This window comes from Liolophura sinensis, chromosome 6, assembly GCF_032854445.1.
Source record: "Liolophura sinensis isolate JHLJ2023 chromosome 6, CUHK_Ljap_v2, whole genome shotgun sequence".
Taxonomy (NCBI): domain Eukaryota; kingdom Metazoa; phylum Mollusca; class Polyplacophora; order Chitonida; family Chitonidae; genus Liolophura; species Liolophura sinensis.
Window position 1 is genome coordinate 42,910,352 of NC_088300.1, and position 144,179 is coordinate 43,054,530.

The 144,179-nt window shown below is 38.8% G+C and overlaps 5 protein-coding genes and 1 long non-coding RNA gene across 6 annotated transcripts; 1 reads left to right on the forward strand and 5 right to left on the reverse strand.

Annotated features, from left to right (window-relative positions):
• Positions 1-15,951: 15,951 nt before the first annotated feature.
• Positions 15,952-44,872, reverse strand: LOC135466691 (uncharacterized). The gene is made up of 3 exons (XR_010444145.1): positions 44,801-44,872; positions 33,842-33,916; positions 15,952-16,297 (listed from the first exon to the last, which is right to left on the reverse strand). It is a non-coding gene; the product is annotated as an uncharacterized LOC135466691 (long non-coding RNA).
• On the reverse strand, positions 25,362-28,128 carry LOC135469005 (uncharacterized). The gene is made up of 4 exons (XM_064747520.1): positions 28,029-28,128; positions 27,402-27,635; positions 26,908-27,049; positions 25,362-25,606 (listed from the first exon to the last, which is right to left on the reverse strand). Exons 1-4 carry the CDS (start codon positions 28,118-28,120, stop codon positions 25,556-25,558), a joined length of 519 nt encoding a protein of 172 aa, XP_064603590.1. The 5' UTR covers positions 28,121-28,128; the 3' UTR covers positions 25,362-25,555.
• A 15,023-nt stretch (positions 44,873-59,895) lies between the features above and the next one.
• Positions 59,896-69,897, reverse strand: LOC135466781 (SH3 domain-containing YSC84-like protein 1). The gene is given in 8 exon segments (XM_064744461.1): positions 59,896-62,898; positions 63,674-63,787; positions 64,467-64,692; positions 65,206-65,404; positions 65,943-66,184; positions 69,012-69,078; positions 69,346-69,478; positions 69,757-69,897. Coding segments are annotated over 8 exon segments (1,224 nt in total). The 5' UTR covers positions 69,872-69,897; the 3' UTR covers positions 59,896-62,770.
• A 1,209-nt stretch (positions 69,898-71,106) lies between these two features.
• Positions 71,107-102,198, forward strand: LOC135467238 (uncharacterized). The gene is made up of 25 exons (XM_064745001.1): positions 71,107-71,187; positions 82,398-82,616; positions 83,221-83,349; positions 84,056-84,250; positions 84,842-85,002; positions 85,391-85,506; positions 86,042-86,181; positions 86,406-86,696; positions 87,029-87,077; positions 87,355-87,460; positions 87,819-88,075; positions 88,301-88,403; positions 88,665-88,834; positions 89,377-89,577; positions 90,619-90,761; positions 91,165-91,510; positions 91,705-94,514; positions 94,746-94,850; positions 95,238-95,375; positions 95,746-95,897; positions 96,609-96,788; positions 97,519-97,713; positions 97,883-97,930; positions 98,617-98,733; positions 99,138-102,198. Exons 2-25 carry the CDS (start codon positions 82,458-82,460, stop codon positions 99,217-99,219), a joined length of 6,393 nt encoding a protein of 2,130 aa, XP_064601071.1. The 5' UTR covers positions 71,107-71,187; positions 82,398-82,457; the 3' UTR covers positions 99,220-102,198.
• Positions 102,199-103,679: 1,481 nt separating this feature from the next.
• LOC135467796 (serine/threonine-protein kinase greatwall-like) lies at positions 103,680-118,340 on the reverse strand. Its single transcript, XM_064745650.1, has 14 exons — positions 118,194-118,340; positions 117,633-117,688; positions 116,100-116,200; positions 115,363-115,454; positions 114,728-114,867; positions 114,020-114,108; positions 113,284-113,396; positions 110,752-112,002; positions 109,104-109,274; positions 108,451-108,610; positions 107,859-107,972; positions 106,956-107,057; positions 106,365-106,475; positions 103,680-105,813 (listed from the first exon to the last, which is right to left on the reverse strand). The coding sequence occupies exons 1-14, from the start codon at positions 118,296-118,298 to the stop codon at positions 105,767-105,769; spliced, it is 2,652 nt and encodes an 883-aa protein (XP_064601720.1). The 5' UTR covers positions 118,299-118,340; the 3' UTR covers positions 103,680-105,766.
• Positions 118,341-125,810: 7,470 nt separating this feature from the next.
• LOC135468757 (uncharacterized) lies at positions 125,811-140,498 on the reverse strand. Its single transcript, XM_064747168.1, has 5 exons — positions 140,219-140,498; positions 132,473-132,561; positions 131,084-131,182; positions 128,720-128,799; positions 125,811-126,274 (listed from the first exon to the last, which is right to left on the reverse strand). Exons 2-5 carry the CDS (start codon positions 132,559-132,561, stop codon positions 126,228-126,230), a joined length of 315 nt encoding a protein of 104 aa, XP_064603238.1. The 5' UTR covers positions 140,219-140,498; the 3' UTR covers positions 125,811-126,227.
• Between the last annotated feature and the right edge of the window lie 3,681 nt (positions 140,499-144,179).

The window sequence follows — 144,179 nt, forward strand, 5'->3', positions numbered from 1 at the left end:
TACCTCACAGTACTTTTTATTTATTACGCTGACCTCAAAGAGAGTCTTTGCACCAAGATTGAATCCTTAACAGATAGAGACTATTTACGAAAAATCGTATATTGTACATTGCAGCTTTCTATATACGCAGTGACAGAATACATGAAAAAAACCACGACTGTTTTCTTATGATCACCAAAATGCATGCCATCAATGCAAAAGAAAATGCAATCAAACACACTGCCAGATTTACATGTTACATGTATACAAGTCAAAGGTGCAGCCATTCAGTTACTGTACTGAGTCACTACAATGCTAAGGATGGAAAGCTCTGAAGGACCTAGTTCCCAGCAGTGTACACTCTCATGTGCCTGTATATAAAATGTTCTTCCTGACACACCTTTACCATCCATTTACTAATTAAATCATTGCCCACATACATGCTTAATAGTGGAAAAGACAACCCACCCATTTGATTTGCTTAAATCCCTAACCTATAATATACCACTGCCAATGAAACCTGAAGGGCATGCAATTCTAAAAAAATTACTAAAAACAATCCAAGGTCTATCACTAATTTTATGAGGGTCCTTCATTTGTTCTGAAAGTAAGTAGCTAACTGATTTCCCTCAAAAAATAAATAATTATTACTAATAATACACACAGTATTACTTTGTGCCATGCAGAAAAAGCACTATATGAACTGTACTGTACCATTCAGTAGTTCTTTAGATACATGTACATTTAAAATCATAAACTGTGCCATGTGAAGTACAAAAATACACTCTGCTATATACACATAGGCAAAATCAATTTAAAACTTCAATCAAGAAAAAGTTCCACATTAAAAATGACCATTAAGTATCTTTTTGAGCCTAATTCTTTCAAATTTCAATTATTTTTTGTGAAGTCAAAAATCCTGACATCCCTATTTAGTAACAATTACACTTCAGTAAGATGCCAAAATAAGTTAACGGTGTACATCTCTATACATGCAGTGTTGGTGTAAATATTGGCCCTAGATGCATGAAAACAAATACTAGTTTTCAGAGAAACACAACAGGGGAAATAACTCTGATTCCGAATATGTGCAAAACAATCTACACTCTACAGTGGTCTCCCCTTTCCCCACCTTGACCATTCCAGTTTTGTGTATGGGAGAATCACCACGATGCCTTATGCTAAAGAAAGCTAGATTCAAGCTGAAGACCTGAACACCAAGAGGAGGCAGCTATCTGTAAACCAGACATGTTAACGTATCTGTACACAAATGTAAAATATATTTGTACTGAAGGTATTAAACAGCTAGTATACATGTACGAAATACAATCAACTTTTCTGATCACAAGGCTTCTGACAATGGACAACAACATGTACATGTGGATTCATTTGATTGGTGTCTTACGCTGTGCTCAAGAATATTTCACTTACATGACGGCGACCAGCATTATGGTGGGAGGAAACCAGGCAGAGCCCGGGGGAAACCCATGACCATCCGCAGGTTGCTGCAGACCTTCCCATGTACGACCGCAGAGGAAGCCAGCATGAGCTGGACCTGAACTCGCAGCAACCGCATTGGTGAGAGGCTTCTGGGTCATTACGCTGCACTAGCGCGCTAACCGACTGAGCCACAGAGGCCCCCATCATCTACATGTATACTTATATATATCTATGCATAGACCAGGCCATCTGAAGGGCGATAACCAGGAGTGTGGCGTACATGCAGTATTTTGGTCAAGCACAAGTATGTGAGTGTCATCACACTATGAAACTCGCAGTTGTTACTGAACCGTTACGTTTTGATGAGAATTTCATGGAAATGAATGACAGACATGTTGATACATGTAAGTGATGAAAAATGTGATTAGGCATTTGGCTTTGCATTTCCAAGCATTTCAGTACCTCGATTTGAAATGTGGGAGTATCCATTGGTACATATATGCGAACGATCATTCGATTAAATGATTGGTTGGTGTTCGACAGCAAAATTAAAACATATGTTTTACCTGGGACTAATATATATTATTCCCAGGTTTTACTCATTCAATGATGGTCAGCTGGCAAACAACCTAAAATTCGCTCAAAATATGAATTTTTAGAAACGAAACAGGTCATAACATATTACTTTAGAGGACGCAACTTGCATATTTCCAGTATGATATTGTCCTACCTTCCAAACAAATGCCAAACCACCATTCTAAGATGAACAGAATTCCATTTCAGGAGAAATGTGTGACTTAGTCATAACTGAAAATTCAGGTCATTTCCTCTGACAAACTTTCCCATGTGTGAGAATTAAATGTTGTTCGAAGCCATGTAGATGTATTCTCCAACAAAACTTCCCAGCAGGACCGTCTAAATGGCTGTAAGAGCGTGACTCCCCACTAATTACCACCACAGTCTAGTGCGGTATATCCAAGCAACTGAACAACAAGTATCTTAACCATGTAGCCACCACCCTCCAATCTGCTTTCATCATAATGCACATGTAATGTATACAACTAATGTATGTATGGATTACCTGATATTGGTACCCATTAACAATGCATTTCCCTTTTCCTTGGCAGATTGTGACACTGGGGCCATCTGCTGTTGAAACAGTACCTTATTAAGACAGCCGTGTGTAGACAACCTGGATGAAAAATCACAGCGGTGTTAGCCAATATAGCTGACAGAAACTCATCAATAGTGCATGTACTGCATTCATCATCACGCATATCAAACTTATCATAAGAACAGCCATATCTACTAATATTCAATATAGAGATTCTCATATTAACCTAGCTGAGTTCTTATCCCAGCCGAACTCCTTAGCCTCTCACTACCACCCACCACCCTGCCTTGCGGAAAATGCCAACGCTGACTGTCTTTTCTGTCGATGAATACTGGTAACAAAAGTCTATTTGAATATATTAATAAATCCATGTTTCACACATGAACATTTTCAGAAAATGTCTTCATTTGCAAACAAAAACGGTGTAGAACACCAAAGGCCTGCTGTTAGTACAGGTAACTTATCAAGGGCAAAACTGTACTATGCATTTCCAAACCACTTCCAGCAGAGCGTAAAAATATTTATTCATTTTATCTGATTAATGTTTTACGCTGTAATCAATGAATACGTCACTTAAACAACGGCAGCCAACATTATGATTGGTGTTTTATGCTGTACTCAAGAATATTTCACTTATATGACGTCCACAAGCATTAATGTGGGAGAAATTTGCTGACAGACCTTGCCACGTACGGATTTAGAGGAAGCCAGCATGAGTCAGGCTTGAACTCATAGCGACTGTACTGTTGAGAGGCTAGATACACCATATTTAATAGGTCCAGGCAACAAATTTAAAACCATACAAATACAATATACTGGTATTACAGAAGAGTACATGTTACAGATATGTTATTTTACCAGATCAGATACTGACAGTTTTAATTACTTCACCATTTTGTCTGAGGTAGGGGCACGGTAAATATGGGCTAATTTAACAAGACGAAAATACGCACATTTGTTTGGTGGTTACCTTGGGGCCTTAACATCCCTTTCAACACCACTGTGTTAACACCACAGTGATGCCTTCTTGTACAGCAAATTACAAAGCCAGTTCCATGGCTGCCTTGTATTTTAATGATTCATGGAATGTACTAATTAGCTGTCTTGTACATAATTTTAAAATCTGAGCCATGCCACAGTCATTGGTGATGGGCTAGGGTGGAACATTGGAGGGGGCTGTATGTGTATATAGGTCTCGCATCAAATCAGGCATTGTATGGGTGGTCAGTCCGATTCACACCTAACATTTCCAACTAACAGTACTCCGTATTAACCATGTATGCTGTATTTCACCGATAGTTTAGCCAGTTTTTTTTTGCCAAAGTGTATCCCATGATTCCTTGTGTCTGCTTGTGATTCTTAGTAAATGGACACAGCGTGGTGGCAGTGGTATAGGGGAAGTGTTTTCACAGGATTGTACATACCTGTAACAAAACCAATAAACACGCATACGCTTCAGTGAGCAAAAAAAAATGCTAGCACTAGTACCATCTCTGCATATCTTTTATCAGAATGCACCAAATTGGTCTGCGAAAGTTTTGTCCCAAAACAGGGGGATTGATGTTAGACCGTGGGGCGATAACAAATAGGCCTACACAAGTGTGCAGGTCTTTCAAAATATCATCGGACAACGAATATGTTTCTAGCCTAAAGTAAATACATACCCATATACGTTTACTATATATAAACACTTCACGGCTCCGACTTAGCGTGCTTCGGTTCAGTTTTACAGGTTTGCCCTCGCTGGAGTAAGAAAATACATTTTCAAGCAATTAGCTTTTATCAGAACTCATAATCGTACCTTACTTGTATAGGCCTTGATGATCCAACAAAAGCATTCATTATGTGGAAATTTTGGGGGAGGAAGTGCCAAACTATAACCTATTGAATATTCAGATACCAATGACTGAGTTGTATTGATACCATAGCTAAACCCAATCTTTCGCACATTTCTGGGTATAGTCTTTAAAGTTTCAACATAGTTTTGGAGACCTGTCAATCACAGCAGAGACCTGATCTGACCACCTCACGTTTTGGCAACTGTTTTTAATTCTACTGACAGTAAATGGGTTAGGTGTGCTGATTAAACCACTGAAATACATGACTATATGGCTTTACTGAAATAGTTTAGAAGCAAAGTCCAAAGCGGTCTCACGAAAATTACTGTGCATGCATTTCACTGGGCACATGGCTGTATGTTAGTCTAGATTCGGTGGGAAAATTCGCAAATGTGACTACTCCAAGGGGCGTGTCAAAGAAAATAAATGCATGTAATTGATCAGTGCTGAAATTGGTAAGCTGTCAGTTACCTGTAGACATTACGGGCACGTGAGTCTGAGTTCTCAGTCCAGTACATGTCATAACAATGTGAGAATGAGGTTAAAGCACATGGTGTATCTAGTTTGGGAAATTTGCCGGATAAAACCTGAAATGTGTTTTCTGTGTTGAACTGAAGGTACCCAATTTGATACTTAGGCAGAATTTAGTTCAGAGATCTTCTGAAATGGATTGTAACGAGATAACAAATGTGTGAGATGTGGCAAACTGCACTGCTATTTTACGACAGCTTGACGACTGACATTTACCAATCAAAACCTATCTGGCTGAAACACCTTTGTATGCCAATTTGATAAATTTATTTACGAGACTGTGAACGGACAACACCGTCCCCCAGATAATGTTTTCATCGGGCGACCTACAGGTAACCTGAACAATTAAGCATTCACCCGTTTAATTGAGGCTAGCAAGTGTAGCCCACAAATTCAGTGGGTCAACCTCATCCTGCATCACAATCTCAGGAAAATACATACATCGCCAAATTTGCTAATAATCACAAATATTACACACATTGACAGTCATAACAGTCCTCCACAGATTCTGGCCAGTCATCATATTGTTGAAATTAAACATTCTTCATTCATTTATTTATCTGATTGGTGTATACGATGTACGACAGCGGCCAGCAATACGGCGGAAGGAAATCAGGCAGAGCCCGGGGAAAACCCACTACCATCCGCTGGTTGCCTGCAGGCCCTCCCACATTTGTCCAGAGAGGAAGCCAGCATTGCACCATGTAGGCATGCTAATCAACTCGGCCACTAAGGCCCCAAACCATTCTTCACATCAATATTATGTCAGTATGCTTTTTCTATGGAAGAAGGGAAGTAGAAAAGCTGGGATTTAATTGCCTTGAAACCTTGGATAGCACGCGTATCTACTAATACATATATGACCTTGCTAATATTAAGTCATTATGCGGAAATCCTTCTGACATAGGCTAACGTAAATCACATGTCTATAATACTGTACCTCTTAATATATAAATGCGTATGTGCACACAAATTTTCTAGGTTTCCACCGAGTTCACTGGTGGTCACATTAATTCTGACAGGGTCATAAAATCGAACAGTGTGACTGACTTTGCCCAGGTACTTGTAATAATTCAATCTTTTTTGTGTAGAAAGCAGAATTTTTTTTTATAACACTGCCATATGGATATTTCCTAAATACATGCCACACAGCATATGACATCTAATAGGGATATTTATCATAATTTACATATTATATTTTGTACTTTATGAAACAGTAAGTGCTTGCCTATATTCAAAAAAAGCAAAATTTATGTACTGTTGGCTTTTCTCCGTCAGACGGACAACAAGACTAGGAAAATCTCTTTTCTGTTTCAGAGGTAGAGTTCTGTTTATCATACAAAGATGCTTTGAGGTTTGTTGGGAACGTAGGATGATCTCAAGTTATTTTCATCTGAAGATGGAATTTGGACTTAATTGAAACGAGACCTTGTCGATGCAACACCTACTAATGGACAGATTTTCCTGAAACTTTTCACATCAGGAAAAATGTTACATTTGAAAAAAAGCTTCAAATACTTATCAACATTTATTGACCTCTAAAACTGTATATTTTGAGCGAAATCTTTAAGTATTTTACTGTACAATGAATGAGCTTGGGGTTTAATCGTGCTCAACAATTTTTCAGTCATATGACAACGAAGGAATACTTAGGGTGAATGTGATATGCCTCCTTGTTGCAGGACAGATTTCCACCGCTCTTTTATCTAGTGCTGCTACACTGAGACGACTTACCAAAGGTAAGTAAGCAGCCCCACCCGAGCCATTATACTGATACGGGTTAACCAATCATTGTACTATCCCCTTCATGCTGAACGCCAAGCGAGGAAATTACAACTTCCTCTTTTAAAGTCTTAGGTGTGACTCGACCCAGGACTGATCCTGGATCTACTGCTCCCGAAGCGGGTGCTCTACCAACTGCGCTATCCGGGACGGTTTACTGTACAATGAGGCTTCATATACAGGACCCAGTAGATGTTTGAAAGTGTATTAGCTAATACTAGTATTAAGTCTATTAATTATATTATATGCTTATAATTTTAGTGAAATTTAGTAGCCATTGTTGTTATTCACAGCTAAATGCTTGGTTCATATTCAATATTTAATGTTATGCAATCATTTTGGGGAAAAGTACAAAATTTAACTTGGTTCCACACTATATCTAGTATTAAGTCCTAAGACATTTTGAACAACCGGGCCCAGGCCCTTATAAGCCATGATTAATGATGTTAAACGTACCTGAAAATGGTATACATAGACACAGCTTAGGATATCACACAGCCAATTCAAATTCTTACAGTGTGCAATTGAAGTATGATCAGGTAGTCATATGTGACACACTAGTTTATTGTAGATTTGTCATTTACCAAGGTTATAGTTTTAAATAATGTATGGTCAAGCAGAACAGTACGGAAAAGTTAATCTGAACACACAAACTGTATTGAAATGTTATAGGCTCATTTTATGACATGCCGTGCAATAGAGTTGCTACCCTGCAGTGTGGGTATTCAAGTACTTACAGCTTCTAAGATGTTGTCTGGTGAAGGACTTAAGGTCATGATAGTTCCTGTCACCATAATAGAGCTACTGTATCATAGCTATAGTCACTCGACAATTAAAGGTTTTGACATGTTTGACCACTGTGAATGACTGACAACAAATGGTATATAAAACGTAGAGTTTACAGAACAATGATAGCACACTATGTTGACATTACCCGTGGACATCAAGAGAGAATGGATGTTACAACTAAGTGTATCAGAGATGACAGGAATGGTCACAAAAGTATTTCAGCCATATTGTGGGGATAAAAGCGTGAAATGACAGCAACGAATGAGTGATAAATGACCCCATCTTGGTTATACATGTATGTACAGACACCAAAAAGGCTAAGTGAAAAAAGGCTAGAAAAAAGGCTAGAAAGACGTACAGACACCAAAAAGGCTAAGTGATGGTAGAAAGATGTTATAAATGAGAAATAAATACATACAGTACATATCAAAAAAGCTAAGACATGTCTGAAAGGCATTATATACAATGAGAATGACATACATATATGACAAAGCTAACCATGCAGCCTACTTACCATGGTTTATACTTACATGTAATATTTGTGTGTATATAGGTATACTTGCACTGCATGTGTAGGTAGGTATACTAATTGTACATTAAGTATTTAGTACATAATCAAGTAGGACAGCCTTAGGATGAGTACAAGTTCGTGCAACAAAAGTACAGATGCATAGATAGTATAGTGACTGAAATGCTGTTCAAATGTCACGCCACATGATAGTGCCCTTGCACTGACCAGCCTAGTAGCTAAATAGGTCAGACACGTGGCCTGAAGTTGTTTACATTCTTCCTTAGGCTTGAATGGACCAAAGTAGAAATGAGGCCTCATGTAAAGTCCATTATCCCATACTTAAAGCGTATTAAAGGTTTATGACATGTTTTATGGTGCTACTGTATCAAAATACAATGGCTTCCAAACTATGCAAGGTTTCATAAATTATCCATACCCTAACAATCATACATGGGAACTAACTCAGCAAATGTATGTGCCTATGTTATTATCAGGTGAGAAAGTCATGTGTGGTATTAAACTGGCTGTAAGGGATCTCATATCTGAGCAGGTACAGGTAAGTGAGAGCAGTTCAGTGGAGAGTGCCTGTTTGTTACCTTGTAAGGTGGATAGATTTAGAACCTGACTTAGTGGCAGTTCACAACAAAGTTCAGAGATTAAACCCAAAGTAACCCATGCAAAGAAGCTACTTGTACTTCAGTTCTGAGAGAAACAAAAATGAATTTGTTTAAATTTTATGAAACATATGAGTAGAACACCACTGATACCACTATAAAACAAACAAAAAAATTTCAGATTGTGTACGCCATAGTCAAACAATGGGCACAACTGATGTATCCTCTAAAACAAAATCTTTAGTACTTTCTATACACTGCCTGGTGGGATCTGAACACTGAAATAAACAGAAGCCTTTCCTTCAAGAGGGTAACTGTCAATCTGAACAATTTGTTCATGCCTGATACGCTGTATAATAATACTGGAATACTGAGGCAGTAGTATTTTATACATCTGTATTTTGATCAACAGCTGTCAGAAGATGGCTTAATTTTCCCCTTCCTCCTGCTCCTTACTATGTCAAGTGTTAACATGTGGAGGATTTCATCCCTCAGTATGACCATTAGATACGCCTAATAACACCATAAAAACACCTCAAGCAAATCTAAATATTTTCCCTGATGTACCAACTTCAAAGTCTGTTCATTAGGAGGAGCTGCACTGACAAAGTCTCATTTCATTCATTTCAAATTCCATCTTCAAATGAAAATTAGTTGAAAAATAATTCATGGAATGAAATAAAAAAAAAAAACTCATGCCCATCTTTATGCTGTTGCTATTACACACTTGCTAAATTTCGTGACAATCTGTTGAACACAGTAGAAGTTGCATAGACAAGATAAAACAGACAGAAAGACAGATGGAGCATCGGATGAACTGATAGACAGACAGACCTGATCACTGTATCTCCCCACACGATATGGTTACCAACAATACACAAGCTATCATACATTTGGTTGCAATCCTCGAAATCTGAAGCTGGACTAGTTTCCTGTACATGCATGTTAGTGGTTAAATACGGTTTCAAATATTATGACCAAAAAGCAGAAAATGAAGATTTTTGATTTTCCAGGCCAATGAGAGCCAACTCATGAAAAACTAACTCATGAAAGACTAATCCTGACGTGACACAGAATGAGGCAAACATCAGGTTTGGGAAGGCAATTTTGCTGAAATAAAAGCATTTGTGGCAACACATCAGTTTTGGGTGACATGACCTTTTCTTACATGTATGTGACACGACATCACATCACCACAAATCGGGAAATGACAGAAAATTTGTTTCCGTATTATCATCCAAGACATAAAACAGCCTTTGATACCTTGTAAATTTGCTATAATTTTAAGACAGCCATCAATATCAGCTCGATCCTTTTCATTTAATCTTTCTTTTAAATCACAAGGGTTTGGAACCTGAGTAGTTCTCCACAGTCTTTATTACACAAATGGTTGGCGTTTTCTGAGAGTACAAAACCGTACATGTTTTTATGGACAACATACATGTACAATTGCTTAGTTCTTGCTATGGGCAATCTTTAACATGTTCAACACCTAAATTAATAGGAGCTTATATAAAGCTATGTAGTCTATTGCTAATTCCTGTCTTTGTCGAATGCAGATCTGTGGGCATCGAGACCAATAATGTATTGGTTGGGACTTGAGTCACTATTGCATGAGACAAGGTACCCTATTGTATCAGTCGGGTCATGTCAGTATAGTCAGTGCCATATATAGAGGGACTTCAGTTCTGGAAAATGTCTGGGCTTCCAATTTATTGGCTGCCCAAATTAAACAAGCTGTATTAAAACTAACAACTAAAAAACATTATGGTTTACCAATGAAAAGTCAAGTTTTCCAACAAATTTCTTTCATTAACAGACTTAAATGCTCATAGAAAGCATCATTTTGAGCTGCATTTTTGAAATTTCTGCACAGTCACAACGTCACCATTAAAGTACAGGATCAGAACTTTTAATGTTTTCATACACATGGCCCTCATGGTTTTAAATGTTAGTCTTTAACATCGTATGACTTTATCATGTACTGTACTACAATGGCTGAGATAACAGAAGATTCTGTGTTCATTTTCAAATTGTAAATTTGATGGGCTTATTTTATTTATTTGATTGGTGTGTTATGCCGTCCTCGAGAATATTTCACTTATACGATGACAGCCAGCATTATGTTGGGAGGAAACCGGGCAGAACCCGGGGGAAACCCTCAACCATCCGCACTTTGCTGGCAGACTTTCCCACCTACGGCCACTTGTTGTGCACCTCACAATGCCCCTGTACATACCCAAACACTGAGGTTGTGGATGTCTCAGCTAGAAGCAGCTGGATTTCTCTGCCAACGTGAGCTGAATTTGAATCTGGATCTTCATTTGTCAAGGGCTAGAGGACCTTCAGAGAGGAACCAATAGTCTGCATTGCCAACAGTGTGGCTGCCAGTAAAGAATGTAAACCATCATATACAAATATTTATTTGGTATATTTATTTGACTGGGGCTTTACGCCGTACTCAAGATATTTCGATTACAACGGCGGCCAGCATTATGGTGGGAGGAAACCCGGCAGAGCCCAGAAGAAACCCACGACCATCCGCAGGTTGATGTCAAACCTTCCCAAGTACGGCCAGAGATGAAGTCAGCATGAGCTGGACTTGAACTCACAGTGACCACATTTATGAGATGTTGTTGGGTTATTGCTCCGTGCTGGCGTGCTACCCCCATACACATAAATAAGGTGGCACTACAACAGCCCTTAGTAGGAATCGCTACAACTTATGATACTCCAAAAATCTCAGTTAAAATCACACTACATGTACATGTAATTCCTCCACAAATTATTCACTGAAGTAGATTAACCTGGCTTTATCCTCCCAACCCATTTGCACCTGCACACAGGTATGCAGTATTAATTTGGCATAATTTAGTGTAAATAATTATCCCCAATTATTAATCACCTATCAATGATAGCTGATCTCAGTACAACTTTGTATCAATTCTACTTAACTTTTTGGTCCTAATGCATGACAAATGTACTAGATGAGACATAACAAGTCTTTAGATCAGAACAGGTAATAGATTTCCTTGTGAAGAGATGAAATGTATAGTATGCATGATGAAAATCAATCCCTAATCTTATCTAGTGGTCAATTTCACAGTTAGCCAAAAATAGAATTGCTAGGACATCCAGTATCATGTCGTAACAAATCTGTCATGGTTTTAACTCAGAGGATTACCAACTACAAAGCATTATAATGGATAATCCACAATGATTTCAGGGAATCTGCCCTAATCTCGCGTAACATGTTACTTTTTCTATGCTTTACACATATACAGCTTCCAAAACACACGTTTTACTACTTACATTATCAGGAAGCTATAAGCTTAAAGTCACTCCGCAACACTTGCTAGGCAAAACTCTCTTCTCAAATAATGCCACTTTACACAGGCTGCTTCAGCAGTTTATAACGTGTACATTGAACTTGCAAAGAAACTACTCAGTGTAAAGTTTGAAGAATGTGACATTTGGTCCTTTAATACAAATTACTGATGATATACATTTTTTACGATAATATTTTCAATAGCTGACAAGGCAGACACACCGACAGCCAGACGGACTACAAACGCAGCATAAAAACAAAACACCACTCTCCGCAATAACAGACCTAGGATTAAGTGCATATTTGTTTGATACAAGCGTCTGTGTTTCTGCTGATAAAAAACAGCCATGCTGCATCTCACAGCATGATAAATACATGTATGTTTACTGAATAAAAATTACAACCTACATTGTGCACATAACTGCACACCTTAACATAAATGCATGAATTTCATATATCTATCATGTAACACCTTTTTTTTTTTTTTTTTTTTTCTGACACAGTTACTGGGGCAACAGCACCATGTCCCCCTCACTTCACCTGTCACAATGTTAGGCCACAGTGACAATATGCAATATGCTTCCCCTTCATCACCTCACATGTCACAATTAACGTTAGGCCACAGTGACACACAGTGTGGGCAGCTGACACACTGTTAGGCCACAATGACATACTGTGTGACGACCCATCACAATGTTAAACCACAGTGATACATTGTGGGCACGCGTCACAACGTTGAACCACAGTGACACAGTGTGGGCAAAGCACCGCTCCTTCAATTCACCTCACTTGTCACATTGTTAGACCACGGTGACACACAGTGTATTCACCAATCACAATGTTAGACCCCAGTGACACACTGTGTGGTCACCATGCCTCACCACCATCACCTCACCTTTCACAATGTTCGGCCACAGTGACACACAGTTAGGGGACCCATCACAATGTTAGACCACAGTTACACAGTGTGGGCACTCATCACAATGTTAGACCACAGTGACACAGTGTGATCATCATGCCTCTCCTCCAATTCACTTCACCTGTCACAGTGTTAGACAACAGTGACACACAGTGTGATCACCCAACCTAATGTTAGGCCACCGTGACACACAATGCAGGCACCCATCACAATGTTAGACCACATGACACAGTGTGTGAGCAGCCGTCACAATGTTAAACCACAGTGACACACAGTGTGGGCACTCATTACAATGTTAGACCACAGTGACACATAGTAATGTATAAGGTCATTAGTAATGTGTAATGACGTAATCGTCCGTTACTTTTGAATCACAATCTGTTTGGTTAAGGTCTGTAACGCTCATCATTTTCGAACTGTATCTAGTACCGCTTTACCTGGGGCTAGGGGCCGTAAAGGCAGCCATGCTCATTACATCTGCATAATGCCTTTATGAACAGTTGCAATCAAAGCACGAATGAGATACCTTATTTAATTGTTATTTCACCTGAAACTCATTCATGGACTACGAATTTGAGCTTTGATATGGAATTCATGCCTGAAATATCCACTGTCTATCTGGCATCATTAAAAACTGATGACCCCTTCCCTCTTGTGTGTTACCGGCTTTATTTCCTATTTGTATAATTTCTTACATACCTTTGTCTTTGGGGGCTAGTGTTAAACGTTGTTTTGGAAATGGATCTTGCGATTATCGGCTTGGAACGCCCTTTATGGACTATGAATGGTATACGAATGTCAAACATGACACTTATACCTATCACAATGTTAGACCACAGTGACACACAGAGTAGGGACCCATGACAAAGTTAGTCCACAGTGACATGTGGTGTGGGCACCTGTCACAAGGTTAGACCACAGTGACCTGTAGTGTGGGCACCCGTCACAGTGTTAGACCACAGTGACACATAGTGTAGGCAGCCGTCATAATGTTAGACCACAGTGACATGTAGTGCGGGCACCCGTCACAGTGTTAGACCACAGTGACACATAGTGTGGGCACTTGTCACGATGTTAGACCACAGTGACACACAGTGTAGGCACCTTTCACAATGTTTGGCCACCGCAACACACAGTGTGGGCATCTGTCACAATGTTAGGCCACAGTGACACACAGTGTAGGCACCAGTCACAATGTTAGATTTATTTATTCATTTTTTTATTTGTGTTTTACGCCATATAAAAATATTTCACTTATATGACGGTGACCAACATTATGGTGGTAGGGACACCCAGCAGAGCCCAAGGGAAACCCCAAGACCAAGGTTACTGACACACCTTCCCAAGACCTGGGCTTAAACTCACAGCGACAGCATTGGTAATAGGCTCCTGGGTCACTGTGTCACCTTGCCTTGATAACCCCCTCTGCCATGGAGGCTTTCAACAATGTTAGACCACATTGACATACAGTGTGCTCACCAGTCACAATGCTAGACCATGGTGTCACACAGTGTGAGCACCATGCCTCTCACTCCAGAATCTACATATGGCGCAATAAATATACCTGGACTTAGCTAAGAAGAAATGTTACACTGTTTCTACGTGAACAGCGTGCCATGATCAACACAACATCAGACGTCCACATTCAAGACGTTTACGATATTACTACATTGCATCTAGTATAACAGCAGCACCATAATAAATGCCATAAACACCTACATGTACAGAGAATCAAATGGATAAAATGCTTGTAATGTACAATACGAAATATTTCTTATTGCTAAAATAATATCTGCACATCACTGTAACTGGTCAGTATACAGGCTCTAGATTAGATCAATCAACAATAATGTTCAAGGTTTGGCTGATTTACACGTTTAAATTTATATGCTGTATGTGCAATACAGTGCATATTTATTTTTTACATTTCATGATTCCTGTTGCTTTTAATTATCACGTTAAGCTATTTTTTCTCCACCAAGGATATTGTGAGAAATCTAGCCTTGTGTCTGGACAAGACACATACAAATATACTATCTGTTAATACTTTAAGCAGAAAATACAATGCAAAAACAAACTAAAACAACTATTAAAACAGAATCACATGCGCAAAGTTTCACTCAAAAACAAGGACCTACATGTACATGTAGACGCACATGTAACTCCCTTATATTGGTCATACACATCAGCTTGTTTACTTGTCTGGGAATTATGGCACAGTCTCAATAACAATATGCACTACATAAGTGCTGCCTCAATGGAATGCCATGCTAAAGACAGAAACCCTAAAGAATTTTTTTTTTTTGCATCAATGTATCTAAAAAATCAAGTTTCAGAGAGTGAAATATGAGCGAAAAGATGAAAACTTCAATTCACACCAAAACTGTTCCTACATGACTTCAACTTTTACATGTAGTGGTATTTCTACTTTTGCATTTGTCACCTGACAGCTAGTATAAATGCACAGCAAATCTCACCTTACTGCAGCTTCCTACTGGCAAGAAGAGCACTATTAGTTACCTGCAACCTTTATGTGTGTGTGATATTCAAAAATAAAAGCTTGAAAAACGAAAAAAAAAATATAGTGTAACAAAACAATTTACAACAGTGCCTTTGGGAAGTCCATGTAAGTCGATGTAAATCCATGTAAGTCTATGCGAGTCCACTGACATCTTGAAAATACACAGAAAAGCATCTTTACAATGTATAAGGGTGTGCAAGTGATTAAGGTGTGTATGAAATGCAGATCTTACATCCAACATGACATCATCAAAAATTTAAGAACACAAACTTCTATGATTACAATGAAATTTTTTCAACTATGGATAGGTAAATTTAGAGTCAATTCCTACGAAACAATCAATGTTTGAATATTAGAACAGTACCTGGAAAATTAGACTCACAATGTATAAAACTGATCTAGCTATAAGCTATAATTGACATATGAGCCTAAGGCCAGAGTTACCTTCTCTCCTGATCCAGTTATATATCACACTTTCTCAGTATTGCATATAATTACTTCTCTGCAATTATTTAAGATGCAATCACAGCTCTGCATGTGTACAATTCAGGTCTATCAATGTGAAGAAGTATGTGTATAGAACGATGAAATGAATATCGACATCTGGTTTTAATTGCATGTAAGTTGTTTATTTGCCTTCAGCCAGACAACCCATGGACAATACAAATGTATATGTTGATAGGGTTAGTGTACTCATCAGCATATGGCCAATGAAGCCACACATGTAGAATCAGATTACAGTTATCACACAGGCTGTTCTTTGTATACGGTAAGAACAGCCAGAAATGGGTTGAAACCCTAGCAAATACTAGTTAAGGACACACTTACCTGAGGGCCATTATGTCCGCTGTGGGGTTACCAGTCAGTTGTAAATGACCACTGGTCAAGCGTCTGTGGTCTCTCCATCTCCTGCTAGGCAGTGTCAGTACTTCTGGTCAACAGAGAAGACAAAACAGCCATGTAAAGACTGGCACCACATGTGTGTTCACAACAGAGGTCAGCCTTGTACCAGAGAGATGGTGGGGGAAGGGGGAGGGGTGGGGAGAGATCCACAGACCTGCACTTCTTAGAAATACACCACTTCCAATAAGAAAACCTGTCACTACAATACTTTCAGCCTCACATCAAACCTGCATTACTCTCGTTATCTACTCATCAACGAGTGAGAGTGAATATTAATTAAGGATAGGTGACATCAATACTTTTGCCTCCAGGGTTAAGCATGATGGAGAAGAGCTTACAGCTTACGTGATCGCATTACCTGAACTCTACCTGGAGCCACGTGTCACAAAATACAGCTCTGGGGACGGTTCACCACACAGCATGGGACACATCACAAAGCATTATATAGACTGAAGATCTCGGAGCTAATTACAGCTTTCTCTTTGGATTGGTGATAAGTGTAAGCCGCCACTGACAGGACATACACTGTACCATTAGGATTTCCTTTATCCCCATCACATGCTTACTGTTCTCCTTTGAACCAATGTTAAACAATACATGTAATCCTAAAATATGGAATCATTACAAACTGTGCAAACATTCCGAAATAATTTTAACTAAATTGTTTAAAAGTAAATGACCTACACTTTTGCGCATAAAAAGTGCCTTTTAGAGGGAAAGAAAGGTCAGAAAATATTACCTTAGGATTATTTTTTTTTTCTTTTTTTCAGTAGGATATCATCCTGCCTTCTTTAGAGCAAACCTGGAACCACTTTATTAAGCTCAATACAGCGCTCCGATTCAGAAAAAATGAGCAACATAGTCTTGGAGGAAATGTTAGGTAAATTACAGATGTAAAAAAAGTCAAAGCAATTACATTACAGAAAAACATACACTTTTGAAAATGATAGCTTGTGCACATGCATATGGTATTCTGAATGTTTAATTTATGAACAGTACATGTAGTTCAACAGGAGTCCACTACATGTACATCGTTAACTTATCTGCAAGAGCTAGCTTTAGAGGCTGATAAATAAAATGAACATAATTACATGATAAAATAGTGCACACCTTACATTCCGTATGCTTTTCTGTCAAAATTACATCTTGACCTTGCAAATGGCAATAAATGCACAAAAGACTTCACAGAAGAAACCGTAAATGTCAAGACAAGGTAATATAATGTTGAACTAAGTCATACAAATGTAGCTGTGATGCCAAAAGATCAAAAGTAAAATATATACTTGTACAGCAAGTATGAATGAATGAATGCTTGGGGTTTTATGTACAACAGGGATACGATATATAGTCTTTACTGTACATCGTTACAAGTATGTGGTCTGATTTCTAACATATATAGGTACAAGACACTCTGCAGTCCCTTACAAAACATAAGAAAGAAGCTGAGTGAATCTTATTAATTTCTGGGCTTATTACACATTGTTAACCCACATACAATCCCACAAAATGTCAACATGATTCATGCATGTAATTACGCCACACACTTCCGGACAATAAATGTGCCCAGCAATCTGGTGCATAGCCATCTTTTCCACTCAATACACGACCAGATAATGACGGAGGTCTCTGTGATCTAGACTTACAGAAATTTAAATTTTCCCACAGAAAAACCTCAACTTTGCTTTAAGTGGTAAAAATCTTTTAACACCAAGATTGGCATGTCTATACATTTAAGTGCAATCTAATGTAAAATGACTATTTATGGTATAAAATGCAAGAAGACTCTGAACGGAAACTTGAAGGAAGTCTACAGACAACCAAGATCTGGCCATCTATTTTTGGTATGCTCATGAAACTGTGAAAAAAGTAAACACGTCATTATTCTGACACTGAATTCTATCGAAGTAAAATGATATTCATCAGAGGGGTAACCATGGGAACAAATAACAGGGCACTTCAACGTTTAAAAAATGTACCAGAACACAATCTGGATGAATATTCTTCTTGCGAAATCTTGCCATATAAGACGTCCTTAATTGAGGACACTTCATTTTTAAGCATGATTTCAATTTGATCTCCTTACAAATTGTGAGATAACTAAGCCAATGAAATCATACGGGACTCTTTTCTTTTAAACATGTAAGTACATCTAGGGGCAGCAAAACTTGCAATCTGTAAATGTACATGTAATTTACAAATGTAAACATCAGACATACTGCATTTCCGCTAAACTTTACCCTATTTTCAACAAACACATTTTGCTAGATTCTGATTCGTCCAACTTACTGGACCACTTTTCTGTGAAGAATGATTAATTTCCCATCAGAAAAACTTTACGTGATGGCATCAAAAGTATCACTTTACAGCCTTTCAATGTCACAAAATATTATCTTTGGTGCTGAAACTTACAATTTTCCACTAGAATATCATCTCATGTTCTAAGCAAACCTCAAAACACCTTTCTAAAATCAATGGAACTCTCAGAATTGGGCAAAATGGGCACGTCAGTAATGGACATAATTTATGGTCACCTTAGGTACACTTAATGAGCATGTACAAGCTACAGACAACCAGTAAATATTTCATAATCAACAGCTATATCTACAAGTATATACATATATAATATGTATGTGTGCAGAGTTTGAATATTTTACACATGTACAAAGTGGCAGACTGTACTCTTGAATTAATTACTGTACAATTTAATTATTTACCTGATTGGTATAGATGTCATTTAGAAAGTGGATTAAGTAACAGTATTATTGTTAATAGGGATTACACTTTCTGAATATAGCACAGATTCTAGTGCTGAAATTTGGCTGAGACCACTGCGAGTTTCGAGCCAGCGACCTCAGAGTCAGGCACCTAACCGCCAGCAATACATGTCAACCGTCTTGACCACTCGACCAACAGGCCTTCCACAAAAATGGAAGGTAGTTGACAATATATAGCACAGAAAGTGTTATCCCTATTAACGATAATACTGTTACTTAATCCACTTTCTAAATGACATCTATACCTATCTGATATATTCACCTAAGGGAGTGACATTGTTTGTGATCATCAGAGGGGTAATGCATGTTCGCTGTAAAGTCTACCGGTCAACTACCTTCCATTTTTGTGGAAGGCCTGTTGGTCGAGTGGTCTAGACGGTTGACATGTATTGCTGGCGGTTAGGTGCCTGACTCTGAGGTCGCTGGCTCGAAACCAGCAGTGGTCTCAGCCAAATTTCAGCACTAGAATCTGTGCTATATTCAGAAAGTGTAATCCCTATTAACGATAATACCGTTATTTACCTGATTGTTATTCAACACCGCACTCAAGAATTTTCCATTTATGCTATGACCATCAGTTTTACTGGTACAGGAAGCATGAACTCCTGAGGTACAGACAATCTACCTTTCAATGGCAAGTTATTGACAAACTTGTCCAAATCCACCATATCTGTTGAAGACATAAGGTCTTTAAAGCATGTAATACTGCGCTAACAGTCGAAGGCTGGAATTGAACCCACACATTATGTGCATCATGGTTGAGAATCACATTCAGCCTACCACCGAGTCCCCATAACGTGTACCCGTACTAGAATGTGTAAATAAATTGTGCTGATTAGTTTTTGCAACCCAATCCATATGGAGTTTTTTTTTGTTAAAGAAAAAATATGTAAATCTTCATAACTGAGGCTTATATTTTATTTAATGGTCCTCTAAACCTAGGTTTGCCTTCACATAACTTACACTGGTTTATATCTATTCCTTATTTTCTGACCAGTAAACCAGCATTCAAATCATTCAAAACGCATCATTACAATAACATGTGTAACAGTGAATTACATGTAAATATACATATCAACCCAACAGTCTCTCTATACAATCCAGGGCAATGTCCTGTAAAAAGATGATTTTGTCAGGCATTACTGACTTGATCTTGTCGTCACTGAAGTCATAGGCCAAGTGACAGCTGGACCAAGTGACAGTTGGATCAAGTGACAGTTGGACCAAACAATTTATCAAGGTATTTGTCATAGGTGTGGGATGGTCATTACAGTATGCCAGATAATAGCTGTACGTCTCCTGACGATTCTTGTAGACAACAGGTTAAAAATAAAACATGGCTATTGTACTTCCCTATCCGTGTACATGTACTCACTGAAGCCTACAATACAAGTTCTAAACTGACCACTATAACAGTTAATACAAACCACGAGACTTACCTAAAATAACCAGCTAAAACCTTGAAGAATGACCACACTAATCCATGGACTGAGAGCAATTCAGCAACCTGCTGTGTTACAGCTGTGATTCTAGGCATAAGCCTGATATCCGATCAGATCAACAGTTTATACAGTGTGAACTCGTATATAAATGTACACCGTCAGAATTCACACAAGGCCTAGTCTTCAACTAGGCACAACCACTAATTAACCGTAATTATATTTTGTGCACTATACAGTATAGTTTTCAGTCATCATTTCTGCCATACAGGTATACTTAAGTTCTCACCTCAAGGTTAACCACTGCCATAAGGGAAAGTGGGCTTTATAAAACATTGTCCTAACTTCTCCACGACCTTATCTACACCAGAAAACTCGTTAAAATCTGAATGTATTTTAAGACATTAAATGACGGCCCCTGAGACAGTTAAATTCAGATAAAACAAAAACTGCAGGAATATGTCTCTACTTGTAAGACTCCCATAAGGCATTTGCTACTTCGTAGTCCATAGTAACACCAATTCAACTTTACTTGTCTCCGTCAATTCAAGTCCAGATCTTGTCTTTAACATGAAACACTCTTAACATTTCACACAATACAGCGACATAATGTTTAGCAGATTACTTCATATTTACATGTATCAAAAGCTCCAAATTCATGAAGATGGGAAAACTTGCACAAACACAGTATCACATACTGTCACTTGACCAGGGACACAACATCTCAACTGTGGACAACATAGATGCCATAATTAAACTAACCCAAATATATGAACTTCGGTCGATATCTAGCTCTCACATCAAAACATTTACCTGCACTTCTGGAAATTTGGTTGTGCTCTACCAGAAATCTGGTTGTGTGCCCACAGAAACTTGGTTGTGCTCTCACAGAAATTTGGTTGTGCTCTCACAGAAATTTGGTTGTGCTCTCACAGAAATTTGGTTGTGCTCTCACAGAAATTTGATTGTGTGCCCACAGAAACTTGGTTGTGCTCTACCAGAAATCTGGTTAGGTGCCCACAGAAACTTGGTTGTGCTCTCACAGAAATGGGTTGTGCTCTCACAGAAATTTGCTTGTGCTCCCACAGAAATTTGGTTGTGTGCCCACATGGTAATTTGATGGCATTATTTTCACATTTTGTTAACCTCCTATGTATATATGTAAATAAATGATCTGTGTGACTTAAATTTCTTAATAAAACTCTACAAAAAAAATGAATTGTTATAGTCTAAACAAGTTTCCAAAAATACCTGTACATGCACAAGGAATATTAGATTCATATCAAAACTCATTATTTTGGAGTAATGGATGAAGAAATTAGAGCTGTCTTGTTTGGAAATATTAATGATTCACTTTTTCTATGTTATGCATACAGTGTACTTGTGCCTATTCAAGCTACATGTACATGCATTACTAACATCTGTGCCAAAATGCACACTGAACAGGCACGTATACATGTGAACCTGATAATTCAGTTTGTAACTAGCACATATCTCGCTGACACAACCAGCATTTGTCATATCTATGATACTATGAAAATAACAGTGATACTGCACTAAACAACAACAGTTTTAAAAAAATACAACAAAAAAAAACTTTCTTTCTTGAGACTTAATTTTGGACAAAACAAAAGATAAAGATCATCGTCACACGAGTTCATTTTACATGTATACTATGAGCTGTCTGGTAAAAGTTCCAAGGGGATTTTGAGGATGGGAAAAAGAGGGTGGGAAATGCTTAAGGCTATTACAAGGTTTAGTAGTGAACAAATCTACATCCAAATGAATGAATGAATGAATGAATGCTTGGGGTTTTACATCGTACTTAACAATCTTTCAGTAATGAAAATGAGGAGTCATTAGATGCATGCATATGTATACTATGTCTTCTTGTAGCAAGAAGAGTCCATGCTCTAACCTTTCAGTGCTGAGCACCAAGTGAAGTCTTTGGTATGACCCGACCCTAGTTTCATTCCAGATCTCCCAAATCCAAGGCGGACGCTCTAACCATCAGGCCACTGAAGAAGTAATCTACATCCAGATCAAAACCAGTCAATCCATCTAGAGCCAACCAGTGGATCCATCTGGAGCCAACCAATCAATCCATCTAGATCAAACCAGTCAACCCCTCTAGATTCAACCAGTCAACACCCCTTTAGATCCAACCAGTCAGCCCCTTTAAATTCAACCAGACCAGTCAACACCCCTTTAGATCCAACCAGTCAGTCCTTTTAGATCAAACCAGTCAACCCCTTTAGATTCAACCAGTCAACACCCCTTTAGATCCAACCTGTCCGCCCCTTTAGATCCAACAAGTCAGCCCATCTAGATCACACCAGTCAGCCCACAGTGTATCTACATCCAACCAACCGTCTACATTCACCCAGCAAACCCATCCACAGCCAGCAAAGCCATCCACAGCCAGCAAACCCATCCACAGCCAGCATGCCCATCCACACTCAGCCAGCAAATCATACATATATTTCATTATTCTCTAAACACAAAAGCAGATTTTGAGACATAATCAGGCCACTAATCTCAGTACCCAGTACAATGGAACTAATCAGTCTACTCTCACTGTGACACCACGTATGTTACTACAATACCCATGTAGGGCTAAGCAACGCAGAATCACCTGTCAGCATGGGAAAGGATTTAACCTGATGGGAGATGTGCGACAGGAGAATCCTTCTCACCATGAACTTATCTCTATTGACAGAAAGATTAAGAACCTGTTGAATGGTGATCAATCCCTACCCGTACTGGTCACAGTAACAATCGCATTTATGATTATTCAGTCCTGACCCCTGCGCCCCCAATGTACATGCAACATGAATTCATGGTGTAAACTACAGTAAATTGCCAAATAGATCAAAATACAAGACCTGCCAATCAGGAAACCTACTGACATTTGGTAAAAATTGTCAAACAAGTACAAATTCATGTGTTAATGTGCACATTTCTATCTTAAGTCATTAGTGCACTGGAAGGATGCCTTAAGAGGTTTATTACAAATGTGAATAAACCTCAAATGCAATAAAAAAACAACTTTTTCAATTATTGAAATACCTAAATGTTTGTTTTTCTTTGAAGTAGAGATGGTAATAGATATGATCATTGTTTTCCCACATTATACTGACTGTTCCCACACATCCCTCAAAACATCAGTACTTTCTTACTAACTGGATAGTAATAAGGGCTTTTTAAACCACAATACAAAACTACTGTCAAAGTCAATCATGACCAAAAAGCATTTTATTCCTAATTTCTTTTACAACTTAATTTTCTTACTTTTTATTTCAAAATCACTGATTCGATTGATCTATATACAAATAAAACCACCCAGGATAAAACGTCATCTTAAATCATGACAACATCAATGTCATTCCTTCAGCTCAATACACCGATCCATTCGCGATATGATTGACGGACGATAAGCCAATCAAATTGCACAACGCGTTCACCCCTTTAGCTCCGCCCACAGGTTGGACAAAACTCCGACAACATGGCTGTTACAGTACTGCGTGACGCGTGAAACTGGTTGCAGAAGTCTAAGTAAACTCAGCCTCAAGACATCCTATATACTGTCTGAATGTTTGCCTCTTGTGAAAATGGTGAAGCATTGTTCATATGGGACTTGCAAATCTGATAGCAGGTACCCGGAAAAGTTAGGAGGAGCTAAATTTATTCCTTTCCCGAAGCCAAAGTCTGACCTGCAAAAATGCCTGCGCTGGATAGCCTTGTGTCGTCCGTCCACATTCCCATCTCAACGTGGAAAAAATAACTAAGCATACATATATTTGTTCAAAGGTAAGTGAATCTATTTTGATGTATGTAATGGTTGTCGAAGCTTGGTAACTTTCTGTGAGGCTCTATCGCCGCTTATCTGTCAGATATTCATAAGGCGGTGGTGTTGTTGTACATGTAAAAGGCCTGTGCATGTGCGTTTGCGAATATTCCTTGTAACAAAGTTGTGTCCGAAATTTAGACTCTTTTGTTAATGTTCCACTGCCCCCATGTCCCTAAGTGCAGTATTTTTTTGTTTTTATTTTATTTTATGGGGTATAGGAGAGGGGAGGGATTGCGTTAACATGTTAAGTCTGTCATTATTGATTAGCATGTCCGCTTCTGGGCTGGGAGATCCAGGGTCAAACCTGGGTCTAGTCAGAACAGAAACTCTAACAGTGGGAGCTGTTGTGGGGTTAGAGCAGCGACTGGTCGGCCCGGTGTCAGCATAATGTGACTGGGTGAGGGGGCTTGCTGGGTGTCTTTTTAGACATGTCTTGCTGAGGTACAACTGTAGCACCTTAAAAGAGCGGAGGAAATCCATCCTGCAACAAGGAGACACCGTCTGTATATGGCTGAAATACTGTTCATTAGGTTGTTAAACCAAGCACTCGCTCACTTTTAATGAAATCTCACGAATACCAACCCATATGTGTCTTTATTTACTTGCAGCATTTCATATCTCTCAGTGGACCTAATGAAGAATATCCTGATCCAAATGATGCTTTAAGTGGGGAATTTAGAAAATCACGCCGCCACGTATCATATGCCCAGAACAACACATTATCTGTTTCCAGCAATAGGTAACATTAATATTTTATTATAAGCAATCACAGTAGGTTGATATGAACAATATTTATCATTATGTAAACAATAACCAAGAGTATTTCATTAGTGTGTTATTAACTCTGAATATTCACACAGTTAAGTGTCCAGCTAAAATTTATTGAGGCTTATAGGAACTTTGGCACAGTTTACTTAATCTAGATACACAACACTACTTGCCATTAGTAGCAAGTTACTTTACTTCCCTTGTAGTGGGTGAATACTCCCTATTTCATATTGTAAAGCCAGACAGTTGAAAGATGGTATGCTTAGTATGTGGTCACTGTGGGACACGACAGAAGGCAGATACCGGGTCTAAAGGAAAGATAACTCCATACTCTGGAAACGGGGAATATCCATCTCATTCCAAACTGAGTTTCGTTGTTGTGAGAAATTTTCCAGTAGCTATTTAATGGCATTACTGCCCAGTCAGTTAATCAATCCTGTTCACTATTTACTATTTCAGTCTATTCTGAGTTGGATGTGTTCTCCATGGTTGCAAGAATCAGGCAGCTGGAAGAGGAAAACAATAAATTGATCAGAGACTTTGCCAAGAGGGAACTTCTAAATATTAATAAGTGCGATAAACAGTGTCAGACTGAGGAATTTAAACAGAGAGGTGGATTTGAAATTGAAGAAGTTGTTGAGTCAAATATTAAAAATTTGTTTAAGTTTTATACAGGCTTAACATATGCCAGATTTCTGATGTTACTATCATTCCTCTTTCCCAGTGATTGTGCAAATCCAATTTCATATCCACAGAAAAGAAAGGAAACTAATGTAAAAAAAATTCCCCTTATCACAACAAGTTTTTATGTACCTTTGTCGACTCAGAACGGGGTTACATGTTAAAGACCTGGCCTTCAGATTTAATGTGAAAGTGCCAACAGTGTCAACAGTTCTCACCGGTGTTGCAAAATATATGTATGTCAGGTTAGGCTCCCTTAGCTATTGGCCACATAGAAATGTAATTATAGAAAACATGCCTGAGAATTACAAAGCTGATTTTCCGACTTGTTTAGCAATCCTTGATTGTACAGAGCTTAAATGTGAAAAACCGTCTTCCTTACAAGTACAGAGTCAGTGCTTTTCAGACTATAAATCATCCAATACCTTGAAGTCATTAGTTGTTTGTGACCCTAGAGGATCAGTTATGTTTGTTTCAGATTTGTTTTCTGGGTCAATTTCAGACAATGAAATTTGTGAACAAAGTGGGTTTATGATTTTGTACGTGATTTGAAAGAACGGGGCTTCATTGGTGCTGGAGATGCACTAATGGCAGATAAGGGGTTTAGGATTGAAGGCATTCTGTCAGAATTTGATATTAATCTGAATATACCTCCACTTGCTTCAAGTGCAAAACCATTAAGTGAATCAGAAGTAAATGTGACTAAAAAAATTGCAGCACATAGGATTCATGTTGAACGGGCAATTAATAAAATAAAATGTTTTAAGTTACTGAGAAGAAAAATTCCAGTTAGCTTGTTTCACTGCATTAATGAAAATTGGTTTGTTGCTGCAATCTTAACTAATTTTCAAGATACTTTGGTAAAATTATAACTTTTGTACCATATATTACAATTTGGACAAACAATTTCATCATCAGGGGAAATATGGAGTCGTGACATATATAAAAGATTTAGAAACTGATGTGGAAATTGTGTAAAAAAAAACCCATTATAAATGATCGAGATATATGGATGACTATGATTGATTGTTCATCTGGTGTGGACTGATGGATTTGTAATATACTTGAAGTGTATTAAAGGATCCTAACCCCAAAATAATTCATTTCTTGTTATTGTTATACAGACCTGTAAAGGTAACATTGAACCCTTCTGCACAATTCCATACTCTGTTTTTTCTGTGTGCAGTTCATCTTGCAGTAAATATGATAATGGTGTGGACTTGTCTACTTTCAACTTCTTTATGTCATCTTCCTTCAATTCTGGGATCCTGTTGGTAAAAATATAACACTTTCTGTCACAAAAAACTATCAGTTTCTGTCACAAAAAGTGCACTGATGACTTGATTTGTTGCTTGATGGAAAACATTTTTCAAAAAATATGAGGCCTTTGTGGTCTGGCGATTGACGGCGCTTGTAAATCTGCTTATTAGGTCACATCATGCGGACACCTGGCCAACCAGGCTACCCTAACAGCAGCTCCTACTGAATTGACAAAGGGTTTAACCTGGTTCTCTCAGGCAATTAGTGATGCTCTACAGGCCAATAAACTGAGCTGCACAGGCTGGTCACTGATGAGAGGAAGGATTTTGCACTGCTGTTCACACTGCAGTTAATAATTACCTAAGTGTTGGTGTAGAACAACACACTGGCCTTTTTCGGCGAGGTGTTGGCCTTGGTTTAGCGAAAACTATTGCAGCTACGGGCTCGGCATTGATCTTTGGGCCCCGCGGTTTGTGCCACTGTTGAGGCAAACTGGTACAAGCCAGCTGTGAAGGGATATCTTTCAGTCCCAAACGTTTATAGTGGCCAACTGTGTAGACGACGCTAACAGCATGAGAACATAGCCCAGTTATTCTATAAAAATAAAAAAGAAGATACCGGTACCATAACACTAGTGTGAGTTAACTTATGGGCTCAACAGCTCCGAATATTTTTTCGTAGTATGCAAATATACAACGTAAGTGAACCATTGCTAGACAGTCTTAACCTCAGAATTAGAAGTACAAGCTAAGTCTCTATTAGTTTCTATGGTACAGATTTTATTTTATAACGTATACAACAAAATTGAAGGCGCCAACGCGCTTTGGATAAACTATAAGTCTAAATCCAAGGCTAACGTCGAAACAACAACGACAACAGTTAAAATACCTGCCGCAGCATGTTAAACTTAAATCTACATTTATGAACATTACAAGATATTTATAATTATACACCAATTCACTACATAAACAGGAAAAGCACACATACCCAGCTTTACATGAACAATGACTGTCCGTGATTCTTCTCTCCTGGGTATGAATCGTCATGTCAATTCGATGAGGTTGCTCGCTTTTCCTCATAGAACGATAGCATTTAGCACTGATATCGACAATATTTTTTACTGGAACTGTTCACTTTGAGCGCATGAACGTAACCATTAACGAAAAAATTATACCCCCTCTCTTTTGCACGCTTGGTTAAAACGTTGGCATCGCCAAAATAATCGGTAGAAATTTCCTGAGGCAGCAAGTTGAAATTTGAACCGGCCGCCATGTTTACATTTTATGTCCGACCTTGGGCGTTGCTATGGCGTCGGCAAGGGAGGCGTGGCCTACGCGGCGAAAATGGATCGGTGTATTCCAGGAGTTAATGCGCATCAATTTTGCCAAACAACTGCACAACCTACAAAGATGTCTCAGTAGGTGGAAAGTAGAGTAGCAGTGATATCATTGTGTGAGAAATCACCCCTATGGAAGCCACACTGGTTCAGGGTTAAGAAACCCAATCTGAATGTCTTTGGTATTTCCAGCTCAAATATGACATCTAAACAAAAGATGACATCCATACCAACTAAACAGGGCCAGAATTATTAAGAAACCATTGCTGAATGTTTACAAACCCTATTTCTTTAAATTTTTGGGACGCCTGGTCTGCTCATTTTAGCCAATATATATGTAATTCTAGCAAAAATATTGAGTTTCTTTTTCTAACATGGCTAGACCTTCTAATAAACAACATACTAAACAACATACTCATATAGTTACTTTTCCAAAAAGCTGGTGAAGAAATGTAATATTCTACTTTCAACACTACTACTATCTGTCCCAAAAATGAGAGGAAGTAGGGTATATACAGTTCACTGGACAATGTTATCAGTTCTGGCAGGGAGTATCACCTGTAAACATAAAAATATTGAAACAGGAACTAGATACCCAAATACATGTACTGAGATTCAAACAAACAGTTACCATCACTTGGTTAACCATTTCATGTAACTGTACAACATGTGTATGGGATGTGTCCTAACTTATGGAAGTATGAAAGAGCATCTCCCCTCATTTTCCAAGGTTGTAAATAGTTTAAAACTACAGTTTTCCTAAAAAGGACCCAGTGGTCAGTCTGGTTAGAAATTAAGTAGTCTGTACTAGGAGGGGAATTAAGAGCCTGAAGGAGAGAGGGTTGAAATGGTCTCACTTGCCAATAGGTTCCCTGAGGATGCTAATTGCAAAATTTCTGACCAGTGACAGACAACAAAAGTCGTTACCATTTATATTTATTTGGTACCACTGCTGTATGTGGCAACAGTTCAAGGCAACATATCGTGATACAATACACGTTTTGGTCCTTACATTGTATAGTTGTATCTCAACAGTACAAATATGGCCAGGACACTTACAATGCATGCATATGTTCATCACATATATCAAATGTAACAGCTCACTCCACAATTTAACAAATAACTTCTTCAACAGACCATGAAAAACTTTGGTTAATAAGTTTGTTGGCATTCACCCAATCAGAAAAATCAACTACTGGGATCAAGCAGTGCTATATATAATTTTCAGAGGTAGTGCCGTACTCTCTACTTTTCCAAGAGAGGGAGTACTGGGTAAGCCTTCCACAGTACACGTGCTAAACACTTCACTATTTTGGATCCCCAGCAATACACCTGGAAAGTGTGAAGTTGATTGAGTGAAAGGGGAACATACATGTAGATGTGAATACATGTCTAGGCCTACACAGACCTGCGGGTAGAGAGATTCTGGTGGTTCCATGTAGGACTACAAGTATATGTATATACATGTCCTGTACCCAGAATTACAACTTGTCATAGCATTCTAGAATAAATTATTTCAGCTCTTCCTCACGAGGAATGAATCGGAATCACGTTCATGGGACTACACTTATTTATTACACCTCAACCTGTAGGCCTACTGCGTTTATTCCAATAACTTACTCACTGGCAACTTTACCATTTCATTTTGTTTTGATAGCAGGGATTGCAGTATTATTACATTCTATGGTAACTTGCATAATGCGACTGGTAATTTTTCTATTTTACCTGTCGAAACATTTCTGTATATATAAACAACTGCTGTTTTGGGATCAAAACATGATACGCTTGTTATGCTTAATCCAAACACAACGTTACATTAGAAGACAAAATTTTATTATTTGTGCTGTATTTATTGGCAGCATGCAGTATAAATCTAAAGTGTTTCTGAACACTACCTGTTCTCGTAATCGTTGTATTTCATTGCATTAGCTTCTCTCCTCAGAAATCACTGATACATGTGCACGTTGGAAACTGGACCTTCAATAACACTTTAAGACATCATAAATAACTAACGATCGGTGTAGAATTAAAATCATACATCGGAAGTGATTTTAGGATGATTTAATGCAGTACAGTAGCAGAAATTGCTTTATAGTAACCCAAATGACCATTTTTTCAGCCCTTGCTACATCTTCTTTTGGGCAAACACTAGAGAATGTCACAAATAGAAATATCACAGTTCACGATCATGGGTAGTGGTACATGGGCCTTTGCTGTACCCTTCAGTTTCTGCAAACTACCACGTCGTCGAGAACTTGGTGCACGCAAACTTCTTTGGATATCTACTTTTGATTTTGACAGGAATGTTTGCTTTAAATCTCGCATGTATGCCAAAGCTTTCAGGAATTTAGGTCTGCACACAAATTATCAGGTGTATTCAGTAGTTTATGATTTAATTTTAGAAGTGTCAATAGTCAATAAAATGTTTATTCAATGCATGATCATGACATATCAATCCCAACAAAACAATGAAGAAAACATCACGAAAGGAAACCAACATCTGACCATAACACATGGTCTATTTTGTTAAGCGCACTCACACGTTGTACTTGGGTGAAACTACTTCCAGCAATTTCTTCACATTTTTCATGCCTCTGCAATATGCCTATGGCGATTGTCACCAGCAGACCCACAAAATTTTTTTTCCATTTTTTAGTATAACTTTCCTTACTCTCTGTTGAGTCCTTTGTCATGTATGACTGTACCACGTAATAAAGTTTTTGCCACATTTTGTACTCGTCTTCATCAACATTCCTGTTTTCCTACCTTCTCTCCCAAGGTGCCCTGCCTGGATATTGATTAGAGCTTACCCACCAGGTTTTCCAGTTACCCACATCGATAATTCCGCTGAGATCAATGAAGATAACGAAAACTAAAAAGGTTATTCACCATTGATTAGTCTCTCCTACGAATAAACCGATTGAAATAATCTATGATCTGTATGCACTTAGCTTGCAGATATTGAATTCCTGATGGAACGAAGAAATACAACAAACTTTCTGATGATCCATTGTTAATACTAGAGCTTAGACTAAATGTATGATTTCAAGCCACTCATCTCATACTTCAAGTGTGTGGAAGCCGAAATCATCAATATGCTGTTATCTTTACTACATACCAAGCCTTGATTATCACATTTTTGATAAAGTACAGTGTATGTACATACATCTATGCATTCATTCTAAAAATGACACCAGCACATATTCATGTATATACATGTACAGTGTGTTCAAGTAAGTTTAATATTAGCATCTTAGAAGATTCTTCTTTATGCATCACACATGTATACACATACATGTTTTTAGACATTTTCCGTGCATTAATTGCATTTCAATTTGCTCAAATATTCAGATACAATGTTCAAGTTTTCCATTATTAAATCTAAATGTATTTCTAGATCGGTGACTTTTAATTAATTGCATTTATCATTCCATTTTATCTTTTTTACCTACATGTATTTCTTCTTAAGCAATTGTGTTTGGGAGTTCCTCCAGTGTTTGTTTTATCTGTATGCGTACTTAAGCAACTGTGCTTGGGAGTTCCTCCAGTGTTTGTTTTATCTGCATGCCTACTTAAGCAACTGTGCTTGGGAGTTCCTCCAGTGTTTGTTTTATCTGTATGCGTACTTAAGTAACTGTGCTTGGGAGTTCCTCCAGTGTTTGTTTTATCTGTATGCGTACTTAAGCAACTGTGTTTGGGAGTTCCTCCATTGTTTGTTTTATCTGTATGCCTACTTAAGTAACTGTGCTTGGGAGTTCCTCCAGTGTTTGTTTTATCTGTATGCGTACTTAAGCAATTGTGCTTGGGAGTTCCTCCAGTGTTTGTTTTATCTGTATGCGTACTTAAGCAACTGTGCTTGGAGTTCCTCCAGTGTTTGTTTCATCTGTAAGCCTACTTAAGTAACTGTGCTTGGCAGTTCAGCCAGTGTTTGTTTTATCTGTATGCGTACTTAAGCAACTGTGTTTGGGAGTTCCTCGAGTGTTTGTTTTATCTGTATGCGTACTTAAGCAACTGTGCTTGGGAGTTCCTCCAGTGTTTGTTTTATCTGTATGCGTACTTAAGTAACTGTGCTTGGGAGTTCCTCCAGTGTTTGTTTTATCTGTATGCGTACTTAAGCAACTGTGCTTGGAGTTCCTCCAGTGTTTGTTTCATCTGTATGCGTACCTAAGCAATTGTGCTTGGGAGTTCCTCCAGTGTTTGTTTTATCTGTATGCGTACTTAAGTAACTGTGCTTGGGAGTTCCTCCAGTATTTGTTTTATCTGTATGCATACTTAAGCAATTGTGCTTGGGAGTTCATCCAGTGTTTGTTTTATCTGTATGCGTACTTAAGCAACTGTGCTTGGGAGTTCCTCCAGTGTTTGTTTCATCTGTATGCATACTTAAGCAATTGTGCTTGGGAGTTCATCCAGTGTTTGTTTTATGTGTACGCCTATACTTAAGTAACTGTGCTTGGGAGTTCCTTCAGTGTTTGTTTTATCTGTATGCATACTTAAGCAACTGTGCTTGGGAGTTCCTCCAGTGTTTGTTTCATCTGTATGCCTACTTAAGTAACTGTGCTTGGGAGTTCCTCCAGTATTTGTTTTATCTGTATGCGTACCTAAGCAATTGTGCTTGGGAGTTCATCCAGTGTTTGTTTTATCTGTATGCGTACTTAAGCAACTGTGCTTGGGAGTTCCTCCAGTGTTTGTTTCATCTGTATGCCTACTTAAGTAACTGTGCTTGGGAGTTCAGCCAATGTTTGTTTTATCTGTATGCCTACTTAAGTAACTGTGCTTGGGAGTTCCTCCAGTGTTTGTTTTATCTGTATGCGTACTTAAGCAACTGTGCTTGGGAGTTCCTCCAGTGTTTGTTTTATCTGTATGCGTACTTAAGCAACTGTGTTTGGGAGTTCCTCCAGTGTTTGTTTTATCTGTATGCGTACTTAAGTAACTGTGCTTGGGAGTTCCTCCAGTGTTTGTTTTATCTGTATGCATACTTAAGTAACTGTGCTTGGGAGTTCCTCCAGTGTTTGTTTCATCTGTATGCGTACTTAAGCAATTGTGCTTGGGAGTTCCTCCAGTGTTTGTTTTATCTGTATGCGTACTTAAGTAACTGTGCTTGGGAGTTCCTCGAGTGTTTGTTTTATCTGTATGCGTACTTAAGCAACTGTGCTTGGAGTTCCTCCAGTGTTTGTTTCATCTGTATGCGTAATTAAGTAACTGTGCTTGAGAGTTCCTCCAGTGTTTGTTTTATCTGTATGCATACTTAAGTAACTGTGCTTGGGAGTTCCTCCAGTGTTTGTTTCATCTGTATGCGTACTAAAGCATTTACATGCACATGTATATGACCAATGAAAGCCTCACAGATGTACAATGACAAGAGGCAGGTTTTCAACGGCTACTCTTGACTGTCAGCCCAAACGGTCATCACTGTTCCAGTTTTACTCTTTATGATGCAGTCTATTCTATTACATGTGTCTCTCACCACAATCCTATCCCATGAATTCAGCTTTTTGTGATGTCACGCTCAGCTGAGTACCAAGTCTTCAGTCATGCACACCTGACGAAAAGAGAAGAAGAAATGTGTTGTATAACTTAGAATGAATGAATGAATGACCATATGTTAATGCCAAATCAGCAATATTTCACCTGCATCTTGACGAGAACATGTTTAAAACAGGAGGCAGTGAATGGTTTTCAATATGTTAATGAGATCATTCAAAATAAAACAAAAACAACTTTGAGGCTTTGATGTCCAAATATTGCCATTTTACATTTTGTATGACGGAGCAGATATTGTTGGAGGTGAAGTGCAGCAGCTGCTGAAGAGCAGATCATAGCTGGTTCATAGAGGCACATATACATTAATAATCACTGAGTTCAGTAGTATGGTCATATTATGGTTTTTTTTTTTGGTTTTTTTTTTGATTGGTGTTTTACGCCCTACTCAAGAATATTTCACTTATACGATGGCGGCCAGCATTATGGTGGGTGGAAACCTGGTAGAGCCTGGGGGAAGCCCACGGCCATCCGCAGGTTGCTGGCAGACCTTCCCACGTACGGCCGGAGAGGAAGGCAGCATGAACTGGTCTTGAACTCACAGCGACCGCATTGGTGAGAGACTCCTGGGTCATTACGCTGCGCTAGCGCGCTAACCGACTGAGCCACGGAGGCCCCTCATATTATGGTATTATTTAGTATTGTGGTTACGGTCATTATACTGGTCATCCTAATCACTCATGTACACTACTCACAAACGAGTTACAGACAAGCTGTGTACACGCGTATGGTATGCTGTGGTCAAGTAATGTACATGTAAAATTGCTATTATAATAGAGATGTGACATACGAATAGTTAAATCAAGCTATAGACTGGGCAACCAACTGGTGTCTAGCTTGTTAACATGCAGAGTTAAATAGATTAAGTTTGGGGATTAACCTTCCACATGTGCATTTGACTAATCAGTCAGTGTTTGTAATTAAAGAAAAAGTTTATACCTGAAACCAGCAACTGTTAACTAGTAGTTAAGTAAACAAACAATTGTAAGTATAAATATGGTTGTTTTACAAGTAGAGAGAAGAAGAAGGGTTTGGTGGTGGACCTGTACGGACCTCAGAGTCTGGTCACTCCCATGCTGTTGTGTATAATAAATGCCTGTTGTTACTGAGAACGCCTTGGAGAGTTTCCTATCTAAGTTAGACAAGAATGATAGGAATGAAGATAAATGACGGTAACCATCCTGGTCACAATTTTACTTAAGACCTTAACCCAGCTCTTAGTATGTACACTTCAATTAGTATGTATCATCTTGTAATACCAACATCAACAGTTTAGACAGCACCAACACATGTATGTACTGTATAAATACAGAGGTATTTTGAATCACTCGTCAGGATGGAAGCCTTTACCAATACAAAGGAACTCAAGATCCCTGCTAACAATGATCACCATGACCTACCAGTAAGCAACACAGTTCCCAATGGAATACCATGTAGGCATCTATCCGCTCCTTCCTGATAATTAATGTTACTTTTCAGCACGTTCAAGGCATAATTTGGGCAGTCCCATTACTTTTCATTACTAAAATTTTCTTAGTTTGCACTTGCATGATGTCCTTCAAATAAAATGAATTTCATCAATAATTTAGTAATTAAATAATTCTTCTGTTTATTAAATGAAGGTTGCTGTTCACAACATCATAAATTCAAATTTGTTCTATGACACAAACATCTTAAAAATGTTCTCTTTCATTTGAGGAGGGTTGTTTATTTTTTATGTTTATATTTTCATCCTACTTGCATGTATTATTTCATTTGTATTTTGGTTCAAAGTGGGATGAAATAATTAAAGTACACACAATAAAGCAGCACAATTGGGATGGGCTTACATGATTACCAGAGCTGAGTCTACTTTCAAAATTTTACAAAACTTTTTTATACATAAATTTTGACAATCATCAATGCAATGACAATATTGTTCTCAATAATGAGACCGCCTGTAATGAAGTGAAACTGCTACGGTAGTCCCCTACCCTGTAAACCCTAACTCTATATACAGCATACCATTAGTACACGCATCTGCTTCTTGCTGTCAGAAGAAACATTATTTCTCCAGTGGTTCATCTCTACAACCTGTACATTCATGTTTTCAGCTTGAGGATTAATTACACACACAAAAAAAATGTTTTCATGTTGTTGATTTTTAACAGCATGCATGAACTTATATGTCAGTATATTACCAAAATTTACTCAATTACCATTCGCTATGGAAAACAAGTTGTTGCAAATTACTTAACAAGGGTTATGCGAAATCCAACTGCTCAATGGTAATCACTTCAGTTCAAATGGCAGCCTTGGTTGACAGGTTGTGTCTTCATGTTGTGCACACCATGTTTACAGTGAGCGAGTGAGTGAGCAAGTGAGTGAGTGAGCGAGTGAGTGAGCGAGCAAGTTCTCAGGATTTAACATCATAATTAAAGGAGAAGAAAATTTAAATATCAATCAAATACCATTGAAAAGAGTATGCATTTCCTCACAGGTGCATGCCACAAAACAAATTTTAATATGTAGCTCAAGTTGATAAATTATAAATAGAGTCAGCGCCAAAGTCCGCTGTGGGCATCTCCATTTTGCCTAAGAACTAGTCCTGAAGTCTTCTGTGTTAGAAGAATTGCCGTTGGAAACCGCCGAAGTGCAGTTCATACATTTCCGGTAGAACTCTTCTTCCCAGAAGGCAGCGAACACTACAGTTCGTTTTCCGCTTGACGATTGGGAAACCAGAATGGTGGACGTAGGTTAAGTGTTTACACGAACAAGCCAGCAGTTTTAACGCCTCTCACTGGCTGAGAGACAACTCACCCCCAGCATAAATTACAGGGTGTTAAAGATGGAGGATGTCATGGACGATTTGTGCCAGCTTTGCCGTTTTCATGCTTTACGTGTATGGCGAGGAAAAATCGCAAAATTATGCAGCAGGCACCACCAGATAGAAAAAAATGTGCTCTTTTCAGCCCATAGTGTCATGTTTTTAAGTTTTCTTCTCGAGGAGTCCTTTTAGCGTGTGAGATGCGGGGACGGATTTTCACCTCTCTTGATCTCCACCTGTACGGTCAAGTTCTGCTTACTGAGACAACTTGCCAAAGACAAGCGAGCCCTTCCACCCCACCTAATATACGTGAATGGGTAGACCAGTCGTTACACTATCCTCTTAATGTTGAGCATCAAGAGAGGAAACTGCAACTACCTATCTTAATGCTGAGCATCAAGAGAGGAAACTGCAACTACATGTACCTCTTTAAGCGTTAGGCACACCGTGTTTAATATCACCAGTCTGATTAAAGATTGAATATTAAACAATGCTCAACAATGTAAATTTAAACAATGTAGCTGACCCAAAAATAAAATCTTATTCTGGGGCTACAAGTATACTGAAGTCGAATACAAAATTAACTATAAAGTAATGCTGGAAAAAAAGAAAATCAAAAAACAGTGACATTAACTGACCCAAACATAAAACATTACCTTGACATTAAAACTGAATAGTACTACATGTAGCTAATATAAAATGGCAATTTGAATGAAAATATAAATATACCTAATTATTTAAAATTATTTATTTTGAAGTCTTCAAAGCATGCCCATTGTCCCCACCAAGTTTCAGCAAGATGTTGCAAAAACTGTGGCAACAGCTGATCCAAACAAAAAATCCTACCCTGGCCCAAGATAATACTGGGTAAAATGGCAAAGCCCAAAATCTTATAATCTGAATAAAAATGCAACTATCCCTATTTTATAATCAATTTGAGTAAATATCCAAATCATGATCATCATTCCTACCAAGTTTCATAAAGGTGATGTGAAAACTGTGAGGCTAGCAGACCCAAACATAAAACCTTACTCAACTGACCCAAACAAAAAACACACCGACACCAAAACCGACACCACTTTCCCCCCACACTGACAATACCTTGCCTTACTTCATAACAGCGAGCTAAAAAACATGTCAATACCAGCAGATAGAAAACCTGTAAATGCACTTGCTAAACATGCCAATTTATGCAGAAATAACGAACTTAGAAACTGAGCGTACCTGAACGAACAATAGGTCCATTACAGGAAGTCAGATCCATGCTCATTTGCAAACTATACATAGCTTGAAAACTGGCTGCACTTGCTGAGGCTATAATTGAAAGCATGGCCATCCGTGAACTCTCTCGCTCACATATAAACTAGTGCTGCCAACATGCCACGTACAGTGGGTATAAAACAGGATAAGCAAGCATTGGTAAATTCACACGTTTGACTCATACTTAATCACAGGTTGACCATGTCTTAAGAAAAGACAATGTCACTGCAGCAAGTAGACAGTCCTTCACAAGCTTGTCCTTTAAAGCTAGCAATACATGGAGCCACTGGAAAATATGGAGTTTACAGGAAAACATATCCTGTACACCGGTAAAACTGAGTGACTGCTGGTAAAGCCTGCTAAATTAGCATCAGCCTTAATCACTCAGCCATGCAGATGAGTGGTTCACAGTGAATAGGATACCATGAGCACTTCCTATCAAAGGTACAGACGTTGTATGCATTCATTTGCATGTCAAAGTAATGGGTCTTATATAATAAGCTGAGGTAAAAGGAATATAGAGAAGAAAATGGTGTACAAAACCCATGTACATATACAAGTGTGGTGTGACAGCTAATTAATACATGTAGTGTGGGCATGCATCAAAGTGCAAAGTGTTTCCTGTTCTTGAATAGCTACTGAACGACCCACATACATAATCAAAATGAATCTGCCTAAGACACATCCCAATTTAATCTGTCCACAATACTAAGGAGGTAGCTGTACAAAAAGGACAGTCTGTAACCTATTTATGTGAGTGAGTGAGTGCTTGGGGTTCAATGTCCTACTTAACAATTATCTATTTATGCACACTGTATGTAAATTGCAAGTGTCAGCACATCACGTCCACAAAAATCACTGAAGCAGACAGTCACAGAGGTATTATAACGTACAAATTTGTGTACATGTGGATAGGGATATGAAGCACACATCACAGATCACACACTACGGACAAAACACAGGTCACACACTAAGGACACTAAACAGGTCACACATCAAGGACTCTACACAGGTCACATTTCAAGGTCACATTTCAAGGTCACGCAACAAGAACCCAACACACAGCACTCCTCAAGGACCCAACACAGATCACTCATCAAGGACACAACAAATGTCACATATCAAGCACACTACATAAAATTCAGATCACATATCAAGGACCTAACCCAAGTCACACATCACAGACACAATTGAGATCACACATCAAGGACACAACTGAAATCACACATCAAGGACACAGCTGAGATCACATATCAAGGACACAGCTGAGATCACACATCACGGACACAGCTGAGATCACACATCAAGGACACAGATGAGATCACACATCAAGGACACAGCTGAGATCACACATCAAGGACACAGCTGAGATCACACATCAAGGACACAGCTGAGATCACATATCAAGGACACATTACAGGTCACACATGAAGGACACAACTCTGGTCACACATCACGGACACAGCTGACATGACACATCAAGGACACAACTTAGCCCACCCATCTATCGCCTGTATTTCCAGTGTACCTGAAAATCAGCATAGGGACAAGTACCTAACAAAATATAACACAAAGCCTGCACTTAAACAGAGTGATGCCATAATGGTACATTTGAGGACTATGTTATAGTCCGAGCTTTAAATCGTAAACACAGCACACAGATTGCCAAGGTCATTAAACGGTCACGTCAACAGTCTCTGTACAGACATATCCACTCCTTATACACAGAAACAACATTATTTTGGAAACGTGAGTGGCTATGACTTTGACGCATTCAAAAATATCACCTTATACCTGTATCACACATATATGATCAATGCAGGTATTAATAACTGACAATGAAGAGCAACATTTAATTACGTCTATGAATGATTACGGTATAATGCGACATTGGTACGTCGATCATCAAAAACAGCTTTTACAAGAATTCATCATAGCATTGCCTTGAACAGAACTCCATGTAGCCCTAAGGACAGTCTTATGGCTTGACAGCAACTCACACATCCTCACGTATTAATTGATTTATTGACTCAAGATTTACATAACATCAGAGGCAATACTTCTACAGCTCAGCAACCATGATATTACTCGGATCGCATGCATGTACCTGAAACTTCCAGGTAAATCGAAGCAGTGGTATTTTGGAAAGTTTGCTTTGACCCTTGAACTGATTATCTGGGATTGAAACATCCCTTGTCCTCACATCTAATTAGACCATTTTCTTTCCCTCCATTAGGATGTAGCTATATGTATGATGTGTTTTTGTTGATCAGTTCTAGACAGACCAATCTATTCTTGCCTTTTTAGCAGAATAAAAGTAACCAGCTTTGGGCTCTGGTAGGTCGTGCTACATAGCTGCTATAAATACATGTGAATATCAAACAATAAAACTTGATATCTAAATCACTAATGATCTCCAGTTACAATTCCTGTCCTTTTCATGCAGAACACTGAATTCCTGTCTTTATTCCTTCCCTTACCCTTAACACTGACCATCATTGATGTAAAGAAAAATTCTTGAGTGAGGGGCTAAACAACAAAGAAATAAATAAATAATACACTTTAATACATACTATGTGGTAGGTAAGACTTCAACATGATGACATGACCAATCTTAACTTATAAAGTTAAAGGATACAAGATAAGGTACATTAAAATAAAGAGAATAGTTTCAAGAAACACAAAGCAAGCATTTTTGGGGATATTTTACATCTCTGTATGAGCCCTCATTTTATGCATATTTTCCATCCATGGATAGAGATATCTGGAAATGATGTCATCGATGAACATACTGGAAATGTTGGACCAGCTTAGCACCCCTAATTCAAGGCTTGCCCCCAGCAAGGTTGTTTTGACAGCTTTAAGCACTGACACCATAGCAAGCTACTTCTATAATTTCCTGGGGCCTCATTTTTACACCCCAAGAAGAAAGCTAATAAGCATTTTTGTAGTTTTATATGTTAGGCAATTACAGATTCAGAAATAAAATGCAAGTGCTTCTTGTATCTTTTAAATGTACAACTGACATAATCCATTCTATGTCAACCAGCTTCATGTCATTTATAAAGCTTGTTACCTGAGCAAGAACCTGTACCTGTCAAGATGTGAAAACTGGTCTAAATAGGTCTTTGGCCTCGTTCCTCTTCAACCCATAGCTCTCTATCTAATGATTAGTCATCCTGACAGAAACAATATTAACAGCATCTGCCAGAACATGTTCTATAAATGCACTTGAATTATAACAGAATTACCTGGACAAGCAATTCCACCAATAATGAAATTCCATTAGTCTTGATATTGATTCCACCATTAACATCACTTGAGGAAAACACTATTCACTAATCTATACATCATGAATACAGATTATTATTGGACAAGGCTAATTACACCCTGTGTACACAACAACAGCCAGGCTGTCTTTCTCCTCACGTTGTAATTTGCTTTTCTACAGTCCAGATGCTTTGGCCTTTATAGTAATAAAGCAAAACACAGGCAAATACGTGTCTGGAAAATTGATGAGGATCAGTATGTATACTGCATGATATACAGCTGTACCTGTGCATCTTAAAAGGTCAAATATTTACAGATTTACTGTTACAATACAAACTGAAGACAGTCTGCCGCAGAGCTGAGCTCAGGTGCACGGAAAACAGCGCGCAAGCTTCTTATTGTCAGCAAGCTCAGAACATCCGCTCAACACCAAGCCATAATTGGCTTAACACACATGTACAGGTATCTGATACAGCTACAACATCTGCACCTTGGCTCCGAAGGATTTTCTTAGCGAGAAGCACAATGGAGTATATAACTGCTTATTTAGATTAACAGGACCTCTCATACCTAATTTCACAGGGACGCACATCAGTTTGTCATTTTCTCTTCAGTAAATATGGAACTCCATGAAATATGGACAATTATTTAATCATAGCTAACGCAGCAATAAAGCTAATATATTTTCAAGCAAAAATCACCTTTACATGCAGGAGCAGAACATCTACTTTATCTCTGTACATTTAAGAGTTTTCTTTACTAAAATCTGGGTGTAAATAACCTTAGTGCATGTAAATTATTTTCTGACTTTGTATGAACTCAATATACCCTCAAACAAATATACAATTTATGCAATAATAACATATGTAATTTAAATACATGTATGTAGATACAAGGAATATACATGGAAATAGACAATTTTGTTACCATGGCAAGTGTGGAAAAGGATGGCACACAGGCACCTCTGTATCTACATGTGTACATGTATGTGTGTATCAAAAAATTAAAACAACTGGAATTGTACCAATCCATACAGTGCGCAAATGGGAACAACGTACATCTTGAAACTTTTCGACCTCTAAAGCACTTTTCCCAGCGGAACTTATGCACACATTTATTATGAGGTTTCAAAATACTGATTGTAGAGAAGGTTGACAAGGTTGAAGAAATAATGTAGTCAATCAGCATGGTTACCATGGCAACCCCTAGAGCCAGACAACAGTATATATAAATCATATTTGCGTTTCAGACGAACACCATTTTTTTTTCAAATAGAAATGTCACGAGATCTCGCAGTACACAGGAGCTGCAGGCTAATATTCACTCGACGGCCTTTGCTTTAAACTAGCGCCAGACATATGTGCGAAATTAAATATGTTTCATTGAAATTCTGCATTGGAAGCCGTGCTCCCATTTACAGTAACTTAGAGTAAAAACAATACAGAAACTGAAAATACCTAATAGAAAGTTTAATTTTAAAATCTTGCTATTGGCCATGAAAAGCAGCTTCAACTTGAAACTTCAAAGGCCACTGTCCATGACTGTGTGCTAATTTGACCATGGCTGATGTGTAGCTGCAAGTGAGTATAAACTGGGAACATGGCTAAAAAGATTAAAACTAAATACGAGTTAAATCTAAATCAGCTTCATGAAAGCAGTTGAAATGGATAAATGTGTGGTGCAACATGTGATTAACTTTGTCTGTATCCACAGGCAATTCAAACAGAACTTGCCAAACAACACCTTTTGTAGCCCGGACATGGATGCCGACAAGCAAACAGACAGACAGACAAAATCGCAATATCATAAATTATGACATTAGTTGTCCCAACTATGTCTGGCATATACGGTATAAAGATCTGCACCCTCAAAACAGCCGAAGCCATGGAAATTTGCCATACATGTACACATGCACAGAAAATCAAAGCATTACATTATAATATAGGCTAGCCTACCATAGCTCTATACGGCAGTACTGTTTATAAACATAACGACATACATACTCTGTACAATCAAAAATTCTCTTCTTTCAGAGGCATTTAGGAATTGGGATGGTATAGATTGACAGAGGCAATACTTATGGATAACAATACCTCGACCACCCCAATATATATATAACCATTCCGTACATAGGCACCCCAAGCTACCAGATAAGAAGACTCCTGCACGACAAACTGAACATACAAACAATGTTTACCTCCGCATCTAACCTTAAAACCCTACTCAAAGCCAATGGAAAGAAACAGCCAACCCATAGGGAAGAACCCAAAGGATCTGTGTACTGCATTAATTGTGATTGTCAACAGCAATACATTGGAGAAACTGGTAGACCACTCAATATCAGAATTGCAGAGCACAAGGCCTCAGTAGAAAAATTAGATGGAAAATCAGCCCTCAGTGACCACATCAGAGCCTATCCAGAACACCAACTCCAATGGAACACAGTTCATACCCTACAAAACAACCAGTCAGACTATAAAAGAAGGAAACTGCTGGAAGCCATCATGATCCGACGACACAATCCACAGCTTAACTGAGACAGCAGGTACCACCTACCAAGCGCCTACAATGACCTCATCAGATTAGACAGTGACCGCCTTAAACCCTGAAGCCATTAACCCTGAAGTTATTATCTATGTTACATTGTTGCCTGTTTTTGACACCACTCACTCTCTTGCTGTATATATGTTGTCTTGTATCGCTGTATGTTCATATGGTTTGATAACGATGTAAGAACCTACATCGAAACGTCACCAACACAATAAATCCAGGAATTGTTATCCATAAGTAATGCCTCTGTCAAAAATTCTATTATTTAACAGAAATGAAAACTGAAGAAAACTCCAAATCGGTAAATATCTTCAAAACTAAGCCACTCTGCAAAGCAAAAGTCCAGAGTGTACTCGGACTCACCGAGGCCAAAAATCCCAGTGACAAGCTCTTTCTTTCAGTGGTTAAGAATTTTTTTTCACCATGGTTCAGACCGAAGACAACAACAACAACATGTTTGGAAATACAGTATGAATGTCAAAAAAAAAAAAAAAAAAAAAATGAAAATAAGAGCCTGTCAGTGAGATCATTTGTCATCACTAAGTCCGTATATACTTTATGGTCTCTCAGTACAACTTTTCCTCAGCAGCGTGGCTTATTTTTAAACATGTTTACCGATAACTGTATTCAATCAGAAAGTTAACATTTTACTTTTAGGAAGGCGTTCGCATTATAACTCTCGTGGCTGCGACACTCGATAGATAGATAGATGAGTTACATATATTGCAACTAATCGATATGCCATGTGGTCATTTGACCGGTACACCTGTACTAAATGTACCAGTGTACATAGGCCTACACTGATACAGCGCATCATGGGCGAAACTCAATCTGCGAGCGCCGAAACGGTTGATCAACAACAGTCAGGCCTGAAGGACAACAACAACCACAATTCGCGTGTAAAGCCATGTTGTTTGTGACAAGACAACACCCCCACTTTAGGTCAAACCTCAGTTTTAGACATTAACGAGATGACAATTTCAAGTTATGTACACTTACCACCAGCAAGCAATGTCCAAGAAGGTTGTCGGGTTGTGCGAATGTCACAGCCAACAGGTCATAGTGCTGTGATCCGGAACGGTGAACGTTAGATAACCACACAGAGTGACCTCCCTTGGCATTATATCAGCCACATCCTGACTATGCACCAGTACACGTACATTCGCAGGCCAACACAATGTGTAGACAAAACAGACGACAATATATAGGCCACAGGTACGAGCGGCGACAGCACTTCTTTGAGAAATGAAGTTGCGCGATGTATGGGGCTAACTGTAGTAACCCACCCCCATCCCTTTTAGTGCTGAGTACACACGATTAACCTTCCATGGGATTAGACAAGGTGACTGACGGATTAGTTGTTCAATAAAGTGTAAACAAATGACTGCGTGATGTTTAATAAGGTCACACTGGCAATATTTTATCATTAGTTGGCAGAATTGTCCGACAGCTAATTATACGCAGCGTTCGGGCGATTCTGCCACCTATGAATTTATATCCCGGGCTAACTAGCTACATCTAAACATTAAAAAAGCGACCAGTCTCAAGCAACGCTAAGCCAAATCCTGGCGACAAGTGTATTTTGACTTTCGCTCTTGATCCGGTATAATCTTTAATCCACTGGCAGACGTAAATAATTGGCAATTACTTCATACTAAGTAGGCTACTAGGTTTTACGCACAAAATATCCTGCTTGTATCTTTTGATATTCATTTTGGAACAAATTGCTTAAGAAATCGTTAGAATTTACTTTTTTAAGCCTCGATATCAGCATTTCCATATAGGCTTTCGAACAATGACTATGCTTTTTTCACTTCTCAGTCTGGTCAGTTCTAAGTGCAAGGTTCGCACAATTCGTTGAAGTACACTGTAGCGACGTATCCCTTTGTGGATTATATGTAAGCCCTGAAGGTTTTTTAAAAAACAGTTAGGCATGGGACTGATGCATTGATATATATATATATATATATATATATATATATATATATATATATGCTTATGTCAATTTAATACCTCAAAGTGATGTGCTCCACATTATAAACATTGACAAATCTTATATAACATAATGCCATAATGCCACATTACGTTATACAAGTTTACAACAATCATTTCGCTCCATAACATTTACAGGAGCGTAGGTGGCGCAATATCTCAACCGATGAAGAGAGTGAGTGAGTGTGTGCTTGGGGTTTGACGTCGTGCTTAACAATTTTTCAGTCATATGACGACGAAGAAATCCTTAGAGTGCATGTAATGTGCCTCCTTGTTGCAGGACGGATTTCCACCGCTCTTTCATCTAGTGTTGCTTGACTGAGACGCCTTACCGAAGGCAACTAAGCCGTCCCGCCCGAGCCATTATACTGATACGGCCCAACCAGTCGTTGGACTGTCCCTTTCATGCTGAACGCCAAACGAGGAAGTTACAACTTCCTCTTTTAAGGTCTTAGATGTGACTTCACCCAGGATTGACCCTGGATCTACCTCTCCAGCGGACGCTCTACCAACTGTGCTGTCAGGGCCGTTCGATGAAGAGAGGGTCCAGATGTTGCCAAGGCTCTCGAACCACACAAAGCCGTACATGCACGCGGTGAGCGTGTTTCAAGAGCAAAAAATATCCATCCTCAAGGTTGTGATTAAGTAGGCCTATATATGCCACATACCAGATATTTTGTCACAAATTTTGGTATCGGATCACTTTCATACTTTACAAGTACGTACCGGCCCCTTTAATTTCCTTCGAAATACCTCTATATCAGTTGTAAAATATTTACTCAAATAGCGCATGCGAATAAAACTGAACATTGTTAATTACACATTGAGTAATGAGGCCGATAGCCAGCGGGGTGGAGATAGTTGGTGGATGGTACAAAGGTAAGAGGAACGACTGTCTCACCTAATTATAGGCGCGGGTGTATGGGCCACTTTCACAAAACTTCGCGAGTAACATTTCTCGTAACATATTTCGTAAACGACGTTGTCTTGTGCCCTAAGGCGACATCATTTGTGAGAAAAATTACGAAAAGCTGATTAAGATTTGTGAAAGTGGACCCAGAGGGCACCAAGGCCTCGAAACCTGAGATTCCAGACATCATGAGACAGGTTCTAAAAGCCTTTTCGAAAATTTAAGTGTGATTATACAACAAATGTACGAAGGCTTAAACTTGAACAATACTGAAAATTGTGTGCTAAGATGGAGCCCATTATGCAGAACGGAGAGGGGACATCCGCAAAGTCGCAAAATTCCTATATCCAGACTTATGATAAAAGGCTATACAGGTAAGCTCTGTATTTTAGAGTTCTTTGTTATAGAAAACATGCTGGCTTGCCTTTATAAAATGTTAGATTAGTACATATTATCGCCTTGCTGAAAATATGCAATAAAATAGGGCAAATACTGCACTGGGTTGTAATGGCGGCTGGCGTATATTAGGCGGAGGAACATGTAATTTTTTACTCCGTTTGAATGCTGAGTTACATTGTTCGATTTGGCAAATTACAACATTTCCGACACCAATTTTCTGTAAGGACAGGATCGCTTTTCCCCATACAGATTTTTTTTATGTGGAATATGACACATTATCGTGTTGTAATAGTAGAATACATTAGCATCACTCAGACTTTCTGTTGAAATTATGATTATGTTTTTTAGTGAAACATGGCCTTAAATAGTGACTGACGTTAATATTTTGGATTATTTGCATTTTTTGGTAGGTCCTGCATGCTTGGATCCAAATGAAATAAACTACTCCTTAACGCAATGACCTCGCAGTATAGTGATCTTAAATGCGGTAATAAACCTAAGATTATATTGTATTATAGATAAGTCTGTGGCCTGCACTCTCGCCACTTCGCAAGGGTCTTGATGACAATAAAAGTGGTAGACGACGTTCGTATAATTATGTAGTGGAGACGAGCAACTGTTGAAAAAGAAGAAGAATCAACTGTTGCGAGTTGTTTCTCCTACTTAACGTGTTTGCTGTAACGTAACAACTATCGATTCTGTTTTCAAGAATCGTGCGGTGCATTTAAAAAAAATAATTAAAAAAGCCTTACATCACAATTAGCGTCAATGAATGCTCTTTCGAGCCGGGTGAGCCGCATTACTTACATAGTGGAATATAAATGGTTGATTTTTCGTGATAATGTTACATGAAGTTTTAGGACAAAAAACGATAGCCACTGGGAGTCCACTCGATTGTACTTTACAGAGATTACTACTGGGTGTGTAAAATTACCGACATTGACTGGTCTATGATTAGTTATGTGGGAAAGTAAATCTGAATTGATTGAAGCTTATATATAATCTAGGGAAGTCTGATAACAGGTTCTACAATCTCTCTTACATTGACACAACCAGGCCATGTTCGTAATCAGAATGCCACAAATTAGACCCACCAATTCACTTAGCAGTTCATATTTGTGCCTAGGAGAATTAATGACAATACTCTACCTTTTCTCACACTGGCAACATTTGGTGTATTTGAAATGAAGGCGAAGAAGGAAACTCTTAAAAAAATGAATTTCACATTGATCGGAAACGAATGGACCCTCATATATAACATTCTTGTGATCGGTTAGACATAGGAATGACGTATCAACAAACGTCTTAAAGGAGAAGGTTGCATGGTCTTCCTAGAAAGCTCAGTGGGATATTGGAATGGTTTAAAGCCTTGTGTTCGTGAGTTTGAATGTATCTCTACCGCATACCAGTCGAAGGCGCACTCAGGTGGTACAAGTCGTAACCCATCACCACTCAAACCACAAACTCACAAGCATGGATTTTTGAAAAATAATTAAACAATTAATCGAGGCTTACCTGTAAGTTTGAATTTCAAGGTACAGGTAAGTCTCGTTTATTTGTTTAATTCTACCTCGTCAAAGGTCAGCGTCACATCGGAAAGAACGTGAGACTTTAGAGCCTGTGGCCACGAGAAATGTCGGCATAAGGGACAAGATACACCAATCAAGATTTATTTCTCACATATGACATTGCCGAAAGAGCATATACTGCTCTCAGGACGTTATTGAGAAAAGACAAACGTAACACGGTCAGCACCTGGAAGATCACATATTTCCAGCCAAGGTAGCATACACAGTCTATTTACGAACCTATTGCAAAATCCAGAATTTGCAACCAAACTTTTTTTGCTTTTCAAGAGATTTTTCATAAATTTTGCAAAAGTTTTCTCCGACTGCCAGCCAGCACCGGAGAGAATTAATTTCAAGGAGACAGAAATGTTATATGCTTTCCATACCGAGGCTGCTCTAGAGCTGTGAGCTCGAAATATCTCCACATCAATTCCAGCATTTGTCAACACAGATTTGATCCAACGTGAAATCCTTTCTCTGGAGACAGGTATATGAGGTTTTTGATAACTTAAAAATGGTTGTGAATTACAACCTCGAAAGACCTTTGTCTTTTCAATGTATTCTCTCAAATAGGTAACAACACAAAGAGTAACATCTGGCTCATATGACAATCTCTATTGGTTTCAGGGTTTTACCTGGTTTTCTTGTCTTGAGCAAAGCTTTAACATAAAAACACATCTTGTTTCTCACAACCACGTTCTCAGTTTTCAATAACTGAAGAGCCTGGTAGCGCTGTACTATTATTAAAAACCAGAGTGCTGTCACGTTTAAAGTCAATTCCTTAAGCCTGGGCTTGTCGGGAGGAGACAATAGACGCTAGTACTTAAACTCTATACCCACATCCCATGTACTGGAATGGCGAGGTAGAGAAGGATTTCTTTCAAATATACCTTTCATCAGTGTCTTCACTAGAGGATGGGTGACAAATACCTAATCATTTTGGTAGAAGCAGAACTGATGACAAAGCGAACTTAACTGTGTTTACAGCGCTATAGCCAAGTCCATCTGCCGCCAGCTTATCAAGAAAATTAACGGCCTCATTCAGGTGACGAAATCGGATCAATGTTTCCATTGGCACCAAATTGTGCCATTACGCCAATACAAGATACGTCTCGGGAGAAGTGACCTACCATAAGAGTTATTTTCTGGTTGAGAGGGTGGACAGATGTTGGTCCCGCCGGCAACGACAGTCATTTCCCCTAACTAACATCTTCGGATACCATACTTGAGTGCACCATCTTGGCAGCAACAGCATACCTGTGGACATCTCCTGATCCACCTTCACTAGAACCCTACTAATCAAACAGAAGGGTGGAAAAGCATATGTCAAAAGCACTCCAGCACAAAGAAAATGCATCAACAGCGAATGCGTTTGGGTCAGGTCTATAGGACATATTTTGGCATTTGGTAGTTTATTCTAGATGCGAAAAGATAAACATCTTGGTTAACATCTGATTTTTTACCTTCCATGCAACATTTGAATTATGGTTTCTAGATTCCCTGTCAGCTAGCAAATTTTCTACCCCACGTACATGACTACTACTGAGCCAAACAGTTCCAAATCTTGGCACATATGTCATTAGACTTAAGGGAAAGGCTTGTGGCCACGTGGTGTATTGCGGCTACTGCAGTTGTATTATCCATGAGCAATCGGAAATGCTTGTTCTCTATCAGACGTTCAGGTTAGTTAATATGGTTCTTTACTTCCTGCGGGGTCCAGTGGACCACCCGTAGACAAGTCACCTACTGCGCCCCCCCCCCCTTTATCGACGAATCGGTATGGATTTTGATTTCAGGGGGAGAGATTCCGTGGTGGTTCTTGCACCACCACGGAAGCTCCAACTTGGCGTCATTGGATATAAACAGTTTCTTGTCAAAATTCTAATTGTTTACCATTAGATTGGGCCGTTTTGTCGTATTCAAGTCAGCAATAACGCAGAGGCCAGTACTTGACACCTGGAATACTAGATACCAGTATCCCAGTAGCTTTGGCCACATCTCTGATGGATGGAGAAGTAGAGAGCAAAGGCTTTTCATTTTCACATTTTAAATAATTACATTTCTCTGGGGTAAGTTTCATTGTCATATCTTTAGAATTGAGTATGAAGCCAATATATACCAGAGGCTGAGATGGCGTAAAAACTTTTCTGGACGTACAACATATCCTAAGGCATCAAACAGTTTAACAGTTTCCTCAAAATTTTCACAACAGTCCTGGAAAGAACCACTTTGTAAAAACGTATCATCTATGTATCCTGTGGAAAAGCAAGCCTTTTGGTGCAGCGTGGCTAAAACTGGCTTCACCAGTTTGGTAAACATGCGACGACATCACGTCAGGCCATTAGGCAAGCAGGTATATTGATATATAGCCAATTTTTCCAACTAAACTTTAAGTATTTTCTGTATACCTTTGATACACTGACCGAATAGTAGGCATGTTTGAGATCAAGGGATGCCATATAGCAATTTGGTGTCATTAGACTAATGGCTGACTGAAGTGAATGCATCTTAAAGTGGCGGAAAGTGACAAAAGCAATCAGACGTTTTAAATTTAAAATTAGTCTAAATGATCCATCTGTTTTGGGTGTAACAAAAATAGGTGATACAAACTCATTCCTGTCATCCAGTAAACTTGTCATCAAGTTTATCCAGTAATTTGGATAATATTACTCGCATAATATTTCGCAGTCTGTGATGAGACACTCTCTCCAACTAGCTTCATGAGAAGCTTCATGAGAAGAGTTAATACTGATTGAGTACTAGTATCCTCTAAAACTCAGTGTCAACACCTGTAACAATTGTCAGGATTTCCGGAACGAATGTGATTTCCATCCACTTTTGAATATACTCGCTTATTCTGCCAGCCTGAAAAAAACATAGCTTTGTTCACCAAGTATGTAATTTACTTACCTGCAAAACAGGTAAGCTGTTATCGGAGTTTACTTTCTGTCCGGTGGTACCGGTACCGTTTGTTGCTGTACCGCTTGCCTAAAAAAGACTTTCTTGCCTGGTACTGTGCGCATTGTTTATTGGCGTTGTTGTAGCCCTTGGCCTTCCCAGGCACGTCTTTTCGGGTTTTCTCATTGTCCACAGCAGTTTAGCCTATCTTATCAGATTCCTTCACAGTTTGAGGAAGATTGTCCTCAAAGAGCAAATCAGTCAGTGGTAGACCCTGAGTTCATATTCCAGCCTATTCACGACCTAGTGATGGTTTAATTGCGTCCCTTCTTTTCAGAGAAATGTTAAAAGTCGCGTGCCCTAAGAAAGCTAAAGCGTCAGTTGCCATGGGAATAGTTGTTGAGTACTTGGCCTCTAAACCAGTTAGTTTGGTTAGTTGGGCAACAGTAATAGAGGCCCTCAGGACAGATTTTTGCACATTAACATGGCGCAAATCCTTGCGCTTTGCCAAGGCCGGTAATTTTCGCCATGGTGATGGGTTTACAATTTGCGCTGCAAATTTCTCAGTTTTCTGATCTGGCATATTTTTAAAGTTTAGCTTGTAGCTTCTCGTCAGTGTATTAGTCCACGATTATCAATTATTACTGCCAATTTGGCGTCAGTTTTTGGTCCTTTCTTCTCATTATTGTCGAGGTCATTTTCTATTTGCCAATAGGTCAGTATCAGCTATGGTATCGTTATTTATCGAAACAGTTGATTAATTCAGGCCCAGATCAATGGTGGCGTCACTGTCATCAGCTGCTGGAACGACATCAGACTAAACACCCCAGAAACCGAGGTAAGTATATGTATGTCCGGTTCATTTCTGTGAGTTTTTTTACTCACAGGCTCGTCCGACTTAATTGAGACCAAGCCTCACTCATTTTTGCAACAGGTGTGGCCAGTAAAGACAAGCTCTCTTTTTGCTGTTTATTATCGACAGCAGAGGCCGACATCACATTGTTCATTTCGTGCAATATTGCTATCAACAGCAGTGCACCTCTCAGGCTGTGTGACAAACGTTACATCAGGATCTTTCTCACTGCTTAAGACTTGATTTTCGTCCATACCCGGTGGGATAGAACTTGTGGACGGGGGAATGCTCATTGTATTTAGAAAAGACACGCCCTTCAGCAGAACAATACAGAGGTTTGACCAGATGGTTATGCAATAGCAGACATAACATATCAATCTCTAATGAGATCAGTCACGGACACGCGGCGACGGAGTTCCTTGTTCAAGCTTAACAAGGACTGCTTGTTCAATAATATTTGCTTTTCTCTTCGAGAAAATTAGGGCAAAACAAGGGTCTACCACAGAAAGTCGGGTTAGTCAGCGACACGGTCTACTCAACCAACCGACTTAATGTAGGCAACAGCTACCGCTGGTCAGCTGTGAACATGCGACTGCACTGTAAAGTTGTTCAGCGCACTGATGTGTAAGTTCCAGAGCGCAATCTCATGTGATTTTCGCTGTTACGTGGACCTATGACGAGGTAGAATCAACTACGCAGACAATAGCGTGACGTCTCAGCAAACATTATATTATAGTGTATGCATGGAAACAGACATTTAGTCCATGGGCCACCCAAAATTTCACATATTGGTATCATCCAGGATGGAGAAATCCCCTTGCTATTTTTAAGTTGATACATGCCTTTAGTTGATATGATAACCCTCACAGATGGGTAGCTTAGTATGGGTTATGCCCCCTTCAATAAACCTTGAAAATCTATACATGTAAATCTTGTACATGTAAATATACAAGTCAACTGAACGTTCACCTAATAGATCTGGTATGGAAGGCGGGGTGTCGGCCCCAGTGCAAGAGTGAGTGCTTGGGGTTTAACGTCGTACTTAACATTTTTCAGTCATATGACGACGAAGAAATCCTTAGAGTTCATGTAATGTGCCTCCTTGTTGCAGGACAGATTTCCACCGCTCTTTTGTCTAGTGCTGCTTCTAGTGCAAGTAAGGCGTCTCAGTCGTTGCACTATCCCTTTCATGCTGAACGCTAGGAAGTTACAACTGCCTCTCTTAAGGTCTTAGGTGTGACTCGATCCAGGAGTGACCCTGGGTCTACCGCTCCCGAAGCGGGCGCTCTACCAACTGTGCTATCGGGGCCGGTTACGCAGTGCAAGAAACTGTCCACGATGTATTGACGTTTCTCTTGCTTTTTGTAATTTGCACATCCACCTATAAAGTGATTTTTCATTTTATCAAGATGTGTGATAAAGCTGCCATTGCAGAGAGGCTATCATTTCTTAATTTACTTCTGCTGACCCTATGAACATGTTAATACCAACTGGGTTGGGCCACCTCAGGTCGTACCAATATCACGTCTGGCCCATAGACCAATTCATATACCAGCCGTCAACCAATAAGGATGTCCCAGGTCAACAATCGCAAGATCAATTCTAAAAGCGACGTTTAACATATGCTACCAGCTAAGAAAGTATTTGAAGTAAGGAATTAGGGCGGAATTATGCAAAGAGAAACAGTTTTCAATGATGTTGAAAAGGCGCTAGGTTTGTTCTTTGGGAATGAGTGAAATCAGTATTCAAATCGTGCACCATGCTAGTATATAAGTTGTCGATAATAAAACATATATCACAGTGGCGTTTTGATTGCAACCGCTCCAACTTGACGACGTATATAATTCAACACGATAAATATATATATATATAGCCCCGGGTTAAGCAAAATTATAGACATAATGATGAAGCAGAGTACCCGTGATTCTGGACGCTCGGTCCATATTCACTAACAAGAGAACTATACTCATTGTTAACCTTAAGAAACTTTGAGTGAAGGCGTTTGATAGGATAATCTTAAGGAAGTTCGCCAGTGCGTGATACGCCGGCCACTCCATTTACCCCAATCACCCATAAAAATGACCGACATCATATAGGTGATAAAATATGCAACAACCTTTCAATTAATTGATCAACACCTGGGTCCCTGGCGACACCCGCGGTCCCGACGTCACCGGACTATCAATACCTGTATTAATCCTATATATATATAAATATATATATATATATATATATATATATATATATATATATATATATATATATATATATATATATGAATATCTTATTGCAAAAACATTCTTTCTCTAGTTTGATTTGCATGATTGCTTGTTGCTTGCATACATGTACCTTTTCACGTCTCTTCCAACGTTATCTCGGTCACACTGCGTTTTCTTAATGATGGGGCAACTATATCTCAACACATTGAGGGAGTGTCCAGGGGCCGCCTATAGACTCCCGAAGCTCCGCGATTGTACCTGTAGATTGCCGTCGATGAGATCTCCGTCGTTTGTGTCATCGAGAGATGAAGGCTATACATAGCCTTAAAAGTGGCGAACTGAAAATTACAGGTTAAATCGCAATAGCAACCTTAGATTGTCATATAAACGTATTATTGAGGAGCTACTCAAAGATGGAGTTGAACGAGTACAGAACCATAGAAGCGACATGGCTACAAAAATTTTAAGATTAAAAGTGATGGGTCGGTGGGGAGAGGCTGTTTAAAAGTCTGATCACGTTAGGCGATGGTCCAGGGACCTCTAGATTGATGTATAGACGAGATTTCAGCCACTGAAAGTTAATTGGTGCCCCGAGGTGTGGGGTCTAACAGAGGACGGAGCCGAAAACTGTCAAAAATTTAAAAGGTTGAAAGTCTGGGGGCCGAGTTTAGGAGTCTTGGTTCCATGCGTAATATTTCTTAAGATGAGCGTCTTTGGCCTCCTACACAGGAGCCGTATGCGATTGACAGAAAACGAAGAAATTTCATTTCACTCCAAAAATTTTAAGTACGTTCTAACTTCAAGATGTTTGTGAAAACCAAAGAGTATTTGGCTGTGAATTGCATAGTATAGCCAAAGTTGTGTATTTCGCCCGACGAAGTTATACATAAATAAGAATCAATCATGTAGAGACTTAATCTGTTTGATGTGGAGTGAGGGCAATCACATCTGGCCTCCTTGAAAAGTAGGGGTACCCGACGCCACCGGACTATCATTACCTGTATTAATCATATATATATATATATATATATATATATATATATATATATATATATATATATATATATATGATTGAGGAGCTAATCAAAGATGGAGTTGAGCGAGTACAGAGCCATATATATATAGAGAGATCCAATTACATGCCTATATATATATATATATATATATATATATATATATATATATATAGGCATGTAATTGGATTCGCACTTAAAATCCCAAGTCATCCGCTTATGGTTCATTTAGTTGAATGATTAAGCTTAAGTCGCTTAATTGTTGAAAATCGCTTAATTGTTGAAAGTTAGAATGCCATGTACACCAAATATGTTAGAATATTAATTCAGCAGGGTATGCACAACAACATGAGTCTACATACTTCATTGTATTTTCTAGATAACAAAAAGTAGTATAACAAGACACTGGACACAAACATGAAGACCTAACATTGAAACAATGTTACCAGACTTTAATGATCTCATCTTTGGGTCATCTCTGGCATTTATTTATTTGAATGTTAATTACTTAAGGCTATGCCTTCTCAATTAAGAATTTTTAACTTATACCGGATTGCTAGCTCGGGATATCACCGACATTTGGCAACATTCGACATTCTGGTATAATACTTTACCCACATACATACACAATTGACGTTTACATAATTAAATCTCAAGGACGTACGCATTTGGCCTGATAAGCGAACTATAAATGGACTCCAGTTTCGCTTGTAAGCTGGCAGATGTACGTCATTCGATGTTGTAAACTTGTAGTGTCGGGAATTGATATCGGGGTGTTGCAGTTGACAACAAACCCAGTGTTATTACACTATCGGAAAACGTGGCTTTGTCATATAAAAGTCATTGTGTACCTATGTCATGTGCGAGTGGCTGCCCATTATGGCGTCATCCATGCATTTGTCTGTTTTATATTTTGTATTAATTGTAGGAAACGGTTGTGTGCCCTTGTAACATGTTCAAACTTGGCAGTTGGTATCGGCTTACCAACAGACTTATTTTTATTGGCCTATATATAGACGTGCACCTATCCAAGACACATACATCCTAGTGGACAACAACCCTATATCCGAATCATTCGTTATCACTCGTTATTTCTATATATACATTTTATTTATTTACTTGGTTCGTGTTTTACGCCGTACTCAAGGGTCCCTCACAAATATAACCTTTATATACAGAACAATAACCTTGCATATAGGGCTTCTGATCGCAACACACACATTAATGTCCAGCAAACGGACACGCACCTCATGTGTCCTATAGCGATTAAAATCCAACTGTCTTATCCATTCGGCCATGACGCGATCCTAATTCTTGCAGTGATGATACAGTCTTTCAACGCTGATGTCATACATCTGGAGGGCCCTCCAATGCGATTGTATATGCTTCTTTGTATTTCGAGACTTTGTGGATAAAATTTATTCCAAAGAGCTACTACTTGGCCTTCATGCAATTTAAACAAATCTTGTATTTATTTATTTCATTCATTAATCACTTTATGATAGTTTATGGATGGCGGAAACCAGAATGCCCGGGATAACCCGCTGGCCCTTCACCTGGTGCCTGGTAAGCCTCCTGATTCCAGGCCTCGGCCGCAACAGGGAGAGCTGGACTAGAATACACGATGTCATTGGCCAAGGGCCTGATAGTCGCAACAAGCCAGTGCTGCAATCGCCTGAGCCAAATCTTGAGTTTCGGGCCATTAAAATTTAGTTTTTTCCAGGCCCCCAAATTGTGTGCCTTGACACCTAAGTCTTGTCTTTCGGACCCCATAAGTCTTGGGTTTCTGACTGACAATAACAGAAACTGTATGTGATTTTATTTCTGGTTATATGGCTCGTTTTAGTGTTTTTTTTTCTAAGAAGAATGTGAAGATCCAATGTTCAGTTCAATGATAGATTGACAAGAAGGAGCTGCAGAGCTGATTGGTGTATGATATAACATAAAGAAGCAAACATGCGAAGAGAGCCTGGGAGATTGTTGTGGGAGTATGCCTGTAGACATATATACAGGCCACTTGACGGTTTTGCAGGAGTTAAGGTAAATATGTCTTCTCGGTATATATGTTTACACGTCGCCCACCTGCTTCTTGACCAAAGGTTCTCATAAAGTATGCTCTCCATTGCCAGTTTTTGTCATCTGCGTACATATGTACATCCAGTTTAGCAATACGAGTTTTTCAATACACCCTATATTATTTAGACCCCGTCGACCGCAGAATAATGTTTCTCATCTACGATTACTGACAACGTCGGTTAGTTATCCAAAGCTTGACATTCGTTATTCGCTTAGATTTGGAACACCATCAAACGGCCTTGAATTTCCGTAGCAGGCATTGCCAAAAGCCCATATAATACAAACTTGCTTCAGATCAACTTCTTAATGACATTCCTTTTTCAATTCCAAATACCAAAGATTCTTCCAGTCACACAAATGGAAGCGATCTGCATTAGCGGTGAGTTGGCCTATATGTGGTCACATATATGAAAAGATCTACCTCTACTGACCTATTTGTATACCGACAGATGAGCTACACACAGGTTTAAGTATATATCCTTCTCCAACTCACAAACCTGTACCACCGAGGGCAGTCCAATGCACCTGTGCATTTTGGATTTTATGTATGCTTGGGGTTTTATGTCGTTAAAACAATGTCATATGACGACGAGGAGTCATTATAGGATTGCGTCTTCTTGTGGCAGGGCGGGTCCATTCCGTCAATGTGCTGCCAACACTGAAGTCACATTAGGCTGAGACCGACCAATCCAGTCGTGTTTCCTTGGTGTAACATCTCAATGCTGAAGGCCAAGCGAGGCAGGAGCAAGTACCATTTTTAAAGTCTTTGGTATGAACCGACCCGGGTTTGATCCCGGGGTCTCTCGACTTCGAACCGCACGCTCTAACCATCGCTTAAGCGGGCGCCTGATTGAATATGTTACTAGTACAGAACTCGTACGTGACATCATCAATGCCATATTTTGGATACGTGATACGCATTTTTTTCAAATAGTCGATAGATAGTGCACTTCGTTTGGCCCTCTTGAATGTATATTTAAACCGGGCAAGAGTGAATTCCATGTGATTAATAGTTCGGGATCGTTGCCTGGGTATGTCTGTCCGTTGTTTTATGCCTGTTGCCCTGACAGACCGATAGGTGAAGAAGCAACGACCTGGTGCTCCAGCTAGAAGATTTGCAGCGTTTTCACACCAGACTGTAGGGTCAACTTTTGGATCATACCTTTGAACTGTTCTAAGGAAAAAAGTCATAATTTTTTCATTTTCTTTAATTTTATTGGGCTGATTCTACAAAACCTATTCTATGAATGAGGCAAAAATGTTAACCAGAATTTTGAGCTATGGAATATTTTTGGGCCAAGCTTATAATTTTATTTTAAAGGCAAAGAATGCCCTGGTCACTCATCCCAATATGGTCAGAAAGGACCACCAGGCTCCAAAGTTCCTAATGCGTTTTACTGGGATGATAAAATTCCCCCCCCCCCACTCCTCCAAAACATTAATAAATCAAACTATTTTTGTGGACAGTGTTTAATGGTCTTTAAGCTGACATATACTTCACAAATGTGTCAAACTTCAATTTCTAGTACTGTACACTACACATTGTGACGAGGGTTTGAATTTGATTTCAGTAAGAAATGGATTTGTGGAATAACTCTCGAGCTTCTGCTTAGTACAACAATGACTGGAGGAATCTCATCACAGATGACCTACATAAAAGTCACCAAACTAATAAATATTTCATTTATGTCAATGATATTATCCAGAGTAGTTGTGACAATATAAACATATTTTGCTGTTTCCCACTATCAACATGTTTAGACAATGAGGACAAGGCAACATAACAGGCAAACATTAGCTTTTGGTCCAAATTCTGTTTAATATTCAATTTGTGACAAATTATGATAATAAAAAAAATTAAATGGCACATCTAGTTTATGTACAGTTTCCAATGTTATGATTTCAGTGTATCGCAGAAATGAATTCAGAGGTACTTTTGATGAAAAGCCATACGTGTACATGAATGATTGCGGCCTCATTCCTCATTCAGTTTTCTTTTGTCGCTCATTAGTCAAAATATAAATGCTCAACAGTAAAACAATACAGTACTGCAGTGCCAATCCATGTAATATGAGATTTCACTCAAGACATTCATCAGTATCAGAAGGCAAAACACATTGTTGACAATAGGTTTACATATGATAGAATACAAACATGAAACAGAGATTGAAATACATGTAGACAGATTTATCAAGCACATCAATGCACATAGCAATATATCCATGTTGAATTTAAGTCAGAATATTCACCTCATGTGGTTAATTAATTATATGTAGTTTAAGAGTTGATAGCTTCCACACAGCTTGTCAGGCATATTAACAATGATAATCACAGAAGTTTTGTACGCGGAATGCTATGCTAGCTTTCCACTGGTATTTTCCACCTATCACTAGTTTTGTATCCTCCTTACCTGTCAGATTTACAGTGTAATTTAACCTACTCATAGGATCAATTTTTTTTACTACTGCCAGGTAAATCAACACGAGGGACACATTTCAGGGATTCATCTATGACCTCTTCACTTGCGTTTAACCTGCCACTGGTCAGAATACAAATTGCGTAGAAATATTAAAATGATATGAAAGAAATCCTACAGAGTAAGCCCAACACTATGTTTCAATAGGATTTTGATGAATAACACTAATTAACCCATATAACTGAATATTCCATGAAAAACAAAATCTTCGGCCGTGTCCGAATATATCATGTATGACGACGAATCAGGCAGATGTGATGTTGAGTAAGGCTTTTATGCTGGGATGACGTCAAGAGCATTTGAAAGGGCAGTGTCATTTGTGAATATACATCAGCAACTGATGACGTCATGTGTTCGTGGGTGACGTCACACCAGGCAACGTGGAAGGGTCAGAAACACTTTGTTTCCTTATACTCTGACGAAACGTACAATATCGGTTTTAATTCACTGCAATAGTTTCACAATTTAGGAGAACAATTCAGACTATCCCAGTCTTTATCAATTCACCTTGCTCTTAAGACACAGGTGTTTTGATACCAAAGTAGCTCTTTAAAGAAACGAAGAATGACATGGGTGAATTAAGTATTCAATACAACTTCTCTCTATTATATAGATGAGTCATATCTGTATGCAATCTCATGATATTATGTACACTTAACAAATTCAGTAAAGAGTATCAAAGCAAATGTAATATGTTAAAAAAGTGTAAAAGTGGCAAATGTCAATCAAATATTCCAAAAAATTTTCATTGTACCACATGCATTTCAGTACAACGTGGTACAGGGCGCAACACACTTGGCAAGATAATCAGACTTCATTTTGATTTTAGTTGTGGCATTAACATACATTCTAAGGTTGTTCTTTTTAGCACTATCTTGATGTACATGGCATTTGTTTACTGTCTGCATTGAAAGTTTTCAGGACATAGGCTCGTGGACGACGAAATGATCTTAAACTTAAGTCAAAATTTAAAATGATCTTAAAACTGTTGTTTCTTGTGTTACATATCACAATATTGCTTCAACGGGTAAATTCTGGGTAAGTTATTGAACGACAAGTTTCAGCTAACAAAAAAAAGGGAAAGGAACAAACAAAATTTTGACGACTGAAGTTTTGACTTAAGTCTAAGACAGGTTCCTGATCCTGGGGCCAGGCCTACAATTGACCTAATTCACCAGGCATATGTAGTGTTACATGCACTTTTATAGCTGCCACAGATACCAATGATGTATCCAATAGATCACCCACCACATTGGTTAGTTGTTAGCCAACAAAATGGTACTTGTTTATCTTAGAACATGAATAGTCCAAGGGAAGTGCCATTTGTTTGTGACGCATTTGTACCATTGAGTCCCACATCTGAACCAATAAATCAAATATTTGTTGGTCAGATTTTGTGATTTGCAAACTTGGAGAATATGAATGGTCCAATGGAAATACAAGTTGTTTGTGACGCATTTGTACCACTGCATTCCACATCTGAACCAATAAGTCAAATATTTGTTGGTCAGATTTTGTGATTTGCAAACTTGGAGAATATGAATGGTCCAATGGAAGTACCACTTGTTTGTGACGCATTTGTACCACTGCATTCCACTTCTGAACCAATAAGTCAAATATTTGTTGGTCAGATTTTGTGATTTGCAAACTTGGAGAATATGAATGGTCCAATGGAAGTACCACTTGTTTGTGACGCATTTGTACCACTGCATTCCACTTCTGAACCAATAAGTCAAATATTTGTTGGTCAGATTTTGTGATTTGCAAACTTGGAGAATATGAATGGTCCAATGGAAGTACCACTTGTTTGTGACGCATTTGTACCACTGCATTCCACATCTGAACCAATAAATCAAATATTTGTTGGTCAGATTTTGTGATTTGCAAACTTGGAGAGTATGAATGGTCCAATGGAAGTACCAGTTGTTTGTGACACATTTGTACCACTGCATTCCACATCTGAACCAATAAGTCAAATATTTGTTGGTCAGATTTTGTGATTTCCGAACTGGAAGAATATGAATGGTCCAACGGCATACCACTACATTCCACATCTGAAACAATAACTATGTCCCACACTTGTCAACCGGATTTTGAGAGTTCCAAACTTGACGAACTTCAACGAAAGTATCATTTGTTGGCGACACGTTATACCAATGCCTTCCACAGCTACACCAACAACTAAGTCCCACTTTTTTCAACCAGATTTTGTGATTTCCGAAAGTAGAAGAACATGAATATCAAATGGAAGTATAATTTGTTTGTGACACATTTGTGATATTGTGTCCTCACGTCTTAAGCAATACGTGTAAGTCCCACATTTGTTGACCAAATTTTCTGATTTCCAAAAATGCAGTCATATTGAAAGTGACACATTTGTACCACTGAACCCTACATCTGTACCACTGCGTCTCAACAGTCCCAAAACATTTTAGTACAACTTACAGATTCCGTAGGTTACATAACCTTTATAGTTGCAGGAATGATAGGCTACATGTATACAATAAGCAGCACCAGAAAGCTCAACTGTTGACCACATCCAACTGTCTCTTCTGTAGTCTGCTATCAGCCCACCTTGTGCCTGGTGAGCACCTCCACGTAGTTAGCCGGAAATATGCCTGTATTCTTTCCTAAGGTTCCCTCCCACCAATCAAACTGGCTGTCTGTGTAGGTGCGGACAGTTACCACATCACCTGGGGAGGGCAAGATCAACCACGTGAGATAAAAGCTTATTTAATGACACACTTGATGGACATAAAGGAATACCTTCAATGACCATAAATTTCGTCCATGACTAATTTGCTCATTTTTCCCGATTCTGAGACTATTGATTTTAGAAAGGTGTTTTCAAGTTTGCTAGGAACATTCTAACATGAAACTCTACTGGAAAATTGTAACTTTTAGCACCAAAATCAATATTTTATGACATATATTTGCCTCTAAAAATGGACTTTTGTGGCCAGATGTTCGGCCATTTTAGGTAGTTATTATACATAACGACATACATGAGGCTGATATATCTTATTTATTCAATCATCTGATCCCTCAATCCTATGCCCAACTGCCACTGTGTAAGTTAAAACTTCTTGAACATGGCATTAAGCAACAATTGAGAAAATTTATTCATTCATTTCTTTATTTTAAATGCTACTACATGGCACAGGCAAGAATCTTTTGTGCAGTACCATATGTAGAGTATTTCAGTTACGGACAACGCTTTGTCACAACCTCCATCCGACTTCAGCAACATGACCCAAAAACTCTTTTTTCTGATGATCTGGAAACATAAAGTCGCCATAGGCCTGCAGCCATAGTTTAAGCTGATGAACAACACAAATATGTTGAAATCTTAAATGCATTGGTCAACAGCAATAGTTAGTGGAAAATAGTTTAGCCTGACATGACTATCATGGTATTTCTTGGTCATTATACTATAAACTGCATGGTGTGAGAGGGAGGAATTGATACCTGGATGTAATGTGAGGTCACATGGTTTAGTTCCCGTATACTCGTATAACGCTCTCACAAGCATTGCCTGCTTACTCAGATCTTGATCTAGATCAGGGACATCTCCAAAATTTTCTGAAAAAGAAAGAGTTTTGCATACACGTACATGAAATTACCATATATTCCAAGTCAAACTCTGTGCAGGCATGGTACTAGTGAGCACTAGCTTGCCAGAAGTTTGCCTATAGTGCACCTGTGGAATTTTTAAACAAAGACATTTCCAGTTTGCTCATCGGCTGTGTCCATATGCCATAACAATAGCCCTACATATATGGCTAATAAATATCATGTGAATGGGAGTAAAATACACAATAATAGTTTGATGCAACTGATCACATGGTAAGCTATTTATCTATCACCAAGGACCTTATGCCTGATTGGCTCTGCAGTGAAAATTTAAATCACATTTTTTCGATTAACTACTTTCCATAATTTATCTTTTACAACAAACTTGTTTGGACAAGTGTGTGTAAACATGAAAGATTAATAAAACAAATCACATCCTCAAAAACTGTCACACTTAGAAGTATATTGAGTCTTGTCTAAACTATTTTCCATAATATTTTTTCACAACAAATCATCTGAATAAGTTTGTGTGAACAGCACAGAAAATAAAATAGAATGGATCACAAAATATACAGCACAGCATATATTAACTATTGTCTACTAATATTTCAAGAAGTGCTACAACATCAATCAATACTGACGAATCAGATGGGTATTAACTACTTCCTTGCTACTGCCATGTACTCACTAGTGATGGTGTAAGATTTTTCTCCCTTGTTCGCTGGAGGGCTGGGCCCAGGGCCAGTGGACTTCACTGTTGTGGTGGTGGTAGTGGTAGTCACTAGGGTGTTATCCTTCCCAGAACTCTGTTTTGACTGTTCCACTCGAGATCGAATTGTTCGAGTTGTCACTATTCGTGCCTCTGATGATTCTCTCTCCTTTTTAGGTGAATCCTTTGAATTAAAACTGAGTCCCTGCAGAAAGAATAAACTAGCGAATACTTATTTATTTATTTATTTGATTGGTGTTTTATGGCGTACTCAAGAATATTTCACTTATACGACGACAGCCAGCATTATGGTGGGTGGAAACCGGGCAGAGCTCGGAGGAAGCGAATACTTAAACTGGAATCAAATTAAAAACTAATGAGCCACCGAGTTAAAGACAAGAAACTGGCAAAAGTAACTAGGTCAGACACCTTGAAGATCACATAAAATTCACAGCTCATGGAATATATAATTTGACCTAGAATCTGTATATCAGATCTTAAAAATGACATGCAAAGACATGTACATTTGGCGTACTGTTTGGCATGGAATAGTATGTTTTAGATGGGATAAAAAAAAATACATGTAAAATATTTATCTCTTTTTTTGCATGTTTCACCTTTCACAATTTACTTCACTGACGTTGCATTGTGCAATCTTAATACTTATAGAGTTAACATGTTTCAATGAGATTTACATTTTGTTTGTCAGATGTTTTACCTGGAATCTGGATGAGGAATTTGTGGAAGCAGAGGAGTTTGATCGTTTCAGAGCCTTTTGTTTGGCTATCTCCAGTAATGCCTTCTCTGCCATTTCCTCATGTTTATTCAACACCTCATACAGAACACTGCACTCTGGCGGACAAGGAACTCGACCTGACAGGATTTCATATGCTCGAATGCCCTCACATCCATAAAACCTGTAACAAGTAGAGCTCAAATCAGGGCAATGAAAGCATAAAAATATCCTGTAAAATATATCATCAACCTCAACATAAGAAGAGTACCTTTCACAAATTTACCACTGGATGGTCATCTGTGTTTCCCACTGAATATCATACTATTATAGGCAAGCTTCATACAAGGTGGTAAGAAGGGCAATACAAATCACGATCATGTGGGAATACTTCTCTGAGGAACAGCCTTCAAACACTTCTAACCAATTAACAAATTTAAAATAAAGTTTATCTAGGGAGGCGTATACAATCTCTTCTCTTTCGACATCTTTTTTACTTTTCTCCCGAGTCCTGAAGAATGTGTTTGGCAACAACCATCACTTCAACATAAATTAAATTTCGAATCAGAAAGAAGGCAATCGCATCTGTCAGGAGCACAACAGGCAGCTTACCAAAGGTCTAAAAGAGTGATCTAAAGCTTCTCCATGTGTACAATCCTCCCATTTACAATTGTACAAGCACATCTCTAGAGCAAATATGTGTCAGACATATTTTGACTTACTTTTTATTTGCATCTTTGCGTTCAATCAACCCACTGCCTTCTATGGAAATCCCAGCAAATATTCCTTTAGTTTTTGAATAAGTGTAAATAGCTGCAGGACTTCTAACTGCCACATCTCCTTCCAAGTTACGTCCCAGCGGGCCAGCTGCTATCGTGAAGTTACCCCCCAGAGTCAAGTTACCTCCCTTAGAAAAGGCATCCACCGCTGCTTTGGAAGTCAAAATAATTACGAAGTCTGTGACCTAAAATAAAACAGCACACATTCTATAAGAACATTATACAAAAGGGATAATGAATCCACGTACAATACATTCTTGATTATATTATAATGGATGTGTCTTAGGTCGCTAAAGAATCTTTCTTGATACTGCCAATTAGCCTTTAACCAATGCGATTGCAAGCTAGAATCCAGCTTCCATGGGTTTGGCTGCTGCTGTCAGTTAGAAAGCTTGTAAGGTACCTGGCAAAAGACAGTGGTTTTTCTTCGCACTAACCCCATTCTTCTCCACAAACAAAACTGTGGGATGACCAAATTTTTTCAACTGGAAACTCAAACCTGAGTTTTTTCCTGGACCAAAATGAGTTTATATTTTAAACACCGACTATAGCGTATTATTGAGCTTAATTCCACTTTAGCTGCCAGTAATTTTGTGAATGTGAAAGTATATATGATATACACGTGTATGTATATATATATATATATATATATATATATATATAAGAGAAAGAACATTTAATTTCATTTCAGGTTTATTTCTAATCACCATTTTATTGTTAGTGCATACATATACTTTTACAAGTATATTATCGTGATAAGAGATATACATTGCATAATATCACAGTTATAAAGCATGGTGACGCATATTCAGTTGATGGTTGTTACATTAAAGGAAAGAAAAGCTCTAACAAATACCATATCAAAGTTAAACATGCCCAAAATACTGAGATAATGCTTATCCTGCTCAGAGGTATATAATGAAACAGTTATAAATCATGCATGTTCAGTTGGTGGTTGTTATAGCGAGTGAGTGAGTGAGTGCTTGGGGTTTAACGTCGTACTCAACAATTTTTCAGTCATATGACGACGAAGGAATCATTAGGGTGCACGTATGTGTAATGTGCCTCCTTGTTGCAGGACGGATTTCCACCGCTCTTTTATTTAGTGCTGCTTCACTGAGACGACTTACCGAAGGCAAGTAAGCCGCCCCGCCCGAGCCATTATACTGATACGGGTCAACCAGTCGTTGCACTATCCCCTTCATGCTGAACGCCAAGCGAGGAAGTTACAACTTCCTCTTTTAAAGTCTTAGGTGTGACTCGATCAAGGATTGATCCTGGATCTACCGGTCCCGAAGCGGACGCTCTACCAACTGTGCTATCCGGGCCGGTGTGGTTGTTATAAATATTAGACGAAAAAAATGAACTAACAACTATTACATAAACCATAAACATATATAGGCCTACAGACACAAAAGACAAGGCTTATTCTGATCAGATGTTGAGCTATATACTGTAAAGTATTTATTATTCGCTGAAATTTATTTTTTGCGGCTTTACTTTAAAGATGGATTCATGGGATCAATGAAATATTTAAAAAAAAAAAATCTTGAAACTGTTTAATTTTTGAGTTATAATGTATAAATGACTCAAGCATGTCAAACAAGTATTATCAAGAGAAGCTGTAATCCTCTTTTGTTTCCTGTGGTGTCGCAAATCTTCGTAATCTGGATCAGAGATTAAAACAAAGGGGGGTGGATTATCACTATGTAAGAAGATGACAGTGGCACCTACTGTGAACAGTACTGAAAGAGCCTAAGAGATGTCACTTGTTTTCGCACTGACCTTTGACTGGCGAGCAAGTATATGTAGGTCGACTTTTAATCAAATGGCAAAGTGACCTGTCACCATTTGAGCTGTTCAGTTCAGAAGTAAAACATAAAAATTCACCATTATCGGAGCTAATCATTCAAGCAGTCAAGTAACATGATTTACTTTATACTGTTTTCGGTTTTATTTGTTCTTTGTTGCTGGTCAGAAACCGCTAACATTGCGTAGTTGTCAAACGGCCAGTGCGTTGTTGTATACAGTTCATAATTTGTTACAAGCTCATTCATTGGTCCACAGGAGACACACAGCCAATGGGATAACGTGTATCAAAACGACCTTCACTGTAAGCCAACACATGTTGTATCTACTTTTCTTTCACTTTCCGGGCAAATGCCTACTGAAAACTGATCAAACTAAATGCAGATGGACTCCCACTTCGTTTTATATCCATTAAACCTTATCAAAAAAAGTTTGAATATATTTAAAGACTACTTTTAATTTCAGCGAATACAAGCATGCTCATTTTGCCTTGTCATGGATGCAGCCGTTGGCGATGGAAGTCGACTGATCGTTGCTGTAGCACTTGTATGACAGTCTTTGTGCAATTGCAGAGATGTAACAAGACGAGTCTTGTTATTCAAGATTTTACTGGGAACCTTAACAACTCGTACATAGCCTTGTACATTGTCAGTGTGTACACAATAGCGAGTGAGCAGCTAAATCACATGTTACAGTTGCTATGCATACATTTTCTAATGCAATTCAGTCTTTATCCAAAAATTTGAATATTTGTACCAAAAAAACACAGAATTAACTTTTTTATATCCCAATTTTCAGTTTTCTAGGGAATTTTACTACCGAATGTGAAGGCATTAATAATATAAACTGCATGGGTCTCTGGCTGACTAAGTCATCATATGGGTTTATGTCAGGTTTGTCAGCTACAGGTTATCAGGTGGTTCCATTTAGGTCAGGTACACATGTACCTGGGCAGGTGAGGTGGTTTACCCTCACGATCTGCTCAATTTATGTCAGGGGTTTGTCAGGCACTTGGTCAGGTGAGGCGATTCACCCTAGGATCTTCTCAGTCATTGTCAGAAGGTTTGTCAGGTACCTGTTCAGGTAAGGTGGTTTCCCCTCAAAATCTGGTTTGTCAGGTACCTGGTCATGACACACAAAACAAACACAAACCGCCACACACACCAACATTTAATGTGTGTACGTATGTATGAAAACACTTACCTCTGCACCTATCTCGAAACCTCCTCCCAAACCAGCAATACCAAGGGCTGAGGGGGCTGACCACGCTGTAGAAATAACATATACATGTAGATCTATATGTTAACAAAGAGACGGCTGTAATGGTTACTACTTAAAGTTATCTGTGTAGGTCAAGAGCAGTGAGAATACACATGCATGTAACATACAAAGAAAATCAACTTTCATCTGGTACATTATTTCTTTTTCTATGCATTTATGTCTTTAACAGTCATTTAATATGTGTACATGATATTCAGTTACAGAGCTTCATTAAAGCCAAGGCCCTGATGTAAGTTTTGTGCACAGCAATCAAAATGTTATTATATTTCACTCACTATCATCATCAAGCTTGGCTATGACAATACCACTGCCTCCCCTGGCCGTCACCAAGAATCCTGCCTTAACTACAGTCAGAATTGCAAGACCCCTGGCTTTTGCTATCAACCCAGCTGCCAAAAACATATAAAAAGTAATAGAGCATTTCATATTATATAACATACATACAGGTAGAAATGAGAAAATATTTATGAGAAAATTTATGAGAAAACGAAAAAACTGAGAAAATATTTCTCAATTATTTGAGAAATATTGCAAAAACCATTATTGTGAGATAAGAGATTAACAATTATGAAAAGGTTGGTTATGAACAATTTTCATGTCACAATTAATATATCTGGATTAACACATGCTCTTTTTAACAATTAATGGATCAATTTTCTGTTCTTACCGGGTATAAGTTTGTCAGGGCCCGCCTTAGCAGATGGCACCGTGAACTCCCTCAGAATTTTAGCTGCTTTCTTAGCCTCTGATTTGAGACTATGAGGAATTGGGGTGTTCACCATTCTGCCTTGGTTAGCTCATGGGATATCTGGATAACATTGGGGGATGGAAGCAAAAATAAATAGATGTATACCTGACAAATCACAAGATGGCCAAAGGTTGCATTATCCATACACACTAAAACCCTGATGAAGTGAGCATAAGCAAACATGAACATAGCTCTGAACTAGACAAAATCAATGCAGTTGTCCTACAGTGTATGGGTTAGACTTAGTGTCAAATTTACGAAATATTAATTTCTTACAGAACACCCTGGTGTAATATGGCTGAATTTATTTACTTGAAACCCACGACCATCTGCAGTGATTTTGGCTGATGTTATCTTAAAAGTTACTGTATGTTAAACCTAGTTTAAGGAATTCCTGGATTGGAATCCCAATCACTACCAAAAATTATTGGATTGGATTTTATTTAATTATTTATTTGATTGGTGTTTTACGCCGTACTCAAGAATATTTCCCTTATACGATGGCGGTCAGCATTATGGTGGGAGAAAACTGGGCAGAGCCTGGGGGGAAACCCACGTCCATCCACAGGTTTGATTGGATCTTAGCTGAAGGCCAACCTGGGCACCTAGCACAATTTCATTAGCCCAGTTTAACCTAAATCCCTGCATAACATTCTCTGCAATTTTGCTGAAAGGAAATATGGCGTACCTAGACTGACAAATAAATGCCCTCCAAAACAATACCCCACAATGGCGGTAATGTGACCACAAAACCAGTTTAGTATTAATGCTGGCTGCTGAGTGATCACTACCCACTGCACATTCTGACAATTTGCATGGAATGATGTGTTCAGACGTTACTAGAATATGGCACCAAGTCTATCAACGAAACCAAAGTAGTTTCCTTATTCATGTACACGCATATCTTTGTCACATATAAATTACATTACGTACATGTACCGCTGAGATATCTTCTCGAGTTTATGTTTTACAGGCTGTCATCTTCCGCTTCCTGTAACGCAGAAAGTCCGGAAGTCCCGACTGTTCTGCGCCCTATCTCTGCCGTCACTTAGGCGTACAATAAATTTACACACGCTGGTCTGGTGTGAATTAATGTAACACAATTAAACCAAACAAATACAAACAGAAACGAAACGACGTCAGTGAACGTATTTGAACGAGGACATTGTGTCGAAATGATCTTCATTACGGTTGTTTTTGCAAAGGTTGCTCTTGCTCAAGAAAAGGGACATGACCGTGCGGGGAGGTTACGGGTAGATGAGATCGAGGCTGGCTGCCAAGGTGCTTGTAAACAATAAATGGCGGAATGAACGGGAAACAGCATGTCAAGCTCAGATGAATCTTGCGCATGTGAGTAATTGTCAGTGCACTTAGGAAATTAAAAAATCTTGTGACAGAAATCTGTGGAGTAAGTAGTCTGAAAAGCTGTACTAATGTTTACGACTAATTTTACCGGCCGTGCTGTCGCTGTGGACTAAAGCATGGTGTTGTTGTTGTATTGAGCAATTGCACCTGTGACCGACCCGAGCCTAACTTGCGCGTATAGCCTATCTCTTGGTAGTGTGTGGCCCAGCAGGAAAATTTCACAAACCTTTACAATTTGAGTCCATTCTAATTCTAGGTATATACATGTAAGTACTGTACCATAAGTTATCCGAGTTCAAAAGATGTCAAAACTTGCAAGAGCAAGGCCTCTTCTACACTGCAACCAAAAATTAATCCAGCCGTTGGAAATTTTGAGTCGAGACGTCGCACTTACCGCCGTCATGTTTCCTTTCGAGCCTCAGGCAAGGGACATGCAGGCTGTTTGATAGGAAAAGATTTTTAAGACAAAAAAAAGAAGCAAAATAAATTCCTGACGAACAGTCTAGTCGAAAGAAACTTTCTGACATTCACCACTTAATACCCTTGCCATGCTTTGGTAGAAGTTTGAATTCAAAACACTGTAGATGTTGGTGTGACTTGTTTGATTCAAAAGTTTAAACGGCTGTTAAAAAATGGTATATTAATGCAGGCTTTGACATGCCTACACTTCAGATGAATTGGGGAATCAGTGTACTGGTATAGCAAATGAAATACAGGTTAACTGACCCAACAGCTAACTGACCCAAGACATCTGGTCCCACAGTACTGAGTCATCTGGTCCAGTAGTTCAAATTATTTGGTTTAACACCACCAATGCACGATTTTACACACTAAGATCTCTTTTGGGGAATAGCTATGATTTATACAATTTTCTGTAGTTTACGGATGGTTGTGGGTTTCCCCCAGGCTCTACCCGGTTTGCTCCCACCATAATGCTGGCTGTCGTCATAAAAGTGGAATAATCTTGAGAACGGCGTAAAACACTAATCAAATAAATAAATCAATCAAAATTGTTGATGTTAAACCCCAAGCACTCACTCACTCACTCAAAATTGTTGCTGTACTTGTGGTGATGTAAAATTTCCTGCATGAAATAGGTAGGCAGCCACCCGGGGCTCTGTGTAAGTAAGAGCCCTGTCTGACTCGACCACACTCCACTGCCTGCTTAGCATGGTGTGCTCCATTGGTCAACCTGATATGGTTATAAACTGGTAGGTGGCGGTTTTATTGCCACTGACAAGACTTACATTTCCAGACTTTTGTTCAGAGTCAAATCGCCTGGCCCTAGGATCATAAAGCTAACTACAGTCTTAATTTACTTTGTAAATGTTTGCTTTCCTGAAATAGTGTGGAATTTAATTTTAATACTAAAAGTTGTCATTGACTTTCAAGACAGAATAATATAAGTTTAGGAGTAATACCCAAAGATTAATTCTAACTTTAATAGCTAATTTCTCCAAGGATTTTAAGTCGAGAAAATCTGTACTTAAAGCATAGTGGAGAAGATTTAGTTATATAATTTGTGGCATGTAATCAAAATTTATTTAACCTTTGTATGTGTGAAAGTAAAGAGAAAATTAAAGAGAAAAGATAAGCTTTTTGGGGGGCCAATTTCCAAAGTTTTATTGTCCAAATGCATACATCGTTTCACTATTTGAAGTTTTTAATGTTCATCATAGATTTTTCTGAGTAATCATTTATTGTCAAAACTTTCAAAAGATCCAAAAGTTTTGAAAACTTTGGTATTCTTTTATTAATATAATTAAACCAGTAGAAGGTATATACAATAAATATTATGGGAATGTTTTTTTACCTTAGGCATTCAGGTATATGTGTGCCAACTTTCAAAGCATTTAAATCAAGGGAGAAATAAAGGCTGGTATTTCACCAAATTACTATGTTGAAAACAGAAACTGAGAAAATGTGCAAAAATGTCTTACCAGAGACAGGTCTGTTCTCAGCAGGTAAACCTCTATGTGGGGTAAATCCTTTAATGAGGGATAACTAAGGAAACACAACTGCCTTTATTTACAAGAAGGTACACTTTTGTCAGATTTAATATAATTAAAAACATGACTTTGGTTTTCATCTTTAATTGAGAGGAAAGATAAGAAACTGGAGAAACCAAAAATGTGAAGAAAAAAAATTTCACACCTGAGGAGTTCTGTTAACCTTAGGTGTGTGTGTGTCTTTTTAAAACAGGGGTAATGTCCACAAAGCCTATATGGGCAGGGGTGTGATCGTACAGTGGTGCAGGCTTTATAGACAAATGTTAACAGGAGGCAAACATGTACCAGAGGCATGTCTATTCACAGATGATAATCCCTCTTAGGAAGTTAATCGCCCTAATCAGTCGGCACAAAGAAAACACACAACTGCTTTGGCTCACAAAAAGTTATATGTTTAGCACAAGTTATTTGAATGTGGTTTTCATCTTTAAGCAAGAGAAAAACAATGGAATGAAAACTCTTGTGAAATAATGACTTGAATAATAAAAAAGAATTGACTATATTTCACCTCTGTCAGATGTATTTCAGTCATGCAGTACAGGTAAGCCAATAAGCCTCCCTCTACCCACTCACAAACAAATAAATAAAATACGAAAATAATTACATGTGCAAAAAGACATATATGCCATTAATTACGGTGTTGCTAAAGTGTACACTTATTTTTTTATGCATTATTTCAGAATCCATAGCCAGTGTTATTTCAAAATAGGAAAACAGTCATTATTATCGTCTTTTGTGATGATATACTTAGCACTTGAATGCTTTATATTTGAAGGTTAGGTGGTTTTTCATGACCTAGATTTTTAGTTTTATAATTTTATTTATTTATTTATTTGATTGGTGTTTTACGGCGTTCTCAAGAATATTTCACTTATACGATGGGGGCCAGCATTATGGTGGGAGAAAACTCGGAGAACCTGGGGGAAACCCACGACCATCCGCAGGTTGCAGGCAGACTTACCCACGTGCAACCGGAGAGGAAGCCAGCATGAGCTGAACTTGAACTCACAGCGACCGCATTGGTGAGAAGCTCCTGGGTCTTTATGCTGCGCTAGCGCGCTAACCAACTGAGCAGTTTTATAATTAATGATGGTAAATGACATAAAATTTCACATTTGATTAAGCTGCAAAATTTGTCTGGTTCTGCAAGTCTCGAAATTCGAGGTCATTTACCATCTCCTGACTAGGACGGCAAGCTTAGTGTAATCTCTTTGTGAAAAAACATTTTTCTTGTAAATGACCTAATGTGCGGTAAAGACAAACAATTACAGTAGAACCTCAGTGGACATTTCATTCCATATTGTGTAATCAAAATAAATCCAAAATTAAAATTGTTTATTGATATTTAATGTAGGAAAACATGTGTGAAAAATTTTGAATGTACAGATAAATAATTAAGTGAATAAAAGTAAATATAAATTCAAAAATGTCTATGTATTTGTACATATATTCTGAACTAATTTATAAATGCACTACATGTATCATTGGTACATTCATTATTGCCAGGTATGTTATATAAATAAGGATTTTGCCTTTCTATAAATACATATGTGATGAACTAATGTATAAATATAATAATTTCTGATGTAAACCACTGCACATATATCATGCTATGAAATACCTAGTCTACTGCTAAGCCTGAAAGCTTGATCTAATTTACCATTTGTATAGCACTTAACTACTGCAGTGTCCATTGTTCAGTCATTTGATGACCACATCACAGTTTGTGTGTACACATATGTTTCATGACCTAGTTAATTGTAAGGGTTGGATCTCTTTGTGTCAAGTATATTGGGGGTGTCCTAAACAAATCTCTGCCCAGAGGAGGCTGACTGCTCCTGTTAACCCTTAAGCTAAGTGGTCGCAGTTAACATGGCCTTATTATAGCCTCCACTGCTGTGTATTCTGGCAAAATGGTCACCAAAATTGGTTTTTATATCTAGCACATACACAATAATGGCTTTCTCTGCTTTCACACTTCCCTCAGTCCCCAGTCACATTGTATCCTGTCCACTGCTGTGCCCAGTCAAAGGGAACAGAAGCAGTTTTCTCCGCCCTAACAAAAGCCACCCTTGGACTGTTTCCAGGAGGCATTAAGTGGTTGATGACTGGATCTATACTGGCTATCTCATGCCCAGGGGTCCACATTGCAAGTCCACTGACCATGCAGTGACCATAGATTTGCAGTTCAGTATACCAAGTGACCTACTTAAGTATCATTTTCACAGGTAGGAAATTAAAACTGCTTGCATGTTTGTAACAGACTGACAGTTCAATAGGAGAAACACTGAATGTATTACTGCACATCCATGTAATGAACAAGAGCATTGTATATAAGTAAAAAAAAAAAACATATTAATTACGGGATGATGCACTGCATTATTTTATTTTCACATACCATGTTATGCCATGGATGGCTTTTGTGCAGTATTAGGTTGTATGCAGATTGAGGTCTCTGGTTAAAGCTATTGGTGTTTAGTTATGAAATGATTTCTAGTCATATAAGGACCAAAGGTGTCTCAGGTAATATAACATGATCATTACAGGGCTTTAGTTCACACCCATTTATTTTCCTCTGGCTGCTGATTAAGAGGCCTGTTAACTTGGACTGATAGGGCTCAGTCTAGGGGGTGAGGTTATAGTCTGGATAACCCTGTCCCAGGACAGGCAGGCTTAGACAGGTACTTTACAGGTGTGCTGATTGGCTCTGTTAGGGTCATGGGAGTTGCCATCTGTACCTTAGCTCTCAAAGGCCTCCCTTGCCTCACACAAAGACCACATGGTCCAAGAATATCTCACATGGTGTATTTAAAGTACACAGTGAACAGAACAGAGGGAAAAAAGCCTTGCTCAACATATATGTAGTGCAGAACCATCCTGCCATGTGTCCTCATTTAAAGGTATGCCACTTTCTTCCTATCATGTTTGATTTTTAGGTACCATACATGCACATATGCCTTTGTAGCAATTTTGTTGGCTTACTGGGTATAGGGTAAAAGTTAAAAATAAATAATTAATTTTAACCTAAAATGTTGAATAGTGGTTATACATGAAGGTGCGTGTATTTTATTGCTCTTCAGTATGCATTTACATGTAGAAGAATTAATCTGCAGTTTACACATACCTGTATGTGAACAAAGGCTTGCCAATAGAACATGTTGTACGTGTGGTGCACATTATGGAATACGCATACACCATCACTAATGGCACCCTGCAAACATTGCCAACATCCTCTGAATGATCCCTCTCACCGCAGCTTCCTTGGAGATTCAACATATTCCAAACATGCATCACAAAACTGTATTATATTGTCCCTAGGACAAGCTCAGCACATCTGTGACATCATCACCAATGCCACCCAGTTCATGTATGCATGTACCCTCTGGACCCTACAGTATGACCATATATCATCCTATTGGATGGACGCCATCATTATATCTTTTACATCATAACGATACGATATGATTTTACCCTCCATGATCTGCATTCATTGGAACCATCATCAATCATCACATCTACAGCCCCACATTGTCTTGTCCTGTGGACATAATCAAATCTCCCACATGTACATCACCATGTAACATACCATGTCATCTTATCCTGTGGACATCATTATAATCATATCTCCTACTTCACCAGCATAAAGCATCATCTTACTCTGCAGGCATCATCATCATCCTCGTCTCCTGATTACCAGCATACCACATGGTCTTGTCCTGCTGTCATCATCATCATCATATCTCCTACATCACCAGCATACCACATGATCTTGTCCTGCTGTCATCATCATCTTATCTCCTACATTACAAACGTACCACATGGTCAGAGTTGTCCTGTTGAGATCATCTTCATCATGTCTCCTACATCACCAGCATACCACATGATCTTGTCCTGCTGTCATCATCATCATCATATCTCCTACATCACCAGCATACCATATGGTCTTGTCCTGCTGTCATCATCATCATCATATCTCCTACATCACCAGCATACCATATGGTCTTGTCCTGCTGTCATCGTCATCATATCTCCTACATCACCAGCATACCACATGGTCAGAGTTGTCCTGTTGAGATCATCTTCATCATGTCTCCTACATCACCAGCATACCACATGATCTTGTCCTACTGACATCGTCATCATATCTCCTACATCATCAGCTTACTACATGGTCTTATCCTGTTGACATCATCATCATGTCTCCTACATACCACATGGTCTTGTCCTCCTGTCATCATCATCTTATCTCCTACATCACCAGCATGCCATATGGTCTTGTCCTGTTGATATCATCATCATATCTCCTACATCACCAGCATACCATATGGTCTTGTCCTGCTGTCATCATCATCATATCTCCTACATCACCAGAATACCACATGGTCAGTGTTGTGCTGTTGAGATCATCTTCATCATGTCTCCTACATCACCAGCATACCACATGGTCTTGTCCTGCTGTCATCATCATCTTATCTCCTTCATTACAAACGTACCACATGGTCAGAGTTGTCCTGTTGAGATCATCTTCATCATGTCTCCTACATCACCAGCCTGCTGCATCATCTTGCTCTACAGACATCATCATCCTATCTCCTACATGGTCAGCGTACTGTACCACATCATCTAAATATCCAGTGAATATCATCATCATCATATCTGCTTCCTCGCCTGCATATGACATTTACTTTCCCTTAAAGAGACGTAAAATCCAACTTTATTTTCTCAACCTAGTACATGTAGATGGCTTTATTTTTGTCCTGAATCCCTGTATAACAGGGTGATTTTTCCAGTTGTCAGGTATGCCTATGGACATGCGCATGTTTATATATTACATGAATATGACTACATGCTTCTGTCTTCCTGGTTTTGACTCTGGTTTATCTTTGACCATGGATTTTCTGTCACCATTCTTTATCTTTTGGCATAGTGTTTTCCTGGTACGTGCCAGAGCCGTCAAGTATTCAGGATACACACAATATAAACAAATCTAGGAAACAAATACACTGTAGGTAAATCATTTTACAATTCTCTGGAAGTGCTATTTTGTAATTAAACAGTTATGTATAAATTTATACATGTACATGTAATATTGAACTTTGCTACAAATATATACACACTGTATGTTGTCTGTGTTGTTATCAGTATGAGGAAGTCCAGTACAATGACTGAGCTAGTATGTGTCATCAGTGTGTTTACATTTGTAGCTTAGGTCATACAGTTGTGTTTTAGTAAAAAGAGGGATTAGTAAAAAGACCCAGGGATACTGGGTGTCTACAATGTATAACCCCCCCCCCCACCCCCCACCCCCTTGTCAGCTGATCAAATGCCCTGGGCAGAGTGCCAACTTTACACACACACACACTGGTTTTGGAGATTTGCCACCTTTGTGGTCCTGTTTATACTTGTGACCTGATTTTGGGGATTAACCTTTCCAATGTCTATTAGAAAAAATAATCCATCGCTATGCATATTTGTTTGGTCCAGTGCGTATCTCCTGTATTCTAATACGTAATAACTATATGATGGTGACCAAGGTACATGCAGTAAGTATATTGTCTGTATGTGTGAGATTTGTGGTCACTTGAACTGTTCTAACATTTATATTTGGGTTAGTAATTAAGTTATGACAGGATTAGAAACAACGCAGTTGGCAAACCCACATCATGCATTGTGTATGGTGTTCTGGGTGTGTAGCATGAAGATCTTATGAACACCAGAGGTATATTTATTTTTTTATTTGAGTGGTGTTTTACGCTGTACTCAAGAATATTTCACTTATACGATGGCAGCCAGCATTATGGTGGGAGGAAACAAGGCACAGTCCGGGGGAAACCCACAACCATCCGCAGGTTGCTGCCTGACCTTCCCACGTACAGCTGGAGAGAAAGCCAGGATGAGCTGGACTTGAACTCACAGCAACCGCATTGGTGAGAGGCTCCCGGGTCATTACGCTGCCCTACCACAGGTATATATGCATACATTTATCTACTCTATATTGTGTACCTTAAGTTTGTTTACATACATGAGATGTTCATGAATTAATGCTTCTCAACTATGGTGCAATACATCCTCATTAATCATCAAGATCTTTGTTAATCAGTCAAATATGCAACAAAGCTAGTAAAATGCAAATATACATACTAGTCTGACAGATACGCAATCATATCGTGTGTGACAGTTTGTCAGAAAACACCAGTAATGAACATAATTATAGTTCTCATGTTAAGTTACATCTAAGATATTTTTTGTAATCAACTAGTAAGGGTGCCAGCTGTTCACAATGCATTAAAAATTATAATACAAATTATGTAGGTAAGACTGTTAATCATTGATACCAGTCTTGTTATAAACTTAACAAAAGTAGGTCGACTTTTATCAGTTCATATTAAAGTTAATGTCCAGCATAACAGTTGGCACAGATGTACTGTGAAGGTTCTATTCAGTTACTGTTGATGTCACTTATCATAGTGCCATTAGGTTAGTTGTAAATGTTTTTAAGCACTTTATTTATCCATGTGCGTGGTGTCCAAAATATCCACATGGTGTCTAGAATATCCTCATATGATGTCCAAAACATCCACACAGAATGTCCAAAATGTCCACACATTATGTCCAAAATTTATATGTTGTGTAAAACATGACAAACCATTATACTCCATTTCTTTGAATAACAAATTCCATGTATGAAATTAAGAAAGGCTTCCTGGTTTTTTGTCTTTAGTCCACGTCCTGTTTTTACACTGATATGTATTACATGTACATTTATGTATCTGCAGTACCATGAAAGGTATCAGTATGTGTTTAAAGCAATCATACACAACGGAGAGCTGGTGCATTGAATTTGTCTATAAGTAATAAGGATATAACGTAATCTGAACGAAAAGATAAAAATTGACTTAGCTGTGTGAAAACAGCTAAGGTAACATGTAGTAGGCCATTCTTTTAAAATAATTCATTAAGGTGTGGATGCTCCAGTACCAATGCTACATGTCTTTTCCCAAAATATTCTGCAGTGTCATTTAAAGGCATGTACATTGTGCTTGTGGCTAGTAGGCACATATAAAGATATACGGAATAAATATGATAATGGAACGGTTCAGGCATGCCTGCCTGACTTGACGACATCGGCTGGGCAGTCTGCCATCTGGCTTTTCACAGTTTGATGTGACAGTCTATGGCTGGGCCACATATGGACATTGTTACAATCATTTATATGCTTTATTAAAAGGAAAAAAGTGTTTTATTTTGGGTTAAAAGGTTGACCTGTATTACAGTTCTATTTTCTACCTCCATTATGTGCTGATTATATCCCTGTGAAAGTATATACAGGTATACATGTATGGCCCAGTTTGGTAACAGTTTCTTTAAGAGTTAGTCAAACTTCATACTGGCATAGTAGGCAGTTTAACATAGAACAATCACTGCTGTCTAGTTTGGTTACTCTCTGATACTCTGTTAAGATGAAATTTACATTCAGTGTGGAATTACTTACATCAACATGGTAAGCATTATTTATTTATTTATTTATTTTGATTGGTGTTTTACGCCGTACTCAAGAATATTTCACTTATACGACGGCGGCCAGCATTATGGTGGGAGGAAACCGGGCAAAGCCCGGGGGGAAACCCATGACCATCCGCAAGTTGCTGGAAGACCTTCCCAAATACAACCGGCGAGGAAGCCAGCATGTGGTAAGCATAAGGGTTTGTACATATATTTTTACATGTAAGAGGAACATGTATAGAACTTTACATGTATAGAACTGTCTGTGGTTTGTCTAAAATATTAATTTTTTAAATATGGTTATTCGTTAAACTATATGTCTGATGCCAAATGGTTTAATTTAAAGTTGTGGGCTCGATCGTCTTTTATACATGTACACTAAAATGCATTTTCTGATTTCCACGTGTACTTGTATTTCTTTCTATTATAAAGTATAAAAATTTCTGCTGAGAGGGTTAGTCCACCAGCATGGCATAGGAGCCTCTCACCGATGTAGTTGCTGTGAGTTCTAGTCCAGCTCATGCTGGCTTCTTCTCTGGCCGTCTGTGGGTAGGTCTACCAGCAATCTGCGGGTGGTCATGGGTTTCCTCGGGCTCTACTCGGTTTCTTCAGACCACAATGCTGGCCACCATTGTATAAATGAAATATTATTCTAAAAATATCAATGAAATAAATAAATAAAACTTTTCCTTTGGTGACACATAAATGTACCACACACATTTTGAAGGGGCCATTAAATGAGGGTTAGCATATCATAAATATTTATGTAAATTAATTGTCACTAATGTTTTTGACATAAAAGTCTAGAATGATAACGTTTTTGTAAAGAATAAACTCTCTCTCTTCGTAGCACTACGGTATTGTCTCTCCTGTAAGAAACATTTTAGGAAGTAAACAATATTTTACATCTATATTTGGTATATTTGCTAGATACGGCTTCAATATCACTAAGAAAAAATGGAATATTTTTGGTGAAATTTTACGGTAAGCTTGATCAGAATGGCAGCTGCAAAGAACTTTACACGGTGCAAAAAGGTATGCCAAAGGCGAATTAAGCATCAGCATACGTTCATAATTACATTGTGCAGGTATGTGAAGTGAATATTAATCCCAGTACCATTGGTTATAAATATATTTACTGGAAAGTGATATTGAGCCTAGACAAATTAGACACAGGAGCTGTGTCACAAAATGGGACAAAAACATAAAACTAATGTCACAAACTCCAGTTTTGTCCGATGGTTCCTTGAACAATTTGTGTACATACATGTGTAATCCACACTTAGGCAGTTGCGTGACGGTGAGCAGTTGTTCCCCTTGTCTGGGTAATTAGCCTGTCAGGAAGAAAAGCGATATGTGATTCATGTGACATAGTCAGGGATCCATTGGCTGAGGAGGGATGTCTTACCTGAAGACGTCATGTCCTATACCTGGACAACTAAGGCCATCTCAGGTGTGTAGAATTACAGGTACCTCTTTTCACACTGGATTCTGTGTGATCACCTGCTCAGATTAAGGACGGATAAACATATAATGTTACCTCTATGTTCATTGGCGCTATCAAGAGCTCTGTAAGCTTTATGATTTCCATCTGAAAGTCTTTCTTTATGGAAAGGCCTAATGTGCTTTTTTTTTCTGTTTTTTTCCTTTCTGTTGTTACATCACTGTCATTATCTATTTCAGCAAATGAGACCTGGAAACCATGGTGATGAAAATAATTAAGACACCTGAGTTTTACCCAGAATGCCAGAGGAACGACAAACAACGGGTTATCTATCAGGACAGGGCACAGACCCTCCGAAACCCAAACTGGCGTCGGGGAAATACTACGATATTGCGGCGACGCTATTTAGCACTGGTCGTTCAGGGGAATTGGTGGATCTGTTTATAGCAGCTGCCAGGGTAAGCATGAGAAATACAACATTAGGAAAACACTGGTCAGATACATGTAGACCTGATTTTCTGCTGACAGAATCTACATTCACAATATACAATACATGCACATGCATTCATTTGTAGAATGGCTAAAATTCTGTCAATTGGGCTCCCTTAAACTCCCGTGGTTTATTTATTTGTTCACTTGCACAAAGCTTGATTCGCCTCCGCAAGCAAGGCTTGCTGGAGGACAGTAATCAGTTTCACTTGTGATTTAAACCCTTCAAAAATTTGTTCCGGTAGTTGTAGATGGTCTTAACACAATTCTCTTATCTGCAAGTCCTGTATTTATACTTTGCTTTGGATTCATATTGTGGGTTGTTGTTTTTTTTCCCTCCACACAGACAGACTGAATGTCAAACTTACATTTTCTTTCACCTAGATAGGACCTTTCTATTGTGTAATGTTTTATATCCTGGAGAGGACTTTTCAAATTATTATAAAGCAACTAGACTGATTTTAATAATTAAAAAAGTAAAATCGATGTAATTTAAATCTGTCTGTTGAAACAGTATCACATCCATATATTCATAACACCCTAATTTCTATACGATGAATTTATGTTGGTTAGGATGGGGATTACAGTCGAATAGAGAGCTTGGTGCAGAGGCGTGGAGATGCGGTGGTCAGTGTGGATGTGAAGGACAAACGGACAGGCAACACTGCTCTTATCTGGGCAGCCAAACGAGGACACAACAAGGTCAGGCTTAATTACTGTCTACAAGTTAAAAATTTACCCAAAAAGTTCATTTTGAGAGGCAGATGATTTGGTCAGAAAATATTAGTTTTGGTGCTGGAACTTAAATTTTGTCCAGTAAGATAAATTCATGTAGTACTGTTAGAATTATAATCTATTCAGTCACAAGGCGTTACCTCAGGTAAAAAATAATTAAAATGATATGTTTTCTTATCCCATGTATTCCATAAAATTGGTGAATTGCATTATGATTAGAGTTAAATTACATTAAAAAAAAAAGTGCAGGAAGTAAAAAATTGATGGCATTAAATCATGATTTTAAGAATAAGTTGATAATATTACCCCTGATATCATACACTATAACTTTGCTGGTGCATGTCTTTGATCAGATGTCCTTTTGCATCCTGTACAGTCTACATGTAGTAAATTTAACAGAACTAGATTACTTTTCATACACGTTCTGACAAATTTTGTTGTTGCAAATTGTTCAGTGATGGAATATTGTGGAGAAAACATTACTGCTAGTAGCTGTTGCTTGTCAACTATAATATTTAGTAGTGGATTAAAAAGGAGCTCCAAGTAGAAAATTACAATCTTATGTGTCATAAAAACGTTTTTCTTTCTGAAGTAATGGTATCATCTAGCACATGCCTATACAAGAGACGAATTCAGATTCAGTCATTTAACAAAAGATCTTTTGGTAATGCAGATAGTACAGTTGCTTCTCAAACATGGCGCAGATGTTACTTTGAAAAACTATGACGGGAAGACAGCGGTAGAGGTTGCCTCCCCAGGTATCAAGACGCTGTTACTGGACGCGGTGGCTCAGACCAGTCTGTCTGTGCATCAGCGTCTCCTACAGGCAGCGTGGCAGGGCAACGCTGTCATGGTTAAGCAACTCTTGGTGAGATAATATGTCTTCTTTATTAACCATCCTAGGGCCATCATTAAAATTATGTTATTGAGAGTACCTAACTGACCCTCCATAAAGGGACCTAAACCAAAATGTTTAAAGCATTGATAGAAAAGTTGTTCTCTCTTGATGTAACTTTCATCAAAATCAATGTCTTTTTCATTCTTCATAATAAAAAACCAAACCATATTTTTCCCTACCATATTTTTCTTAATAGGGTTTCTTACACCCAGAGAAGAATAGAAAAAAATGGCCTTCATGGCCTTATGGCTATGCTACTATGTATTACTTTATTTTGTGTATATATTTATTTTATATTTTACCATGGTAATGACAACATTAGAAGAGTGTTTGATATAATGTTTCAGATTTGTACAAATTATGATTTTTTTTGTTTTCTTCATAAATACTTACTTTGTTATCATTTAAATTTCGTGTCCATCTTTATTCTTTTGTGGGGAACAATATCAGAATGAAATGCATATTCACAGTTCTGTATTGTTAACAAAATTTGATGCCCTCGTTCATGAAGAATCAATTTTTTGGTCAAAACTAATGTTTTAAACGGATATTTATTTGCAGTCTGAGAATAAGGTGCTTGACATAGACTGTCAGAACAGTGATGGGTTAACTCCCCTGATGCTGCTGTGCCGTGACCTCCGGCTGTTTGAGAGGTTATCTGTACAGTTACACCGGGACTACAACCCTGCCCATGTACTGGCCATTCTTCTCGACCACCGAGCGTAAGGCTCTTATCTCTTATTTATACCTTTTATTTAAAATTAAGGATGATTTGTTCAGGGATAATTTCAGTATTATTCTGTAGGATACAATTGCCACCTTCATACAAGGTGACAGCTAGTCATTATTATTTCAGCATCCATCTCATTTTGTCAATGTTATCATAAATTTTCAAATAGGAATATAGAAAAGCAAAACTACATGTACTTTCTCAAGATCTTCTCCAGGCCAGTAAAATTCTAAATTCTGTGGTTATAGCAGAAAATGTTAATACTTCTATGTTGAACTTTTATGACTGATGAGTCAGCATATGTATTGTATTTCATATGTGTACTTTTGTGTGTACTTCTTATGTGTACTTCATATGTTTAACTATTTGCTTTCTGACAGGAATGTTCATGCCGTGGATGCGGATGGAAAAAGTGGCCTTCACTATGTGTCTCTTAGCAGTGCGAGTTGTGCCAAACAGTTGGCTGAAGATCTCTTACATCACGGCTCACAAACTGGTTAGTATTTTATTTTTTTGTTTTGGCCTTTCACAACTGTTTAAGTGATGTTAGCTTTAAGTATCATAAAAGATGTCAATCATATAATTAGTGAGAAGTATATATTGGAAATACATGTATGCTTCCTATGGTTAACGATTGCCATCTGTTCGTCAGTGTACTGGTGATGATACTGATGTTGGCAAAAGACCTAGCATCCAGTAAATGGCATGTGCCCTGGCTTACTGATACACTGGTGATGATACTGATGTTGGCAAAAGACCTAGCATCCAGTAAATGGCATGTGTCCTGGCTTACTGATACACTGGTGATGATACTGATGTTGGCAAAAGGCGTAGCATCCAGTAAATGGCTTGTGCCCTGCCTTACTGATACACTGGTGGTGATACTGATGTTGGCAAAAGGTGTAGCATCCAGTAAATGGCATGTGTCCTGGCTTACTGATACACTGGTGATGATACTGATGTTGGCAAAAGGCATAGCATCCAGTAAATGGCATATGTTTTGGCTTACTGATACACTGCAATCATTTCAGATCAAAGGGACAGGCAGTGTTTCACCCCCATTCACTTCGCCTCACAGACAGGAAATGTGGGCGTCATCACAACCTTGATTGATGGAGGGTCAGAGGTTAACATTCGAGGATTTGCTGGTGCCACACCCCTTCATTACACAGTAAGTGCATATTTCAATACAATGATGATGTTCATATTTCAGATTCACATGTGCATGTATGTATACCAGACAAGAGTTGTCATAATAATGACATGTTTATTTGTCAAATAGATTGATATCATTGTGAAATAAAATTACTTTAAAGAAGGACTGTGGACTGTTTTGAGCTGTTTCAAGGTGTAATATTCTTCCTGCTCACACTGAAGTCTGCCCCTGTTTTGTAGGCCTACAATGACCACGACCGTGCTGCAGCCACCTTACTGGAGCATGGTGCAGACATCTCTCTGACAGATGACCAGGGGATGACGGCGCTGGATGTGGCACGCAGCAAGAGGATGAAGAGTTGTCTGCGGGAGGCTTGGGCGGAGATGGTGCAGAGTCGACAAGAAGTAAGCCTGGCCCCGGTCAGACAGCCAACTCGGGACGGCTCACGCCTTTCCATGAGAGGTGACACCCCAGACCTAAGGGCAGAGACGCCCCAAACTCGCAGACACCAGGGGGAGGTCCTATTTGATGTAAGTCTATGTACATAAGGCCCCATGCAGGATTAGGTGTAAATAAAGCTTCAGATTTTTGTGAATACCCTGACCAACTCAGAAAGTCACAAACTTCCAGACAACACCAAATGGAATCCGAGAAATACCATCTGAGTAGTTGTACTTGATTTTCTTTCAAACTTCAACCAGGATCTAGATCCCCTCAAAACTCATATATGAAAGACGACATATTGGCTTGAAAAGCTGGGCTTTTTGTTGAGATGGTGATCATCAACACTAAGGTGGTGGGTGAATTTTGTCACTTAATTATGATTGATTCTTGGTTTCTCTTTTTTCTTCTTCATTTTCAGGGTTTACCTTTGAATCCATTTGGGAGCCCAATCATCCACTCTTCCAGGAGTAAGTCTTGTTTCTTTAAAATAGATTCTCTCTTTGAGTACAGCTAATTGTACCTGCTGAATTTTAAGCAAAGAACGAAAATATGCAAATGAGGATGAAATTTAATTCATAATAGAAATAGACAAGGTGCATCGTTTTTAAAAACCATTACGCGGTTTCTCACAATAATTGGTCTTATCGTGAACAACTGGTTTTTATTACATTTAGTGCTATAGTCTATAGCTAATTATATGCCAATATTTACTTACCTGTTTTTAACCATGGTGTTGAATTTCAGAGAGTAAACCAGCAAAGCCGATGACTCCTGGGGAGAAAGCTGCGTTTGCTGAGGAACAGATGCTGATAGAGAGAGGAAAGTCGTCCTCATCACTATTGACAACCAAGTGAGTAATACTGGTCACACTAAATAAGGGTCTCTGTGTGACTGGACCTGAACCAATCAGATCACAGATCTGGCTGGTTTGTCTGCAGCTTTAAGCCATGTCGTAGCCACCCGACAGAGGACAGTGCATCTACTGTGGAGACTCCGGTTCATCTCCAGCCATAAGCCTGTTATAATATAATGTGAAAAAATCTTGGGACTGGAGTTAAGCACCAATTGAACAAATTTAAAAATAAGTATTGATTAAGAAAAGAAGCTAAACATTTTGGGAAATTTGCCATGCAGCCTAGTTAAGCTGTTTTAAGAGGATTTTTTGTTGAATTAGTTTTGAATTTGATGTTCGTGCATGCAATGAACAGGTCTAACATGAACGTTTGTCCATTCTACATCATTAGAGAGGGTGTGAGAAGACTGGGTGTTTGTCGCCAGGGCTCCAGCCGGAAGCCCAACCCTCTTCCCCAGTGGTCTAGATCAGTGGACAAGCTGCCCCCTGTACATGGGGACGGAATAGAGTCAGCCTCCTCTAAACAAAAACCCAAACCTGGAGCTGTACGCTATCAGAGGAGTCTGACAGAGATTAGCAAAGCAACCCAAAACAACAAGCTCTCTAAACTATGTGAGTACTACATATAAATACAGCAGGTGGAACATGTTAACTTCTGGATGAATTATCTGGGTGTAATGCCACACTGGCAGTATTTCAATCATATTTTAGCATTAGCAAGAATACAGAACAAGAAAACAGTTGTGGCTTTTGATCATCCTAGGAAAAGTTTGGAGACAATCTGGCAATACATGGAATCGTAACTGTGAAACCTGTTTTACCTGTTTTGTGATGCAGATACTTACCCACGTGCGCAGTCAAGGAGGATGGGCGTACACTTGAGTCGTGACTCCCCAATAGCAGTTACACGGCTGACACCTGATGTGGATGAAGAAAACAGGTTGGTATTTACCTGTATCATGAAGCACTCTCCGGGTGCCTCCACTGACCAATTTGCGTAAAAGTGTTAAAACGGGCTGGATATATTAGGAACCTGAAGTGCGGCCATTTTATCCTGAAGTGTGATCGTTTTCTCCAAGCCTTACAAGTGAAATATTCTTGGGTAGGGCATTAAACCCCAATGAAACAAATAAATAAACTAATTTTCACTTTGGTATATACTGTAGGGGATTTATGCAAATTATTTTAAAAACTGTTTCAGGTTAAAAAGACTTACACAGACACCCAGCCGGCCAACCCCCACTAGACTGACCCCCAACACACAGACCCCTGGAAGACAGACCCCAAGTAATCGAAGGAGCCACACAATGAGCTCACCTTGTCTGGCAGATCTGGCTTTTACCTGTAATGATTACCTTTTCACCAGCAAAAGTAAGTCTTGCTGCTGCTTTGGGAATGTTATTTGGTGTACTGGGACGTAAAAATATACACCTGTATGACGTTATTAGTGGTATATTCAGATATTGGTTAAGGGGTTAACATGTATATAGTACAGTACTAACATTATTGGATGTATGTCTTTGTATAAATACTGGTTGAGGTGCTGTAAAATGTATGTATAATGTCAGTGTTCATGTGGCATATCTGTTGTCTGCTCAAATCCGTTTGGTTAAGGCATTGCCTGTTGTGTGTAATACTCATCATGCTCATGGTTGAATAGTGGGAACGTAGCTCTGAGGCAGGACACGGTCTTCGTTTTTTTTGTACTAAATATTTCAGCATTAGTGTTATGTTATTTTCAGCAAAGAATGTAAAGCGAATGCTGAATTATTGAACGCTCAAAATGAAGACTCTTTCCTCACAGCTGATTTCGTACTATTCTGTGGATAGTCTGGACTACTGGTTGAAGTGTTGTATGTTACCTCTGTGATTGGGTAAGGTTATCATATATCCTCTATACTAACACCCCTCAGGGCGCAGCATGTCAACGCCCTCCTGTGGGATGAGTGATGACTATGACACAGAGGAGGAGGAGGAATTACTCTTCAGCCCCAAGGGTTCACCCCACCAGACGGGCTCGCCCCCTGGCACAGACCGGGCAAGGGTGAAGATACCATCCACTATTGAGGAGATTCGTTGCATGTCAGTACAGGGCTGTCCCTTGCCCACCCTCGGTGTGTATTATATATTTATGTAATGTGTGTGTAAAATGTAACAATAGAACTAACAGGTCTCTGGACCAATGCTAAACACAAATGCTTATGAATGTAAAATTCATGGTTTTGGTATTATACTATGCATTGTGGTATGGTGTACTGTGGGGAATTCGTAAGTTGACTATGATATCCTGTACAGGATAACGATTTTTAGGTGCAGGTGCATTGTCATCCCCATAAAAACTAAATTGATACAAACTTTTAATTGCTTCTGGCCTAACAGAGGCAAAGGAAAGCCTAATTTGTAAACCTGTGTGACAATAAAATAATTTTGAGAGCCATTGCTGTGATAATTGAGATCAAAAAATCGAATGTAGTTGTCAAAGCATATAAATTTGAATGATCAAGCTGGAATATATGATGTGTTTCTTTGAATTTCAGTCTGACTTGTTCTTAAGGTGCAGCTATATGATGCTACTTATGTTTTTCAAATTAAATTCAGTTCTTGTTTGAGAAAATTGCGCTGAAACATTGAATTTAAGAAATTGCATTTCCTGTTGATGGCAAGAAGTGAAGTTTTAGCACATGTTGTAGTATCTATCTGTTTTCCCTGATGTCATCTGGACAAACAGTATAGGATATCTATAGTATAGTATAGGATGTCACCAATGCGGTCACTGTGAGTTCAAGTCCAGTTTATGCTGGCTTCCTCTCTGACCGTAAGTGGGAAGATTGGCCAGCAATTGCAGATGGGTGTGGGTTTTCAGCAGGCTCTGCTCAGTTTCCTGCCACCATAGTGCGGGCCACTGTTGTATAAGTGAAATATTATTGAGGAGGGCATAAAACACCAAAATAAATAAGTAAATAAATATTTCCATGGTGTCATCTGCATACTGCAAGCATAGGTTTTAATGTGAACGTGCATGGTTGCACACAGAAAAACAAGCAACAGGCCAAACCTCCATGTATTGTTAGATATGCAAGCCAGTATCTCACACTAATGTACAGTAGATTAAGAGTATTAAATTTACTCATCATTTTAACTGTTGTCCCTTCCAGAACAAATGAGGTTAACCAAGTCTGTTACCCCTGTACAGGGAGAACGGGTGTTCCCCAACTCCAAGAGGGTCTTACCTCCCACCCCAGTACAGAAAAGTCTCTCCAGCATTGACCAGCTCCTGGATGTGTCCAATGGCTGTAAGGTAAGAGAAACTGAATAAAATTCTTACTTTAGCGGTTATTAGAATATTATTATGATCATTTCCACTAAGTTCACAATCTGTATAAGCAATAAGTTCACAATCTGTGAATGTAATGAAAATCATAAAATCCCAGTAATTCAATAACTGAAGTGCAGGTCTGTAATTCTTCATTGCCCTTAAAAGCTGCCCAAAACACACAGACCTTGATAAACTGTATGAATATTACCTTATCAGATGAGAAGAATTTTAATAATTTTAATAATAATTTAGTAAATGACTTTTATTGCAAATTCATGTTCCAAATAACAATAACAAAGTGCTGGGATTAACTTACAATTTTTCTCCTGATATAAGGAGGCCTACAGTTGTTCTGGTTAAACATTTTTCATTACTTTGTTTACAGGATAGATCCCCAAACTCTAGTGAGGAGTTTGATGAAGGCATTCACCTGACATCTGGGGGAGAGGTCATCCAGCTGGAGCGGAGAAAACCCTTCTTGAAGACAGAGTTTATTATAGAGGAGAGTCGCCCCAAGGATCTTATACTCCATTCCTCAGGCAGTGACAGCTGTGACTCCCTGGAGTCCAATCCAGTAAAACCTGTGCCAGGGTCTTCTCCAGTCAAGTCTGAACAGGCAACTGTTGCCAAAGTTATGTCTTCTGAAGAGATCTCTACAGCATCCAGATCCTCAACTAAGTATGCGCATGGAGTTTCAGCACCATCACAGTACCCTGCAAAGTCAACCCAAGGTGCTGTTGCACCATCCAAATCCATTACCAAATCGGTACAAAGGAATCCGGCAGACTTGAAATTTACTACCAAATCAGCACAAGGGGTGGCTACAAACTCCAAATCCACACAAGGGAATGCGGCAATTTCCAAATCTACAAAACCTGCTCAAGATATTATTGCCTCACCACCATTAGAAACCAAATCTGCACAGGAAGCCGCGGTGTTACCAGCTCCTCCTTCCAAATCCACACAGGGAGCATTGTTGACCAACCCATTTCTCAAGCAAGTCATGGGGTTATGGTTAACACTTGGAACACACCTTCAGAAAGTGCTGAAGTGAGATTACACCAGAACCCTGTGAAGGGGACCTCCAATACAGACAAACTAAGGACTGTGGCCAAAGACAATGCTACCTTAGCTGAAGCATCAAGAGCAGCAAACTCTGTGGCTAATGTCAGTTTGTCATTTGCAGGTAATGATCAGCTAATTGTTGCAGGAGAACAAAAACATGATGCTGCAAGTGACAGAGATGATGCCATCAGGCAAGAGATTAGTAAGAGCTACACCCCAGCTCCTACCCCAAGTCAGAAATCCCCTGTCAAAGTCCCTGTTAAAAGTGCTGCACAAAAGCCAAATAGTGCTTCTCAAAAGTCCATGGCTGTGAATCCAACAAGGCTGATTTCTTCCATGAAGAAGAGGGCAATTTTGCGCTCAAAACAAACTGCTTCGTCGGATACATTGACAGAGATTAAAGAGAATGCATCCTCTTCCAGACAATCGCAAGTCTCTGGACAAAACACTGTCACCTCCAGAACCACTCGGAAAAGTGTTAGCACACTGTCAGGTAATTCACAATCCCGGCCACAGGATGGTACGTTGTCAAAATCTGTCCCAGCATCTGTGCCATCCAGCATCAGTGCTCCAGCAAAACAAAGTATTGTAGACAATGGCAGTGTAAAACAAGCACAGGTGGAAAGTGGTTCTTCAGAAAGTGATTGTCAGACACTAGCGGGGTCACCTGTGAAAGAAAGCACCCAAATCAAGCCTCATCACAGTGCTGACAGCAGTATTTCACATTTAACTGAACATCTTGGCAAGACTCCATTAGTGAAAATATTTTCAACTCAATCAGAGCCCAGATTTGTGTCTCGCCCAATGGAGGCCCCAATCATTGAGCAAACCCCACTGATTGTTAACCCTTTTGAAGATTTCTTCTCCAACATTGCAGGAGCTAATGTCAGTGAGAATGCAGACTCCAACACAAACTCCCCTGTTAAACAGCAGCGTGTTAACTCTGCCTCATCAAGGAAACAGATGGGCAAAACTAAAGTTATGAAGGTTGCACAACTCAAGGGTAAACCAGCTCATGGAAGTGTAGGTCATACCAGTACTAAGAGAGTTTCCTCTGGCCGTAGGAGAGCCAGTCGTGCAGAACAGAAAGAGGAGAAAAGACCAGGGAGCAATACACGATCCAAAAGTCGACCTAAATCTGGAAAGAGAGTCCGGTCTGGGAAAAACAGAGGTAAGAAGGCAGATAAGGAGAACCTAGGTCGGGAAGCTGCTAAACCTGATGTAGCTTTGATCTCAGGGATTGGCTGGCACATAGCCACGTCCTGCGAGGACAAGTCTGACATCCAGGCAGTGAGGTTGAACTTGAACTCAGACAGTTCAGATGAGGAAGACATCTTAATCCCTAAGCTTAGCCCATTCCGACCCTTCTCTTCTCCTTCCCCAAGGTTTGTGGAGGTCAAGACTCAACCACAGCAGTGTGATATGAATTCAATACTGAACCATGAGGAACTCCCTCCTATGAACCTGGACATGTCCAGAAACACCATCCACGGCTGTCCACATGGCAGTCAGCTGGAGGTGAACCATGCTGGTGTACAGCTTCTGCTGGACGACAAGGAGGTCAGTGAGCAGGACATGGTGGACCAAACATGCAGGTTGGCTCCTGCCCTGCATGGGGATCTGTTGAAGTGTGCTCTTAGCCCTATCCCTGAGTCACCATCACTGGTGAGTAGGACATCCTCCTCTCTACAGCAGTTTTCCCAGACTATCACTGACAAACAGCTGTCCGATCTACTGGGTGTATGCCAGGCGAATGTACCTATTAGTCATCGATCCATCAGTGGTCATCAAGGTCTCTCAGGGACCACTGTGGGCCCCCAGCAGGCTCCCCGGACCACAGGTGGTCAGGAAGCTGCAATGTGTGATGACAATGACTCAGATGATACGCTGGTCAGTCATCAGTCAGAGAGTGGTAATGAAGATGGTTCTTCTCACAGCAAGGCTCACAACTCTAAGTTTGTGGAGGTGAAACAGGACAATGTTGAGGAAAGTGTAGATGAGATTGTTGAGGAGATTCTCAGCTCAACTGGTCCTGCTAGTCTCAACTCCACCCTTAGGTCCAACTGGTCAGCTAGCTCCAGAAACAATACCTTGACAGAGGCAGATAGCAAGATATTAAAGTCTCTTCATAATACAGAGTCTCCATTCCATGCCAAAGTGAAGAACACTGAGAATGATGCATTGCGAGAAAGTACAGACCAGGAAAGTTATTTAGGGGCTAATCCCGACTTGCTCAAAGTGTTCCATGACGATGACTTTAAACTGGGTCAAAGGATGAAAGCTATGATTGATGCAGGAGCAGATCATAACCGTGTGAAGGCCATGATTGATGCAGGAGCAGACCACAGCCGTGTGAAGGTCATGATTGATGCAGGAGCAGACGACAGCCGTGTGAAGGCCATGCTGGAGGTGGATGTTGAGGCCAAACAACTGGAGCGAATCATCCACAGCTTTAAGAAGATGGAGCTTCATGCTAGCGCAAACCCATGGCAGAGGAGTGAGAGCCCACCTCTCAGTCATTCCCCACAGAGAGGCAGGTCCTACACGCTAGAGAACCCTAAATGCAGACAGGACAAACCTCCCCAAGGAAGGCCGCACTCCTCCGCAGGATTTACTAGTGCTTCCAAATCTAGGAGAGGGCGCTTTACAGAGATTAAAGATGGCCAGCAGGTAAGTGATCTGTTAATCAGCTCTTTCTTCTCAAGTTTTTAAACGAAATATGATAAATATGTACTCCGAAAAGCTAGTCTAAATTGAAAGGTAAAATTGTTTATAATTGTTTGTTTTTTTTTGCCTGATTTTCAAACGCATGCTTCTGGATAAGACATTTGCTATGATCTGACTTTCTCCAATTGACAAGATCTATGAATGCTCCTCTAACTGCTATTTCATCATTTTTAGAGCATGAAGCAGTCAACAGAAAGCATAGCTAGTGTTGGGAAGGACCCATCTTTAGTTCAAGAGAAAAATTCATCCCTAATGGAAAGCCAGCAGAAGGTACCTGAGGTATGCAAAGTGAAATATGTAAACTTTCGTTACTTAGGATGCAGTGGAGTGATTTATGTGTGTCTTTTCAGGGGGAATAACTCCTGGTGGTAGTATGGCTTGGCTTTGACTATAAATCATATACTAGCGGTGGGAAGAAGTTAAATCATGCTGTTTTTTTTATTTGTAGATTAATGGCCAGTATATGATTTCAAACACTGGTTATTTACACTAATGGGTCTTCCAGCAACCTGCAGATGGTCGTGGGTTTCCCCCGGGCTCTGCCTGGTTTCCTCCCACTATAATGCTGGCCGCCGTTGTATAAGTGAAATATTCTTGAGTACGGCGTAAAACACCAATCAAATAAATAAATAAATATTTACACTAATGTATACATTTTTTTTTTAGCGTAATGAGCTGAATGACTCCATTCAGAGAAGCACCAGTGCCTGTAGTTCAAGCAGCGCTCATTCCATCCCAAAGTCTGAAGAAGACACAATATGCTGGAAGAAAGGCAACATTTTAGGTCGAGGAGCCTTTGGCACTGTAAGTATCCTACCTGAACAAAGGCTTGATAACAGTTATTTGTGTATTATATTGTAGTGCTCTTGTTTTTCATAAGTTCACCATGTGTTGTGAAGGGTATATTAGGATTTAAACTATTTATACCACCGATGTGATTTATATACTCCTTATGGACTTGGCCTGTAGCTCTGACATGTGTATGTCAACATTTTGCCTGATCAGCCAGTGGCAATTAAGATTTACTGATGATGTAGGGACAGTAGGTTATAAGGTAATTAAGCACATAATGTGGCTGGATCCTTAGACAGCTTTCTAAAACACCTGAGTCAACAAGAGAAATTAAATGCTTCGTTAGAAATTCTCATTATTGTGTTCGTTGACTCTTGCACAGGTTTGGTGTGGTCTGACAGGGGAAGGGGAGTTAATCGCCGTCAAGCAGATTGAGCTGAACACCTCTGACATGGAGAAGGCTAAGCGAGAGTATGAGAAGATTCAGGAGGAAGTAGAGTTGCTCAAGACTCTCACACACAAGAACATTGTTGGGTAAGCACACAGTATATAGAAAACAAACTGTATATGTATATTTCTCAAACTGTATATGTATGTTTCTCTAGCTTTTTTTTTTAAAAAATCTACATTTTTAAAGGCGAGGAACAACTCAGGCCTGGGATCATGGTACAATCATTGACTTAAGTCAAAACTTTAATCGTTGAAAGTTGTATGTTCCTAACCTGTTATTTTAGCTGAAATTTCCTGTTCAACAACTTAACCAGAATTGATGTTTCAAGCAATATGCTTGTTACATATGCCTAAGATCATTTCTTGATCCCAGGACCTGACCTATAACTGAAGTTAGTACAGTGTAAAAAGCTAACCTGGATAGGTGATTCTGTAGTTAATTCTGAATTATGTCTGGAAGACATTATATGATGAAGTTTATATCTTGCTTTGTCTTTGTGTGCTCCATAGATATAAAGGCTTCTGGCAGAGTTCAATTTATGGGCTTTTTCAATTTATGCTTCTGGTTTTATCAGATACATCTACCTAGTTAAGGTGATGGTTTTCTCTGGGCAGTCTGGTTTCCTATAAAAATGACTGGGGATGTATAAGTGAAAAACATTATTAAGGACAATGTTAAACACCTGTCAAATAACTAAATTCAACATTTTGAGAGATTTCATCTCTTCTAGCCAATCTGATAAACTCTGGTATGTACATGTATTTGAATATTGTGCTCTTGGTTCTTTGCATCAGTTACCTGGGCACGAGTTTCGAGGACAATTTTGTGAGCATCTACATGCAGTTTGTACCTGGAGGTTCCATAGCCAGTGTTCTGGCAAGGTTTGGAGCCCTGGAGGAGAGAGTGTTCTGTCTGTACACCAAACAGATCCTTGAAGGAGTCGAGTACCTGCACCAGAATGATGTTATACACAGGTCAGCACTGTTCGGATTATACAAAGAACAGTTTCTGGTGTAAATGTTAAATGCTTGATATATCTTACAAGATACTAACTTGTATTTTTGTTTTATGATTATATAATATGATAATGTAATATAGTTTTATGATTATATAATATGATAATGTAATATAGTTTTATGATTATATAATATGATAGTGTGATATAGTTTTATGATTATGTAATATGATAGTGTAATATAGTTTTATGATTATATAATATGATAGTGTAATATAGTTTTATGATTATATAATATAATAATGTAATATAGTTTTATGATTATATAATATGATAATGTAATATAGTTTTATGATTATATAATATGATAATGTAATATAGTTTTATGATTATATAATATGATAATGTAATATAGTTTTATGATTATATAATATGATGGTGTAATATAGTTTTATGATTATATAATATGATGGTGTAATATAGTTTTATGATTATATAATATGATAGTGTAATATAGTTTTATGATTATATAATATGATAGTGTAATATAGTTTTATGATTATATAATATGATAGTGTAATATAGTTTTATGATTATATAATATGATAATGTAATATAGTTTTATGATTATATAATATGATAGTGTAATATAGTTTTATGATTATATAATATGATAATGTAATATAGTTTTTAACTTTTTAACTTTTTCGAACGCTTTAAAGGTGCATTTTTTTTTTTTTGTACTGCAGAGACATCAAGGGAGGTAACATCATGCTGATGCCGACGGGAGTGATCAAGCTGATAGACTTTGGCTGTGCCAAGAGGATGTGTATTAACCTTAGCATGAGTCGCTCCCAGATCCTCAAGTCCATGAAGGGCACCCCATACTGGATGGCTCCTGAGGTCGTCAACGAGACTGGGCATGGCAGGAAGTCTGATATATGGTTAGTTTTAAATATTCTAGCTTCTCCTAACAATTAGTACAAAAGAATCTTGTTCACTAGCCTAGGAATCTTTTTACCCTCTGTATGTTACTTGCCATTGAAATGATTCACTGCAGTTACATTCCATTTCTGTTCACAAAAAGATGTGTATGTTGTTTTGATGTTGCAGGAGTATTGGTTGTACTGTCTTTGAGATGGCCACAAGGAAACCCCCGTGGTAAGTGAAATTTGTCACAGGGCTATTTACAGATTATGTGCCACAACCCAGCATGATTGGGTAGAATTAGCTAAACCAAAAGTTGTACAGTTTATTGGATAACACCTATTTGTACTGTGGTGGGAAGGTCTGCCAGCAACCTGTGGATGGTCGTGGGTTTCCCCCGGGCTCTGCCTGGTTTCCACCTACCATAATGCTGGCCGCCGTCGTATAAGTGAAATATTCTTGAGTACGGCGTAAAACACCAATCAAATAAATAAATAAATAAATTTGTACTTTGAAAATTTAATAAAGGGTACTTTAATGTCTTCTGATTTTAAAATCAGTGTAGAACAGATTGTATTGGCTTGGATATTTGCATCAAATCAATGGAAGTTTAACTGCTGATTCTGTTCTGTAGTAATATAATTTAACTAAGTTTAATGTATTCAATATCAAATATTTTGTTTTGTAAAGATGATCAAAATTTTTAACTTTAGCATAAAGTGACTGTGAAAAAGAGCCCCCAGGCAGAATTTGTCTGAGATATGTAAATGTATATGCATTAGTTCAGAAGTAATTAGTAGCCCATACATGTAATTATAAACACTAATTACTTCTAATTTTAGTATTATATTGTGTCTTCATTTAGACAGAATTGTGGGTGTATGTACATGTAAGTTATGCAAAGATCTCCTGTTTTGCAGGTCTGATATGTCTCCTCTGGCAGCCATTTTTGCTATTGGTTGTGATAAACCCATCCCTCAACTACCAGATCATTTCTCTAAAGACGTCCGTGACTTTGTCAACAAATGCCTCACCAGGTAAATATGTGTGCTTGGTAATTGTGCTAAGTAATTCTACCTGTATCCCTTGAATAGTACCAGATCGTGTATGTCTTGTTTTACCCCCCGGATAATCTACATGTTCTAGCAAGAATGTATGATACGTGAAGTCTTGAACAAGTATAAGTTGGCAATGGTAGTTACAATCTACTTACTAGTAGCCTTCATGTACAATGACAGCATTGCTCTTGTATATTGTACATTTACTACAGCGTACAACCATATGCTTGTGTAGTTACGTGACCTACAATATACGTTGCTTGCCCTTCATATATATGCTTTTTGGTCACAAATATATAAACTAATGCTGCAATTAGGAACGGAAATGTTGACCTTTTTGATGATATTTATTAAATGAAAGTTATTGTATTATTTGTTACCAGAGATCAGAATGAGAGAATGTCAGCTACAGAGGCTCTACAGCACAGATTTATTACGCGGAGACGGAAGAGTAGAGCCATTTGAAGTCATCATACCCTGTATGGAAATGTTCCAGCCCAGAGGAGACTATACGGTTGTATATCATTTTTCCTATCATCCTATGCATAGTTTCAACCAACTATGTCTTCATAACTCCAGCTGACCAGGAGCAGCTCACTGAACATCCAACCATCATGTTAGTTATGAGTACATAACATTACATGTTGTCCATAAAACTGAGCAAGCAGCGACAGACTTGGTGTTCCATCAACATTTTCAGGAGAGCTAACAGTTAAAGGAGCAGCGTGGGAAGTGTGTGTTGACCAGGTGTTAACAACGGGTACAAGTGACCAAATAACCAACCTGAAGCACCAGATTGTATTTCAACCACCTGTTCACCCACCCACCTATCATTTGGTGTTTAAAGATGATACTTCAGTCCCAGTTTTAGTGTTAACAGCTTCATTGCCAAAGTTAACTGTGACTTATCCATTCACAGACTACATTCTTTATATCTTTGTTTGAATAGATTTGAAAGTTTTACATACTTGTAAATATACTTTTGCGTCTAAAAAGTATTATGTACTTCCTGTTTCTGTGCTGTATCAGTGCTTCTTTAGAATGAGTCTTGTGATTTACATCTGTGTGTACAGTGAACAACACCAACAAGGCAGTGATTTATAAATGTACATCTTTGTACACAGTGAACAACAGGTATGTGTACTATGAACAGCATCCATATGGAGTGACTAACGTGTACAGTGAACAAAATGTACATTGTAGTGATTTACAAATGTACATATGTGTACACACTGAATGAACAACATCCATGTGGACTGTGAACATCCATATACTTGTTACTTGTACTAACACTTTTGTGTACATGTTCAGTGAATGACAGGTGTGTGTATTTACAACTGTGTGTAATAGTGAAATGTATAATGTACATTTTGTGAACAACATCTGTAACAAAGTACAGTGTACATATATATTTACAGAGGATGTCATTACATGTGTAATGTTACATAACTTATATACTGTATAAGGTATTTTATTGGTATTTTTGAACTTGATATAGGAAGTTAGGATTCCATGTTAGCAATACAGCTTCTGTGTTGAACAACATCATTGAAGTATTTGTCCACATAACATGAGTGTTTTAAGAGTAGCATGTCTGGCTCTGCACTGGACAGTGACAGCAGACTACATGAGAATGCTTTACAACTAAGGGCTCTGTCCACATTGACAATTGTTTTATACATGATAGGGCACTGCATAACTCATAAGGACTGCTGGGTAAGTTTGAAATTATCATTTATGACAATCAAAATTAACTTAAATTGTATACCACAAAATGTCTTTTAAATATTTATACTCCATTAACAAGGGCATTGACATGTGATACTAACCTCATAACAAATGATAATTCTTTCGATGAAAATATACTGTATTAAATAACCCATCACGGTAACCATGGTAACCACTTGGCCGCTTAGGCCTGCGGGTGTTATGTGCTACTGATAAATGCCTTTGTATCTACATGTAGCCTGTTTACTTAAGATACGCCATATATCATGTTTCTTAAGAAAATACATGTACTCTTGTATATTATATTGTACTAGGGAATTTGTGCCATGTTTAAATTATTTTATATTTCAATAAGTTTTACGGAAGTGATTATATTTACAAATCATCTTCATGCATGCATGTTGTGATGAAGTTAACTTTAGTGGAACTTAACTGAACTGAAATGTGCCCGAAGTCATGCAGTGCAGTGATGTTGTGACGGGTCAGAAGCAGAGAAAAAGTTGAGCATCCATTTTTGAGCTTCCTTTTAACTCTTTAGTGCAAGCTCAGTCTAAATTAGTAATCTTCCTTTAATGGGTATCTTCAACTACTAAAGACTGGCTTTTTCAAGTAAGACGTATTGCTTGATTCTGATTTATTCGTCCACCTTATAGTGCAAAGTTTAATTCATCCACCTAATAGTGCCCATCCACCTTATAGTGCCAAGTTTGATTAATTTCTTTATTATGAACCTACTTGTTTTAAGGCTTTCATATGCTTCTGAAAGGTGGATGTTAATTGGACAAACTTCAGGTAAAAAACAGTAACTTGTAACCCAGTCATGTCGCTACAGTTAGCAAACAGAAGGACTGAGAATACTTTGCACTGGCTTGATTTAAGTGTGCACAATGCACAGTGCCATATATGTATACTTTACAAGTACCCATATACATACATGCAACCACGCAGTATTTTACCTGGCAGCCATTAATCTCACTGTACATTGCTGTATGGCAGTATTGTCAGTTTTATACTTCAGCATGTTTGGTTCAGTCCTACTTTTACATGGTAGTTACATGGAATGGTATTTGATCTTGGTCAACCTCTAGTTTTATAACACCGAAGTACATGTATTCCCATTTTTAGACTTAATGTTGAAAGTGACGTTGAAATTTGTTTTCCAAGAGTTGAACTGTACATAGGAATCGTCACTTTGATGTACATGTATGCTGTACATTCATGTCATGTTCAGACATAGAGTATTATTACCTGTTTATCTGCTTTTGAGTTCTGTAATATCTATTTATGCATCATTCCTAAGGTCTTAACATGTCATATTAGAGTGCTAATATTGTGATGGTGTATATGTATAAAGCATTTGGTTCTCTTAAGGGCATGTACAAATGTAGGTACGTGTACAGTGGCAGTATTTATACCTACAAGGTATTGACAACCATGTTATTTTAAAATGATGGTCACATGACAGAGTATAATATTACTTTTAGTAGTACACAACAGACACTATTTTTAAAATACATGAATGTTTAAAGAATCCTGATTTGTTTGTATTTGATTTATTAAGATCAGTGCACTTCTGATCAGTATTGTATGACTAGAATTCCTTAGCCATCTAAGCACTACAAGTTGAGAAATGACATCAGCTGGGTGGGCAAATTTTAAATTTTTACTGCTTTTTTCTTGTACCAGCTTGGGGCAAAGTGATTAAAATATTTTTCATACACATGGACACTTTTTGTGTTGGTTCAGTTCCAACCCTGGATAGCAAATATTTGATACCCTTGCCTCCACTGTTAGGGGTCTGGTAACAATAAACAGGCATGATCTCTCATAGGTCTGTTTACATGGTTTTACATTTAGTTTGCTGGAGATACTTAACTTGCCTATGTCAGTGAATCATAACAAAATGATGTACATAAAGCCTCCGCTAAGTCATGTATCTCGGTGAATGGAGTATAAGGTGGCAGGTGATAACAGCCTGGAAAAGTTTCCTGATGTTTAATGCTGTTCAATATTATATCACAGCGGTGTCTCAGTGGTGTCAGTGTCAACATCGGGACCGGTAGATCCAGGATCAATCCTTGATTGAGTCACACTTAAGACTTTAAAAGAGGAAGTTGTAACTTCCTCGCTTGGCGTTCAGCATGAAGGGGATAGTGCAACGACTAGTTGACACGTATCAGTATAATTGCTCGGGCGGGGCGGCTTACTTGCCTTTGGTAAGTCGTCTCAGTGAAGCAGCACTAAATAAAAGAGCGGTGGAAATCCGTCCTGCAACAAGGAGGCACATTACACGTACATGCACCCTAAGGATTCCTTCGTCGTCATATGACTGAAAAATTGTTGAGTACAACGTTAAACCCCAAGCCCTCACTTACTCACTCAATGTCAACACATTTACAGCACAGCATCACTTGAATGCCGCAAGACATAATGACCCACCCTGTCACAGTATACATGTACTTGCACCAGACGATATACCCCACTCACCCCGTTTCGGCCAACCGCAGTATCCTCACACCAATTTGACCAATCCTTATGCTGAATGGCAAGCCTGGGCAGTACCCTAATTGGAGGTTGTTCAAGGGAGATAGAATCTCTGATTGGCTGAAAGTGGAGACAGGACCTTGATCATGCTTGAATAACTATGGTGCCTAAAGTTCAGCTTAGCCCAGTAATATTAGGGTGAGTGAGTGAGTGCTTGGGGTTTAACGTCGTACTCAACAATTTTTCAGTCATATGACGACGAAGGAATCCTTAGGGTGCATGTACGTGTAATGTGCCTCCTTGTAGCAGGACGGATTTCCACCGCTCTTTTATCTAGCGCTGCTTTACTGTGACGACTTACCAAAGGCAAGTAAGCTGCCCCGCCCGAGCCATTATACTGATACGGGTCGACCAGTCGTTGCACTATCCCCTTCATGCTGAACGCCAAGCGAGGAAGGTACAACTTCCTCTTTTAAAGTCTTAGGTGTGACTCGATCAAGGATTGATCCTGGATCTACCGGTCCTGAAGCGGATGCTCTACCAACTGTGCTATCTGGGCCATTAGGAATATTAGGCATGAGTGGACTCAACTGTACAGCCTTCAAAGCTGACACTAGTGGTTCATACCCTGACAGAATACTGGAATGACCATTATGTTGGTGTACAATGTCCGTTCATGGGACTAACAAAATTACTACTCAAGACTGTGCATATAGTATTTATATCTGTCAAAGATCTTTATTAACAACCCCTTTCATACATATGAAGTGACTGACGTTTTCCCTATAACTTTTATACATACATCAAGATCTCATGACATCATCATAGTGTGATGATAAATGTACATTCACTTTAAAATTTTAATTCATTCTACCCAAAAGGAGCGTGATTATTCACTTCAATACTTTAACGAAAAAGAGCGATTTACATAATATAATATCATTACAGGTTAAGGATTCTTCAGCAGCTTTAAGTTGCTGTAAAAAAAAATCTGTACCTTAAAAGCAGAACTAGTGTCAATTATTAACTAGTTTTACGTAGGGTAGCAAAGATACAATAATTTAAACCCTTGCGAAGACAACGGATGACTACACTGACGATTTAACATAAAATTTGTCATTTCTAAAACATTTTATCCTAAATAGCACAATAAGATGTATGACAAATTTATACACTTTACTTGCTAAAAATTTAAAAAGGAGACCATTTAAAATACAATCAACAGAGTTGTTTACCGTGATGCAGGATATAACAGCTGATATGTATACAAAAACTTTGCACAACCTTTAAAAGGACAGAAGACATGTAGCTGACAATTATGGCATATAACGCATATACTCTAATATCACAGGCAATAATACCTTCTGGGTTATCTTTAATATTTATACATGAATACAAGAAAGATTTCCACAATGTTACTAGCATGTGGTACACACCACGGTACATGTACACTGCTTAAACCTGTTTTCATGGTCTGTCAAAAAATAAATAAATAAATATTTGGATGTTTTAAGGATACAATTTTAGCCCTGTTCTGTACACTGTTGCTGAAATTACACTAAAACTTTAATCTCAAGCTAATATCTGAACAGTAATTAATATTTTACATATTTATACATGAATCCACAACCAGACAATCATATGAGAAATGCCGCAATACACGTTTCAAGTTAGTAATTAATGCTATTTGCTCTTTTAAACTTACTTATTCTATAGAACAAAACACTTTTAGATTCACGTCTACTTTCAAAAACCATGGCAGTAATGTAGATATCACACTCCAAATAAAAATGTAGTTATGTGCACAAAAAATTAGGAAGGCTGTACGAAACTGACGAAGCTTGTCAATATTTACGGACCAAATACATGCTGATACAATAATACATTACCATTAGATAGCACCACTAGTCACATCTGATTGAAGAATGGTCTATTTGATACAGAATCACAACGTGATAAAAATATCAGTCAATAAAATACCATACAACACTAGCACTGGATCCACAGCACCAAACATAAATGTCTTTCTCAACCACACACTCCTAACTAGCATATGATGGCTAAAATGTATGTCTATATTCTTTGTATATGCAATGAAATGTTTTAGAAAACGATATTATACAACAGAACAAGAAATGTATATGTTAAGAGGTTTAGGGACCTTATCAGTATGTGATTATCGCTGCCCACTCAAACCACTGAATAAGGCACGGATCTCTGATCTCAACATCTGGATCTGACCTCAGCACCATATGACCACACCTAGGATCTGATCTCTTATCTCAACAGCACATGACATCTAAGATCTGACCTCAGCAGCTCACACCCTCATTTAGGATCTGACCTCAGCAGCGCACAATAACATCTAGGATATGATCTCTGACCTGAACTGCACATGACAACGTCTGCAGCACATGACAACATTTAGGACCTGACCTCTTTCAGCATATAAAAACATCTAGGATCTGACCTTTTCCCTCAACAGCATATGAGAACATCTAGGATCTGACCTCAACACCACATGGCTGACTTAGGATATGATCTCTGCAGCACATGGATACTTCAGAATCTGATCTTACTAGCACATGGATATTTAAGGATTTAACCTCTAACCTCTCCAGCACATGGATATGCATGTATACTCAGCCAAACCTCACCAGAATATATATATACATGTATGTGTATCCAATCTGACTACAGCTCCAGGCTGACTTCAAGAACAGTCTGCTGTGCTAGGCTGTGACCACATCAGTACATCAGGTCTGCCTATCCATCTGAACTCACTGCGGTTCACAGCGGCTTATGGAATCACTGCTGAAACTTTCAGTTGCTGCTCTGAATTACGCGCTGAAACATCAAAGAAGAGCACTATTACATCGCAAATCAAAACTGAATGTAATAAATGAACTGAACGTAGTTTGCTAGCAGCAAAGTAACCTCCTACTTTCAGACAATATAAACCCAGCACGGAAAGGAACTATGTAACATTTATCAGATTTAATAGCACAAATTTGATGGCTCTGGTGTCAATGAACAATTCTTCTACTTCTGAGTTTACCTGCAGCTGGGTTTCTAATATCTGACAAACCACTAATACTCCTGCTGAATACTTGTACTTCATTCATAACCATGCATCTGCCTTTTATACACTTTATCAATCATTTGAGAGTTTTACAAATATAATGAACCCGGTTTCTGCCCACCATAATGCTGGCCGCCGTTGTATAAGTGAAATATTCTTGAGTATGGCATAAAACACCAATCAAATAAATAAATAAATCAAGTATAATGAATGGCTATATTTGGTCTAATTACACATACATGCCACCTGTGTTTAACTTTATACAAAACAATATCATAACTTTGAAAACTGAGATTGATGCCACTATAACAAGTACCTTGGAAGTAGGAGGTGTCTGTGTTATCATCAGGCTGAGGCATAAATGGGGGTTCCATATCCAGCAGATGAGACCAGTCCAACTCTGAGAATAGTGGCATAGTCTTCAGATCTGGAGAGGACACGTAAACCATATTATAGGAAATGAACTCAATAGAACTTCAAAATATAATATCTTCATGAAAACCTTAAAAGAAGTCAGTCAAAAATGTGTACTCTTTCGTTCTTTTCTGTAGCTGCTTCTGTATAATTGTGCTCAGAAAAGGAGTGGTATTGCACAAGCAATCTGTACCGGCAGTGAATGGTGTGTTTTTACCCAGCTTGGAACTGACTTGTGTACGTGGGAAACCATCCCTATTCTCACAGGTACAGATTTAAATGCTCTACAAGAGTAAATGAAAATTTGTAGGTCTATATTGTAAAGTATGTAAAAGACAAATGTGTCCATACTTTACCAATAATATTTGTTTCTTTCACACACTTTGTTCAATGAAATTGATGCATACAATCTGAACGAGCCATAAAAAACGTGAAATGTACTTTAATTTCACTTTTTAGTTGGATTATAAAAACAGTTGGTCTCACAGCTGACCTCTGGCTGTAGTTCTCAATTTGGGGTCATGTGTGAGTAAGGATGAGATGGCTTGTGTGGCGTTCTCTGACAATGCTTCATCTTCCTCGGGCCACGGAATATCTAACAAAATAAATAGCGCTCTCTGAGCTAAACAATATAAATAGTGCTCTCTGAGCTAAACAATATAAATAGTGCTCTCTTACTGACCTGCTACAGAGGATGACTAAAACTAAAAACAATGCAAAACTTAAAGTGCAGCTTGATAAAGGATGAGTGACTGGTGCCGATAATGGGGAATTCATATATTTTGCGTTGAACTGCTCAAAAGGTGACAGGTCACTTTGTCAGTTGTTTAAAAGTACTCATCAATGATTCGGAAAGAAATGGCACCTGTTTTAGTACTGCTCACGGTAGGTGCGAAAGTAAACTTCTCACGCAGTGATAATCCATCCCCCATTGTTTTAATGTCTGATCCAGGTCACGAGGATTAGCGACACCGCAGGAAACAAAGGAGGATTAAAGGCACCCATGATGATACCTGTTTGACATGCTTGAATAATTTTGGCCATATTTTATCTTGGAAAATTTTAAGATTTTAAGATTTGTTTTTCAGTATTCTCTTAAATACGCGCAAATTAATTCCCACGAACATATTTTTGGAGAAAATCTGCGAAAAATAAATTCCAGCGAATAATAAGTACTTTACAGTAATACCTACCCAAAATCCTCTCTAAGACTGCATATTTGTATGCCACATTGTGTACATATATACACTACATGCAGTTGTAATCATATTCTCAATGAAACTCCCATTGAACTGATATCCAAACTTGATATCTGATAAATCACAGGTGCAAAGTGTAAAGACCAAAAAATGTAGACACAGATTACGGCCAAAACATTGAAGAGCTAGCCTCTCACCTCTGTTAAGAATATTCTGAAAGATAAGTTCTGGAGTGGAGTCACAGAATGGTGGGACTCCTGTGAGGAATTCAAACAGACAAACTCCAAGGGCCCACCAGTCAACACCGGGACCTGGAACACATGGGAAATAATGTACACGACTGTAGCACTAAATCTCACTTTAGTCAACATATTGTCACAGGTGATACCTTGATACATTCTGGCACAAGAATATACACCTGTTACAAGACCGAATTGCACATAATAATGACATCTTTAACTATATATACAGATGTTTTTTTATGAGTTGAACACAGACACCAGATGTACCAGCAAGTAGTACCATAATGCCTTCATCATCAACAGATACATGTACTGGCTTAGCACTGAACAAACACCATAACGTCACCATGTAAAATGTAAGCAAACTTGTAACCAAATTAAAATCAGCAAGCTGCCAAAAGTTAGCATTTACAGAACATGGACAGTCATATATATACATGAGTAATGACGCATGAATGAATGAATGATTGTGACTTACTGCCACGTTGGCAATATTGTAGCCATAGTGTGTCGCAACTGGCAATGACCCATGTGATTTGTTACTGACCGTGGCCTTGCTGTAGTAAGAGTTCAGGGGCTAGGTAGTCAGGCGTTCCAAGAATCCTCTTGTCCTCATCCATCACTCCTCTGCGAACACTTTTGGGGGTCCTGAAGGGGGTCTTCTTACAGGCACCAATAGGGGTCTTTGGTGTCCAAAAACTTGTACACTTATTAAACAGTTTAGAATCACATTAGTTAATACATCTGCATATACATGTATCTATATACAACAACAAGCAAGGCTACATATATTACATTGTGCAAAGGAGCAATATATACATTAAAAGCAAATTACATGTGTGTCGAATAAAAGTGAACAGCATAGTTCTGCCCAAATCCATGTACCTTAAGCATGATATGTAGATATAGATCAAAGCAAAGCATGTTCATGTACATGAACGCAATAAATTGCCTATAATTTCAAGGAATTTTTCAACTAATCACCCTGCTACATTGGATTAAAGTTCGTGAAAAACTGTGAAATTTTAGGTGATTATTAGGTGTTCATATACACATGTACAGGTAGCTTTACAATGCTTGTCACGATCAAATACAGTTCAAACGACAAGGCAATTTATTTGTGCAGGTGAACAATTCCACGAAATTACAGGTGATTTACTGTATGTGTTAGTAATTGTGGTCGCTTAAGTTTTAACCAACCCGTGAAGGCCAGGAGGCGTCTGGAGTCATAGCTACCACAGCTGATAAAGACTTAGGCAGAGGCCTGACGGGTGAGTGGCAGTGAGGCTGATTGCAGAATCGAGCTCTCTTCTGTATGGTGGTGGGTATGGGGGCGGGCATTGGGGCATCACACACCTTCTCTTCTTGTGTCTGGAAGCAGACATGGTTATTAACAAGCACAAGAAAGCTCACAGGATTATATCAAGCATACTGCAGGGACAGCTTCCCCAAACCACTTTGGGCCAAACAAAACTTTCATCATCTTGACAAAACAAAATATTTGATTCTGGGTGTTCAGATTTGATTTGTTTAGAGATTGTACTATCAGAGCACAGAATTTCATGCATATATTTCAGAGTTCACTTCCTTACATTTTTACACTACAGCTCAATGCTCTTTGCATAATGCAAGTAATTAAATTCCCCAACCAACTCAGCCATTTTTATAGGATGAATATGTATTTAATATTTCTTCTCTACAGAATATGACTCTTGCCATACTCAAGCATTTTTTTACTTATGTAATGGCAGTCAGTTTCATAGACTCAGCCAATGAAAGGCCTGATCGGTTATCTCGGGCATATGAATTTGCACGTCACAACAGGCAAACCAATAAGGGAGTTTTAAGTTCGAGCTCTTTTGTTGCAAAGGGTAAAAATAGTCCTTCTGTATCACTTTTTGCCGAAAATGTTAGACAATTTTTGTTGACATTAATTTACATATTACCTGTCTCGCCATGTTCTGTATACACAAATGACACTGTTCACAAATGCTTAGCACCTTAATTGCTTCCATCGTTCGTTTACACTATGTAAGTGAAACTTTTTTCAGGTGACCATCTTGTAGTAATTTAATCCAGTCCAAAAGTTGCCTAACATTTCTGGCAGGTCACATGATAACACCTTTTCCCTCAAATATGTTGTTGTGCATTAAAATTTCCCAATTGTGAGCCTCTTCCCAAAATCTATGGATTATGCCCTGGGTTGGTGGTACTTGCTTTTCAACAGCTAAGACAGATGGGGTGTGACCTTGACACGGAATTTGTAGAATCCTCTGATCTTAATGTTCATGGAGCCTTGGTGACAATAAAATGTGTGTGTGGGTGTTTGGATATCTGTGCATCACACATGGGAAAAATCAATGTACAACCACAGTAAACTGCCATATGGTGTAGGTCTGTGTTAAAATCATTCATCACATAAAACCGATTGCCACTGTAGAGATGAAAAATTCCTGAGCATGGCAAAAGACAACACTTAATCAACAGGTATTAAAGCCATCACCCAAGACAAAGTTTTAGATTCCAAGCACCAAACACCATGAATATATGGCCTTCTCAAGATAATGATTATGTGCACATCCAAATTCACATCAATGACAGAATTGTCAATCTCAGAGTTCCTCAATTCATGTTAAATTCAGCATTACACAGCTTATGAATAAAAAGAACCACAAAAGTCTGAGGGGTCTGATACAAGAACAAACAATTACACATTAAATTTAATGGAAGAACAATGAATTAGGATTTTAAAATTGCACTTAAGTGGCTGTCAATGATATCACAGACTATTCATTCCAAACACTATATTTAATGCTGGGATGGTCCATTTATATATGCATACACATACCCCCTCAGGTAGGTGAATCTGTATGGGCACATGTAGATTGTGCTCTGGGCTGACTTCACTGGCTCTCTCTGTAGGGGGTGAGGTGTCTGTCAGAGCCCTGCCCATCGGCTGGTCCCCTGGAGTCGCTACACTCTCCACACTACCCCTGTGTTCTCTCAGGGGTGTGCAGGTATTCTTCATGGAGTAACCCCTATCCCAGTTCAGTTTTCTCTCGGGAGGAAGGGGGCTCTGGAAGCAGTCATTGTTATCACCGATATCCCGTCGGACATCGGCCATCATCTCGACAGCTCCATCACATGGCCCCTGAGAACTGACCAGCATGTCCACTGGCTTGTCATCCACTGACAGGATACGCTTTTTAGCACGTTGTCCACTGTCTACCTGTAACCGATCAAACACGCCAGTCATGCCCGTGTGGCTGGCAGACTCCGTGTCTACCTGGAAAAACCCTCGTTTCCTGGTACCTGAGCCTGGGTGTGGACACGTCTCTTCATCATCCTCGTCCGACAGGTAACTGTACAGTGACTTGTCTGATGTGCGACTAGAACACCGTGGGGATGACAACAGGTCAGACTTTGCTTGAGCAATAAACGCGTTTTTGGTTTTGGGGAGAGGGCTGTGTAAAAAACCGATGACATCATCATTCTCCTCTGAGTAAGACCCATCTCTCATGCTACGCAGGTTGCGTGCCGCATACGATGTCCACAGTGACTCATTGGTCCTGTGCAGCTGTGGAGTGTTGTCTGTGATGCTCTCCTGTTTGGCGGGGGCCTTCAGATGGCTATCACAGTGTGGAGAGGAGATCACCTCACTCTCGTGAGACTTTACGTTTGAGAAGAGGAATCTCATTTTCTCACTGCCTGTTAGGTTAAGGCTGTGGTGCAAGGCAAAGTTACTTTCCTTAAACACATCATCCTCACCAGCAGTGCTGTCACCTGGCTGTCTGCCTTCTTCTCGGTTTTGGGTAGAGGTCTTGGCTGCATTACCTAGGACACCATCACTGGCAGTAGAGCTGAGCCAGTTCATAGAATCCAGGAGTGTGGGAGTCAAGCTTTTAACAGGAGGGGTCATTTGATTGACTAGAGACTGCCGTGTACTACGGTCATGGGAGGCTATCATCTTCTCTAGACTTCCTCTGGGGGTACCGCCTAAACAGGGGCTTCTACTCACATGGGAACGTAAAGCCCTGCTGCCCTGAGAGCCAGCCCCGGACCCTCGTATCTGCTTCACCTTAGCATTGTGGGGGATGGTCTGAAACAATACAAACTCAAATTTTCAAATTTCAAAAAGCAGTTTAACCATATTTAAGGCAGGAGTAAATCTAGCTCTGAGATCGGGTGGTTATGTTCCCAGCTCAGTTTCTGAATTGATACATTCCCTTAACTCAAACTCAGCCCTGTTGCCTACGCTGTCCTCAAAGTGTCAAAGCTGTACACTATGAAAAGAGGTTTTCTGTAATCTTCAAATATTTCTGAATTTATATCACCTCAGGAAGAAGGAATATGCAGGAAGAATAAAAACCATAACATTGCAAATAACACCAATGTGACAGATGCTTCCGCTTAGACAGCAGAAGAGCTTTGCAAACCACCATTTTTTAAAACATGTAACTAGGGCAGACTTTCGATGGTGTACATCTTCTTGGTTTCAATCCAACATTCCATGAGTTTATCTTTTTTAGAGCAGCGAAGAGTGAGGCCAACTCAAATTGTCTATAATTGTCTAAGCTGTCTATGCACAAGGTACATTTGTGTTCATTGTGACATTATGGTCTTTAACGCCTACATGAAGGTGATATGAAGTTAGAGTTAGTGTACAAAAGAACCACATTTTTGTAGCTTTGACATCTTGAAAGCAGCACATTCGAAACACCCAGTTTCGAGTTTGTGAATGGAAGAGTACATGGCCTACTTTCACAAAACTTAGCGAATCATGATTTTGGTAATTATTTTTATTGTCTATTATACCTGCAACGGCAACCTTTCACGAATGTGCATACACTTTAACTACTAGCATAAAAACAACAGAATAGTTATTATTTCCTTGCCATTATTACATCAACTTATTCTCTGTATAAGATCACATCCTATCGGCCGTAAGTGGGAAGGTCTGCTAGCAACCTGCGGACTTAAAAAAGTCCGTTGCTCAGTTGGTTAGTGTGCTAGTGCACCGTATTGACCCAGGAGTCTCTCACCAATGCGGTTGCTATGAGTTCAAGTCCAGCTCATGATGGCTTCCTCTCCAGTCATACATGGGAAGGTCTGTCAGCAACCTCCGGATGGTAGTGGGTTTCTCCCGAGCTCTGCCCGGTTTCCACCCACTATAATGCTGGCCGCTGTCGTATAAGTGAAATATTCTTGAGTACGGTGTAAAACACCAATGAAATAAATAAATAAATAATAAAATTAGAAGTCATCTAGTTCAACTTAAGTTCACAGTTTCAACAAAGTTTGTCCAGTGGTGCAACACTTTGGTAAATACAAATCCTAGTGAGAACTCAGTGGTGCTGGAAGACTTCATTATATCACATACAAAAGCCAGTGAGCTTGCTAGTGAGAGAATCTGTCCTGGGGTCCTGTAATCTTGCTGGTTTGAGGCCACTAGACCCCCACCTGGGGTCATTAATGTCTCCTGGCGGATAACCTCTGCAAAATCAACATACACAAAATTAACATGAAAGTTAATGTGAACAACAGTCCCTTTACGGTGCAGAAAAACAGAATCAAAAAGACCACACTTATTCTCTCCTTACAGTAGGGACATCTGGAGGTTACGGGCAAACACATGTGCATGTACTGATCCTATAACCATTCTGAGCCTGTCCTTCTAACTCATAATAATGTCCTTCATACATTTATTTATATGATTGGTGTTTTACGTCGTACTCAAGAATATTTCACTTATACGACGGCAGCCAGCATTATGGTGGGTGAAAACCGGGCACAGCCCGGGGGAAACGACCATCCACAGGTTGCTGGCAGACCTTCCCACTTACGGCCGGAGAGGAAGCCAGCGTGAGTTGTACTTGAACTCACAGCGACCGCATTGGTGAGAGATTCCTGGGTCATTACGCTGCGCTAACCAACTGAGCCATGGAGGCCCCGTGTGTCCTTTATACATGTATATCTGATAAAATACCCATGACAGCTTTCACCCATACTGAATAATCATGAAGCAGGGAATTCTCTGATTGAGACTGAGATTTCCAAAGAAAAAATGTGAGCTCATGTGAAGTGTGTGAAAAAACCCCCCACTATAATTAACTTACCAGGTTTTAATGTGATTTTTGAGAGGCCAAAGTCAGAGAGCTTGAGGTGGCCAGTCCTGGAGATTAGCATGTTGTCTGGTTTGATGTCCCTGTCAATCATAGCATTTCCTCACATAATGGAAAAGGCATGGAGAAGTTGAAAATCTGGCCACTCAAGAGAGACCAAGGTTTTGAGAATTCAAAGTAGCCAGCATGTAATTTTGTGATATGGAATTCTATGTTTATGAATTATAATGTCCGCTGTCATTAAAGGATACATGAAAAGGAACTACAAAACAAAGATAATGTTTCGATGCCAATGAAGAAAATCATACCCTGGAATTTTTGTCAATAAAAAAATCACTTTGGGAATATTTTTATACCTGGTTATTACCCCTCTATATTATGCATATTTTCTGTCAGAAATCAGATTTTTTCAGAAATTACGTCATCATTGATCTTGCTTGGAACTTGGTGAACACCCCCATGAAGTGCCCTTAAACGGCCTTAAGAAAACTGTACTTTGAAGCATTTTTACCTCCCAAAGTGAAAGTTGAAAAATTTGTTTGTACTGTTATGTCAGATTACACATGATAATCTGCACAGTAAGAAATAAAACCAAAACATTTCATGTATCTGTCAATAGTTAATATCAGATTTTAACACATCAAAATTTAATAAAAGACACACAATTAACAGCAAATGAACTCTAGAGTTGAGTTGACTTACCTGTGAATGATGCCTCGTTTGTGCAGGTATTCCAGAGCCAGAGCTACCTCAGCAGCATACAACACAGCCATGTCCTCGTCAAAAAACCCACAGATTGTCAGTAAGCTCTTCACATCCCCTCCGATTAGGTACTCCATAATCTTGGTAGATGAATTGCAAAATAAGAAAATAAACCTATTTACAGCTGTAGAACTAGACAGAATTTCCAATTTATTTACAATGTTTGTACAAATATGACATCAATGTACAATAAATTTTCATCAAATACAGATATTATTGCATGTACTTAATGGAAATGAACAGGTCATTGAAATATATACATAACCACATTACTCCCACATCTACTTCTACATCCAGTTGGGGAGTTGGAGCTCTTTTATCCTACACAGTCCTACTGTGTCATGTGACTTGTGAAACATGTTAGGAAACCTTTGTTGACATTACTTTACCGATCACCTGTCTCACCATGTTCCAGTTCACATTCATGCAGCTACAATTTATTCATGAATTAAAAAAATATAAATTTCATTTGCATACAGGCACATGAGGCAGTCCATTTACTCAAGCTGTAAATCACGGCTACAAGGCTCGCTGGCTGATACACTGCTTGAAGAAGACCTTTAACTAAAGCTTACCAGGTAGATGTTCTGTTTTGACTGAAAAGAGTAGTAGAGCTTCACAATAAAAGGACAGAAAGTTGAGGCCATGGCATCCCTTTCGGCTTTCACTGAAATCACGAATATTTCAACTTTTTTTGACTTCAGTCAGGTTAATGATTGAAAAAAAGCAGACTGCCTGTAGGAAAAACACCAGCCTTTGTCAAGCACAGGGCAAACCCCCTGACCTAAAACTGCAGTCAAGATCAACAGACGCTAGATTTCAGCAAGCAGCTTTAATCAGTTGCAAAGGTGAGAGCAACCTTTTTAAAGCTAAAAACCATACGAAGGCCTCACTCAAAGAAATGAATTTTTTCTGTTATATATATATATTTACATGTACAACAGTATTTGTGCATTGACAACTACTGTTAATACATGCACAGTAGGCTTTCAAGTTGTTACTGAAATGCTATTTGATATCTTTTGATGAATTCATGTCTTTCATTATATCATCAATTACCCCTAATATTCAGTGTGAAATGACATGTAACAATTGCATGTTCCAAATTGTGAGGCCTATCCTCTACTCTACACATTGTCAATATTACAGTCCCAGAAAACATATTTGTTCAGAGATACGCAGCTGTGTGTCATGGCTTATAAAAATCCACATTATAATGTAATACATTCTTTTAGTTTTGAAGTACATGTAGAAACCCTGTACATATAGTTTTAACAGTTAGGTTGAATCACGAAGAGTAGGAAAGTCTCACCCTGTTCCACAACATTCTTGTTAATTAGGTCCGCCTTCTTGAGCACCTTGATGGCGTACACCTTGTCAGGACGTGACTTTTTATGGCCCAAGAACACTTTCCTGAAAAATGCAACATAAACAGAGCTGATGCTCAGAAAGCATGTGTTTTGATATCACATGGTCTACATATACATCTTTCTATGGAATCCACGTCACTTACAACAAGCTTAATATGCATGTTTAGACAAATAATGCAATACAAGTCAGCAAAAACCAGACCAATTAAAGAATATTCCACAATACACGTATACTAAGTAAGTAAATACTGTATTTCACCCGGAGTTTAGCACTTTTCAAGTGACATGATTTTGTAGCATCTGATCAATTTATTCACTGTATGGGCCTCATAAGAGTTTTTTGTGAACACTGATTAATTTCTTAAGTGTTGACATCAAAATTATCATTTGAAGATCTTTATGTGCTTATAAAAGTCCATTCAAAACACAACAATCTGTTTAACATCAACTCATATATCACTATTTGCATAAAACAACACAATATTTGTGACAAAGTAAAATTATTTTGGAATAAAAAATTAATTAAAAATTTTGATTTCCATATCATTTTTTTAACATCTGTTGTATAATATCTATGTTAAATATCCTTCCTGCATGAGGGCCCCAGGTATGATGAAAATAACCAGTTCAGCCTTGAGGCTCTAATCTAAAAAAATCCTATTATATTTTGCCTCTTGTATCCTCTGAAAGTTAAAGTTTATGCATACGTGAAATTTGGCAGAAAATGTCCATAATTTATACACCACAACAGCGGATCCATGAAAACCACACCCGAAATAAAGAGAACATACTTAACATATCAAGAGAGCATAAAGAGTTTTCTAAATTTTCCACTTAATCATCCACCCAAACTAATACACAAAACAGGCCTATTATATCGCTCTAGGGCTATAACAGATATTCTTGAGAATTTCTAACAACACCAGTATTAAATAGATCACTTAAAGTTTATTATTTATGTCAGTCACTTGTCTTTAGGTGTTCAGTGGAACAAACTATGACATTTTCAAAAAACACAGGTGGGGTGCACAGATGGATACATGAGTATTAATAAACATGGTCATAATTTATACTTGTAAATGATGAACAGCAAAAGATGTACATGCTTTAGTTAATATTTTTGCCTTATCAAATAATTAAGTAATTACTGATCATCTTATGTATGTTGTACACGTTTGGTGTCAAATAAAGATTATTACCAGGCTTTAATCATTGTGCTATGGTTAGTATAAACACAGATATCGCCGAGTCCAAATATGCAGATACATGTATCTGAATTCATGAAACCATAGTTCAATTAAATTAAATGTTGAGGTCTCAAAGGGCTGGTAAAAATCAGAAATTGTTGAAAATTTACCTCAATGTTTAATTTAAGTGAACCAGATACCAGTTGGAGACTCATGATGTTTTGCTGGCAATGCAGACTGATCTATAAAACCAGAAATGTTATGTAGTGGAATACTAAAATGTACTACCCAAATGCTCCCCTGCTGATGGGTTTATCCAAGGTAAAGTCATCAATTGTTGGAGCCTGCAAGTAAAGCAAAAACAACACCTGAGGAAATCATTGACAACTCCTACCTGGCTTTAATTAGCCTACATAAGATGAATTCTTCTCAGTATCTCCTTATTCTAAAAATGTATGCAATGATGTACTCAACGACAAATCACGGATGAAGAATTACTGACACAAAATTTACACGCCAGTGGCATACATGTCCGCCGTGTTTATTCTGCTGTGTCAAAATTAATGGGACTCCAAATAACAGATGTTCTACAACAACAACAAGTTGAACAACAGCAACAACAACAGATCATTGCACTCGACAATTTGTTGCTGTGATTGTATAGATGGTCATGTGAGATCAAAAGTCCGAGAAATATATTAAATAATGAACCTTGAAATGAAGAATAACGAAAGACAATATCACCGGTAAGCCTTTCTTTCAATGTCATTGTGTGACAGCGAATCGCCACTTTCAGTTTTCAATAACGACTACTGGTATGACTTCAGTCAGTTCACAAGCGACTTTTACCTTTGACGAAATTTCCGATTGCGAATCATCTGAATGCTGCGATTCACTCCTTTCTCTTTGCACTGCTGGTGGCGCATTTTCATCGTTTGTGTCGATAAAATCCATTACAGCTGTGTAATACTGTGTTCAACTCATGTTGTTACAAACCCTTCACATTCAGAAAAACCGCCATCACGCGAGGAGTTTCACTCGGTCGCCTCCGGCATCTTTCGGAATAGCACAGCGGAAAATCCCGAACATACGCGAACAATATCAGGTGAGTAAATACTCGAAATTTGGGGACATAAATATGAAGAGCAAACCAAAATTTTGAACAATTATAATTATTACTTACTTCACGTTAAGGCAACTACATACATCCTACAGAGGCAGAAAAATGTAATATTTGCCTAATGCTCTCATTTATAGCCTACTAATTAAATCCTATAGAATGAAGAACCTAAGTCTATAACATTATGTTGGATACATGCGTAAGGGTAATTACATAATACTATCACGGTCATGCTATAAAGTGTTTATAAAGTAATTAAATATACCAAAATGCATAGAACTGTCTAAAATCTTATCTTTCTACTTTGTCATATCAAGTACAGGGCACGTGTCAGCCGTATCATACGATCGATCAATACGACGAAGTGAAAATGAAGTAAAATCGTAAGACCTTCATACTTGTCAGTCAGTAAAAACAGCCATGAAAACTGATATCCAGGTGAATCGTCCATCGTAAAGAGTTTAATTTATGGCAATTAGCATTTGATAGGTACAGTTGTAAGCACGATTTGTTCCCGCTAAAAACTTCTCTGTTGCAGAGATCCTTCCATATATATATATATATATATATATATATATATATATATATATATATATATATATATATATATATAGTATGCAAACCTCCTGTGTAAAATCCGATGGAGATAGCGGGAGATGGATTTGAACACGTGACCTCTATGTTTGAAGATAGATATCTGTATATAGGCCTCTACAAAACCATATAGGTAAACCTAATCAGTCGCAGTTTTTTATGGCTAATAATATTGACAGGGCAGGGATTGGTCAAATTTCATCATTAATTGAATTGGAGTTTAATAAAACTGGACACCATTACATAAACGTCAAAGGCAAGAAAGCCTTCTTCAGTTTCACTACATACAAGGGTTACGGCATTCACGGGATGTTCCGTTGTTCATATAGAGTTGCTTGAATTTCTCCTTAATAACATCTAGGAGAAATTCGGGGAAATTTGGAAGCTTTGTGTCATCGCTTCGTGCCATTCTAACATCATTTCCTGCCATCATGCCATCGCTGAGCATCATCGTGCCATTACTACGTGAAATCGCTTGGCGATGATGGTGCGACGATGGCCTCATCTGCCTTCCACGGGGAAACCATATATCAACAGTGTATAGGTATTCCGATGGGTACAAACTGTGCCCCTCTTTTGGCTGATCTATACCTGTTCTTGTATAAATACGACTATATGCAGAAACTATCAAGGAGTTATCCTCACAAGACCAAATCTTTCTCATTCACTAAACGGTGTATCGATGATCTGCTAGCTTTAAGCAATCCGTATATACAAAAGCTGTGGAAGACATATATCAACCTTCGCTGGATTTAAAGATAACCCCACACTCTCCAGATGGTACATCTTTTCTGAACCAGCATTTGTGCAAAAACCTGCGTTGATTAGTGGTAAAAAAAATACCGGAATATTAAATCATATGTACGGTATCAAATTCAACTCTTAACCACGTAATCTATGATAACTCGTTCTCATAGTAACTTAAATTTTTTTAATTTGAATTTTTTATTATAAATGTATACATTGTGCATAACATACATCATCAATCATATATTAATAATTATTAATCAGTATATGGGTATACTCGTGACGTCAGTCACATGTTCTTCTGCACAGTGGTGGAAGTAAATAGCATGTATACGTCATATATAGGTAAGCATGTATGACTTGACCTATTTGTCAGACAGTTGATGTGTTAGCCGAGGCGAACATGCCCAGACTTGCCATCCTGCTCAGCCTGTTCGAACACGCCAAACAGTACTGCTGTTCAGCCTACACTATACAGCCACAAATGCTCATGGATGTAAACTGTCCAGTATTGCTCAACACGCCTGCGAGCCGAATGCTGCTTGCCCCAACAGGCCCAGGCACGTCGTCTCACAATACTATATATATGCAGCCCAAAAGCACGGATCAACCACACACGTCGAAAACCTGTACAAGGCTACACTAGTTGCCTGGGAAACGCTTATACGGCGCTATTTACCTAGAATCTGGCCTCGTCACTTTGGTATATACGACATTACAGGTACACACACATCTTCCCTCAGATGTTACCCTGACAGGCCCAGCTAAATATTACATTTAATAACGATACCGTTAAATGAGTTATGAGGACATATACACGCTTGGAAGAACACCGAGGTTATCTCCCCTACCCCACTCTCTTTTTTACCGTTAGCATGGGCATAAATTGCCGAGAAAATTTTTCTTACTGTTTCCCAGTCGTTTGCATGAACACTTCTAGTGAGACAAATGCTGTGGGATGTTATTTAGACTCAGAAATGTATATCCAATCTACTTATTATAATAATACCGCATAAAGAGAGAATTTTTTATGTGTATAAGACAGAAAACTCCAGTGGGCCTATAATATATAAATATTATCTTTGTTCAGAAATCACCGATATGGCTGCCATTCTACCGCCAGGAGGCCTCCATGAGATTGTCTTCTCTTTTGACACCACTGGTTCAATGAGTGGCTGTATTAACAAGGTCAAAAATCGACTCCAAGACATGATGCAGCGTCTACAAGCTGACATTCCTGGCATCAGAATTGCCGTGTTTGCCCATGGTGATTACTGTGACGAAAGCGTCTACGTCACAAGACATATAAACTTCACCAATAACATCGGCCATCTTTGCCAGTTTGTAAAAGAAACCAAAGCCACGCACGGGGGAGATTTTGAAGAATGCTACGAACTTGTGCTGAGGCAGGTACAAACCATGTTGTCATGGACACCGGCATCTCAACGTTCATTGGTCATGATCGGGGACGCCACTCCTCACGAGGCAGGCTATCATCTAAATGTCCAAAACATTGACTGGAAAACAGAGGTCAAGGCCTTGAAAGGCATGGTGAGTCCATGATAATTAACATTTTTATATGTTTCTTTCATATGGGACCCGCTGAACTTTAAGATTGCCATGCTATTTTAGACAAATACCCTCTGTCTTTAATTACAATCAAATTTATTTATTTAACTTGCTTAACTCCACACTAAACCATTTTCCACTTGACACAATGGCGGTCAGTTTTGTGGGCAAATGAAAGCGGAGTATCCAGAGTAAATTACCGACCTGTGGTAAGTTACTGACCAGCTTTCCCATGTGTGACGTACACTATGAACACAGTATTACTGCACTCAAGTGTTGTCGACCGTTCGAGTGAGCGCGGAGGAATCTCTTCTTGTCCCAGGCGAAGTCTGAATCCGCAACTGGTGTCCAACTGAAACCAACCGCGTGACTGTGATAGATTTATTTGAATATGTGTAGACTGAATCACAATTATTCTTTAAAGTCATGTATTTGTCTTTCTGACAGGGTGTCAGAATCTATTCTGTGCAGTGTGACGCGAACGTCACGGCCACGCCGTTTTATAATCACTTGGCTGAAGAGACCAATGGAGTTCACCTTAAACTGGGGCAGTTCAGCGAGATCTTTGACTTTCTGATGGCTATCTGTTACCGTGAGCATGGCGCAGAGTTTCTTCAGGTAGGTCTGACTCTGAGGTGAACATCTGACCAGAAGGCAACAACTTCAACTTAGTATCCCCCGTAACAATCAAGAAAATGGTAAAATGGATAGTGTTATTGTTAACGGACTCTTCTTAGCAACACTTAGCATATTTGATGCTAAGAATGACTGACCAGCCTGTGTTCACTGTGTTTCCAGACATATGAAAAGGAAGTACGAGCTCGACCGAAACCCATAAGTAAAGGTCTGAGTAGCATGTTCGGGGCTCTTCGTTCGGGAGATTCCGTAAACCCTTCGGAAAAAGACGACTCTGAGTCGGGTTACTCTTCCGACAGAGACGACAGTCCAGCTCGTGACCGAGGACATTTGAAACGATCCACGAAAAGGACTGGCTCCAAATTAACACCTGTTGTTCCTGAGAAACTCAGGAAAACAAGAGCCGGAAAAAAGGTGAGTGACGAAATATGTTTATTGTGTTTGGTATAAACCTGCCATGGGTATAAAGCAAACATGCATTTGGCCTCCCCGAACATGTCATAGGGCAACATCACATCAAATATATGTATCTTCTTTATGATTTTAGGGTGATTTGCAAATAGAGCAGTTTATGCAATCAAACTGCAAGGACTTTTTGGAACCGTTTTCACCAAACTACATTTTGACAAAATCGTTGCTGAAAATGTGATCTATATATATATGTATATATATGTGTGTGTGTGTCCGTTGTTATATAGGTGCAAAGACGTAACCGAGAGGATGTGTCCCAGAAGAAGTTTTTGCTCAGCGATCTGAAGTGGTCTCCGTGGAAGTTGGCCATGGTACCAGCGGTTCCCAAAGGCACCCGATTGTGGTGGGTAGGGCGGGGTGAGAACAAACCCGGCTTTAAGAGGGATTACCTCTTCCGGGGAGATCTCAATAAATCGGCGGTATACGAACTGGCCGTGCAGCCTCGGTGGGGCAGCAAACGACAAGTCATGTACACAAAGTTCGTCACTGGCCGAAAAACGGTCCGGTCTTGGGAGAATTACCTGCTCAAAATGAATGACATCCAGGCACAGATTGATAATGTTCTTGAATCTCGTTGCAACATCTACATCCGGCGTGCCATTTGCTCGGAGACTTCGGTTCGGAAGACTGGGCATCAGCTCACACGTGCTTATGACTATGCTTGGAGAAGATTGCGTAACGGCAGAGACTCACACCGTGACGTAAAGGTGGAGAGGAAGTCTGTTTCATCGTCATCTTTCTAAAGCATATTGTATGTTATATTGTATGACTTTTACATTATTTTCATTCACTCACTTTTCATCTCGTCTCTTAGCTTAGTGCTACTCGATATGCAGATGTGTACTGTCTGCAATAGCGTACTTGTTGATATTATAATTGTTATATAGGCCATGCAGTATACAGCGCTTGTCATGACGCATTGTTTTACCTCTGAGCGATGATCTGTTGTTGTTTTATTGTGAAAATAAAAATGGAAATGCATTTAACTGAAGATTAAGTTTATTGAAGATCTTGATTTCATGTCTCTGATATACCCAGATAAAATGAGAATGCTTTAAGGAAAACGTTGCATCGACACTGTAATGTATATTGTTAAACACGACAACCACTGCAGGCCATTGCGCAGAAACAACTTGAACAAACTGAGAGGCTGAGACGTTTGATCGGCGGTTGTGTGATGACAAATCGGGGTGAATTATTACTTTTACGGTTCACGTAACGGTATTATAAATTCAGCGGGTCTGCAAACAACTTGAGGAAGGTCGTGACTTCCTCCCGGGTTTGCTCGGTTTCTTCCCACCAAAATGCTGGTCGCCGGAGTGTAAGTGAAATATTATTGGGTACGGCGTAAAGACACCAATGATATAAATAAATAAATAAATACAACGAACATATCGAGTGGATCGAAACTCTATAGAACCTCGAGAAAATCTTTGCAACAAATTAACTTCCTAAGGCAATCAAAAATCAACAGTTCCCAGTCGAGCGCATTATACCTGAAATACTAAGTTTGTCTAACATCACAGTTAACACAGAATGCAGCAAAGAGAAACTGGCACCCTGTTTTATCACTGTAAAGACACACATTTTTAAGTTCAGTCGGGTTAAATCTCACTTAAAAATATGTAGGATTTGTTGGATGGTAATATGAATTATCCGCTTCCGATCTGGACGAAGGATACACCCCAAATGCACTAAAACACCCCAACATGTTTAGATTTGCATTTATATGCGTCGCTACAAGATGGATTAAGGCGTTTTAACAACTCTACATATAGAATGCTACCATATCACGTTTCATCAAGCTATTTAACCCTATATATCGTGAAAGTTTGCTCATTTGCAAAATTTGACTTCCTTATAACACATGAAAATATGACCATAGGTAACACTATAAGGAATGGAAATTTATCATGATAAATCATGTGATGAATTCACATATTAGACTGGCTTGTGTTAACTTTGAATTGAGGATTACGAATTAACAACATATTTACGCTTTTTGTATTCACAACAATATGGCAAGCTTTGAATAGCTCACATTTGTACAGTTTGGGTCTTTCGTCTCAGGACCTTAACTCATTAAATTAATCAAACCCTAAAAGACTGTAATAGCATGTCTACGTTGGTCAAAGTATCCTAAGGACGACGGACTCGACTGGCCAACATAATGGATTATGACAAGAGACGTCTCTGAGCGAGCAGCGAATCACAGAGAGACAGAGACATTGCAGCCACAGCGATGTAGAAAGTTAGATTTCCAAAAACAGAAGTCATAAAGAGAATTAGCGCAGAATCCGTCAAGGCTGTCTGTTCAGACATAACACAGTTCTTGACGCGGAACTTCATGCCAGAACGCTGGTGAATTAAGAATAGCGGGCGCTTTTTTATCATTAAGAGTAGACGTTCTTGGAAATGCTGATATTAGAATGGATTCTACGAAATTGGAGGCAAACATTCTAAACGTAGCACCAAACATCTACTACATTGATTATGCTAGCTGATTGGAATTAAAACGGATTCCACTGGCACATTTAGAGATGTTAGCTTTTATACGAAGTAGTTTGAATCATCTCACATCTCTAATGCTGAACAATTTGGTCGATCAAAACATAGAAATAAGAACTCTACAGATATTTAAAGACTCGGCAGAATTTATTTCATGATTTCTCAACGCTTCTGAAATGCATCAATGCAAACTGTACCCAACATTTCAAAATGAATAAATTTACACATTCGCTACAACGCACCATACACATAAATACAGCAGTAAATAAGTATAACTTAGTGTGAAACTAAGTGAATAATAGATAACACACACAAATAAATAACGTAGATATTAAACGCAATACTGAAATGTCACAACCAAATGAAAGTTGATAAAAAAATAAAAAGAATGGCGAGTGAAAACTATACGAAGTACAAACAGAATTGTGTTATCCAGCCGTCATTGATTCGTGCACAGATGGTGGACTCAAGTGCTGAAGCAGACAGCATATCTCTACGTAATTAACTAAGACGTATAGATAAAAGCATTAACACATCAAAGTAGCCATACAAAGTACCTTTGGAACAGCATGTCCATGGAGCCCCGGGATTCGTCACAATGTTTTGTATCTAATTTAACATCGCAGTGACTGGCTGTACCCAATCAAGTGACGGCCACGCGTGTGACACGTGAATGCAAATATTAAGTGATTCTGACACACGTGGCTTGGCTATGTGTTATTTCCATATATGATAATCTTTCTTTGGTAAGCTATGTCAGTTCAGTTTATGATTATGAGCGGAACGTTTCTACAGAAAAGGAGCATTGTTGTTTTTTTAAAAAACTTTTCCTGTTATCATTGGTAACGCATTTAAACAGTTTTCCTTGTTGGAAAACATACTGAGTACTATATCTGTAGAAGGGTGCCTTAATCATTTTTGAATCAACGGCTCTTTGCTTTAATCAATGTATATGCGTTGTTTCCGAGAAGGAGCAGTACAGAATGTCTGTCGTGTGTAGACGACAGCTAAATCACATGGTGTAACTCTGAAATTGATAGTCTGTGTAAAACCTGATGATTGCTCTGGGTCATCCCTTAAATACGAGCGGCTCTGTTGATTTCTCAAAGCCGGCTTTGGGGAGCCAGATAGAGGTCCAGTACGGGTGTCATAAAGTGATCCGATCTCTGCTGTTCACTCGGAATGATCAAGTCAGCTGGAATGACTGCCCTCACTGGGACTTCACCGGTCTTCCAGCTCTATTTCCTTCGACCGGGCCCATAAGGGTTGTTTGCTAGCGCCTTTGCTGAAAGGAAAATTGGCCGTTGAATTAAACAGTAGCCTGGTTGAATTCACGTATTCATCATATACCAGATGAATGAAAGAATGAATATAGTTTAGAACAACATCAGGCACTACAGCAGATGAGAAACATCGCCACATCCTCAAGTACAGACATCGTCAGGTAACAAAACAAACCTTGATTTAATAACGGCAGTTAAATGCAAATATGAAAGTGTGCTCATGGAATTCTTTTCAATACTTTCGGCAATATGTAATTAATGGAATCAGTGCTTTCTAAACCATTGTTATCGGGTGTTATCGCTACACCATATGGCTGTATCCTCCATCCCTAACGTGTTTTTGTGTGTTTCTGTCAATAGATTTCCGTACCGTTAAATACCAATTTCACATCGATTACATTTACTTTATTCACGATGTAGTTCGATACATAATTGGCTCGTACGTGTAAATGGCGTACACTGATCGAATAAATACAATGATTTGGTCGGCATTTTAAAGCCGCATATAACATCACCATGAAAACAAGATGTCGTATTGAATATATTCTGGAAATAACCGATCTGATGCCGTAACATCCTTGCAAAGTTATACATAGAGTTTGTGCGTTAAGCACAATGAACGCGACTTACTCGGTTTCCTCTCACCATAATGATGGCCGCCCTCGTACAAGTGAAATATTCTTGAGTACGCCGTAAAAAATTAAAACAAATACATAGCAATAAACGCACTGATTTGAGGTTCTAACATCCATCACTGCATGTGAACTTGAAATATCCCGTTCCGACTGATTGATTGTTTCTAGATTAAGTCATACTCAGAATTTTTCACTTATGGTGGTCACTTTTGACAAATTTTCCCATAATTCGATGTACGGCACATTGGTGGAAGATAGATGACCCGCAGTCAAGGAACGTCAGACTGCGCAAACGATCGCTTATTGTCACGAAGGCCCCTATGTACAATGGGAACAGTCCGAGCAGGGGGAATCTGCAAACTGTCCAATCTCAGGGATAGATCGACACTTGCATGGCCTGCCTTGTGGTTAGGAGTCGCACACCATAGTCAATGAGCTACGCCCCGCTCCTCGATTGGATTCCATGCTATAAATCATAATACATGCACGGTAAGGTATCTGTCACCAACATGGATGCAACAATGGGATGTCTGATAAGGTTGATAAAGGTGACCGCGCTACGTGTAATAATGTGCCCAGCGAACTCAAGTCACAAGTCACAAGTATAATGTATTATTGCAAATGTATGCTCGTTACATTACACACCGCCAAGTTACTGCACACGGTACATATGACTATACACTCAAAAAATAATCTTTTTAAAAGTTTAACAGAAAGTCTGTTGACTAAGTGATGTCATCCTATACATTTTTGGCTTCTGTTATTATAACATGATACTGTATGGCATTCAACACAATATCCTGTTAGTGTAATTCAACCTTTGTGTTGAATTAACAGAATTTGTGTGCTATGTTTAACAGAATAATCTGCTGCAATAACAGAATACGTTCTAGCACCACTCACAGACAACAAACTTTCTGTTACATTTCAAAGATTATTATTTTTCCATATCGTTAAATAGTGCGACAAACATCCTGGATAGATCGTTCACGACGTTTGCCGGTGATCCAGATTCAGTCCTAACAGGGTCCACAACTGAATTGAAATGTTAATATTTTCCCAGCTAGCGTTCAGTATGCTGATAATGAACAGCCCCGAATAATGGCGGGACTGGTTAATATGGTGTTGCTGGCTTGCATTTCAGTGCGACAGACTACAATATAGTGGCATGGAACTCGACTAGGTAAGAGAAGATAACTCACTGTCATTGAAATGAAATATATTACATCCACTTCCGAAAGTTTCCGCTTGTTGGCAACATTGTAATTCCCGTTCCATAAAATCCCTCAACTCAGCCTTGAGAGCTATTTGATGGTCAGCTTCAGACTACGCATTATCCTTATATTTATCTTAACAACAGGCAAGAACAAAAGTAAATGATGTGTCCGCTTGGGGATTAGCCATCTCAATAGTTTGATAAAAGTTTGATGGGAATCTTTGTGTGTTCATCCATATTAACATATACCATCGTTTGTCACAAGAAGGGAAATCGTTAAGTTTATAGCAATATAATGACAACTTTAACGTCCGTACAAAAACGGGAACTAACCGTGGTAGAGTGGTACAAGGTGTACGTGTTACGCAGCCTACCGTGTGTGAAGATCAAGTGTTTCCCACTAACATAAGGTGTATAACACACGGGGAAAGTTCGTCAGTAACTTGCCCGTAGGGCGGTGGTTCACCGCAGGCACTCTGGTTCCCCAGGCCCCTCCCTTAAATCTGCATCAATACATATTTGTGAAAAAGTATGGCTTGAATATGGCTTTAAACCGTATCGTTTTGGTGCAACTGATAAAAACAGCAAGGACATACCTAGTAGCCTCCTGCTGACGTCTTCACCAGCCTGGCCTCGCGACGAGTAGCCCACGTCAGGCACCCAACGGCGTTTTTCTCTAGAGAAAATAAAGAAAGAAACATTTATGCTAGAAGAGAACGGAGTTAACTTTTGTCATTTGTATCTATCTATGGTCAGTGCAGCCTTCATCTTATACATTTTTGGCTTCGTCATTACAACTATCTGTTGTCAGCGAAACTTTCATCCCATGCGCTTTTGGCTTCGTTATTACACCTATCTATGACCAGTGCAGCTTTCATCTTATACATTTTTGCCTTCACGCATTTACACCTATTTATAGACTAAATAGACAATTTTGGTTAAACAATTTAGAGCTAAATCCTATTTGATTAATTTTCTCAAGTAAGAAAGTATTCAAATTTATATTAAAAGTTTATTATTTTCCTGCGATCAAATCAGGTTCTTTTATTATCTGGAGCTGCCATATAAAATCGGAACCCCAACATTAAATTCGGAATCCTAACTCTAAAACTCGGAGCACCGACGTATAATCTTCTAATCTATTTATTTTTTGTCACTTCTACGGCTACGTACTATTTAGACTCCACGTCTCTGGATACCAATAAACTCGGTCAACAATGTTTAACACTAGCCCCCAAAGACAAAGGTATGTAAGAAATTGTAAAAATAGAAAATAAAGCCTGTAACACACAAGAGAGAAGCGGTCATCAGTTTTTAATGATGCCGGGCAGACACTGGATATTCCAGGCATGCATTCCATATCAAAGTTCAAATTCGTAGTCCATGAATGAGTTTCAGGTGAAATAACAATTGAATAAGGTATCTCAGTCGCGCTTTGATTGCAACTGTTCATAAAGGCATCATGCAGATGTAATGAACATGGCTGACTTTACGGCCCCTAGCCCCAGGTTAAGCGGTATTAGATATAGTTCGAAAATGACGAGCGTTACAGATCTTAACCCAACAGATTGTGATTCAAAAGTAACGGACGATTAGGTCTTTCCCGTTAATACGTAAGGATCTCAAGCCTTAGGCCTACCTCATTATTCCTAAATTACGCCTAATGCGACAGGGGGTTTCACTGTGATCTGACACAATTGTCATTTCTCCAAAAGAGCCCTTCCATCTACATTACTTAATCCCACAGGTAATCATGGAAACGGCGTATGGTGTTAAGAGCGTTAACAGGTTGCAAGGTTTGCAAAAGTGACGAACTTGAGAATTTGACAAGAAGCTACACCTGTATAAGAAGAGCAACCAACAAATCGATCAGCGTTTCTACAGGTGGTGGCAAACCTAACACTGGTGCACATTGCCGAATAAAAAATAAGTGTGTTGATTGTAATCTTAGTTTAAGAGGTCGCCAAACAAACCCTGGTAAGGTTACCAAGCATTGCATGAGAGCTAGAGCATCTAATGTGTAAGGCCCTTCAAACGTTGATAGCAACCAATGTACCTGGCATCACCAGGCGACTGCCAAAGACTTTACTAAGTAATATAAAGGCTGAGGTTAGCAGAAAAAACAGAATGATGATAAAACTTGACAAGCCAGTCATAGGCTGTTTATTATACACTTTCGTACAATGAATCACACTCGTTCTTGGCTCAGTTTCAGAAATAGTTGTAAAAATGCCTTCATTAAAATGTTTAGAGTGGAGACCGAGCGATCAACTTTACCAAGTTACACATATCGGATTATAAGGTGTCAAATACTGGCCGCCCCTCACAACCAACGTCTAGACAGATTCAGCACAGATATTCTTACCAATCAAAAATAAAAAAAACAAGACAACTTAATCTTTCTTCAAGTTACTGAAGGATTACCATGTTATAAACATGATGTCTCCTTAGAAAAGTCAAAACACTCACACGGCAGGTAGTGCCATCATAAAAATTGGGGAAAAAGGTTATTAAACGTCAAAAAATGTGGCTTCTTTTATTCGATTGAAGTCTGTGCATGTAGAGGTATCAATCGATGGGATAGTCCGTTAGGTTTACGTGTCAGTTTGACGTGTGACAACAAAGCCGACTGGACGACGTGTCAGAATGCGGTTTCAGGAATGTGCGGTCCCTTAAGACCCCCCAGGGCGATAAGCTGATGGCGCCAGGCGGAAATCCAATTTGTTTGGTAAAACAGATGCAAAAGCAGCATCAATTTAGAAGAGAGACATGGGAGTAGGATAGCGATTGGTAAACCTTTTACATAATGTATCTTCGTTTGTGCACACTTTGGACGTCCAAGTTTGTGGTCAGACTTTGAAGTGTCATGTACGACTAGTTAGTGGCGGATTTCCACCTAGCCGCAGGAAATACACATATGTCTGGAGTGGGCATTAGTGGATGACCAGAGGAAAACTTACCCGGATTCGGAATAAAACTCCTTTGGTAGATTTTGTAGTCTGTCTGCTATTCTTTTTATTAAGTAACTTCTGAAGATATCGTCATCACTCACGTCTCGCCTACAAGTAGAAAGCAACTACATTAATCATCTGTCATTCCAAAGCAAAACAGCAATCTTAATTAAGTAATGCAAACTCATTGGAATGGCTGATAGAAGGTATCTATATTATTTTGCAGGTGGGACTTTGGGGCAGCCTAAAATATTTATTTATTCATTTATTTATTTGATTAATGTTTTATGCCATACTCAAGAATATTTTTATGGTGGTAGGCAACCGGGCAGAGCCAACAACCTAAAATAACATTTATATGAAAGCATTATCTTGAATTCGTTTCAGTGTACATTTTAGTTAACACGTCGAACAAACATTCTGGTAAATAACAATTAAATTTTTTCAGCATTATTCTTATTTCAACATAATTCCTATCATCAAACAATAATATTCTGCAAGGCGTTAGAGGTCGTCCAATACTCGTAATCCTAACAGGATTCCGAGGAGACAAGGACATGGGAAAGTGTAAAGGATACGGTACTGGCGGTAACCGTAATGAACTTTAGTACATACTATCAATGATCGAACACCCTAGGGACCGGGAACTGTAATAGTTACACTGTAAGTCAAGCCGGCCTCTCTATCATGGACGTTAGGACAATGTGAAAGGTAGGGTGTATTCGGGTACTTGACCAATTACGAATCGCCTTTCAAAGGTTGTGCTCTCTTTTTGGCCACCTCTCTAAAACGTCTTTTAAAATATAAGAAATGTATACGCGCTGTTAATTTCACCCAGTTGTTTCTCTCCTGGAGTATTCGTTCACATTTCATCACTGAACACTTTCGAACATTTCAGACAAATGGTTTTTTCCAGATGTCACAAGGGTATTGAAGGTGGTATATCACTTCTGCAGACAAAATGTCTCATTTTCATCGCGATGAAAGTTTGCTTAAGTGGCTGTTCTCCTGAGACAGAGGTTGCTAGTCGAACATTTAACACCACGGAGACGCTAAAACGCACTGATACAATCTTCAGCCAGACGATTAAAACGACAGGTTGGACGACGTCGCCAAGAGGGACTTCGCGCCATTGCGATCCTGGCTGTATCTAGATCGCACGGAATGGTTCGAGTAACTTAAGTAAATGACCACACGTCTGGTGGGTATTTGCTGGTAGCTGGCATCATTTTGTAGATAGACATTCATATCAATGTCCCATCCCACACTTCCAGGCAGCCAACTTCAAAACAGACATTCATCTCCCCTGAGATTCCAGACACGTCATATTGTTAGACTAACGATAAAGCATTTATGGAGGCACTTGTAACTTATATCTGGAGTCGGCCAGTCACTTACCTCGAAGAGTCTTCCCAGGCATATGTAAATCCCACAAGTAAAATTTCCAGCAGTATTAAACAGGAAAGGCCTCTTCGTAATGTCACCATCTGTGAGATAAGGGCAATGGTTTAAGGACGCGGAAATTCGGAACATGCCAAACATAGACTTTACACAGACGTTGTTGGAAACATTTATAAGTAATGGGTTGCCAAATGAACCAAAACGGTTGATGCTTTAACAATGCATGCGAATGAGCATTGGTGTTTTAAATCTGTTCCTGTTAAGCTTCAGCAGTGAACGTGTCATTTAAACAGATCGAACCGACATGTGACTACCTCTTCTTGGAATCGTATGTGTTAACAGTTATAAAAATTACTTCAAATGTTTGCCAAAGAGAATACTTCGTGGCGAAAATTTAAAACTATCTATCCTGAAATATCACAAGACATTGACAGTTTTTCAGTACTTCTGCAGATCTGAACAAAGCAGACTAAATTAAAATGAATGAAGAGAGACGAATGTACATTATAGGGTATAGCGTATGAGAACATTGACACATGATATAATTGAGGATCAGTTTTGGGAACTGGAAAATGCTATATTTTCACTTCATCTATAGTAAGACGTCCCTTTCAAAGAATAGAATTTGAGGGGCCAGAGAAGTGGTGTTAAAGTCTACTGACAAATTGAAAGACAAAATGTATAAATGTACAACGTCAAATGACGATTGTTTTAAGATTCGTGATACACTTTTTTACAGTAAGGGTACAATGTGGGTAGGTGCGTGCGTTATGTCAAGAATGTGAGTCGTAATAATTATAAGAAGACTTTAATGCGATGCCATGAAACGATTGGAATATCCATAACACAATGGTAATAAAACTTACATCACGGGTGTGATTTGTAACATCATATTTTACCAAAATGTTGATATAAATCAATAAACATTATGTGAGACTGGAACCCTGTATTTCTATCAGTACTTATTTAGCAAGTTAAGGAAATGACGAAAGATCGATAACGGATTGCGTAATGATTTTGAGTTATGGATGTTCTCTTTCATCTATTACAGCATATTTATGCGGCAATTCGCAATTATCACTTAACCCTGATGTGAAAGTATTTACTTATCAAGCCATAAGGCATTATTAGGTGTTGGGTTTCGTGATCAATACACGACTCATATGTATACAACACCGACTGTTTTTTTTTTAAATAAAAGTACCAAAGGAGAGATACTGGGATAGACGCTTTTAAGGGTGAAAAATAGAGATATTGGCCTCGGGCGCGTACAAACTTATAATAGTCCAGAATTAACTCTTGCTGGAGTATCATGTTTCCTCAGTCATATATCTTACCAGCCTTACTGCGAGGGTAAAGACACAGAATCAGGAATTTACCAGATATATAAATTTATATATTCATTTCAGAGTGTCAATGTAGCTCAAATTATTGGCAGGCGTTCAAGACTATAGTGCATTGTTTTGAAGGTGAACTGATATATTAGAAGAGGCTATTTCCAGGGCTGACATGATTGGTGACGTAGTTCCAGTCTAGACCAATCACGACCCTGGCGTTGGATTTCCCAGACGTACCAGAACCTTATCTCTTGATTTTTGTCACTGAGCACACTGTAACTACCCACGTTACTAACATATGCACGTGGGTCAACATGGGTAAAACCTCAAATTTATATTTCAAAATTTGCTCTCTTATTGGTTGGGATCATTTATAAATGTTTACCAACATTGGGCCAAACACCCAAAGAAAGTTATCACATGATGCAGGGTAGGAAAATTTATCGTGACGTACTTCCACGTTCAACCAATCAGAGTAGAGGTGTTATATTTCTCAGACATACCAAAGGGTTATCACTGCTTTCTCTTTCTCGTTGTGTTAGAACACTGTAAATAGGGATACAGTTATAAAGACCATGGATCTAAATGCCCATCCTACTTAAAATATATCATCGGATTCAGTTTTGCTTATATTCCTTTTGACAGATTTGTTGTCGAGATCTGACCGATGACTTCTTCCTGTGGTATGGGTTTGTAGCGGGCTCTGGCTGGATAGGCTGACTGGGTACAGTTGTGCTGCGCAGAACTGGGCCATCATGCACTTATTGTTTTCAGTGGGTGTAACGTTAGCTCTCTACATTATTTCGATCATTTCAGATAAGGATGTTTCCTTGCTATGTCATACTCATTGTGTTAATAATGCTGCCTTAATGAAGCACACAAATGAAGACACAAAGGCTAGTGTTAACACATTCTCTTATTAATTTATGACATTCAGTTTTAGTTTAATATGAAAATTCCCAAGAGGTACACAAGCACTAAGAGCTTAAATATTTCCTTTACATGTCTACAAAATAAGCAACAAACAAACAGAAACATGCTCTTTTGTGGAATATATAAGCTAGCTTTACAAAGTGACTCTATAGCTTGGAACAGAAAATAATGTGTCCATGAAGCTGAGGTATGCTGTTCTTGCAGTATAAATGTGTGGCAAAATATAACAGTAAAAGAGGGAACTAACTCTAAGTTTGTTTTCACAGTCTTACTTTCATGTTAATTATTTTGTTATCTAGACGATCACTTTATTTAATCCTTTGCGTTGTCTTGAACATTGTAGAGAAGAGAAAGTCCTAACAAATAGAAGTGTCTATAGTTTTGTCAGTATGATGATATTATGACCTTTCATTCAGACCAATCTCCAATAGGTGGAGCGTTGCAACAAGGCGGGAAAAAATCGTGTTCATTCACATAATGAATTATAAAACTTCCTTAAAGAGATGCTCTCCACATAAAATATATATTTTACTTTGTGAAAACATTCCAAGAGGTTTTATGTATATTTTTACTTATTTTTAAAGCTTAGTAGTCCAACAATTTATGCAGATTTCCTATGATGATGAGCACTTTAGAGAAATAGGGAAAATATTCTGTTATATCTTTTATTTAAGAAAACGTATTATTCTGAGTATGTGAAAACACAATGGTTAAATCGACTGAGAGAAAAAACACCTTCTCATAAAGTTTCGATCTAAGCTGTTGTATGCACTACAACCGATAACGAAAAAAATTATTCAAGCAATCATGGTGTGCACTAAGAAAAATAGCAAATAGTAAAGCATGCACCCTCCAAAAGGTCTCAATGTGCATAATTGTATTATACTTTAACAGATGTTTTGCACGATTTAAAAAAATATCTTGCTATAAGAACATACACCTATATGGTGTTAGTACAACTAACAGAATATCTGCATGGTGAAATCCTCTTGTGTGAAACTTCGATATCGTTGTGTTCGGTTACGTGGATTGCAGGGATGTATTTTTATATTTATGTTTCCTTATTCGTTTATTGTCCCTTGGTTTTCACTAAAACACTCATGCGGTATACTGAGAACCCTAACAGAATACAAAATACTTTTACCGAAGGAAGATGTAGATTTGTAATGTCAAATTCTAATGTTTCACCTCCTATAAAATGACACTGCACAACGAGATGACATTAGATAACAAGTCAATATCATGTTACAATAGGATTTCCCAGAAGGTTGCCCGATTCCTTCCACCATGGCTACCCGCACGACGGCCATAATATCGCGGGAGTAGCACTTGTGCAGAACATATCAGAGAGTAAATGAATCATGAATGTATTAGTGTCGTCTGCTTCTAACATATAGCGAACCTAGCTCTGCACGTGGTGTCTGCGTTCAGCCTATCCGGTTACTCAGCCAACAGACCGCTCCTGCGCGTCCCTGGAGACTAATCTACCAAGCTTCTATCAGTTTATAATTTCCCTTCGGTATACTGACTTATGCGGCAAAACTTAGAATTTGGTCTCGCTTACAGACCGTCCACTCAATTTACACGTAAGGAACTTCCGAACGCCGAATACTGATCAGGAGTCCACTGCTCTCAGGATGGTGTTCAGTCATAATGACCGCCTCAAGGATCATGAATCCTAACAAGGATAAGTATCTCCTGGCATACTAACATTCTCGATGATCTGGTTGCTGCAATAAAGTCCGTGTTCAGTTTCTCAAGCATATCAGGGGGACAGCAATGTCCAAATCTGCCATGAACACCACTATAATACGATCAGAAATGACTTTATTTTATATTACCTACTAAACGCCGAACAATCTAAAATGCCTTATTTCAGAGCCACAACTTTCATGGATCTTGTGTTTACATCCACTTTCTTACTGTTTCGCTGTGGTCTTATGTCAGGGGGTTTTCAGGTACCTAGTGAGGTTCGGTGGTTTGTCTCCGGATTTGTCTGAATTCTTCCAATCGAAGGGATGCTAGGCGTCGTGCATGGGGTATATTTTTAAATAATTGTGCAATCTATTATAGGGTTTGAAGTGTGATAGCTTATGTGGTGACCAAACTGTCTTTTCACCTGGAAATTGTACCGTTAGAGTTAGAGTTAGATTCTATAATTTGATTCTATAATAAATGCGAAAGCGTTTTGAAATATAGGCGTACATAACATCGTATATGTGATAAGTAATATTTCATGTTACATACGAGATGTTCATTTGAGGAAGTTATACGATTCTTCCGGAACCGGTTCATTAAATCCACCCACGACCAGTCTCAGTCCTCCAAACTCAAGCTCAGAAGTAACTAAATTTGACAAGTTCACACCGAGTGCGTTATAAATATTAATATTAAACGGGTTAACTACATGGTTTTCAGGACACACGGTGGCGGGACGCGAGCCCTTGTACGTCAGCGTGTATACATTTAACTGGTTTGGTGGTTTTTTTGTGTGGATGTGTATGCGTATTTAGTCATAGACTGCTGGGCTACTGACACGAATTGGAGCAGGGATCTAGCGGGTTGACTCTGCACACCACCAATTCCCATGCGTGGCACACCGAGTTAATGAAATTTCCGAACAAGTACAGTTATTCAGACTTTGGGCTTTATGCGGAATGATGTACACCCGATCATCTTTCCACGCCTCTGACATCTATGGCGACCTTGACAAGTAAATCGACGCGATGTATCACCGGAAAAGGTCAGTTTTGGCCATGAAGAGTGAGGCTATGAAGATACAAATTAAATATCCATACTGAGGAAAAAACTAAGGCGAGAAACGACTTCCAAATGTAGAGATTTTTTTAAAATAAAGAACGTCACATTCTCGTGTATAAATATTATTGAATGCCATAGTCTCGTCGAGGAGAAATAATCCATTTGGTAAAAGCATATGCTTGTCTTCTACAAGCTTAAGGCTGTTTCACACCTAAATTCCACACCAACTTTACTTTCTGAATCTCTTGATTGTGATTCCTAGATTCAAAGTTGTAACGAGCTAACAATATTTGGCATTCAGCATATAGTCATATAGCTGATATATTACTGATAATGGTTTCTTGGTGTTTTCTGGAAAAGTATCTAGTCTTCCCAACTCATTCAATAATATGGTCTCCATATGTAACAATATATGATAAAAAATAGAATGAACGATCGCTGTTATGCGTATATTATTCAAGAACAAAAGCGAACCCGGTAATTGGAAATTCGTTTTTACACTGATTAGAAAATGTCAGGAAATTTTTCAGCTTGAAAAAAAAAAAACAAAACAAGCTAGTTGGTCATATTTCGGAGAATCGTGGGAAAACTCTGAGGAATATGCGGAAATTTAACTTGGAGAAGAAACGAAGCTTAAGAATCCACAATTGGCGCTCGGCATGCAATGAATGTAAATTAAGAATCTTTCCGTCATGCGGTAAATGTCTTAAAAACCACATTTGGCAAACCATTAAAATCTTACGATTGAAACTAATACCATATTAAACTGTCCTGTGTTGAAAACACTGCTTATCTTGACCCTTGTCGGTTAATTTACATCAGTCAGCCATATATACACCCATATATGTCTATATACTATATTACTATATAAAGTGAGTGAGTGCTTGCGGTTTAACGTCGTACTTAACACTTTTTCAGTCATATGAACAGGGAGGAGTCCTTAGATTGTAGGACGGATTTCCACCGTTTATCTAGTGCTGCTTCACTGAGACGCCTTACCTAAGGCAAGTAAGCAGCCCCGCCCGAGCCAGTATACTGATACGGGTCAACCAATCGTTGTACTATCCCCTTAATGCTTAACGCCAGGCGAGGAAGTTACAACTTCCGCTTTTAAGGTCTTAGGTGTGGCCCAACCCAGGATTGACCCTGGATCTGCCGAAACGGACGCTCTTCCAACTGTGCTATCCAGACTGGTATATACACTATCTAGAGCCACAGCTAATAATACTGAATATCTTTAGTTAGATAACAGTTCATCCATAACAATGAGATATCGGATGAAGGGGACGATGTTGATGACAAGAATAAGTGGTGGTTAAACAGCATGCGTTAAAAGACGCTTGCGCTGAGGAAAGTGAACGAACGAATGTGTCTGGACAGAAGGCAGGAGGGAGGGAGAAGGTCGTTGTGAATTGGGATGTTAACATAGGCCTGACCTATTTAGGCGGTAACTACTCAGAACGGAGTGATACAATATCTCCAAATGGGCAAGTTACAGCGCATATCACATTGCAATGGTTCCAAGGCATGAAATATTGCAGTAGACGGGATATGTCATGCCCGCCCCGTATCACATGATTATAGTATCTATTTTGGATTGTGATATTTTCGGTTCATATTCGTCTCAAGAAACGCTACATCCAGTCATGGAAAATCATTTATGGTAAGTTTTTGATATGATTCACGTTTCTTAAAACGAATCTATTCCAACCATACTGTTGCGTATATTTTATATTTTGAAAATGAATGTTGATTACTAGAAAGAAGTCTTTTCTCGAAGTTTCTTTTCTAGTATATTATGACAACATATGTGTTCAGCAATCAGCAGAGCGTACTGTTGTTTTGTTGAAAAGGGCCTTGTGGCGAAAGTGAAGTCTTGCATGGTAGTTACGTGCTTGTAACAACAGAATTGGTGAAATTCACTTCAAATTATCCCGTCGTAATTGTCTCACAAATTGGGGTTTAGGTATCTGACAAAGTACGGACCACCTTGACGTAATGTATTGAGGCCACGGGAGAATAAAGTGCAACGAAAGGTGTCTGGGTTATTGTTATTCAGATGTTTGTCACCAAAGCACGTGTACAGGGACAATTAGTGGTCATTATAAGTCATGTCTGGAGGTGGGTGGCCAGGACAAAGGAGCAGTGGCTAGTGATTGCCTATCAGACCATGTTACGGGAGTGGCGTCATTATCAAGTCCAGAACAATACCACAATGAAAGCTGGATGAATGAACAATGACGGTTGTGCCAAGACCCGAAGTTTCCATCGATTGTCAACATTGTGATGCGGTGGTCATTAGGTGCACTAATTCCTCACCATGTCCTATTACAATGAGATATAAACTGTTAACGATTTAGGTGGACTCTCGTTTAGCCCTCTTAAATGTTATGTCACGGTTGACGTGGCTTTATAATAAATGCATTTTGCTTGGAATCAGTCCGGAAAACAATTTCACTGCTGTTTCGAATGGCACATGTTTGGCTCAAGTCATTCAAACGAGGAAATTGTGTGGTCAGGCTGGCACCAAGCGCAAAACCAAACAGACCCCAATGGAAATTCCATGAATTCCACGAATTTTCATGTAAAACTATATGAACATCGTTCTGAGATAATATCTCTTCCACCGTGTTCTAGTAAACGTCAAATGTACACTCAAAACAGGAAGAAAATAATATTTTCCCAGATGGAATTGCTTGGGTACAATACTTACCTTGCTGTAATATTTCCTATCCCAACTGCACAGAACTCAGTATAAGGTTCCACTGGAACTTTGATTGGTCAGAACCGTCTCTTGCCCCCAATCCACACCGATTAACAGACCCCTCTTCGCAGGTCTCTCGGAAGCACGTGCTTAAATGCTCTGCGAATTCCCCTCGGATTCTCCAGGTTTTAAATGCTACCGCCTCCTCGAGCTCTACCGGATCAGGATGTGAAAGCACTTACAGCCATGGAATATCGGATATGTCGGATGTGGCGTGTGTAAGGAGTCTAAGCGTGTAGGTCCGCCCCACCGGATCTTTATACATGCTTGTTTCTCAAACAACCAATCAATGATTCCCACCACGCCACTGATCTTTTGCTTTAAATAATGGTCGAGTTTATGTCCGATTTTCCGAGAAAATCCCGAAATCTATAAATTTATACAGCCCAAGGTATTTTTTGTTATTCTTTCAGACTGATTGCGCTTAATTTCACTTGTCTGCCAAGCAAAAAATGCAAACACATTCACATAGATGAAACAATATAAATATGCTTCTTCTGTATAGAAATATGTTTGAGACAGTTAAAAGCAGAAGAGAAGCCGAGCGGTTCCAGCGTATTCCGTTTGATTCTACCACTACCACAATACTGACGCCAGCGATGTTTGACGAATTGTAAATCATTCATGCTCTTACCTCGGACGGCCATAATGACACTTTACGCGTAACAGTAACACTTGTCCCTTCAGGAGTGTTTAAGCCGGCCATTTCTTTAAGACTTCCACACCTGCCAGCCATCATGACTGTGGTCATCAAACCAGACGCAACGGCTTAACACGGAATGAGGGGTTTATTCGGACCTTGAGGAAAGGAAACCATTTGGTGGTGTACAATCAGAGCTTGGCAAGAACACTTTATGTGAAAGGAGGAGTAAGACACGTGAAATGCTCCCCCAATAGTGTGGGTAATCACACGAACAGACCCTTAGTGCTACTTACTAAAAGACTAACTGGCGGCTGAACATTTCTCTGCAGGGTCGAAGACAACCAGTTCTTGTCAAAATATACACCAAACCATATAATTTCGTACTACCAGCGAGTGGAATATCCGTACACAATTTCATCAAAAGATTTAAGAGATGTAGAAATCTCACATCTAGCAACACAGGTATTCTCAATGGTAAACTATGAATGGGCAAAGACAAACCTAGCCTTCATGTGAATAAGAACAGCCGGTCAATACTGAACATATCTCGTAATGCACAGTATCACATTTGTCATTTGTGTCCTGTTGAATGAAGTTTTGTCAGATGCCTCCAGTTTTTCCGACAAGGTCTGATGTGTTCTCTGGGCTACGTCAAGTTTTTCAGATGTATGGCGAGTCCCGATGGTATTCTCCGCACTAGGCCCATTTTTTTAGGTAACGGACGAGGTCCGGTGGTTTTCTCCGGGCTCTGTCCACATATCTGGCGGTCGGTGGTATTATTTAGGTTCTGTTCTTTTTTTCACATATCTGGCGGTTCGTGGTATTATCTGGGCTCTGTCCGGTTTTTCAGATACCTGGCGAGTCCCCGGTGGTATTCTCCGGGCTAGGTCCAATTTTTTAGGTAAATTACGAGGTCCGGTGGTATTCTCCGAGCTCTGTCCTATTCTCGGTAACTGACGATGTCCGGTGGTATTCTCCGAGCTCTGTCGGTTTTTTTTAGGTAACTGACGAGGCCCAGTGGTATTCTCCGGGCTCGGTCCAGTGTGTCAGCAACCTGCGGATGGTCGTGGGTTTCCCCCGGGCTCTGCCCGGTTTCCACCCACCATAATGCTGGCCGCCGTCGTATAAGTGAAATATTCTTGAGTACGGCGTAAAACACCAGTCAAATAAATAAATAACAAACGTGTTTCTGTTCAAACATGTTCGCTTGATGTGCTAACATTATGATCAAAATAACAAAATATAAGTAATCAAATTCTCTAATTGGCTTATACAATCTTTTGATTGGTCAGATTGTTTTCATTGGGCTATTCTCCAATCTCAGGATATAAACCTCACCGCCACATATAAGTGAAAAGTACACACATACATAAAGGCATTTCTTGTAGTTTAATTCGATGGAAAATGCAAACAAAGTGGGATTTATATTCTGACCGGTTCTGTATACCTTTAAATGACTATATGAGTATGTGGGAAGGTTTTGTGGCAACCTGCGGATGGTCGTGGGCTCTTCCCGGTTTCCTCCCACCATAATGCTGGCCGTCGTCGTATAAGTGAAATATTCTTAAGTACGGCGTAAAACACCAATCAAATAAATAACTAATAAATAAATAAATAAATAAATAAATAAATAAATAAATAAATAAATAAATAAATAAATAAATAAATAAATAAAAAAAATAAATAAATAAATAATAAATAAATTACTATATGACTTATTGAAATATTTCATTTGTCAGGCAAATAGTGGGTAAATCACGACCAGAGCTTTTAGCAGAACACATGCTACATGTATATATGTATATAAGTCAATAACACTACTCGGAAATGTCATTGGAGCCATCCCCCGCATTGGAATTTAATCAAGTAAAGTCGCGAACCAAGCCTTAAACCACAAGGAGAGCGAATTCTATTTACGGTGATATATAATGATGATGTATGATTATGCGTCAACAGTTACAAGGACTGTAATTTCTGTCATTCACTTTGTCACTAAGCCATTTGCTAACATGCCACTTGGCGTCGCTAGCCAATACTGCGGTATAATATATTAAAAAACCTTTACTTTTGCCATTCTTTGCATTCTTCGGCATTAGGTTTTCCTTTTCTTTCGAATTACATGTACGTCGTAAAATGTTCCTGAACTGGAGTAAAGTTGATCGAGAAAAATACGACTCAAAACATAAATAGGCACGTAAATAGATCCACAAACAAAACTGTACACAATAGCTTACTTGACATTTCCTAGATATTAATCTTTTCAAATGGTTGATCCATTTGAAGGAATTAATGGGAGATTACTGCGTACACACGGATCACTTTTAAACAATGTCATTGTAATCCAGTAGGTTAATTACAGAATTCGATTAGTTCTTTAATTGCATTTCTATTTTACCCGGAAATATCTAAAAATCTGACCGTTTATTAGTTCGACTGAAGCGTTAGTTTTGCCGTAACGAATATGCCCCAAGCTTGAACACAGCTTGTGATAGTTCGGCTGGGGCGATAAGTAGAAGGGTTTGTAATGTGTCTGGTGGAAGGTTGTACATTTAGCACGACGTTAAAGGCGAATCAAGCAAACAAAGTTGGTTTTAAATTTAGATTATAGTTATCCCCCTGTTCCTGATATTAGGAGACCAGCTATATATATATTGGAAAGATGCCATATCTAAAGGAAGAATGATGGGAACAGCGCCAAGATGTGACAACGTCATTTTCTTCTCGCTAACACACATGTCGGTGAATTATAAGTTATTGGAATATCATTAAAGACATAAAGCAAAGACCTGGCAATTGAACATACGTAACTGGTGAAATACGGAGTCATGTCAGTTTACCTCAGTCAGGGTTTTACTCTAACTGTTAATGTAAATGCATAAATAGTCACAAATTACACGCCCCGAAGCAGCATAGCTTGGCACACCCAACATTTTGAAAAACTCTGGTCAAGAGTCAGAGTTCTTCGACACTAAAAGTAAACATGTTTGATTAAAATTGATGAAAGAGTTCAAGAGATATCGTGTTTGTAAGCAAAAAAAAACTACTAAACCACAAAACACTACTTAAAAGGTCTTAAAAACATTGACCAAAGTGACAGAAGATGAATACAGTATTTTTTAATGGCGAGGTGTACAGACGACATCAGTTTGGTAAGGCTAGATAAAGCGTTGGCGAGATATGGCGTTTAGAGAAAAAAAGGCGACAGACGCAAACAGTTACAACAATACCCATATGCTAATTTTAGCCTAATGGTAAAATCATTATGCC

Coding starts and splice junctions, on each gene's coding strand:
- LOC135469005 (XM_064747520.1), bottom strand. CDS start 28,120: ATGAGGAAAAGCGAGCAACCTCATCGAATTGACATGACGATTCATACC. Junction 27,050..27,401: donor TGTTCTACACCAACACTTAG/GTAATTATTAAC, acceptor TTTTACCAACAG/GATCCCAGAATTGAAGGAAG. Junction 25,607..26,907: donor GTTCAATGTTACCTTTACAG/GTCTGTATAACA, acceptor TTCCTCTTCCAG/CTGCCTGATTCTTGCAACCA.
- LOC135467238 (XM_064745001.1), top strand. CDS start 82,458: ATGCCAGAGGAACGACAAACAACGGGTTATCTATCAGGACAGGGCACA. Junction 85,507..86,041: donor ACATCACGGCTCACAAACTG/GTTAGTATTTTA, acceptor CAATCATTTCAG/ATCAAAGGGACAGGCAGTGT. Junction 98,734..99,137: donor GTCAACAAATGCCTCACCAG/GTAAATATGTGT, acceptor ATTTGTTACCAG/AGATCAGAATGAGAGAATGT.
- LOC135467796 (XM_064745650.1), bottom strand. CDS start 118,298: ATGGATTTTATCGACACAAACGATGAAAATGCGCCACCAGCAGTGCAA. Junction 114,109..114,727: donor AAACGAGGCATCATTCACAG/GTAAGTCAACTC, acceptor TATGATTGACAG/GGACATCAAACCAGACAACA. Junction 109,275..110,751: donor AGATTCACCTACCTGAGGGG/GTATGTGTATGC, acceptor GTCTGCTTCCAG/ACACAAGAAGAGAAGGTGTG.
- LOC135468757 (XM_064747168.1), bottom strand. CDS start 132,561: ATGGTGACATTACGAAGAGGCCTTTCCTGTTTAATACTGCTGGAAATT. Junction 128,800..131,083: donor GAGTTTTATTCCGAATCCGG/GTAAGTTTTCCT, acceptor TATTTTCTCTAG/AGAAAAACGCCGTTGGGTGC. Junction 126,275..128,719: donor CGTCAGCAGGAGGCTACTAG/GTATGTCCTTGC, acceptor TTTTCCTTTCAG/CAAAGGCGCTAGCAAACAAC.